The 144,179-nt window shown below is 44.5% G+C and overlaps 3 protein-coding genes across 4 annotated transcripts in view; all 3 read left to right on the top strand.

Moving 5' to 3' along the window:
* Window positions 1–50,018: 50,018 nt before the first annotated feature.
* LOC310778897 (5-hydroxyisourate hydrolase-like) lies at window positions 50,019–52,577 on the top strand (the record flags this gene model as incomplete). The annotated part of the gene is made up of 3 exons (XM_083639362.1): window positions 50,019–50,155; window positions 50,604–50,739; window positions 52,488–52,577. 3 exons carry the CDS (start codon window positions 50,019–50,021, stop codon window positions 52,575–52,577), a joined length of 363 nt encoding a protein of 120 aa, XP_083495488.1.
* Window positions 52,578–64,589: 12,012 nt separating this feature from the next.
* Window positions 64,590–125,680, top strand: LOC310777979 (calpain-2 catalytic subunit-like). The gene is made up of 21 exons (XM_083638309.1): window positions 64,590–64,676; window positions 70,170–70,427; window positions 73,525–73,600; window positions 80,458–80,582; window positions 83,843–83,976; window positions 90,554–90,734; window positions 94,984–95,058; window positions 95,325–95,410; window positions 102,134–102,208; window positions 102,758–102,918; window positions 104,201–104,367; window positions 109,806–110,026; window positions 111,346–111,403; window positions 111,538–111,606; window positions 113,893–113,950; window positions 117,171–117,232; window positions 119,379–119,447; window positions 119,669–119,747; window positions 122,228–122,344; window positions 125,346–125,398; window positions 125,491–125,680. Exons 2-21 carry the CDS (start codon window positions 70,188–70,190, stop codon window positions 125,515–125,517), a joined length of 2,133 nt encoding a protein of 710 aa, XP_083494435.1. The 5' UTR covers window positions 64,590–64,676; window positions 70,170–70,187; the 3' UTR covers window positions 125,518–125,680.
* Window positions 125,681–134,851: 9,171 nt separating this feature from the next.
* LOC310778891 (calpain-1 catalytic subunit-like) overlaps window positions 134,852–144,179 on the top strand; it is a 50,351-nt gene continuing 41,023 nt past the window's right edge. For both annotated transcript variants that reach the window (XM_083639354.1, XM_083639353.1), the window contains exons 1-3: window positions 134,852–134,940; window positions 140,287–140,547; window positions 141,241–141,310. In XM_083639354.1, coding sequence (XP_083495480.1) covers window positions 140,305–140,547; window positions 141,241–141,310 — 313 coding nt within the window. In that variant the 5' untranslated portion in view covers window positions 134,852–134,940; window positions 140,287–140,304. The remainder of the gene's footprint in view (window positions 134,941–140,286; window positions 140,548–141,240; window positions 141,311–144,179) is intronic.

The raw sequence follows: 144,179 nt of genomic DNA, 5'->3' as shown, positions 1-144,179 counted from the left end.
CAAGAGGAGAGACAATCCAGAGTCGGAGACTTACCTTGAGGACAGAGACGACGATCTGTGATTGGCCGGCCTGGACAGCGATGGTGCTGAGGGAGGTGAAGGACTTCTCTTCTCCACACTCCCTCTCTTCACTCTCTCCAGACGTCATGATGACAGACTATCTTCACTAATTCCCTCTCAGAGCGTCATCACCTCCAGCTGTGAGGAACCTTCTGGACCTTGTTTCTCAGTACGGTAGAACAACTAGAAGAACACTGCAGAACACAGAGCAAAAAGAAGAACCCTGCTGAGAACCTTTAAGAACCTATGAAACCAAGCCCCAACCCCCTAGTCCTGAAAAATGAACCCAACATGGAAGTACCAAAAACTGCAGTTCCTCAAATGGCCACTTGAGGCTTACTCCAAAAGTGAGTCATTCCCCATAGACCCCTATGTACTTAATATACTCAACTGATTGTATAGAAGTCAATGGGAAAATGGGCCTACTTCACACCTGTGCCTCACTGAACACTTTCCTAATGGGTTTATTACCTCAATCTCTAGTTTCAAGTCTTCTTCAATACAGCATTATGTTCATTTAGTCAATTATGGTCCCATTTAGAGTCAAACAGGCAATAAAGCAGACTATGCTTTGGGGCGTGATTGACAGGTCGCCTGTCCAGTGATCGTGCAGCTTGCTGATCATGGACCAATAGCAGGCGGTGCTGCAGCTCTGTGGGAAAGCCCTGGTCTCGTCAAGTCAAGTCAAGTTTATTTGTATAGCCCTAATTCACAAGCATGTCTCAGAGGGCTTCACAGAAAATATGTCTAGCTAATTCTAGCTGACACAACAGTAGCAAATTACAGTTAGTAATGAAAACACATTGAACAATTGATAAAGAAATATAGAAAATATAGAAATATAGGATAGAGTGGAGAAGAGAGCAGGAGAAGGGATTGAGAGCAGGGGGAATGTGAGAGAGGAGAGAGCAGGAGAGTGATGAGGTGGGGAGGGAATGGGAAATGCTGGGGAGTATAGGAGGTGGGGAAGGAGCAGGGCAAGGGGGAAAGAGGAGAGAGGAGAGGGGAGGGGGGAGGGAGAGCGGGGGGATGTGGGGGAGGAGGGAGCAGGGAGAGGGAGGAGGTGGGGAGAGAATGGGAAATGTGGGGAAGGAGAGAACAGAGAAGGAGAGGTGGGGAAGGAGCAGGGGAAGGGGGAAAGGAAGAGAATGGGTGCCATTCTTTAAATAGGATGGTCGTCTCATCTTAGCTGCTTCTGGCTCCAAATAACCAAGATGGCGACGGTCAAAATGCCAAACTGGAGGCTTCAAAACGGGAGTCCACAAACCAATGGGTGACAACTGACAACACAGTGGTTAGTGGTTACATCCATATTTTTATATAGTCTCTGTATGAAAGACTTCAAACAAAACAGTCATGTTTAGTTCTTTAGTCTGTCTGTCTGTCTGTCTGTTGGTCTGTCTGTCGGTCTGTCTGTCTGTCTCCAGCTCTGTCTATCATTTTCAGAATCACAAAAGTTGTATTAGTCTAAAGCCTTCATGGATATTATAGAGAAGAAGTAACATCAAACACACAAGTTAGAGCAGGTCCAGTCTAACGGAACACAGAGGGTCAGACAGACAGACAGCCAGTACCTGAATCATCTGTTCCTGTTCGAGAACTGAGCGGTTCTCTGCTCCACACACTGCAAACCATGTGGAGAGAGAGAGAGAGAGATAGATAGAGAGAGAGGGGGGGGAGGGGGAGAGAGGGAAGAGAGGAAAAGGGAGGGAGATGGTAAAAATAGACAAGTTAAAAGTGTCTGAGGAAGAGCCTTTGGGCTCGAAACGTCACGCTCGCAAAATAAAAAAAAACTTTAAATGGGAGCTTTAATGTGTGCAGATCCTACTTCTTTCCTACATTTGAAGGTATTTTTGACCCAGCACCCTGCCCCCAGTGCTTTTGACCCAACCCCCAGCCCAGTGCTTTTGACCCAACCCCCAGCCCAGTGCTTTTGACCCAGCACCCTGCCCCCAGTGCTTTTGACCCAACCCCCAGCCCAGTGCTTTTGACCCAACCCCCAGCCCAGTGCTTTTGACCCAGCACCCTGCCCCCAGTGCTTTTGACCCAACCCCCAGCCCAGTGCTTTTGACCCAACCCCCAGCCCAGTGCTTTTGACCCAGCACCCTGCCCCCAGTGCTTTTGACCCAACCCCCAGCCCAGTGCTTTTGACCCAGCACCCTGCCCCCAGTGCTTTTGACCCAACCCTCAGCCCAGTGCTTTTGACCCAACCCCCAGCCCAGTGCTTTTGACCCAGCACCCTGCCCCCAGTGCTTTTGACCCAACCCTCAGCCCAGTGCTTTTGACCCAACCCCCAGCCCAGTGCTTTTGACCCAGCACCCAGCCCAGTGCTTTTGTTGGATGTGCGTTTCTTTTTTCCTATTTTAAAAATAGACTAGTTTCCACCAGGATTATCACAGCCTGAGAGAGAGAGAGAGAGAGAGAGAGTGGAATGTATGTATGAAGTCAGATGTCTCTCTCTCTCTCTCTCTCACCTGTATGATGTTGAGCTTGAGTTTGCACAGGTGTGTTTATTCACCTTATGAAGCTCCGCCAACTTGACCCATTGTATCACAACTTCCTGTTCAAAAACGCCGGCTGTTTTACCTGCTCAAACTAGTCTTACTAGGTCAAACCTAGTTTGACTCATATTATGAGTCAGACTAGGTTTATGAGTCACAGGAAAATACAATCGGAACTTCTGATTGTATTTACACTTCCTGTCTCTGCTGCATAAGGTGAATAGGCTGTGTGTCCACATAGCGTTTGCCAGTGTCTTTTTGACATGGAAAAGGCGCTGTCTGGAGCGCCTTTTGTCAGGACAAGCGGATGATAACGTGTGCTGCTAGCTTACCAGCTGCACTAACCACTTGGTTAATGTAACGCAGCGTTAGCACTTCCAGCAGCACTAACAGGTGTGGCAGATATTTACAATGCATGTCCGGTATAATCCATCCTGCCTTTATGATCGCTGTTACAGTGACCCAAATACCACGTCCTATTTCTCCATCGCCTGGCTGGAAAAAGCGGTTCACGTGAAAAAACTGTGGCTGCAGCACTTTTCTGGAGCGGACGTCTTTTCTGCACCTTGCGGATGCTTCCTGTTGCTTTTAACGAGGAAAGGAGGAGGAGCTGAGACAAAGAAGCTAAGTGGACACGCAGCCTAACGGCCCAATTATGCTCAACGTTAAAAATGGATATGCATATGGAGCACAATTCTGCACCTTTTCTGAAAGCACACACATTCACACATTTGACTCTCTACTGCCCACTATGTGGATGTATTGCTTAACATGATACCAACGTGAGAGACGCATGGAGGTATGTGGGCAGTGAAGGTTACATCGTTTGAAACGGACGCATTTATTTCCGGACGAAAATGGCGCATAAATGAGCTCCGACACAGTGACGGCCAATCAGCAGTCTGCTAGATTTCTTTAAAAAATGATGTGAACACTGCTCATATTTTTTAGGCCAATCCTAATAATGAATTGAAGCACTTTGTAACTGTTATTTCAGCGGGACGTCCCACTGGTTTGTGTGTTCCATCAGAGAGCCGCAGGGGACGAGAACGAGAACTGAAACATTTCAACACAGGAAATGACGACATACGAGCGATGCTCAAAATCACATGAAGGCAAAGATTAGCATATATGTACTGTAACTAGATTATACCAACTCAAAACTAAGGTTATACTTGTTTTTAAGATGGGACAGGACAGTAGTGATTTGAAGGTCAAATCATCAAAACAACATCAATTCTGCATTTCTCGACCCCAAAAGTGGGAGGGGCCGGAGCAGCAGCTCCGAGCCCAGCGCTGAGGAAAAGACACTGCTCCTGGTGTGACCGGTTAAGCGTCCGGCCCCTCCCACCCCTCACAAATTGCATTGACTGCATGCCTGGCAGCTCGGAATCAGCGGGCAGCACGCTTGGAAAATAGAACAGAAGCTGAATCTATCGGTTCGGCGTGGCGTTGGCATGGCGCAGCTTCAGCATGGCGTGGCGTGCTTCGGTGTTGCTCCGGCGTATAGGGTGAACGGCCACTAAGGCTCTTCTTGGCCGGCCAGAGAGTCAGAGTGAGGTGTTGTCTGCTCGCTCCTCTGCTCCAAACTGACTCACCATGCTTCTTGGAAACTGTGTGAGTAAATGCCTCCTTGATTGCCTGATCACGTATTACTGTCATCCACCTGATGTTCTTGCAGGACGCTAGCTGCAGGCTCCACAGCTGAAGTTGGGACATGGATCTGACATGCCGCTGTTCCGACACCTCATTCGTCCGACCAATCAATGTTCCGACAACGCATCATTCTGAGTAGTAGTCCGACAAATTCATCATTGAACCGACATTCCATTCCCTGTCAGCCAGCTAATCCGACAAGACAGTCATCATCAGGGTCTCACTGCGTCCATCGCTTTCTTTCAAGATGAACGTGAAAAAGGAGAGAAACGGGAATAGAGATGGAGACGTGCGAAAACACACACAAAGTTGAAATCAGAGGAGCCATGCTTCTAAATCTCTCTCCACTTGATAAATCTCTTCTCCATATGACTGCTCACCAAAACTTTGCTCTGCGTATCATAGGCTATTCACGTTATGGATAGCCTATGATTTGGATTTGGATATTAAAGAATGAAGCAAGGACATGTGAACTGCCGAACTACACAACAATAAGAGTTTAAGGGGGCACGGTGGCTCAGTGGTAGAGCTGTCGCCTCACAGCTAGAAGGTCCTGGGTTCGATTCCCACCTGGGATGCTGTGAGCGCTGAAGGAATGCGTGCCCGTCCGCATGTCCTCGAGTGCCCACCGCCCGGGTGGGGTCATCAAAAGTCCTTTCTGGGTGGAGTTTGCATGTAAATAGTGCAAGTCTGGACTACAACTAAGTTGCATTCACACGCTGTGATGACCTATAATAATATAATATTGCCATAATAATTTACTATAGGATAGTAACTGCCAGTCTCTTTTCCATCTTTTAAATCAAACGCTATATGTGCAACTCTGTTTCTGGTAATGTGCGTGCCCGGTTCTGACCTCCTAGGGGCACTAAGCAAAGCCCAGCACACCCGACACCGCAGTGATTCCCATGTGGACCATTCTCAGTGGGCCCTTCTGATAAAGTCATTTTAAAAGTCACAACTGTAAAATAGCCGATATATCCCCTATCTTCTCCCAAAACACAATTTGTCACTTATTGAGCCAAGTAATAAGAATGTCATATGAATGTGAGTTTGAGTAACAACAAAGTGATATCCATTCTCCTAGCCGATTGTCACATTTGCCCATGTACACTGTAGGTCATTTAGAGGCACCAGTATTTCATAATCAGTTTAAAAGTTCCGTGTATGGATTTCATTTGAACGTTATACGTTATAGCCTACTTCGGCTATGGGCGGAGGGCAGATATGCGGTCGCTATGACGACCAGGTGTGGGCGGAGGCGAGTAAACTTGCTATGGAAACAGAGTCTATATCAAGTAGAGCTGAGTAAGACCAGATCGAGTAGAGCTGTACTGTGCTGTTATAGACGGTTTTAACTTGACAACAAAAACATTCTAAATTGAACCCCCGCTCACTTCCTGTTGCAGTGTTTGCTATGGACATAAAAGAAAAAAAAAACATTCAAGTGCAGGACTGACCATTCTGTGAAAACCGTCTATACAGCTGAGCAGCAAAAACAAAAGTAACGATGTCGAGTGAATATTTCTGCAGTTTGCCGAATGCTGAGAAAAAGGAAGTGCTGTGGGGTTGCGCTCTGGTGAAAACCGTCTATATGTGGTAGAAATTAGCCATTACACTATATGTAGGCTACTGTAGTCCTGCAATAACTATGTCAACAATTAGATGGCAAACTGCATGAGACAAAAGAAGAAAAACAATCGGTCATAACGATTATCCGCTTATAGTGATCAATTTGAGCCATCCCAAAGTGATGAGAGGTGTCCAGTCTTCTCAAAGTAGCACCTAGTGGCTCATTAGCTGCCATCACAACTCAACTCACAACTTCCTCCTTCTCCCTGCCTGTGCAGAGCACCGTGCTCTGCTTCTTTCCTATGTGACACGGTCTGGTGGTGTCTCTTCACATTCAACTCATTTCACAACAGAGATGGTCTCTTGGCAAATGAGACAAACGTGTTTCAGCTTTCGGTGAGAAACGGTTCAACTTCCCAGCGCTCCTGAAAGCAGCCGTCATCGCTGTCAACTTTAGGCTCCTTTGCTGTGGCCATGTCCTCCACCCAGTGGGAAGTGTCTGTTGCTAGGTAACCGTTTGTTTACTGTTTACTGAAAACATTAGTTTGGCCTGGGTAGTCTAATTGGTGCTTGTCTACAAACTGTATGATAGTGCTGTCATCGTTAGGTCAAAGTGTATGATAGGTGCTGTCATCGTTAGGTCAAACTGTATGATAGTGCTGTCATCGTTAGGTCAAACTGTATGATAGGTGCTGTCATCGTTATGTCAAACTGTATGATAGGTGCTGTCATCGTTAGGTCAAACTGTGTGATAGTGCTGTCATCGTTAGGTCAAACTGTATGATAGTGCTGTCATCGTTAGGTCAAACTGTATGATAGGTGCTGTCATCGTTAGGTCAAACTGTATGATAGGTGCTGTCATCGTTAGGTCAAACTGTGTGATAGGTGCTGTCATCGTTAGGTCAAACTGTATGATAGGTGCTGTCATCGTTAGGTCAAACTGTGTGATAGTGCTGTCATCGTTAGGTCAAACTGTATGATAGGTGCTGTCATTGTTAGTTCAAACTGTATGATAGGTGCTGTCATCGTTAGGTCAAACTGTATGATAGTGCTGTCATTGTTAGTTCAAACTGTATGATAGGTGCTGTCATCGTTAGGTCAAACTGTGTGATAGTGATGTCATCGTTAGGTCAAACTGTATGATAGGTGCTGTCATCGTTAGGTCAAACTGTATGATAGTGCTGTCATCGTTAGGTCAAACTGTATGATAGGTGCTGTCATCGTTAGGTCAAACTGTATGATAGGTGCTGTCATCGTTAGGTCAAACTGTATGATGGTGCTGTCATCGTTAGGTCAAACTGTATGATAGTGCTGTCATCGTTAGGTCAAACTGTATGATGGTGCTGTCATCGTTAGGTCAAACTGTGTGATAGTGCTGTCATCGTTAGGTCAAACTGTGTGATGGTGCTGTCATCGCTAGGTCAAACTGTATGATGGTGCTGTCATCGTTAGGTCAAACTGTATGATAGGTGCTGTCATCGTTAGGTCAAACTGTGTGATGGTGCTGTCATCGTTAGGTCAAACTGTATGATAGGTGCTGTCATCGTTAGGTCAAACTGTGTGATGGTGCTGTCATCGTTAGGTCAAACTGTATGATAGTGCTGTCATCGTTAGGTCAAACTGTATGATAGGTGCTGTCATCGTTAGGTCAAACTGTGTGATAGGTGCTGTCATCGTTAGGTCAAACTGTATGATAGGTGCTGTCATCGTTAGGTCAAACTGTATGATAGTGCTGTCATCGTTAGGTCAAACTGTATGATAGGTGCTGTCATCGTTAGGTCAAACTGTATGATAGGTGCTGTCATCGTTAGGTCAAACTGTATGATGGTGCTGTCATCGTTAGGTCAAACTGTATGATGGTGCTGTCATCGTTAGGTCAAACTGTATGATGGTGCTGTCATCGTTAGGTCAAACTGTGTGATGGTGCTGTCATCGTTAGGTCAAACTGTGTGATGGTGCTGTCATCGTTAGGTCAAACTGTATGATGGTGCTGTCATCGTTAGGTCAAACTGTATGATTGGTGCTGTCATCGTTAGGTCGTTGGTGCTGTCATCGTTAGGTCAAACTGTATGATGGTGCTGTCATCGTTAGGTCAAACTGTATGATAGTGCTGTCATCGTTAGGTCAAACTGTATGATGGTGCTGTCATCGTTAGGTCAAACTGTGTGATAGTGCTGTCATCGTTAGGTCAAACTGTGTGATGGTGCTGTCATCGCTAGGTCAAACTGTATGATGGTGCTGTCATCGTTAGGTCAAACTGTATGATAGGTGCTGTCATCGTTAGGTCAAACTGTGTGATGGTGCTGTCATCGTTAGGTCAAACTGTATGATAGGTGCTGTCATCGTTAGGTCAAACTGTGTGATGGTGCTGTCATCGTTAGGTCAAACTGTATGATAGGTGCTGTCATCGTTAGGTCAAACTGTGTGATAGGTGCTGTCATCGTTAGGTCAAACTGTATGATAGGTGCTGTCATCGTTAGGTCAAACTGTATGATAGTGCTGTCATCGTTAGGTCAAACTGTATGATAGGTGCTGTCATCGTTAGGTCAAACTGTATGATGGTGCTGTCATCGTTAGGTCAAACTGTATGATAGGTGCTGTCATCGTTAGGTCAAACTGTATGATGGTGCTGTCATCGTTAGGTCAAACTGTATGATGGTGCTGTCATCGTTAGGTCAAACTGTATGATGGTGCTGTCATCTATAGGTCAAACTGTGTGATGGTGCTGTCATCGTTAGGTCAAACTGTGTGATGGTGCTGTCATCGTTAGGTCAAACTGTATGATGGTGCTGTCATCGTTAGGTCAAACTGTATGATTGGTGCTGTCATCGTTAGGTCGTTGGTGCTGTCATCGTTAGGTCAAACTGTATGATGGTGCTGTCATCGTTAGGTCAAACTGTATGATAGTGCTGTCATCGTTAGGTCAAACTGTATGATAGTGCTGTCATCGTTAGGTCAAACTGTATGATAGTGCTGTCATCGTTAGGTCAAACTGTATGATAGGTGCTGTCATCGTTAGGTCAAACTGTATGATAGGTGCTGTCATCGTTAGGTCAAACTGTATGATAGGTGCTGTCATCGTTAGGTCAAACTGTATGATGGTGCTGTCATCGTTAGGTCAAACTGTATGATAGGTGCTGTCATCGTTAGGTCAAACTGTATGATAGGTGCTGTCATCGTTAGGTCAAACTGTATGATAGTGCTGTCATCGTTAGGTCAAACTGTATGATAGGTGCTGTCATCGTTAGGTCAAACTGTATGATAGGTGCTGTCATCGTTAGGTCAAACTGTGTCATCGTTAGGTCAAACTGTATGATAGGTGCTGTCATCGTTAGGTCAAACTGTATGATGGTGCTGTCATCTCGTTAGGTCAAACTGTATGATGGTGCTGTCATCGTTAGGTCAAACTGTGTGATGGTGCTGTCATCGTTAGGTCAAACTGTATGATAGGTGCTGTCATCGTTAGGTCAAACTGTATGATAGGTGCTGTCATCGTTAGGTCAAACTGTATGATAGGTGCTGTCATCGTTAGGTCAAACTGTATGATAGGTGCTGTCATCGTTAGGTCAAACTGTATGATAGGTGCTGTCATCGTTAGGTCAAACTGTGTGATAGTGCTGTCATCGTTAGGTCAAACTGTGTGATAGTGCTGTCATCGTTAGGTCAAACTGTGTGATAGGTGCTGTCATCGTTAGGTCAAACTGTATGATAGGTGCTGTCATCGTTAGGTCAAACTGTATGATAGTGATGTCATCGTTAGGTCAAACTGTATGATAGGTGCTGTCATCGTTAGGTCAAACTGTATGATGGTGCTGTCATCGTTAGGTCAAACTGTATGATGGTGCTGTCATCGTTAGGTCAAACTGTATGATGGTGCTGTCATCGTTAGGTCAAACTGTATGATGGTGCTGTCATCGTTAGGTCAAACTGTATGATTGGTGCTGTCATCGTTAGGTCAAACTGTATGATAGGTGCTGTCATCGTTAGGTCAAACTGTATGATAGTGCTGTCATCGTTAGGTCAAACTGTATGATAGTGCTGTCATCGTTAGGTCAAACTGTATGATAGGTGCTGTCATCGTTAGGTCAAACTGTATGATAGTGCTGTCATCGTTAGGTCAAACTGTGTGATAGTGCTGTCATCGTTAGGTCAAACTGTGTGATAGTGCTGTCATCGTTAGGTCAAACTGTATGATAGGTGCTGTCATCGTTAGGTCAAACTGTATGATAGTGCTGTCATCGTTAGGTCAAACTGTAGGTCAAACTGTATGATAGGTGCTGTCATCGTTAGGTCAAACTGTATGATGGTGATGTCATCGTTAGGTCAAACTGTATGATAGTGCTGTCATCGTTAGGTCAAACTGTATGATAGGTGCTGTCATCGTTAGGTCAAACTGTATGATAGTGCTGTCATCGTTAGGTCAAACTGTATGATAGTGCTGTCATCGTTAGGTCAAACTGTATGATAGTGCTGTCATCGTTAGGTCAAACTGTATGATAGGTGCTGTCATCGTTAGGTCAAACTGTATGATAGTGCTGTCATCGTTAGGTCAAACTGTATGATAGGTTCTGTCATCGTTAGGTCAAACTGTATGATAGGTGCTGTCATCGTTAGGTCAAACTGTATGATAGGTGCTGTCATCGTTAGGTCAAACTGTATGATAGGTTCTGTCATCGTTAGGTCAAACTGTATGATAGGTTCTGTCATCGTTAGGTCAAACTGTATGATAGTGCTGTCATCGTTAGGTCAAACTGTATGATAGTGCTGTCATCGTTAGGTCAAACTGTATGATAGTGCTGTCATCGTTAGGTCAAACTGTATGATAGGTGCTGTCATCGTTAGGTCAAACTGTATGATAGGTGCTGTCATCGTTAGGTCAAACTGTATGATAGGTGCTGTCATCGTTAGGTCAAACTGTATGATAGGTGTTGTCATCGTTAGGTCAAACTGTATGATAGTGCTGTCATCGTTAGGTCAAACTGTATGATAGTGCCGTCATCGTTAGGTCAAACAGTGTGATAGTGCTGTCATCGTTAGGTGAATGGGAAAAATGTAAAGTGAACTTGCTTGAGTAACCAATACTGGAGGTCCACATAGTATACTTTTAGACACAACCCACGGGCCGTTTAAAATCAATCCACGCACCACAATTGGCCCCCCGGCCAGACTTTGAACATGCCTGCCTTATGTGATTCATGAGTCTGTATCTACTGTACTGTACTGTACTGTACTGTATCAAGTTAAGAGGGCGTATTTATTGCTGTTTGTGTGTTAGGCAACATCGCCACCCTGTGGTATTCAGAGGGTGGGGCACTGCAGACTGTTGGGCTGTGCTGCCTGTCTAATTAAACAGCTGTGCAGGTTGGGCAGCAGATTAATTTATAACATATGATGAAACTTGAGCCGGGCTATGTGTGTGTTAAATGATTTTAACGCACACCTGCCGGCCAATCAGAAAAGAGTATGCTTCCTTGTCTGTGTGCCCTTAAGGGTGCCGACAGCTCGCAGTGCCGACAGCCCACAAGCAGAACCAGCTGAGCGAGCCAGCTTGTCGGTGGACCGGCTGGAGCTCCTGCGCGGTGGGCTCCAGCCCTAACCCTAACCCCATGAGACAAATTATTATTCAGAGTATTTTATTTGGAGGGAAGGGCGGGGTTAGTTCTGTTTAAGAAGTCTAACATTTTCTATATTGCTCGTGTATGTATTAAAAATCTTTTAAATTAGATGTTTTATTTTTTACTAATGCACTTCCCAAATCATCAACACGGTGACAAGAGAGTATTACTGAAGCGTGGAGAGGGACAGTGATTCTCAACCTTTTTCATATCAAGGAGCCCTAATTATGTCCTAGAGAGACACAAAATCTCAAATGGGGGATTTGAGGAGATTATGGCCCCTATCGTTGCATCGGCCTAGTTTCTACGCCGAGCGCCTGGCGCAGTGGGCGTGGACCAGCGCACTTGATATCTTGGATCTTGGTCTTGGCGCTACACGCAGCCTAAAGCATTACAACCATGCCTTTTAAGCGTAAAATTATGCACCGTCATGCTCATTGGATAAGTGCAATAAACGAATCGCACGCTTGCCTTTTAAGCTCCAATTCCAGTGGTCCAGCAAAACCAGACAGAAGCCAAGTGCTCTGCCCCCCCCCCTCCCTTCATCCAGTCTGTCTGTCTCCATATAGGCTATTATTCCATATTATTATGCTTCTCAAACCAATCTAACTGCAGTTTAAATACTGCAAGCATGTAAATACGCTACACTATAGCAAGATCAAAGTGAAAAGAATGTTCTAAAGGCATCAGCTAGAAAAATATAGCCTATCCCTATATGATGAGATTAATTTTATATTGGTGAAAGTTTGTCCAGAAAGATATCATTTTCTCTCCCCTGCTGCAGGTAGAATGATGCACATAAATAGACCCTACATTATGTAAAGTCATTGCATAAATGTGTTTTTATTGTAAAACTAAATGTGAAGTAGGGCCAAGTTATTGGAGCGGACATCACAATAGCACATGACAGTAGAAGCGCGTTCCGCTGTCACTTATCTAAATCACGTTAAATCCACAAGAGATATATATAGGCCCAGGAGGACATATATGTTTCACATAGGGTGGTGTATTCATTTCGATGTTTCATTTGGTCCAATATTGAAATGTGTACAATTGCAGGTTGTGTTACCATTACACATTAATTTAGATCGACCTTTTATATCTATTTCGCCTCATTTGGTTGCTATTTAGTAGCGAAATGGAGAAGCACAATGCATGCTGGGACATGCCAGGCAACTTACAACTTATTTTTCCTATATGGGAAGTGTGTTGTGCCTGTCTAAGCGAGGGAGTCAGAGAGAGAGAGAGAAGGGTGACAGAGAAGAGGCAGAAGAGCACTGGCGCACTGAATAGGCCTGGTTTCAGAGAGAGACAGAGAAGGGTGACAGGGGAGAGGCAGAAGAGCGCTCCTTGCAACTGGCGCACTGAATAGGCCTGGTTTTCAAAAGCGCAAAGCGCTAAATTTACGCCAGGTGGGAAGATATCACTATGCCGAGATTTAAGGCCGACACGCCCATTTTGGCCCATTCTGGGACTGCGCCACGCCCATTCGGCCTAAAGCGCATTTGGCAGCGTAAAGCCATATTGATATCTTCCCGAAGCAGGCGCAAGGCACGTTTTTTTGCGTTTAAGGCCCGTTTTAGCGCCGAAGGCCTGTGGGAGAATAGGGGCCTATGTCTCAAGACCTGAATGTGAGGAAGTTCTTGTTAGAATTCCATGACTATTGTAGGAAGAAAACAGACAAACTACTGTAGGATTAAAAAGTTAAAATAGCTCCAATTGTATTAATTTATAAATGAAATAATGCTGAAGTTGAACAATTTATCAATTTGCTGGGGAACCCCGAAGCTCCCTCAAGGACCCCTGCACTCCACACATTGAGAACCACTGTTGTAGATGGCTGTTTGATTAGCCTGGGTAAACCCAGCCTCCACGTGACCTCTATCTATGTGCTATCTTGTGACTGATAGCACATAGATAGAGGTCACGTGGAGGCTGGGTTTACCCAGGCTAGTGTTTGATTGTGGACATTGTTTATCAGCTCATCTGAGCCATTGCATAGCAGAGGTAAGGATAAGACACACTTATGTCAACAAAATGTAATGTAAGATTCCAGATTCATTTCCATACAAGGTTACCATAAACAGATTCCTAAACCTCCATGACAGAATTAATATCAATATTGATAAAAAAAAACACACAAAAAAACAGTTGTGATTGTTTTATCTGTGTAAATTATTGGCGATTAGCCTTGTGCATGTCTAATGGACACAGAGAACTGAAGTAATAAATGTTAGGAGGGGGGCATATATAAAAAAACATGTTCCTTCACTATGCTAGTGTTGAAGAAGAAGTAAGCCAGCACTCAAAAATGTCCTTTGAGTCATTTTAATAAGTCACCTGGGTACGGCACACAGCACAATGCTGATGAAGGCTTGACGCCGACACGTTCATTGTATCTGACCTTCTGCTCCTCCTCTGCTATGCCTCTGTGGATCTCCTCAGCAAGGACTTGTGTGAAAACCTTTGCTTGCTTGGGGTTGCTGTAGGTTGCCTCTTCTCCAGGGTAATCAATGATGAGACATACTGGAAGGGCTTCTCGTGCTTAGCTATATGGTAGGCTCCATCAAATAGCTTCACCATTTTGGCATTCACCTCAGCATTCATTTTGAGCACCGACTGAACTATGGGCTCCCTTTTGTTCTTCCAAGCCTCTGCGAAGCAAAGAAGATACAACTCAATTTGATTATAGTGCATTTAGTTTCAACATTACCTGTGTAACATACAACGGCCAGCTACTGTCTGCCATGCATCTGCTAAGCTACACAGAGCTAAAGTAGCTGGCTATAACGTTAGCCAACTTCCGCTAGCGTTACACCAAAGAGGTGGCAGAAGTAGCAGGCTATCATAGCATGCCTTGAACAGTGGTGCTCACTTACCAGACGCACTCTTGTGAGCTTTGCTCTCTTGGTGCCGTTCAGCGGTGTACTTCTTCATTGTTTTTGTCCCGCTGATGAAGTTGTCGATCGTTCCCCAACATGATTTCTTTGCAGGAGGTGGTGTTTCCCGACAGGCCTGGCAGTAGAGTTGTACTGTTCGTACACGTCGCTAACCACTCCATCTTCCAACCCACAAGAGTGGAGTCTTTTGTAGCCTTTTTACACCGTTTGATAGCTTCTTTAGGACCCGGGCTGACTGGAAGAGGCTCAGCGACTCTTTGTATTTCATCACAATCTGTTTCAATTTCAATTTCTGTTTGACTTAACAGGTGGGTTTCGTATTAGAAAACGGTCCATGTTCAAACTAGCTGACCAGCTAGCTTCTGCTACCTGCGTGAAATAAATGCTAGCTTAGTAGGAGGAGGGGTGGTGCGGGCTGGAGCTACCGATGCCTTGCTACCGATGCCTTGCTGGCCATTTCGAGCGACATGTAGGTTTATTTTACAGGGGCAGAAAAAGCCCCCGTCATCCCAATTCCAAGGGCAATTATAGATTTCTTTAGGGGCAAAAGGTTATTTCCGACCCTATATATATATACCGTATATCTATATCTATATATCTATATCTATATCTATATCTATATCTATATATATATATATATACAGTATATATATATCTATATATCTATATCTATATATCTATATCTATATCTATATCTACAGTATATATATATCTATATATATATATCAGTCAATGAAACATGTTTGGATAGTTGTCATAGTGATTCCTCTGTTCCGCGCCTTTCCGACGGGAGCTCGGCTTTCTTCGGGCCGCAAAGCACTCTGGGTATTGACGTCACTGCCGGTAGAAGAAATGTGCCCGTGAAGCGAGCTAGCTGCTACGTCAGGCAGCCAGAGCGTGCTGCTGTTGAACGGAGGAGAATGAAGAGTACTAATTCTTTATACCGTGGTTTTTCTCTTCAGACAATTAGTTTACTGAACTTCTAGTCGGCTATGCTGGCTAGCTGTGCTCGTGAGTTTGTGTTGGAGCATGTTTGGTGCTCACAAGAAAGAGAAGGCTGATGGAGAAATGGACGAGGAAGGATTGTTATGATGAGTAGAGACAGCCAGAAGCCATTTGCTCTGGGCCGTGAATCAAACAGTTTGAGGCCGCGGTTGGCGCTCAGACGAGGGGAGTGAGAGGCGCAGGCTACGTGCGCCTCCATACCACACTTGACAGTGCAGCTTTTCTGCTTTGGGACAGTTTGCCTGCAGGCAGGGCCGTAGCTTCACGGAGGAAAGTGTGGACGATTCCAAGGGCCCTTGACTGACAGGGGCCCATTTTTCTTTTTCTTTTTTTTACAGGGCACCTGAACGCAACATACAAGATACCCACTGAATAAGTGTCCAAATGTTCATGTCATTCTGGTCAATACTCTACTTCTGTTATAACATTTCAGTCTGGAATATGGAATATCTTTCAATATTCTTTATGACTAAAAGGCTAAAAGTAATCTCATGTGTAAGAAATGACTGTTCTACATTGAAGTAAAACATTTAAATAATGAACTTGTTGGTTTTGGATTCATTTAGCTTCAAGAGTGCATTTTTGTTCGTGTGATCCTCAACACAGGCTTTGAGAATCCCGGGCCACTTATGCATAAATTAACCCACTCATATTCTGGTTTATTTCAAGAAAAACATTTCGGCTAGTGGAAATTCTAATTGGCTGGTAACTTCTAGCAGCCATATTGGCAGGTGGCCAAAAAAGTTAATTTCAAGCCCTGCAGGGAGAGCAAGTGGTGACAGGAGTGAGTGAGAAAATGATGAAATATTGGTGTTTAAGACTGAATATGACATCAGTTATTCCTCTAAACCTGACTTCAAATACCCCAAATGTTTCCGCACCAGCGCTGTTCAGCCCTCAACCCTCAGCAAAATCTGGCCCTCTGGTGGCGAGGACATTTTTTTGTGGTCCTCTCTATCATCAAAGTTCCTGGGTTACAGCATGACAATATTTGTTCGGTATTGTTTCAATTGTCACACTCATGGATACATATTTGAGGTTTGTTTATTAATTGGGAAAAAGACCACTGGAACAAACGTCGCAAACATGATCTGGCTACTTTTTCAATCTGACTGGCTACTCAAAAGTTTGGGGAACTCTCTGATTTAAAAGGAGATATTCCTCTAAATTGGGCTTCAAATGGCCAAAATTCGGACGGCGGCATCCGTGGGCCCGATGTGACATCCTTTCATAGGGCCCGAAATCCCTGGCTACGGCCCTGCCTGCAGGGGTCAGGGAGACGGACTTGGAATTTCTCTGTCTGGCAAGGGGGTTGATTATGATGAGCGCACAGTGCAAAGGTGTTTTGGGCTGTATCTGCAGCACACAGGTGAGCAGAGTTGTAATCAGCCAGTGAACTCTGGAGCAGCACACAGGTGAGCAGAGTTGGAATCAGGGAAGTGCACTATGAAAACCCTCGGGGGAGAGAGAGCAGAGGCTGCATCCCATTTGGTTAACGATGTTTCCTCGTCTCCTCTCCTTGCGTCCCTTCCTTGACTTCTCGGTCAAAGGTCACAGAGGAAACAAGGAGACGATGCAAAGAGACGAGTGAGCCTGGCTTGTCAATTGGAATGATCTCACAGGCGCCATGTTGAACCCACGCTCCTCTCACGCAGGATGACAGCTGTCAAAAGGCATGTTTTATATCCACATAAAAGCATTGAACATGAACAATACACTAATGTTCAACTCATCCACATTAAGCCAACTGTGGAGGAAATCTGTAGGACGTGAGCGTATGTTCCACGCATGCTGGGCATTGATTATTGTTTGTGGAGGTGAATGGCTGAGGATCAGATCGCTGTGGGTAACTGCTGTGTCTGTCATTATCGATCATGTAAATGAAGCTCATGATGTGATTAAATTTAAGTTGTTGCCGTCAGTCAGTTGATTCCTATTACTGTTGTCTTTGTTTTAAGCATCTGCATGCTTTGTGAAGCACATTCATTGCATTGATTAGTTATTATAGTTTTGTATTTCCCATTAGTTCTTATTTGGACCTCCTTCTTAATTTGCTTTCTGAGTTATTGTAGTTCTGGCTCTGTTTGGTTCAGCTAGGAGACGAGGCCGTGAGGAGGGAGGTAAGGCCACTTGGAGGATCCTTCATGCATCTTTTTAACCAATTGGTACGGCCGTCATGATGGCAGATCTTTTTTGGTTTCGGGGTCAACAAGGAGACAAGGCCGCGAGGACAGAGGGACTCCATGCCTAATCTGTGAGCGACGCCTGATCAAACTAGAAGATCTAAGCTCCGCCCACTCGGTGTGAAAGTTCACCGCTAAACAGGATCATCATCACTCCTCTAAAGCTCAGTGTCAATTCACACACACACACACACACACACACACACACACACACACACACACACTCTCACCACACACACACACACACACACACACACACACACACACACACACACACACACACACGCACACACACACACACACTCTCACCACACACACACACACACACACACACACACACACACACACACAGACCCCGTACTTTCTCACATCATGTTATTGCTATGACAGAGTATATTGCTATTAGGGCATATTGGTAGATTAGGTGTGCCCCCCCCCCCCCACACACACACACACACAGTCTGTCCCATTGTGTCATTGCTGTGACATTAACATGCAGCTTAACTTCAACAGCTGTGGTGTTAACAAGTGACAGAGAGGATTATAACCACAGTACGGGGGGGGGGGCACAGAAAGAGAGAAAAATGTCTATTGTCATGACCTTGACCTCTGACCTTTGACCACCAAATTGTAATCAGTTCATCCTTCAGTCCAAGCAAGAGAACCCTATGTCGCTGCTACACATTGAGCAGGAGAACCCTACACATGTCGCTGCTACACATTGAGCAGGAGAACCCTACACATGTCGCTGCTACACATTGAGCAGGAGAACCCTACACGTCGCTGCTACACATTGAGCAGGAGAACCCTACACATGTCACTGCTACACATTGAGCAGGAGAACCCTACACATGTCGCTGCTACACATTGAGCAGGAGAACCCTACACATGTCGCTGCTACACATTGAGCAGGATAACCCTACACATGTCGCTGCTACACATTGAGCAGGAGAACCCTACACATGTCGCTGCTACACATTGAGCAGGAGAACCCTACACATGTCGCTGCTACACATTGAGCAGGAGAACCCTACACATGTCACTGCTACACATTGAGCAGGAGAACCCTACACATGTCGCTGCTACACATTGAGCAGGAGAACCCTACACATGTCGCTGCTACACATTGAGCAGGAGAACCCTACACATGTCGCTGCTACACATTGAGCAGGATAACCTTACACATGTCACTGCTACACATTGAGCAGGAGAACCCTACACATGTCGCTGCTACACATTGAGCAGGAGAACCCTACACATGTCGCTGCTACACATTGAGCAGGATAACCTTACACATGTCACTGCTACACATTGAGCAGGAGAACCCTACACATGTCGCTGCTACACATTGAGCAGGATAACCTTACACATGTCACTGCTACACATTGAGCAGGAGAACCCTACACATGTCACTGCTACACATTGAGCAGGAGAACCCTACACATGTCACTGCTACACATTGCAAAAATGAGATGGGTGTTTGCGCTCTTGCTACAAGTCCAAAGAAACACTCACATCAGGTGCGTAGGCCAAAAAATTGTCAAGAAGGAACCAGGAGAAGCTCGCACACTGATAGAAAAATGGAATGTCCACTCCAAAGGTTCACGGATATAAAGAAGCCATATATTTAATGGTCCATAAATGAATATACAAAACAATACAAATGTGCTACCATGTGAAACAAAAGAAAGAAAACTGAACAGAAACGTTTCGGCTACAAAGCCATCTTCAGTCTGCCTCACTGCTACACATTGAGCAGGAGAACCCTACACATGTCGCTGCTACACATTGAGCAGGAGAACCCTACACATGTCGCTGCTACACATTGAGCAGGAGAACCCTACACATGTCGCTGCTACACATTGAGCAGGAGAACCCTACACATGTCGGTGCTACACATTGAGCAGGAGAACCCTACACATGTCGCTGCTACACATTGAGCAGGAGAACCTTACACATGTCACTGCTACACATTGAGCAGGAGAACCCTACACACGTCGCTGCTACACATTGAGCAGGAGAACCCTACACATGTCGCTGCTACACATCGAGCAGGAGAACCCTACACATGTCGCTGCTACACATCGAGCAGGAGAACCTTACACATGTCGCTGCTACACATCGAGCAGGAGAACCCTACACATCGAGCAGGAGAACCCTACACATGTCGCTGCTACACATTGAGCAGGAGAACCCTACACATGTCGCTGCTAGACATTGAGCAGGAGAACCCTACACATGTCGCTGCTACACATTGAGCAGGAGAACCCTACACATGTCGCTGCTACACATTGAGCAGGAGAACCCTACACGTCGCTGCTACACATTGAGCAGGAGAACCCTACACATGTCGCTGCTACACATTGAGCAGGAGAACCCTACACATGTCGCTGCTACACATTGAGCAGGAGAACCCTACACATGTCGCTGCTACACATTGAGCAGGAGAACCCTACACATGTCGCTGCTACACATTGTTGGCAATAAGCCAAGTAGGTTGAAAACGAGTTTTGCAGGTATTTTGAGTGATTTGGTTACTTTCATCTGTGGGTAAAAACCCAGAATCTCAGTGAATAATTCATAATAATTAATATGTTTTACTTTTAGACATATGAAAATTAAAATCCTCATAACTTTTGATGTGAAAGAGCTATCAGTCATTCACAAAAGTGATATATAGGGGAGAGTTTCTAATTCATGGAAATATAAAAAAAATTGAAATTGAAATTGTCATCATTTGGATTGTTTTTGCAGCCCCCACATTTGTGCCAAATTCAATCTATCTATATAATGAAATTGCCGAGGTGGACGGGCGGGCGGGTTTGCACTGGGTGTCAGTCACGTTTTGTGTGACGAAAGTGACATCGGACCCATGAGGTTATCAATTGGACGACTCTTGCTCATAGCCTATTGCCTGTATTGCCTGGGTACAGAGCCAGCAGCTCTATAAGTCACTCTGTGGCCAGCAGGGGGCAGCAGCTCTATAAGGCACTCAGACAAAAGAGAAGAGGAGAGAAAAGGCAGGAGTGGAATGAAAAGAGGAGGGAGGAGAGGACAGCAGAAGAGCGGAGGGAGGTTAATAATGAAGAGAAGATAGAGAGAACAAACAGAGGAAGCAGGGAGGACAGAAGAGGAGAAAAGAGAGAGAACAGTAGAGGAGGGCAGGAGAAGAGAAAACAAACAGCAGGAGAAAAGAGAGAACGGGAAAAGGGAGGAAGAAACAAGGGAGAAAAGGAGAAAACAGAAGAGGAGGTGAAGAAAAACAGGAGGAAGAGGAATAAGAGGTGCACAACCGCAGTGAGTACTCTCTCTGTCTCTCCTTCAGTGAGTACTCTGTCTCTCCCTCAGTGAGTACTCTCTCTGTCTCTCCCTCAGTGAGTACTCTCTCTGTCTCTCCCTCAGTGAGTACTCTCTCTGTCTCCCCCTCAGTGAGTACTCTCTCTGTCTCCCCCTCAGTGAGTATTCTCTCTGTCTCTCCCTCAGTGAGTACTCTCTCTGTCTCCCCCTCAGTGAGTACTCTCTCTGTCTCCCCCTCAGTGAGTACTCTCTCTGTCTCTCCCTCAGTGAGTACTCTCTCTGTCTCTCCCTCAGTGAGTACTCTCTCTGTCTCTCCCTCAGTGAGTACTCTCTCTGTCTCTCCCTCAGTGAGTACTCTCTCTGTCTCCCCCTCAGTGAGTACTCTCTCTGTCTCTCCCTCAGTGAGTACTCTCTCTGTCTCTCCCTCAGTGAGTACTCTCTCTGTCTCCCCCTCAGTGAGTACTATCTCTGTCTCCCCCTCAGTGAGTACTCTCTCTGTCTCTCCCTCAGTGAGTATTCTCTCTGTCTCTCCCTCAGTGAGTATTCTCTCTGTCTCTCCCTCAGTGAGTACTCTCTCTGTCTCTCCCTCAGTGAGTACTCTCTCTGTCTCTCCCTCAAGTCAAGTCAAGTTTATTTGTATAGCACATTTCATACACAGAGGCAATTCAAAGTGCTTCACATAAAATGGTTGACAGGAAAAGAAACGAAAAGAAAAGAAGAGAATAAAATGGACATTTAAAAGCATGTTATTGTAAGTCGCTTTGGATAAAAGCGTCTGCCAAATGACGTAATGTAATGTATTGGAGTTAAAGTTGAGATCGGAATCAATAATAACACCAAGATTTTTGACTTGATCCTTAGGCTTCAGGGATCGAGACTCAAGGCGTACAGTGATTTTAAGCCTTTGTTCTTTGGGGCCAAAGACGATCACCTCTGTTTTGTCTTAGTTTAGCTGTAGGAAATTCTGGCACATCCAGTTATTTATTTGATCAATGCACTGGCACAATGATTCTATGGGGGCATAGTCAGCTGAGGAAAGAGTTATATACAACTGAGTGTCGTCTGCATAGTTATGATAGGCTACTTTGTTTTTTTGCATAATTAGGCCTAGAGGGAGCATATAAAGGTTGAAGAGAACGGGCCCCATAATGGATCCTTGAGGCACCCCACAAGTCATCCTAGTTAGGTCAGATGTGTAATTGCCAATGGAGACGAAGTACTTCCTGTCTTGAAGATAGGACTTGAACCAGGACCGTACCCGATAGCCCAACCCAGTTTTCCAGTCTGTCCAATAAAATTGAGTGGTCAACAGTGTCAAATGCAGCGCTAAGATCCAGTAGCACTAGAATCAAATTTTTGCCTGAGTCTGTGTTCATTCTGATGTCATTTATGACTTTAGTAAGCACGGTTTCTGTGCTGTGATGGGGGCAGAAGCCTGATTGGAGTTTATCTAGGAGATCATTTGAGGTTAGGAATCTATTGAGTTGTAGGTAAACAACCTTTTAAATTATTTTGGCTATAAAGGGGAGATTAGATATTGGTCTGTAGTTACTGATTACCGATGCATCAAGGCTACGCTTTTTTAGTAGGGGTTTAATAACTGCAGTTTTCAGGGACTCAGGGAAAGTGGCGGTCAAAAGGGAGCTATTAACTATTTGCAATAGGTCCGACGACAGACAGTTATAAACGCTTTAAAAAAAGCTTGTTGGAAGGGTATCGAGGCAGCACGAAGATGATTTAAGGCCTTGCACAGTTTCCTCTAAGATGTCGTGGTCGATAACGCTGAACTGGGACAAATTTATCGAACTAAGGATCTGCGGGTAGGATGATGTCACAGCATTTCTTGGTGTAGAGCCACTAATAGCCTGCCTGATATTAATAATTTTATCTGTAAAAAAGGCAGCAAACTCATTACATTTGACAGTAGAGAGGAACTCAGGTGCTACACAGAGAGGCGGGTTAGTCAGTCTATCAACTGTGGCAAATAGAGTGCGTGCATTGCTCACATTTTTGTTAATTATATCAGAAAAGAGCGATTGTCTCAACCTTTTCAGTTCGAGGTTGTAGGAGTGAAGGCTTTCTTTGTAAATATCATAGTGAATGTGAAGATTAGTTTTCCGCCATTTACGCTCAGCTTTCCTGCAATCTTTCTTTTTGCATCTAACGGATGCAGAATTTCGCCAGGGTGCTTTAATCTTGCCAGACAGCATTTTTAACCTAACAGGCGCCACGCTATCAGTGGTGTTCATTTGTGAACATTATATTGCTGACTTACATTTTGGCCACTAATTAACCATTTTTGTCCATTTAGTCGGCCCTAATGACCTAATTAAAAAACCCGGGTATATGATTAGCCGCTCCGTTCGGCAGTTGCTTTTCGTAGCCCTATTTACAAGCACACCTCGGACGTTGTCTTTTTGAAGTATTTGAGAGTGCAGTGCTGCTCTCTCTCTTTCTCCCCCTCTCTGCTCTCCTCTGTTCCTTTCCGTGTCATCAAGGCTCTGACCAAAACAAACGCTGAATTTGAAGAGAGGGGTTTTGCACCGCGGTGAAGTTAGGTTCACTAATCCAACGCTACCTGCTTTTAAGATCTGCTTCTCTCTCCCTCACTCTCTTTACACGTCCTCCTCATGCTACACATGCAATATTTGAGGGAAACATCAAACACCGAACACGTCCGAACACGTCTAACGTATGCACATGACGTGCACCTATGTGCAATGAATATGCCACTGACTTGTCTTATCGCTATTCTGCCGCATTGCCTATTGCTGCTTAGTATTGCTTATTGATGCCTATTTCTTATTGCCTATTGCTCATTGCTTGTTGCCTATTTGTACTATGTCGTAAACGGAGTCCACAGCACAAGAATTTCACACGTGATACTTGTACCATGGAGTGACAATAAAAATCTTGAATCTTGAATCTTGAATCTTGAGATGCTATCCGATGCCTAACATCCTCTTCTTCTAAATAACAGATGTCGCCGCTTCCAACTTGTTGCATAAAATCCACTTTTATGTCTTTGATATCAAAAAGTCCTTGATGCAATACCATTCAGGAAGTGTGGGTAGCAGTAGTGTAAACACAGTGTGTCGCTGTCCGTACTGCCCCCCCACACTTCCTGAATGGTATTGCATCAAGGACTTTTTGATATCATCTGTTATTTAGAAGAAGAGGATGTTAGGCATCGGATAGCATCTTCACTTCAAGTTTCTGGCTCAGGCAAGGATTCTTTTAAGAACTAGACGCGAGAGCGGCTCGCTGGTCTGTTTAGAAATGCTACGTGGGTCCCCAGGCGCTAATGCTCAGTATGAGCGAGAAGCTCCCAGCTAGCAGGGTAAGAGTAGTAAGTGTCCCCCCCTGTGTGCTGTTTTCAGGAGATGAGCGCGGCTCGGATCCACGACAAGCACAAGCTGAGGTGTTTCTGGGAGGGGAGGATCGTGCAGCACAGCGAGCATGCGGGCGAGGAGGAAAGCCGCCGCAGGACCAGCGCTCTGACCAGGTCACCTGACCCACACTGCATGCCAATAGGAACAAGGTCAAATCCGGCCCAGGACCACGTGCATCGTGTGGCACCCGCGGTGGCAGGCTTACCTGATGGGCTACAGCCACGTGACGCAAAATCGTGGCAATTGTTATTCCATTCAATTTGTGGTACTTCTTGTGTGTCATTACGAAAGCAAATATATAACAGGGTAAAGGTCACATCCCCCCCAATGTTTAAGTATAATACAGTGTGTGTGTGTGTGTGTGTGTGTGTGTGTGTGTGTGTGTGTGTGTGTGTGTGTGTGTGTGTGTGCGCGCGCCATTTTTCGGATCAGCAAAAAAAGTCTAATGCAAAGTCATATTTTTCCAAACTTAGTGCTGCAGTATAACCAGCAGGAGGACATTGATGTGTGTCGTGATTTTGGTGACACATTGTATGAGAGTGAAGTTATTGAGTCATTTTTTTTATAACAATTCCCCCAAATTACGGAGAATCATATATTTCCAAACTTGGTGCTGTAGTATAACCAGCAGGAGGCCATTGTTCTGTGGGATGATTTTGGTGAAGCTACACTGTACGACAGGGAAGTGAATATGAGGTTGTAGCGTGTTGATTACAGGGAAGTGAATATGAGGTTGTAGCTTGTTGTCTACAGGGAAGTGAATATGAGGTTGTAGCTTGTTGTCTATAGGGAAGTGAATGTGAGGTTGTAGCTTGTTGTCTATAGGGAAGTGAATATGAGGTTGTAGCTTGTTGTCTATAGGGAAGTGAATATGAGGTTGTAGTTTGTTGTCTATAGGGAAGTGAATGTGAGGTTGTAGCTTGTTGTCTATAGGGAAGTGAATGTGAGGTTGTAGTTTGTTGTCTATAGGGAAGTGAATATGAGGTTGTAGCTTGTTGTCTATAGGGAAGTGAATATGAGGTTGTAGTTTGTTGTCTATAGGGAAGTGAATATGAGGTTGTAGCTTGTTGTCTATAGGGAAGTGAATATGAGGTTGTAGTTTGTTGTCTATAGGAAAGTGAATATGAGGTTGTAGTTTGTTGTCTATAGGGAAGTGAATGTGAGGTTGTAGCTTGTTGTCTATAGGGAAGTGAATATGAGGTTGTAGTTTGTTGTCTATAGGGAAGTGAATGTGAGGTTGTAGCTTGTTGTCTACAGGGAAGTGTATATGAGGTTGTAGTTTGTTGTCTATAGGGAAGTGAATATGAGGTTGTAGTTTGTTGTCTACAGGGAAGTGAATATGAGGTTGTAGCGTGTTGTCTACAGGGAAGTGAATATGAGGTTGTAGTTTGTTGTCTATAGGGAAGTGAATATGAGGTTGTAGTTTGTTGTCTACAGGGAAGTGAATATGAGGTTGTAGTTTGTTGTCTATAGGGAAGTGAATATGATGTTGTAGCTTGTTGTCTATAGGGAAGTGAATGTGAGGTTGTAGCTTGTTGTCTACCTTACTAAGGTCATGGAAGTGAATATGAGGTTGTAGTTTGTTGTCTACAGGGAAGTGAATATGAGGTTGTAGTTTGTTGTCTATAGGGAAGTGAATATGAGGTTGTAGCTTGTTGTCTATAGGGAAGTGAATATGAGGTTGTAGCTTGTTGTCTATAGGGAAGTGAATATGAGGTTGTAGTTTGTTGTCTACAGGGAAGTGAATATGAGGTTGTAGTTTGTTGTCTATAGGGAAGTGAATATGAGGTTGTAGCTTGTTGTCTATAGGGAAGTGAATGTGAGGTTGTAGCTTGTTGTCTACCTTACTAAGGTCATGGAAGTGAATATGAGGTTGTAGTTTGTTGTCTACAGGGAAGTGAATATGAGGTTGTAGTTTGTTGTCTACAGGGAAGTGAATATGAGGTTGTACCGGTAGTTTGTTGTCTATAGGGAAGTGAATATGAGGTTGTAGCTTGTTGTCTATAGGGAAGTGAATGTGAGGTTGTAGCTTGTTGTCTACCTTACTAAGGTCATGGAAGTGAATATGAGGTTGTAGTTTGTTGTCTACAGGGAAGTGAATATGAGGTTGTAGCTTGTTGTCTACCTTACTAAGATCAGGGAAGTGAATATGAGGTTGTAGTTTGTTGTCTACAGGGAAGTGAATATGAGGTTGTAGCTTGTTGTCTATAGGGAAGTGAATATGAGGTTGTAGTTTGTTGTCTACAGGGAAGTGAATATGAGGTTGTAGTTTGTTGTCTATAGGGAAGTGAATATGAGGTTGTAGCTTGTTGTCTATAGGGAAGTGAATGTGAGGTTGTAGCTTGTTGTCTACCTTACTAAGGTCATGGAAGTGAATATGAGGTTGTAGTTTGTTGTCTACAGGGAAGTGAATATGAGGTTGTAGCTTGTTGTCTACCTTACTAAGATCAGGGAAGTGAATATGAGGTTGTAGTTTGTTTTCTACAGGGAAGTGAATATGAGGTTGTAGCTTGTTGTCTACCTTACTATGGTCAGGGAAGTAAATGTGAGGTTGTAGCTTGTTGTCTATAGGGAAGTGAATATGAGGTTGTAGCTCGTTGTCTATAGGGAAGTGAATATGAGGTTGTAGCTCGTTGTCTATAGGGAAGTGAATGTGAGGTTGTAGCTTGTTGTCTATAGGGAAGTGAATGTGAGGTTGTAGCTTGTTGTCTATAGGGAAGTGAATATGAGGTTGTAGCTCGTTGTCTATAGGGAAGTGAATGTGAGGTTGTAGCTTGTTGTCTACCTTACTAAGATCAGGGAAGTGAATATGAGGTTGTAGCTTGTTGTCTATAGGGAAGTGAATATGAGGTTGTAGCTTGTTGTCTATAGGGAAGTGAATGTGAGGTTGTAGCTTGTTGTCTACCTTACTAAGGTCATGGAAGTGAATATGAGGTTGTAGCTTGTTGTCTACCTTACTATGGTCAGGGAAGTAAATGTGAGGTTGTAGCTTGTTGTCTACCTTACTAAGATCAGGGAAGTGAATATGAGGTTGTAGCTTGTTGTCTATAGGGAAGTGAATATGAGGTTGTAGCTCGTTGTCTACAGGGAAGTGAATATGAGGTCGTAGCTTGTCTATAGGGAAGTGAATGTGAGGTTGTAGCTTGTTGTCTACCTTACTAAGATCAGGGAAGTGACTATGAGGTTGTAGCTTGTTGATTACAGGGAAGTGAATATGAGGTTGTTGCTTGTTGTCTACCTTACTAAGGTCAGGGAAGTGAATATGAGGTTGTAGCTTGTTGATTACAGGGAAGTGAATATGAGGTTGTAGCGTGTTGTCTACAGGGAAGTGAATATGAGGTTGTAGCTTGTCTATAGGGAAGTGAATATGAGGTTGTAGCTTGTTGTCTACCTTACCAAGGACAGGGAAGTGAATGTGACAAAATAAAACAACCCGTAATATCTTAATTTTATGTAGAATGCAGAGGACATGTAACTGTTTAGTTAAACTTGCATTCCAGGAACATTGTGCTCTAAAGATAACGTTAGTGGCTCGAGACTGTTTCGTCCTGAAACCCACACGCTTTGCGCCAGCAAAATCCCACTATGTGGGATTCGAAATAACGCATCCGAGATAGAAAACATTATGAATATAGCCACGTTATAAACAACAAACTAACGCTGGTGATCCGTATGGAAACAGTCTTACTCGAAATGGTTAAAAGTTATATCAATTTGGTCATTCAGTGGCATTTTACTGCCATATAAAATAACTAACCAGCGGCTAATATTAGCCACAGTAGGCATTACCCATGGATGCATTGGTCTTAAAGGGCTCGCGCCGCGTGAACTACAGTAATAATCAATGGGGGAAAAAACAATTTTTCACATGAGTGGGGCGCGTGCTAAACCCACCGTGATGTCACGATGTACCAAATATCCCATTCATTTGAGGGCACAAAAAAAACAGTGTTCAACCCATAGAGGGAACTTAGGCTGCTGAAAATGATACAAATGGTACAATGGTAACAGTTTGGTCTCAAATGTGGAAATTTTGACCAGAATTCTTCACACACCACTCTTTAAAGTCATATCTATTGGTTAAAAGCTTAAAAAAGGTGTTTTGTGGTTTAGTCCTGCTTTAAGTATAGATCTTCCTACTCTACCCTCCACTGGTGATGTCCTGAGTGGGTGGCAGTCGGGTGGTGTGAGGTCTGTGTTTGAGTGGAACGCAGCGCTCTGGGAGGTCAGGGAGGATTAGCACCGCCGCTGCTACAAACTCAAGCTAATCCTCCGCCCGCCTGCAGCTGGCCAATCAGTGAGCGGGATAATCCCCTCTCAATGCCCCGGCAAAACAACAGAGACTAAACAACTACACCAAATTTAATCTAAAAAAAGGTGGAGAGACATTACAGAAGGAAACAATGTAGGAGGGAGGAGATATGGAATGAAGGGAAACCCTTCTATTTGTCATTGTCCATGTGTTGCATCTCTGTCTCCATTGAGTAGTTTGGTGTATTTTTCTCCTTTGTGGATAACTGGCACACAGACAGATAGATCATTAGGAGCACAATAGCGGCCCGGTAGCGAGTCGTGGGAGCCACGGCTTGACTCCAGTTAGGTTTAGGCAACTAAAACAACCTGGTTATAGTTAGGTTATGGTTTGGGTTGGGTTATGATTTGAGATAGGGTTAGGTAATGGTTTGGGTTAGGTCATGATTTGAGATAGTGTTAGGTTATGGTTAGGTTATGATTTGAGATAGGGTTAGGTTATGGTTTGGGTTAGGTTATGGTTTGGGTTAGGTTATGTTTGGGTTTGGGTTAGGTTATGGTTGGGTTAGGTTATGGTTGGGTTAGGTTATGGTTGGGTTAGGTTATGGTTGGGTTAGGTTATGGTTGGGTTAGGTTATGATTTGGGTTAGGTTATGGTTTGAGATAGGGTTAGGTTATGGTTTGAGATAGGGTTAGGTTATGGTTTGGGTTAGGTTATGGTTTGAGATAGGGTTAGGTTATGGTTTGGGTTAGGTTATGGTTTGAGATAGGGTTAGGTTATGGTTTGGGTTAGGTTATGGTTTGGGTTAGGTTATGGTTGGGTTAGGTTATGGTTGGGTTAGGTTATGTTTGGGTTAGGTTATGTTTGGGTTAGGTTATGTTTGGGTTAGGTTATGATTTGGGTTAGGTTATGGTTTGAGATAGGGTTAGGTTATGGTTTGGGTTAGGTTATGGTTGGGTTAGGTTATGGTTGGGTTAGGTTATGTTTGGGTTAGGTTATGTTTGGGTTAGGTTATGTTTGGGTTAGGTTATGTTTGGGTTAGGTTATGGTTTGAGATAGGGTTAGGTTATGGTTTGGGTTAGGTTATGGTTTGAGATAGGGTTAGGTTATGGTTTGGGTTAGGTTATGGTTTGAGATAGGGTTAGGTTATGGTTTGGGTTAGGTTATGGTTGGGTTAGGTTATGGTTGGGTTAGGTTATGTTTGGGTTAGGTTATGGTTGGGTTAGGTTATGGTTGGGTTAGGTTATGTTTGGGTTAGGTTATGGTTTGGGTTAGGTTATGTTTGGGTTAGGTTATGTTTGGGTTAGGTTATGATTTGGGTTAGGTTATGGTTTGAGATAGGGTTAGGTTATGGTTTGGGTTAGGTTATGGTTTGGGTTAGGTTATGGTTTGGGTTAGGTTATGGTTTGAGATAGGGTTAGGTTATGGTTTGAGATAGGGTTAGGTTATGGTTTGGGTTAGGTTATGGTTAGGTTATGGTTTGGGTTAGGTTATGGTTTGAGATAGGGTTAGGTTATGGTTTGGGGTTAAAATGCGACACGGCGGAGAAAAACTGGACAAAAACATGGGACACAGTGGGAGTCAAACTGGCTCCCTCGCAACGAGAAAGTTCAAAGTCAGGGATGCTGCGCCACGCCCCCCTCACCACCACCAATCTCACCCCTTCTCCCTTACGCGACACCGACCTACTTCAATATCACGTTACGCTAAGCGACCACGTGGCATCGGCGCGAGGCGACTGCGGCCAAACAAACATGACCTTCTAACAATTGTAAAGCTGTTTTTGTCAACGATGTCTTTGGGCTGTGGACCAAAGTTAGTACAGTATGTCAACTAGAGAAGACATGACTAAAGCTAACATGATCTTAAATGATTGAGTCATGAAGTATTAAAGGCTTTTTAAAGTATCACCCCCCTCTTCAGTGCCTCAGGTGTCTTCTATAACTACTAACTAGGTTCTAGGAGGATCCCTAAACAGCACCATGCCTCAGGTGTCTTCTATAACTACTAACTAGGTTCTAGGAGGATCCCTAAACAGCACCAGAGGGACACCTCTCCACACCCAAGCAGCAGCACTCCATGCATCTGTTTTTGGACTCAGTATGTCACAATTGTTTGTGAGCCTGGTTTGTCCTGGCTGTGTTGCAGCACCTGATGTGTTTAAATGGCCTGCAGGTTAACTGGTTAAATATGTTGACACATTTGGGGGGACATATGCCTATTCAGTGGAAACATACCACATCCTTACTAGGCCCGTCTGCAAAACCTAAAAGGTGGGCTACCTTTAAGTTGCATTTTCTCCTCAACTGCACAGTTTAATCAAATCGAGGGAAAATTGTATGTTCTGCGCAGAATGGACTAAAATGATATGTTGGCATTTGATGTTTCTGCAAACCACGGATATATGTTGAAACTTCTGACAATGTGGCCCCCTGAACAATATTAGCCCTAGTGTATATCAACGTCTTAGACCTTTAGTGGTCGCTTAATGACAGTCTGCTACTGAAATAGCATAGTTGAAAGTAGAGACACATCGAATTGCAGTGCCGGAGAGCCCACCCGGCACCCCGTACAGTTTTAGATCTATGCATGTGTGAGTTTAACGTCTGTGAAGCTAGCCATAATCAGCCACAATCAGCCAAGTGCAGAGAATGAGTGGCAGGGGCTGAAATTCCTAAAAGGGCACCTCCACGCAAACTTTTTTTTTTTACAAATTTACGAATATCTAATTTTAAATTAACCTTAGGATGATACTTGTCACGGATAAATAACTCCACAAACTGAATAATATTAGTACAAAAGTTAAGTTTGCTGTTACAATACTGTTGTGATATCATTATTTAGTCTTAAGCCTAAATATTTGCTCTTTACCTCACTCACTTTCATGTCACCACATGATCTCCCTTTAGGTCGTTTTACACTACAACAGACAGATAGCAACACAGGCAGAAACACTGAGCTAATAATAATAATTATTAGTATTATGCCTGCAGTTATTATTATAATAATAAGTGCATGGCTGCCTCTCTCACCTCCATTAATCTCTCATCACCTCTCCATACAAGGCATAATTGCTTCAGTACAGCAATAATGGGCAATAAGAAGATGCTGATATTGTAGGACTAAGATACCATTACTATGTGCCAGTGCCAACAAATTAGTTTAATATAATTCACATATAATACTGAGGCTTGTAATATACTATGCATTTTAGCTATAATTCTAAAAAGCAACACAGAAGCTTTAGATAAGGTGCATTAGAAAATGTTTTATTTTTGTTGTTGATTTAACAGTGAACATTCCTTCATCCCTTCCCTCCCTCCTGCCCAGAAATACTGAAAAAGGAATTCAACTTGAAAATTATTTGAAAATGTTACTTCCTTTGTCCGCTTGTTTCTTTGTTCACGTTCTGTGCCTTTTGTTACAAACTTATGTCTTCCTTGTTTCTTAATATTAACATTTTACTAACAGTTAACATTCCTTCATCCGTTCCCTCCCTCCCAAAAAATGCTGCAAAAAGTGCTTGAATAAAAAGAATGAAAAAAGAATGAAAAATATGTTACTTGTTACTTTGCTTCGTTTGTGTCCTTTAAAACGTGTTACTTCTTATGTCCTTCCTCTCTCTCCTCCCTACACTACAGCAGCAACCTTCTGAGGGGACTGTGGGGATGCTGATCCCAGAGGCTTATGCCTTTTCAGTGGCATTCTCAAACAGTGTTCCAAACTGTTCTTCTGTCCTCAGGTTGGACAATGTGTCCATCACTCCCAACAGTATACAGTATGTTGGGAAAGTAACGGCGTTGTGGGTGTAGACACGTGTTCTCACCGTTCTGTACCCGGGAACGTTTGCCGCCCTCCCTCTCCCCCGCTGGTCAGCTTTCACCTTACAACATTTCTTCCGCGCTCGGAAATGGAACGGAGTGCATCAACTATGCCTGCAGTGTATCCTCGCCCGCGTGTTGTCTATGTGGTTTGGAACAATTGGCTTTCACACTCGCAAGTGTTCCGTGCCCGGGCACGCCAATGCTCTCCCCAGACCACCTTTTCAAGTGGATCCTGTCACGGTTCCCCGTTGCACGCCCGGGCGCGGAATGGAACGGAACGCAACGTTCATACTCATCAAACGTTCCGAAACTGGGGTCAATTTGGGGACAAGTGTACTCGGGAACGGTCCCTGGGCGCCAGTGTGAAAGCACCCTTAGACACTGGAGACCGGAGTTCAATTCCCAGCATGTTCAAAGTCTAAATTTCAACCGTAAGTCACATGTTATTTAACCCTAAAACAAACCATAAACCTAACCTTAACAGTTGTTTTATTGGTGTGATGTTTTCAAATTAACAGACATTTTCAAATGTACTTTGGAAACGCTGTGAAATGTATTTTTGGTTGAGAAACTGTCATATTGAACATATCTGTGGTTTTCAGCACAAACATAAAATGCCAACATTTTATTCTGGTGACTGGGTGCACTCTATAAAATAAAACAAATGCAAATTCGCAAGAGCTGTGACCAGATATGCAAATTTAAGAAATGCACTTTTTGTGGTGACAGCATCCACTCTATTGTGACGTCATCCACTCGATTGTGATGTCATCCACTCGATTGTGAAATTTCCCACCGCCCCCCTTTTAGCCAATAGGCATGAACACAAACACATACCGCCAGACACACAAACGCGCACACACACACACACACACACACACACACACACACACACACACACACACACACACACACACACACACACCTCATCTCCATGCAAAAATGTTAGCCTCCTAGGGTGAAAACTGTGCCCACTAAAGCGTGGTGAACGAAATGCACTTTCTTTGGATCGACCCCCCGACCAACCAACCAACCAACCAACCGAGTGAGAGACTGGCCTTGGCTGAAAGCTCTCTCTCGGGCTGCGTACAGACAGGCCTGACATGGTGTCTGTCAGCTCGTCATATGAGAGTTAATCTGCAGATGATCTTCTGCTCCCAGGAGGATCTCTGAGCTCATCTGAGCCTTACACTGCCTCTAATCAACATTCCCTGCTGCTCTGTGCTGACAGACAGGCTGTAGGGCCGACAGCCAGCCAATCACAATGTGGGACATGGGAAAAGGTATGAACATGCTGTGTCGTCCCACGCAAAGTGGGACATCTGGTCACCCAAAAGGTGGTGTTGAAAAATGATGTGAAGAAAAGGGGTACTAGTAAAGTGTCTAGTAAAGCCAGGGGGTCCACCTGACCAAACCTCAGGATTTGATGAGCTGGGGGAGAGAACAGGTTGCAGTTACAGACACAGGTTCCATGCCCATTCAAACGGACACCTGAGGACACCTCAGCCATGTCCTCAGTCAGGAGGTTGATGCAAGAGGTTGGTTATTTTAGGAATTTATAGAGAGAGATAGAGATTTATGGTGATATTGTGGAAATTTATGCAGATTTAATGTGAAGATTTGCATTTTGTTTGAAAGAGCTATTAGCATGTTGGCAGGTTCCTTTCATCTGTGTCTTTATTATCTCTATGATTCTCTACATTATTCATTTGTATTGTGGATATTATTATAATATATAATAATATGTAATCTTTAGTCTTTTGATCAGAATTGATGCCCCTGGTGAAGCTCTTATTCAAGAAAAGTGGCAGCAGTGTAGAAGCTACAAGTGTCATTTTCAATAACTATGACAGCACAAATAATTGAGATGAAAATCTCCAAATAAATACAGCATTTACCCTAATATAAAGTGGGAGATTACTGAGCAACAAAAACTGATTTGGTGACGTTTTAAAATGACCGCACCCCCTCCAAAGCCTTTGAATCAAATTGCATAAAGTTGTCGTTATATAAAACTGAATAATGACATCACAACAGTCTAATCATAATGTTAATGTCCTTCATTTAAATGAGATAGTCCTAAAAAAAAAAAGGCCTTGTTCTGCCAATGTGCCCCCTCAGAATTGTGGCTTGCATGATGGTTCCAGTAGCTTGAGTAAATGTCATTAGGAGCTGTAGACACGGGGCTGTATCGTCGTACAAGCGCCATTTGTTTTTGTTTGTTTCTTTTTATCAAAAAATACACTTTGAATGCCCGTAGTGAAAAACAGAAACGGCCGACTTGCGGTACCAGAGACTGGGAGGTGTCACAAATACAAAGAGGGGTTAATGGGAAATGAATTGAGAAAACTTGCACATTGTAGCCTACCTGCAAGATTATTTTTGACAATCAAATGTCCCTGTTTCCCCCTGGCAAACATTTACCAGTCAATCAAAGAACCTGATTTGCATCAATTAAAAGCTGCAAATCACAGATGTGTTTATCAGTGTTATTGGTGTACATGATGCGATGGTGTTGAGATGTCCAAACTACGCATGGAGATTCCAGCAAGCATCACGCAAAAGGTATTAAAGGGAGTGCGAGACGGGAATCTGATTGGTTTGATTAATGTAACGCCCAGCCGGCGCATGGACACACCTGTGCCCATTTACTGCTTTAGCGAGGAGCGCACAGGCATTTTGTGCGGCAGGATGAATAGGACGAATCATTGTGACGTCACTAGTTAACTAGTATGAGTTGTGCCAAACAAACGTTAATATCTCAAAAAGTATAGATCACATCGCTTATATTTTAACATTCTGAGTGAGAGCAGAATTAGCTCAAGAGTTTGATGTATAATACATGCATGTCGTGTTAAAGTTGTGTGAACTGTCACAGTTTTTAAAATGTAAACAGGGTCAGCCGGCTAGAGTCAGACGGTCAAACTCAGGCTCCATAGGGTTCCATTGCTGTTGCCACCCGGTGACGCGGTTTGTTTACCAAAATGCTGCTCGGTTGATCCCTCGTATAGCAGAGCGCTTGGGCACACCTCCAAATTGTGCTGTGCTGTGCATTCATATATACATATATATACATATATACATATGCATTCATTAACACTTTTGCAAAGATATGGTCCACAGACTTTCCATCTCTTCACTCCCTCTCCCCTCTCCTTCTCTCCATGCCATAATGATATGATCATACTTTGTCTGACATGTTTCTTTCATCTCAGCAGCTGCATTTACAACAGCACAAAAAGACAAACATTAAAGGAACACTCAGACGATTTTCAACCATGACATGACAAAATCAGTATACAGTATATCAGAAAACTGTCAACAGTTCTGCAGGCATTCATTTAGTTTGACAGTTATTGAGGGTTTATTTGAGTTATGTTGTGGACCAGTGATGTCAATTGTTCATGAATGATCACTGATACTAAGTTGGTTTAAAATCAGCAGTGTTCCTTTAAGACAGGACACAACGATACAGTACATTCAGCATGACATTACAATCACAGAAGACAACATTCAACGCCCGTTTAACGTGCATTTGGTTTAGTGTGTCCTGGTGGCTCACCTGGCACGCGTACCATGGAGGCTGGGTCCTTCGCGCGGCCGACGCAGGTTCGAATCCGACCCGAGGTCCTTTGCCACATGTCATCCCCGCTCTCTCCCCACCTTTCCTGTCTGCCTACTGTCCTGTCTAATGTAGGAAAAAAATCATCTTAAAAAGAAAAAGTGCATTTGGTTTAGTTTTAGGATTGACTGGTGCACAAAAGAGTGCTTTAATCTAATCATTAAAATGTCTCTATCCCTCTCTATCCCCCCCTCAACCCCCTCCCTCTCTCTCAGGTTGAGAGAGGAGTGGTTGGAGAGGCTGATGCAGAGAGAGCAACAGCAGCAGAGTTTCTTCGAGGAGCGGGTCAGGCGGGCCCAGAAAGCCCAGCAGGTCTTCAGTAAACTGGACTCCCTGTAGACCAACCAACCAACCAACCAACCAACCAACCAACCGAGTGACTTATAGAGCTGCTGGCCATGCTGGCTGCAGCTAATAAACACGTACAACATTTCTGTTTGCAAAGATCAAATGCCATGTTGTTTTTAACCTCATATAATGCAGAGGACGCCATATTGTTTTTAACCTCATATATCGCAGAGGATGTTTCTGCTGTCAAACACGTTTCTGAGAACAGTCAGCACACATCATTCAGAATTATGTACAACCAGTGTTTCCCCTTGTACTGTGGCAGGTTGCTACCCCCATGCTTATTGCTTACAATATGTTATAGTGTTTCCTATAGTATTGGTATAGTATAGTTATATAGTGTTTCCTATAGTATTTATAGAATTCAGTAGTGGCACCACTGCTGAAATGTGACAATTTTTACGGAGTGGCCACTAGGGGTCGAGGCATCTTTAAGAGGGTCTGTCCGTATGTCCCCAAAGAAAAAAAGTGGCCAGGTCGCCAATGACATCACACCAGTCATCAGTGATGTCACTCAAGCAATTGTGATGTCATCGGCCCCTAGTGGCCATACCGTCAAAACTTGGCGAAGTCGAAGCCCTTATTAGACTCTGTGGCTTGTTTTAATTAATTGCAGGGTATTTCTGCCAAGACGCACCTTAATGACGGAAGTGACGGAGGATGTAATGAAAATAGAAGGTCTGTGTGGGAACATACATTATATCTCAATGGGCTGACTCACCAAACGACGGTGCTGTGGCTCTACACTACAGGATCGGGGATTCTAGAGCAGGTACATAAGATGTCTGTTCAGATGTGCATTTGTTTACTGCGGTGGTTGAATCAAAATTCAAGATTTTTTTTTTATTGTCACTCCGTTGTACAAGTACGCACGGGCTCCGTTACAGACAAGGTGCAGGAGGGCAATAGTGCAAAATCACAGCAAACAAATACAACAGTTAAATAGGGCAACAATGTAAACAGTATGTGAAGGGCAATAGACCCTTCTCACGGGGGCCATTTTGTGTCGAGAAGCCAGGGTAAACACAGGTGCAAGCAAAACACTAATGAGGGTTTCCAACTTCCATGATTGGGATTTGGAAACCCTCATTAGTGTTTTGCTTGCACCTGTGTTTACCCTGGCTTCTCGACACAAAATGGCCCCCGTGAGAAGGGTCTATAGACTACTTGCACAACTCCACTACTTCCTGAAATGAGTAGGGCATCTTGGTTTCCTGTCCTACACTATTGGATGAACTGATTCATGTCAGGTGTGCCTGATCACCAAGATGCCCTACTCATTTCAGGAAGTAGTGGAGTTGTGCAAGTAGTCTATTAGGTAACAGTAAAATAGGAAAGGTAATAAAGTAGAGTGATAAGGTATTAAGATAGAATAAATATGAAAAGTTCAGTGTCCAAGAGTGTCCACTTGTCAGTGGAAGTGTGCAAGTGTGTGTGTGTGATCTGTTGAGGAGTCTCGTGGCCTGCGGAAAGAAACTAAATCACTGAAGAATCAGCGATCGTGTCTGCCTGGGCTGGGCTAGCAGGTAAATGCTAACTATGCTGAATGGGGAGAACAGGAGGATTTACCCCACCCTGACCACGCCCCCAGCCAGCTACAGCGTCTATGGCGAGACATTGACTGCATCTATAGTTTTACTTGGTCAAACTAAGCGATTCTGCTATATTCAGAATCCGGAGAGATCATAGAACATTTCACAAGGACCAAAACAAAACTAAAAACATACTTTTTTCCTCTCTTTTTTGAGTGAAATGTTTTATGGTCTCATGATTCTGAATATAGTTTAATCGCTTGTTTTGACCAAGTAAAACCCTTGAGTGCATTTACTCCAGGAAGATGGGGGCAAAAGGGAGTTTTAGAGTGATTCATCAAATGAAAATATAAAGTGACACACAGGAGGCACCACACTGTTGTCAGAGGACATGAATGACACACAAGAGGCACCACACTGTTGTCAGAGGACATGAATGACACACAGGAGGCACCACACTGTTGTCAGAGAACATGAATGACACACAGGAGGCACCACACTGTTGTCAAAGGACATGAATGACACACAGGAGGGACCACACTGTTGTCAAAGGACATGAATGAGACACAGGAGGCACCACACTGTTGTCAGAGGACATGAATGAGACACAGGAGGCACCACACTGTTGTCAGAGGACATGAATGACACACAGGAGGCACCACACTGTTGTCAAAGGACATGAATGAGACACAGGAGGCACCACACTGTTGTCAGAGGACATGAATGAGACACAGGAGGCACCACACTGTTGTCAAAGGACATGAATGAGACACAGGAGGCACCACACTGTTGTCAAAGGACATGAATGAGACACAGGAGGCACCACACTGTTGTCAGAGGACATGAATGAGACACAGGAGGCACCACACTGTTGTCAGAGGACATGAATGAGACACAGGAGGCACCACACTGTTGTCAGAGGACATGAATGACACACAGGAGGCATCACACTGTTGTCAGAGGACATGAATGACACACAGGAGGCACCACACTGTTGTCAAAGGACATGAATGACACACAGGAGGCACCACACTGTTGTCAAAGGACATGAATGAGACACAGGAGGCACCACACTGTTGTCAGAGGACATGAATAAGACACAAGAGGCACCACACTGTTGTCAGAGGACATGAATGAGACACAGGAGGCACCACACTGTTGTCAGAGGACATGAATGACACACAGGAGGCACCACACTGTTGTCAGAGAACATGAATGACACACAGGAGGCACCACACTGTTGTCAAAGGACATGAATGACACACAGGAGGCACCACACTGTTGTCAAAGGACATGAATGACACACAGGAGGCACCACACTGTTGTCAGAGGACATGAATGAGACACAGGAGGCACCACACTGTTGTCAGAGGACATGAATGACACACAGGAGGCATCACACTGTTGTCAGAGGACATGAATGACACACAGGAGGCACCACACTGTTGTCAGAGGACATGAATGAGACACAGGAGGCACCACACTGTTGTCAGAGGACATGAATGACACACAGGAGGCACCACACTGTTGTCAAAGGACATGAATGACACACAGGAGGCACCACACTGTTGTCAAAGGACATGAATGACACACAGGAGGCACCACACTGTTGTCAAAGGACATGAATGACACAGGAGGCACCACACTAGAGGACATGAATGAAACATGAGAAGCTGATGAGGGTCATGATGGTACTGTGGAAGTTGTGCACTAGGGAAATGCAGAGACAACTAAGAGTTAGACAATCACTCTTCACTTATTTCAACAAGACAACTTGGCACAGACCATAAACATCCCGTAGGCTGTATGGGACCAGTCAACCAACTAACTGTAGTGTTAATGTATTGTAAGCACAAAAGAACATGGGCAAGATCATAGTCAATTTTCCTAAATAGATTGATGCATAATAATTGCGAAACCGATTTTTCCTCATAGTTGTACCATCAGAATCTGAAATTGTTGCGTACCTGGGGAACCTGGAGCCTCTGGCGTTGCCTCTCTCTGGGTCCACACATCGAACATGACCCCAGGTGTTGCCTCTCTCTGGGCCCACACATCGAACATGACCCCAGGTGCTGCCTCTCTCTGGGTCCACACATCGAACATGACCCCAGGTGTTGCCTCTCTCTGGGCCCACACATCGAACATGACCCCAGGTGTTGCCTCTCTCTGGGTCCACACATCGAACATGACCCCAGGTGTTGCCTCTCTCTGGGTCCACACATCGAACATGACCCCAGGTGTTGCCTCTCTCTGGGTCCACACATCGAACATGACCCCAGGTGTTGCCTCTCTCTGGGCCCACACATCGAACATGACCCCAGGTGATGCCTCTCTCTGGGCCCACACATCGAACATGACCCCAGGTGATGCCTCTCTCTGGGCCCACACATCGAACATGACCCCAGGTGTTGCCTCTCTCTGGACCCACACATCGAACATGACCCCAGGTGTTGCCTCTCTCTGGGCCCACACATCGAACATGACCCCAGGTGATGCCTCTCTCTGGGCCCACACATCGAACATGACCCCAGGTGTTGCCTCTCTCTGGGTCCACACATCGAACATGACCCCAGGTGTTGCCTCTCTCTGGGCCCACACATCGAACATGACCCCAGGTGTTGCCTCTCTCTGGACCCACACATCGAACATGACCCCAGGGAGATGAGTAAGCATCATTTTCTCCTCTGCAGTCATGTGATCTCTCGCAGCCTGTGTAGGCGCGGAAACAACAGATTTGAAGAGTTTGGCAGGGGAGGAAACTGATGTTCTAAGGACCACAATGGAAATAAGCCCTCAGGCTTTTTTTGTGTTTTTATCCTTTTGATTCTATTACTGAATCTTGTACTAATGTACCTGTACTTGCACTGTGTCAATAAATGTCATCAATCAATCATGGCACAAGAACACAAGAATTTCACAAGTGATACTTGTACCACGGAGTGACAATAAAAATCTTGAATCTTGAATCATGTTATCACAGTGTCTGGGTAATGATATGATAATAATCAGGGGCGCCGCCATGGATTTTGGGCCCCATGACAGGACATAGTATGGGCCCCACTGATGCCGGCGTCCGAAGGGCGGCGGCCGAAAAATTTGGGCTGTTTGAAGCTGATTTAGAGGATAATATCGCATTTTAAATTATATTAGGATAACACTGTAGTGTTGTCATTATTCAGTCTTAACCATCAATATTTGCTCCTTTTCTCACTCTCATCCCTGTTGAATCATCATACTCTCTCTCTGCTCTGAATACACCAGAGGGAACAAAGAAACACTATCAACTAATGACTAGAAAGAATATTGATACACATGTGGAGTCCAACAGGAGAGTGTTTAGCATGAGACTGTTGTGATATCATTATTCAGTCTTAATATCATTATGTTCTCCTTTTCTCATTGGCTGTCATTTGTGGGCTGCTTTTCCTTTCATATAATGGTCATTATGTGGACAAATAAATTGTGTTGATCCTTCTTATTTTTTTATTACTATTATTATTATTATTATTACAAATAAATCCCCACAGACCCACTGCAATTGTGCCAACTACCATGTCATTCAACACAATGCTGCTGTGTGTGTCTCACCTCCTTCATCAGTTAGGAACGGCTTGCAAACAATTGTTTGCATTGATTAAATGTTCGCTAGACAGGAGGGAAATGTAAACACTCTGTGAAGTAAGCATATTTCACTAAGGTCTAACAGGGTAATTTCCAGTAGTTAAGAAAAGTTGAATAAATGTTCAGATGGCGCCGGACAGACTAGACCAGTGATACTCAACTGGCGGCCCGCGGGCGCCCCCTGTGTGGCCCGCGATGGAATTGCAAAAAGAAAAAGAAAAAAGAAAAACATTTTTTTTTAGGGCCCCTGTCAGCTTCAAGGGCCCCTAGAATCGTCCTAGGTTTCCCCCCCTATACGGCGCCCCTGATAATAATGATAATGACACCAATAAAAAATAATTGAAGAGGAATACCATTATGAATGAATGCTGGTTGAATACAGCAAATGGGTAATTAGATAAACTAACCAGTCACCACAAATCAAATACAATTTACTGCATTGGGCTCAAGGCTGGGGTTCATACACATATTCATATTACATATTCAGACAGATAGGTAGGAAAGCACAAAAAATGTGGACCAAAGCAGCTCAGCAGGCAAAATAGAATACAAGGCAAAAAAAGGAGCTACTTGGAGTATGAAAAGAATATATTATTTAATGAGAAGTAATTGTATCTGCGTACTGCAAAGAGTTACAAACCAGAATACATCTTACATTTGATACGGGCAAACACAAAAACACAACGCCTTTCAACCGTGCACTAGACCAAAGGTTGAACGCGTTGCGTTTTTGTGTTTGCCCGTATCAAATTGAAGAGACAGATAGGTAGTACATACTGTACCTTCTAGTGTGGAGATCTTGAACAAGTAAATTTCACTTACCCTTATAGACGGGTTTCTGTGCAACGTCATCACATAGATGCGCGCGCATCACCGGGGTAGAAAGCCGCTCCACACCATATAGACTGTACGCTCCACACACTCGTTTGAGTTGACTGACGCCTCGCCTGGAAAGCAGACGAGAGCAGCCGAGCACAGTCAGGTGAGGCATCAACAAGTCCAACACCACAGACAGCACACTCACTGCTGCTTTTCTTCTTCTACAGTTTTGTTTAACAGCGGTTTGTAAACAAATTAAAACATGCATTAGCGCAGTGATACTCAACTTGCGGCCCACGATGGAATTGCAAAACAAACAAACAAAAAAAAAACATTTACAGTGCACCTGAACGCAACATGCAAGATACCCGCTGAATAAGTGTCCAAATGTTCATGTCATTCTCGCCAATACTCCACTTCTGTTATAGCATTTCAGTCTAGAATATGGAATATCTTTCAATAATCTATAATTTTGCTGCTAAATTGTCAAATACTGCCGTCTGCTCGCTACCCAGGCACTTATGTATGTACTTAACCTAACTAACTTAAGCTAACTATCCGGTGTGCACAACATTGTCAGACTAAACTCCGGCTGACACCCCAAAAACCTACAATCCGCTACAGAAAGATTTATATTGTTTGTTTATTAACTGGCCCCTGGCCTTCTATCATTTCACGAAAGCGGCCCCCGGGGAAAGCAAGTTGAGTATCCCTGCATTCGCGCCACCCACACTCACTGCTCAAATGACCCAGCCCTTCAGATTACTTATTTTTATTTTAATGTAGGCATTACAGGTGGTATTTATGTAAAATATGGAGTGACAGCTTGGAATAGATATAAAATTGAAGTGTCTACACTTCACTGTGGGTTTGTGATGCACCTGTGTTGAACCAATGGGCGATCAGCTCGATGCGTTTCTCGTCATCCTCTGTCCCTGTGATGCGCGCACACCCACTAATGTTTGTATACAAGAAACCCGTCTATTTCAGCCAGTCTCTGCTGGGTGAGTTGTCTCACTCTCGCTTCATCGGCTGGAGCAAGGCTTTCTCCCCCACCTGTTCTGCTTCCCCTACCCCTACCCCTACCCCTTCCCCTACCTCTGGCTGGAGCCCCCCTACCCCTACCTCTGGCTGGAGCCCCCCTACCCCTGCCTCTGGCTTATTGGGGGACTTTCGTAGTTGAAGTCATCCTCTCCAGCATACCGGCAATCAAGTTCAAAACGTGTGTCCTGCAAAGAGAGAAAGGGGGTTGGGGTTATGAACCATGTGTAACATTTATTGATGTAGGTTCGATTTTGTAAATTGATAATCAAATGTAATCCACAACATGGAAACTCCCACCACTGCTGCATAGGCTTTGAAAGTAGGATTAGCATTGTAATTTGGTCTTGCTGTCATGGAGAAGTAATGTAGTCCAAAGAAGTCATGATTTTATTATGACTAAAATACATTTGAATAAACGACAAAACACATTGTAGCCCTGCAGCTTGAAGCAAAAGCTATGAGATTACAGGGGACACAATGAAGATGTAGCTAACAGTCAGACAGACAGACATTAGTTTGGACAAAGTTGCGCACAGTAGCCATCTCTCATGTTGACATGTGCGGTACGCTTGTGCGTCATGTTTGTGCCCACGGTAGCCTACCCGGGCGCGCTGGCTTAGGACGCACACGGCTGAACCAGCGCAGGTGACACCCTGGGACTGAAGCAACAGGCAGCCAGGTACCGTGCACCACCAAGGCTTTTAATAGCCAAGTGGAGCCTGCTGTTGGAAAGGCCGGCCTTATATCCAAACCCTAACGCCAACCAAGTGGCTACCAGGGCCTAACCCCAACCTCAAGGTGTCACTGACCTTTGCCTAACCCAAACCGCAAGGTGTCACTGACCTTTGCCTAACCCCAAGGTGTCACTGACCTTTGCCTAACCCCAAGGTGTCACTGACCTTTGCCTAACCCCAACCGCAAGGTGTCACTGACCTTTGCCTAACCCCAAGGTGTCACTGACCTTTGCCTAACCCCAAGGTGTCACTGACCTTTGCCTAACACCAACCTCAAGGTGTCACTGACCTTAGCCTAACCCCAAGGTGTCACTGACCTTTGCCTAACCCCAAGGTGTCACTGACCTTTGCCTAACCCCAAGGTGTCACTGACCTTTGCCTAACCCCAACCTCAAGGTGTCACTGACCTTTGCCTAACCCCAAGGTGTCACTGACCTTTGCCTAACACCAACCTCAAGGTGTCACTGACCTTAGCCTAACCCCAAGGTGTCACTGACCTTAGCCTAACCCCAAGGTGTCACTGACCTTTGCCTAACCCCAAGGTGTCACTGACCATTGCCTAACCCCAAGGTGTCACTGACCTTTGCCTAACACCAACCTCAAGGTGTCACTGACCTTTGCCTAACCCCAAGGTGTCACTGACCTTTGCCTAACCCCAACCTCAAGGTGTCACTGACCTTTGCCTAACCCCAAGGTGTCACTGACCTTTGCCTAACCCCAACCTCAAGGTGTCACTGACCTTTGCCTAACCCCAAGGTGTCACTGACCTTTGCCTAACCCCAAGGTGTCACTGACCTTTGCCTAACCCCAAGGTGTCACTGACCTTTGCCTAACACCAACCGCAAGGTGTCACTGACCTTTGCCTAACCCCAAGGTGTCACTGACCTTTGCCTAACCCCAACCGCAAGGTGTCACTGACCTTTGCCTAACCCCAACCGCAAGGTGTCACTGACCTTTGCCTAACCCCAAGGTGTCACTGACCTTTGCCTAACCCCAAGGTGTCACTGACCTTTGCCTAACACCAACCTCAAGGTGTCACTGACCTTAGCCTAACCCCAAGGTGTCACTGACCTTTGCCTAACCCCAAGGTGTCACTGACCTTTGCCTAACCCCAACCGCAAGGTGTCACTGACCTTTGCCTAACCCCAACCGCAAGGTGTCACTGACCTTTGCCTAACCCCAAGGTGTCACTGACCTTTGCCTAACACCAACCTCAAGGTGTCACTGACCTTAGCCTAACCCCAAGGTGTCACTGACCTTTGCCTAACACCAACCTCAAGGTGTCACTGACCTTAGCCTAACCCCAAGGTGTCACTGACCTTTGCCTAACCCCAGTGCATCCTCCCCCTCTGCCCCTCTGTCTGTGGCTGACACTCCCAATCATGGGAAGTGCTTGGCAGAGTGGGACAGGTCGTTAGCTCAACCTTCCTCACTTGGGTCTTATCTATAAAACCTGTGTAGAATCCCTAGTAAAAGAATGACCAACCTATCAGTGACTGCGTGCACACCTGCAGGCAATTCCCCCCTTAGCTGCCCCTGCCACAGTGATTAGGCACATGGATATCTTGTCCCCTACATGCTCAAAATCTAACCAATGGTCAATGCAAATCACCACATGAAGTTACAGCGCATATAAACGAGCCTGATTATCACGCAGTGAGCGCAACAGAGGAAAAAAGGAAATAAAAGTGGTGTGATTTGGAGATGGAGGGAAAAAGGAGGATTTGGTGTGACAATCAGAATGTCCTGTGTATTATAACTGCACCTGAAACATGATGTATTACATTACAGTATCTTCTCAGTCAGTGGTGTGCCTCTCCTCTCCTCTCCTCTCCTCTCCTCTCACATTACACCTGAAACATGATGTATTACAGTATCTTCTCAGTCAGTGGTGTGCCTCTCCTCTCCTCTCACATTACACCTGAAACATGATGTATTACAGTATCTTCTCAGTCAGTGGTGTGCCTCTCCTCTCCTCTCACATTACACCTGAAACATGATGTATTACAGTATCTTCTCAGTCAGTGGTGTGCCTCTCCTCTCCTCTCCTCTCACATTACACCTGAAACATGATGTATTACAGTATCTTCTCAGTCAGTGGTGTGCCTCTCCTCTCCTCTCCTCTCCTCTCACATTACACCTGAAACATGATGTATTACAGTATCTTCTCAGTCAGTGGTGTGCCTCTCCTCTCCTCTCCTCTCCTCTCACATTACACCTGAAACATGATGTATTACAGTATCTTCTCAGTCAGTGGTGTGCCTCTCCTCTCCTCTCCTCTCACATTACACCTGAAACATGATGTATTACAGTATCTTCTCAGTCAGTGGTGTGCCTCTCCTCTCCTCTCACATTACACCTGAAACATGATGTATTACAGTATCTTCTCAGTCAGTGGTGTGCCTCTCCTCTCCTCTCACATTACACCTGAAACATGATGTATTACAGTATCTTCTCAGTCAGTGGTGTGCCTCTCCTCTCCTCTCCTCTCACATTACACCTGAAACATGATGTATTACAGTATCTTCTCAGTCAGTGGTGTGCCTCTCCTCTCCTCTCCTCTCCTCTCCTCTCACATTACACCTGAAACATGATGTATTACAGTATCTTCTCAGTCAGTGGTGTGCCTCTCCTCTCCTCTCCTCTCCTCTCACATTACACCTGAAACATGATGTATTACAGTATCTTCTCAGTCAGTGGTGTGCCTCTCCTCTCCTCTCACATTACACCTGAAACATGATGTATTACAGTATCTTCTCAGTCAGTGGTGTGCCTCTCCTCTCCTCTCCTCTCACATTACACCTGAAACATGATGTATTACAGTATCTTCTCAGTCAGTGGTGTGCCTCTCCTCTCCTCCTCTCACATTACACCTGAAACATGATGTATTACAGTATCTTCTCAGTCAGTGGTGTGCCTCTCCTCTCCTCTCCTCTCACATTACACCTGAAACATGATGTATTACAGTATCTTCTCAGTCAGTGGTGTGCCTCTCCTCTCCTCTCCTCTCACATTACACCTGAAACATGATGTATTACAGTATCTTTTCAGTCAGTGGTGTGCCTCTCCTCTCCTCTCACATTACACCTGAAACATGATGTATTACAGTATCTTCTCAGTCAGTGGTGTGCCTCTCCTCTCCTCTCCTCTCACATTACACCTGAAACATGATGTATTACAGTATCTTTTCAGTCAGTGGTGTGCCTCTCCTCTCCTCTCCTCTCACATTACACCTGAAACATGATGTATTACAGTATCTTCTCAGTCAGTGGTGTGCCTCTCCTCTCCTCTCCTCTCCTCTCCTCTCACATTACACCTGAAACATGATGTATTACAGTATCTTCTCAGTCAGTGGTGTGCCTCTCCTCTCCTCTCCTCTCACATTACACCTGAAACATGATGTATTACATTACATTATCTGCTCAGTCAGTGGTGTGCCTCTCCTCTCCTCTCACATTGCGCCACATCATTAGAACATGCACAAAGCCAATCTCTCAACGGAATTGACAAAAGCACACCTCAGTTCACCCACTCCAAAAAGTCACTGTGTCACATTCAGCACTCACTCTATCACTCTTTAACTATCTTTATCTCTCACTATCTCTGTCACTGTCTAATCGCTGCCAGCTCTCTCTGCTCACAAACCCACAAAGATGTGAGAAATTGTCCGAGCATAATGTGGACCACCCCAACCCTGTACCCGATACAATGTAGTAACTGTGTAGGCTGAGGCATTTTAATGATTTCAATTGAAAACATGGACAAAATCGAAAATCGAATCCCTATTAATAAATAAAATTGGCTGAGTGGGTGGCCGTGTGTGTGGCTGGCGGCGGTGTGGTTCAGTCACGATTGTGATGTCATCAGTGATGATGTCATCAGTGACGTCACTTGAGCAATTGTGATGTCATCAGTGATGTCACTTGAGCAATTGTGATGTCATCAGTGATGTCACTTGAGTAGGGAGAAGAGGACAAGTGACGCATCATATCCAGAGATTCCTAGTTAATAAAAACGATGTGTGTTTCTGCACTCAGGCTGACAGAGGAGAAGCGTCTCACTAACATAACATTATTCTTGTCAGAAACCACTTTGATTTGCATACGGTAGTTTAAAAGAGTTTGCAGCCTAGGGATAACTCAAAAACATTATACTGATCTATTTACGTCAGAGGAAGCAGGATTAAACAAAACGATATCAGAAATAAACAGCGCGTCCGCCCGTGTGTCTTTTCCGGCTATAGACTCCTGCCTGGGGCTAAAAACACAGAGACGTGAAGGGTGACCAGTGGCATTGATTTATGACATAAAAAGTAAAAATGTGAAAAAAATTGACATTCGAGGTCCCACCCCGACAGCGACGATAGTGTGCCTTTAAACATGTTTCCCTTAATCTAAAGTGTTACCAAACACGACACATGACAGCTCTGTCCTGACTAAGTAAGATGTAGATCATTATTTTCCATTCAGGTTCAGTTTGTTTTCCTGAACTGATATCAGTCTGTTCTGTTGCTGCAGCATCATGTGAGAGTGCTGCATCTTGTTGACTGTTGTTTTAATCATTGATTAGAGTCAGGCCGAACTTTGACTCCGTGTTTGTTTGCAATGCATGCTGGGTATATCTGCTCTGTGTCAACAATGGAACCAATACTATCTTGACTGGCTGGATGGATGAGTGTTGGAACCAAATCCAGTGTGACAGTCACAGTGAAGCAGCTTCATCCTGAGGTAAGAAACTCTCAAACTCTGAAACATGTCCACCACGGCAGAGATGTGGACTTGGACTTTCAACTCCAATGACTTGAGACTTGACTTGAGACGCATACTCAAAACATTTGAGACCCGACTCGGACTTGAGATTTGGGACTCGTGGATTTATTATTTATTTTATTTGTATTTTGGCGTATTAACATTAAGGACATCTCTATACTAAGATCATCTAATCAATGCTGATACTGTCTGTATGCTAATAAAGGAGTGAGAATAATACAGTATATGCTTTGGAGTCCCTTAGTTTTAGCTATGCAGGGTTCTAAGCCAGTGGTCCCCAACCTTTTTTGCACCACAGACTGGTTTAATACTGACAATCTTGCTGTGGACCGGAGAGGAGGGGGGGGGGGGGGGGGGGGGGTTTGTGATATTAGACACACAGAATGTATTTTCCTTGCATGAACATGCACTTTATTATACAGCCTAAAAACAGTATAACTCACCAAATGGAGCCCTGGGCTGTCAAGACATCATCGACTTTCTTTCTTTCTTTCTTTCTTTCTTTCTTTTGTCGCGTGGCTGCTGTATATACAGTATACTGTATTGTATACTGTATATAATACAATATACTGTATACAATACAGTATACAGTATATACAGTATATACAGTATTGTATACTGTATTGTATACAGTATATACTGTACACAGTATATACTGTATTGTATACAGTATATACTGTATACACTGTATATATACTGTATAAAGTGCAGATACTGTATACAGTATATTCCTGTATACTCCTTTGCAGAAAGCGCGTTTAAAGCTACACTAGGTAAGATGTTTTATGTAAAAACCCAGTCGTGTTCTCCGTCTAAATCTGCAATTGTGTCCTAATTAAATTGCGCTGTTGGTTTTGCTCACACAGGAAGTGACTGATCCAAACTGAAAGCCGCTGTCTAAGAGTTTACATTCGGTGATTTTGGCCACCTCTCATCACTCGCCACTACAAGGACCTCTGGGTAATGAAGTCTTCAAAACTCAAACAGTTATACCTTGGTTGCATGTTGGGCCACCAAGTGTGCAAAAGCTCCTAATGCAGCTGTGAAGGTGCAGTAAGGTCTGACCACATTACAGAGGTGGAGTAGGTCCCAGTTGGACTGCGATTGATAACGGGATATGATGAACTTGTAACTTTTACCTTTCTGTCCCTCACAGGCTGCCATGAGCTACCAGAGGCCTGCTGTGCTGATGATGTTGCAGCTCCTTGATTTCTGATAGAAGGCGTTAAAAGTAATCGATTACTCACTCGCTTTCAGACTGTTGCTGTGATGAGTGGCCACGCCCCTTCCTGCGCCCTCACCACCCACGTCCTGAACAGCGCCGACGGGGTCCCGGCGGCCCAGCTGGCGCTCAGTCTGCACCACCTCGACTCCGACCTGCTGCTCTGGAACCTGCTGACAGTTGGGTACGATACGATACGATACGTTACAATACAATATGATACAATGCCAAAAGTCATATACTTTTCGGGATCTGGGAAGAAAATATTTTCTTTTGTGATGTCAGATCCACTGGTCTGATTTTGATGAAACTTGGATGGACAAAGCAGTTTGGCACTGAGAATAATATCTAGCATGCACATGCATAACACTGATTGGCCTGATAGGGGTGCTAAGGTACTCTTTTTTTTTTTTACTTGAATGCGACTCCCTTCTTGAATAGTACATTTTCATGGCTGTGTTGTTGTCTGTCAGCCACTTTGGAAATGTTTTGAAAGTGCTGGTCTGGTCTTGAGAATGATGATGTATTATGATGTGATGAGGTAAGACACAGGCTTTCTTTTCCTCCTGATGAGAGAAAATGAGGTTTGTACTGAGTGACAGTAAACATTCACATTGTCTCCTGATCTTTAGGACTACAAATGAAGATGGCCGCTGTCCAGGACTGGTCAACAGAGAGGCTTTCAGGCCCGGCATGTACAAGCTCCGCTTTGAGACCGGCAGCTACTGGCAGAGCCGCGGACAAACCTCCTTCTACCCGTATGTGGAGGTGAGACTCACTAAGGCTGTTCAGACCTGGCACTGACCCGGCCCAGCTCGGATCTTTGGTGTTCCGATCTGAGTAAAGTATACAGGTCTGAACGCACCCAATGCGCAGTGAAACCCAACCGCCTCAGGCCACCTTCGCAGGTGAGCTGGCTCGCATCAGCTCCAATTCATGTGTATCTGAACGGGACGCATTCAGGACCGCCTACTATACTGACCACCTCTGCATAATCTTCACTGTCACTCTCTGCTTCCAGGCTGCACATACACTGCTAAACCCTACAGCACTTCTGTGGGTTTGCTGCCATCTAGTGGTTCAAAGCGTGACATTGCAATTGTCATTATGTGCCTATTGTACTTTATGGAAGGTTTGGTATGGGTCAGTGTTGGGGGTAACTCATTACAAAAGTAACATATTACATGTAATATATTACTTTTAGCAGTAACTCAGTAATATAACTTATTACTTATACGATTTAAGTAATATTATACCAGTTACTTTGTCAAGTAACTCAAGTTACAAATTGAGTTACATTTTATTAAAGGCCGGCTTTACCGTGGGGAATATGAATATATATTAATTCTTAAAAAATCTTAAATTTCGAATCCGTTGAAATTTTTGAAATTGCTTGTTCACAGCCAGAGAAAAAAAAAATGAAAAAAAAAAAAAAAAAAAAAATGGGCCAGGTGACGCGTTTCGACGCGAAACGCGTCACCTGGCCCAATTTTTTTTTTTTTTTTTTTTTTTTTTTTTTCATTTATTTTTTTCTCTGGCTGTGAACAAGCAATTTCAAAAATTTCAACGGATTCGAAATTTAAGATTTTTTAAGAATTAATATATATTCATATTCCCCACGGTAAAGCCGGCCTTTAAATCAAAGCACATATTTAAAAAAGATACAATCATTTCCTAATCAAATGGTGTGTTTTTATGCAAATGACCACTATAGATGACAATAACAAAGGAAAAGAATAACATTTAGAATTTTGGATTGTTTACACTGACTTCAAGGCGGTTGAAATTATTTTTCGGGATGGTTCCGGGGCGGCTATGTCATTCTGCTGCTGCTGTTGTTTTGGTAAAAGTAATGCAAAAGTAGTGTAATAAGTAACGAGTTACTCTACACACAGACAGTAATATTGTAAAGTAACTTATTACTTTCAAATGAAAGTAACTAGTAATATGTAGTATATTACATTTTGAAAGTAACTTGCCCAACACTGGTATGGGTACACTGTAGGGCAGGCTATAGAAGGGCTTAGTTCTGGGGTGTCAAACATATGGCCCGGAGCCCAGAAATGGCCCACCAGTCGGTCCAATCGGGCCCACAGGATGACTTTGCAAAGTGTGGAAATTGTATTGATGTTCTTTGTCTGGCCCACCTGAGAGCAGATTGGGTCACATGTGGCCCGTGAACTCAAATGAGTTTGACAGCCGTGATTTAGTTACTCTTTACTTCCATCTGATCGCTCCACACTTGAATCTGTTTTTCGCTCAGCACCAAAAGTTTCCTCTCAGCTGATTTTGAGTTTAGTGACGATAAATAATTGATCATGCTGACCAAATAATAATATCTAGTCAGTCATCGGTCAGAAGTGTAATTGATGTTAGTGAGTTTTGTGTGCTGCTCCCGCAGTCCTTGCTTTCATTTTGAATGGAAAAACTTAACCTGTTTTGGAGGGTGATTTCTCTGCCTCACTGATTCATTTCTCCACCATCAGCACCTTTTATTCTTCTGATTTATGGTCCAGGTCGTCTTCACCATCACTGACCCGGAGCAGAGGTTCCACGTTCCTCTGCTGCTGAGCCGCTTCTCCTACAGCACCTACAGAGGCAGCTGATCCAGAGGACATGCTGTATCTTCTGACGACACACTATCCACTTCAGACCAGGTTCCTCCTCCAGTAAAGGATTTTGGTCCAACAGCAGGAACTGCTCTGGACATTTCTACCTGTTGGTCTCGTGAATGAAAGGTTTAGCTTCTATTTCTAGGTCGAAATTGTTTAGTTTAGCTTTCTACTCCCACTCCCACAGTCACCACCAGTCCCAGTCCTCTTAACAGACTCCCACAGTCACCACCAGTCCCAGTCCTCTTAACAGACTCCCACAGTCACCACCAGTCCCAGTCCTCTTAACAGACTCCCACAGTCACCACCAGTCCCAGTCCTCTTAACAGACTCCCACAGTCACCACCAGTCCCAGTCCTCATAACAGACTCCCACAGTCACCACCAGTGCCAGTCCTCTTTAACAGACTCCCACAGTCACCACCAGTGCCAGTCCTCTTAACAGACTCCCACAGTCACCACCAGTCCCAGTCCTCTTAACAGACTCCCAAAGTCACCACCAGTCCCAGTCCTCTTAACAGACTCCTAAAGTCACCACCAGTCCCAGTCCTCTTAACAGACTCCCACAGTCACCACCAGTCCCAGTCCTCTTAACAGACTCCTAAAGTCACCACCAGTGCCAGTCCTCTTTAACAGACTCCCACAGTCACCACCAGTCCCAGTCCTCTTAACAGACTCCTAAAGTCACCACCAGTCCCAGTCCTCTTAACAGACTCCCACAGTCACCACCAGTGCCAGTCCTCTTTAACAGACTCCCACAGTCACCACCAGTCCCAGTCCTCTTAACAGACTCCCACAGTCACCACCAGTCCCAGTCCTCTTAACACTTTAAGTGCCACGGCCCTTGGGCAAAAGGTTGCTTGCTGTGCCACATAGGCCGCAATGCATTTTAAAACAGTCATATCATTTCTTTAATAATTACTATGTAAACACTGAACACGCACAAATAACGATGAGACTCTCTTCTATCACCTGCAAAAAAAAGTTTATTGATCCCATTTTCCGTTCTTTAGTTATGAGCCGGAGAAGATAGCTTGATTGAACGAAAAACAGAGCTTTTTTTCTACGAGCTGAGATAATGAGCCTTTTGTGAAATTAAACATTTCAAGCACATCACTGACTCTGAAGCTAATTTTCTGATGTAGTCACACCTCAAAAATAATTTCCTTCAATAAAACAGTGAAGGCAAGGGAATTTTGTTTGGAAGAATAATATTTTTAGCTGAAACCAGCAGCGCTGGCGCCTGCATGCGCTGCTGGTTGCAGCTTCTTGCTGATCTTTTGCTGCTGGTGGGCATCGGATATTCTGGCTTGCGTTTGCCAACCCTGTCCTGCTGTCTGGGTCTGTGTTGTGTACTTGGCTCTGCGTGCCCACCTCCCCCCCTCCTCCCCCCCCCCCCCCCCCCCGTTGTGGGAGGAGTGTCTCTCTGCTCTGCTGTTTTCTCTGCCTGTGCTCAGCACTGAAAAAGTCCGCTAGATCCTGCTTTTTTACAGCCGCGTGTACCAGCTCCCATGCTTCAAGTTGAGAATAATAACAAATCCACGGCTGATCATGCAAATGGGTGTTGCAGCGGACACGGAGGCTGTTGCAGCGGACACCGAGGTGCTCAATTGTGATAGCAGATTGGCTGCTGCAGGGGCACAGCTAAACGTTGCTTCAATGAAGCAGCTGCATACGGACGGATGCGATGCGATTTCCTGCTTTTCCCCAACGACATGGGGACTTCTTCTGTGTGTTTCACTCCACGTTCTCTCATCTGGAGAGCGCTGTCGCCACCTAAGGGTTCTGTAAAATAGGTTAGACACATTCAATACCTCTGATATTGTAAGAGGCGATGTAAGAGGCATAGATCGACACCCCCCCGTCAAAAAAAAAAAATTGAGTTATTGACGCCATTTGGCGTCGCTGGCACTCTACGGTAAATTTCTAATGACGCCATATGGCGTCGCTGGCACTGAATGTGTTAACAGACTCCTAAAGTCACCACCAGTCCCAGTCCTCTTAACAGACTCCCACAGTCACCACCAGTCCCAGTCCTCTTAACAGACTCCTAAAGTCACCACCAGTCCCAGTCCTCTTAACAGACTCCTAAAGTCACCACCAGTCCCAGTCCTCTTAACAGACTCCCACAGTCACCACCAGTCCCAGTCCTCTTAACAGACTCCCACAGTCACCACCAGTCCCAGTCCTCTTAACAGACTCCCACAGTCACCACCAGTCCCAGTCCTCTTAACAGACTCCTAAAGTCACCACCAGTCCCAGTCCTCTTAACAGACTCCTAAAGTCACCACCAGTCCCAGTCCTCTTAACAGACTCCTAAAGTCACCACCAGTCCCAGTCCTCTTAACAGACTCAAACAAGACTATAGACCAAATCAGCGGGATGTTTACATTTACTTCCGGGTACCCCTGAGGTCCACACATTATAATGGCGGTGGACGGCACAAACTGACATGTTGAAGACAAAAACAGACAAAGAAGACAAAAATGGTTCGTCCGTGTTGTGTTGTTGTTTAATATCATTCATAACAACACTTTCACTAACGTTAGTGGAGACCAGACTAGCTAATTTACCTGTTGGACCAGACTAGAGTAGACTTGAAGCTAAATTAAATTGACCTGGCGTCAGTAGCTCTGTCTGTACCAGGCTCTTTCTCGCCGAGAAGAGCCTGGTGACGCGAGGTTACTCTGTCTGTAACGTAAAAAAACAGCGAGTTTGACAGTCAAACAAACGTTATTAGCTAGCTAACACTACATAAAACAAACACAGAAGAAAGGCTAGATACGTCGGACAAGCATGTTTACCAACCGTTTAACCATTTAAATTGAAAGTAGTCGGCCGAAAACAACGAGAGGGTTTGACAGCATTTATATGACAACACGCACATTTAAACCTGCCGCCTTTCCCAAGTGGTACCCGGAAGTACATTTGTTTACATGGTGACGTCACGGTGATTTGGTCTATTGGACAAACAACCAAACAAAAACAATGCATTCAGCTCCTATCCTGATAAGCCTAATGACACTGGGGTAAAAAGTTATTAAAGTCAAGTCAAGTCAAGTCAAGTCAAGTTTATTTGTATAGCACATTTCATACACAGAGGCAATTCAAAGTGCTTCACATAAAATGGTTGACAGGAAAAGAAAAGAAAAGAAGAGAATAAAATGGACATTTAAAAGCATCACAACAAAACTTTAAAAAAAGAGTATAAAAAATGCATTAAGCAAACAGGCGCAGCAGTTGCAGAAAGAGCTAAAAACTTATAGAGGACTCATTGGGTTTGCATAGTAGCTGTCAGCAGTTAAAAGCGACGGTAAACATAAAAGTCAAACTCTGTATGTGGTTGCCATATTTTGGGGATGTCTAAGAATCTGCCTTTGCTCTTGTAGTAAATGTTATCCAACGTATGGTAGCTTGAGAGTTCATTCCACCAGTGAACTACAGCTGGGGGATTGGATGCTTTCCAATTTAAAGTTATGCATTTCCTAGCTGCCAACAGGGCAAGATCTATGTATTTACTTTGAATGCATTGTTTTTGTTTGGTTGTTTGTCCAATAGTCTTGTTTGTTCTTGGATTATTGTGTATCTTATGCAGTTTTCTTGTTTTGTTTTGTTGTGTTTTGATGTTCTTTGTGGGGGATATGGGATATGATAGTCCATGTATGTCGTGTAAATACCTCATGTTATTTCTTAAAGATTAAAAAGAAAAAAAAAATGTAAACGACTAAGCACAGTGTCGACTAGTGGTTTTACTAGTCGACTAGTCTGTGAATGCCCTACTTGCTGATGGTGTATTATTATTTATTAATGATGTAGTAATACTTATTGATGATGTAGTAATACTTATTGATGATGTAGTAATACTTATTGATGATGATGTAGTAATAATTACCAATGATGTAATAATACTCATCAATGGTGCAATGACACTTACTGGTGAAGTTATTTATTGATGATCTAATAATGTGATCTTGCCATAACAGACAGATTGTTCATGTTAACATTAAAGACCTGTCCTTTTATTCTTGTGTCTCTTTTTTGAATACTTTTTTTGGGGGGCGGGGGTATTCATTAACCGACATCACATGCTCATTTGCATATTTGCATATCTGAAATCTCACTGCATACCTCTCCAGCAATGTATATGTTGAATGTTCTGTATTTATGTTGTCATATGTCTGTCTATGTACTGTAATGTCTCATGCTGACACAATATTCATGTGCTATAACAATTGCTGTACCGAAAGCAAATTCTGCAAACTTTGTTGTGCAGTCCTTAATAAATGAATCTGAATCTGAATCTGAATCTCTGACCTGATATATAAAGCGTTTCACTGGAATCCTGTTGCTAGGAAACAGTTTGAAACCATTCCCCATTCATTTTTCCATTGATGTTTTATAAAATCCTTATAAACAGTTTGACTGGTCCACTGCATCTGGTCTTGGTCATTAGACTATCTATGTGTTCTTCCTTGGCCCATGCTACACCCTCCCACCAAGTTTCATGAAAATGAGCCCAGTAGTTTTGCTGTAATCCTGCTAACAGACAAACGGCACCAAAAACATAACCTCCTTTTTTATTAGTGTTTATTTTTTCTGATTCTCCACCCCCCCCCCCCCCCCATTTTCTCGCCAGTACTTTGCCAATTTCCCCCTGCTGCTCCACCCTCTGCCAATCTGGGGAGAGCCGTAAAGTAGCACCATGCATCCTCCGACACATGCACAGTTGCCAGCCGCTTCTTTTCACCTGACAGCGGGGAGCTTCACCAGCAGGACGTAGCAGGTCTGACCGACCAGAGGAGGCACTAGTGCAGCGACCAGGACACATGCCCCTAATCCGGCTTCCCACCCTCAGGCACAGCCAGTCGTGCCTGTATGGACGCCCGACCAAGCCGGAGGTAACACGTGGGTGTGAAATTGTTGGTAGGCAGAAAATGTACCGCTACACTACACTAAGCTAAACTAAGCTAAGCTAGACTACCCGGACACCCCGAAAACATCACCTCCTTGGTGGAGGTAATTATGTTTTAAGGGAGAAACGAAAAGAGAAATGAAAATGATCAAGCTGCTTTTACCTGCGTCCATAATCCTGTCAACAGTCAAACAGACGGACAGACAGACAGACAGGCAGACAGACAGGCAGACAGACAGACAGACAGACAGACAGGCAGACAGGCAGGCAGACAGGCAGGCAGACAGACAGGCAGGCAGACAGACAGACAGACAGACAGACAGACAGACACACAGACAGACAGACAGACAGGCAGGCAGACAGACAGACAGGCAGGCAGACAGACAGACAGACAGACAGACAGACAGACAGACAGACAGACAGGCAGGCAGGCAGACAGACAGACAGACAGACAGACAGACAGGCAGGCAGACAGACAGACAGACAGACAGACAGACAGGCAGGCAGGCAGACACACAGACAGACAGACAGGCAGGCAGGCAGACAGACAGACAGACAGACAGACAGACAGACAGACAGACAGTCAAATGGCACAGACAAAACATAACCTCCTTGGCAGAGGTAATGATAAAAATGCTGTATTGTAGAACAATAAAGTAGGCTAATGACAGATTATGCATTTCAAAGATGGAAAATAATAAGAAAAAACATAATCTTTGCTGTTTTAAAGAAGCATTATGGGCATTAGTATCTATTTCCGAGTGTTCCGAGTGAGCTGCACCTGAACACACCATGAGCCCACGCTTTAGCGTACAAAGCGATGTAGACAATGGATTTTAACTTAAGTGCAGATAGCAGCGCGACCGCGCTTCTCCAAAGCACGTATGGCGTGACTGCAGTAATCTGCTGGTATTTGGCCTCTATAAACAAACAGCTTACCTCCCAACCCTGTACTGTCAAACTCAGTCCCCGCTGCTTTGTCCTGCACTCGATTGGCTACCAAAGGTCACCTGTTGATTAATGAATTGAATTCCATCAGCACTTCTGACTTCAAAGCACAGCAAACAACCTTATCTTTGCCAATCCTTCCACGCATAGGCGTCAATTTGGTATGGCAAAGGTATGGCAGCCGCTTCAAACAAATGGTACAAGATACCGTGAAGCCATCTTAAATAGGGAGTGGCTGTATAGTGTCACAGCCAATCACAGTTCCCCACATGACACAGGCTATGAGGCATCACAAGACAATCATTTGTAAAAAGTATAGACAGCTGAATGATGCATGAAGAACAATATATAGAAACACTATTATCAAATAATTATAAAGTGTGTTATCAATAAGGAGAGGCTCACAGAAATAGGCAATATATAGGGACACACATCCATATGTTAAACAACAATAATCAGATAGATAATTACACTCAGACCAGACTGCCTCCAATTAGACCTGAAAGCGGGTTCCTGGAGGTAGCTAGCAATGCCTGCAACAGCTACATTTGTAAAGGAGCCCCACAAAAAACACATCAAGAAATCAATATTACAGATATAAATAGAGGTACAATTCGGAACCAACAATAATCAATAAAATTATCCATATTCTGTAGGCCAGTGGTTCTCAACCTTTTTACACCAAGTACCCCCTGAGAAATTAGTTGGCTCTCAAAGTACCACCATTTGACCGACGTTCAAATACAGTCTATTCAGCTGCACAGTTTACGCAGGAGGCACATTTATTCCTAATAACATGATTTATTGTTAACTTTTGTCAGCCACAGCCACTATGTACAAAGGGGTAGCACTAGAACTAGCAAACTCTTCCACACAATTCTCATACAATGCACCTCAGTAAATGAGAACATAACCTTATCATTCTCACACAGCAAGTGAGAAAATTGAGAACTTTATTTCAGCGTGTACTTCAAACACTCTCTCTCTCTCTCACACTCTCTCACACACACACACACACACACACACACACACACACACACACACACACACACACACACACACACACACACAGCAAACAATTGTAGCCTACTTCAAACATTCAAACACATACATACAGAGCATGTTGATGTCCATTGACAACTCACATAAGCCTAACGTGAAGGTTGTGCCTGTCTCTGTGAATTTGGATTGATTGATTGCTTTATTCCAGCCTGCTTCTGTATTTGGTTTTGATGGCAGCAAGTGAACAGAAGCCTTTCTCGCACAGATATGTGGTCGCAAAAGGAAGGAGAAAGTGCACAGCTTTGTCAGACAGGGCAGGGTATTCTCTGTGTTGCTTTATCCAAAAGTCCAACAACTTTCTGAAAGCAGGCTTCAGTGTTTCATCACAAGACAACTCTATTAAACTCTCCTGCTCAGCCCGCACTGTTGGCTGGGCTCTTCCTCCGTCTCACCACAGCTGAATCCAAACCTAATTGCGTCGTTTGTTTGTGGATTCCCCACTTGCGCTGCTGACGGAGCCACTAGCAGCACATGTGACACTCGGTACAGCGCTGCTAACGCTATTAGCGTTATCACTGGAAGGCGTCGTGGCTGCAAACCGCTCTTGCGCTTCTGGCTTTTGTGCTCGTTTCACTGACCTGTCCTCCTCGTTCACTTGTTAAACTTCATTGCTGTGGGACTCCTCCACACGTCTCTTTCCAGTTCGTTTTCAGACAATTTTGCAACATGCCTGCTTTCTTGTAATCAATAGCTTCTTGCTTGTAACGTTAGTGTACGCGCAACAGGTAGTAGTGTCGGTCAGAAACAATTTTTTATTTTGTTCCTAAATCTAAAAACAACAATGTGGAAGTTATTTTAAACCCCATTTACATTCTCAAGCTTATTTTCATTAATAGTAGCCTAGTATTTTGATAGTATTAGGCTACTGTACAACATGTTTTAATGTTGGTTTTATTTCACATAAAATAACATCGAGATTCCAGGGATCCCTCCGAGTACCCCCAGCAGGAGGCGCAAGTACGCCCGGGGGTACTCATACCCCAGGTTGAGAATCACTGCGTAGGCTATAGACCAAATCACCTGGATGTTTACATTTACTTCCGGGTACCCCTGGGTCCACACATTATAATGGCGGTGAACGGCACAAACTGACTGTTGAAGACAAAAACAGACAAAGAAGACAAAAATGGTTCGTCCGTGTTGTGTTGTTGTTTAATATCATTCATAACAACACTTTCACTAACGTTAGTGGAGACCAGACTAGCTTATTTAACTGTTGGACCAGACCAGAGTAGACTTGACGCTAAATTAAATTAACGTGGCGTCGGTAGCTCTGTCTGTAACGTTAACGAGTCTGCTCTCGCCGAGAAGAGCCTGGTGACGCGAGGTTACGACTCTGCAAAAAAACAGCGAGTTTGACAGACAAACAAACATTATTAGCTAGCTAACACTACATAAAACAAACACAGAAGAAAGGCTAGATACGTCGGACAAGCATGTTTACCAACCGTTTAACCATTTAAATTGAAAGTAGTCGGCCGAAAACAACGAGAGGGTTTGACAGCATTTATTTGACAACACGCACATTTAAACCTGCCGCCTTCCCCAAGTGGTACCCGGAAGTAAATTTGTTTACATGGTGACGTCACGGTGATTTGGTCTATAGAGACACTGCAAACCACGCCCAAGACGGGGGAAAACACAACCTTATCCAGGTCCCCGCCTCTAGGTGGCAGGGTGACCTGTTCCATACCACAGAAACGTACGGTGGTGTATATATATAGAGAGAGAGAGAGAGAGAGAGAGAGAGAGAGAGAGAGAGAGAGAGAGAGAGAGAGAGAGATAGTATGTACAGTATATGTATATATATGCATACATACAGGGCTCTATTCTCCCACAGGCCATCGGCGCTATTACGGGCCTTAACCGCAAAAAAACGTGCCTTGCGCCTGTTTCGGCAAGATAGCAATAGGCTTTAGGCTGCCAAATGCGCTTTAGGCCGAATGGGCGTGGCGCAGTCCCAAAGTGGGCGTGTCGGCGCTAAATACCAGCCTAGTCATATCTTGGGAGCTGGCCTACATTTAGCGCTTTGCGCTTTTCAAAAGCAGGCCTATTCTTTGCCTTCACTGCTTCTTCTCTGTCACCCTTCTCTCTCTCTCTCTCTGAGTTCCCAGCATGCATTGTGTTTCTTCATTTCGCTACTAAATAGCCACCAAATGAGCCAAAATAGATATAAAAGGTAGTTCTAAATTAATGTGTAATGGTAACACAGCCTGCCATTGTCAACATTTCAATATTGGACCAAATAAAACCTCGAAATGAAAACACCACCCTATGTGAAACATATATGTCCTCCTGGGCATATATATACCCCTTGTCGAGTTAACGTGATTTAGAGAAGTAACAGCGGAACGCGCTTCGGAACGCGCTTCTAATGGCATCTGCTATACTGTGATGTCCGTCCAATAACTTGGCCCTATTTCACATTTAGTTTTACAATAAAAACACATTTATGCAATGACTTGACATAATGTAGGGTATATTTATGTGCATCATCCTTCCTGCAGCAGGCGAGAGAAAATGATATCTTTCTGGACAAACTTTCACCAATCTAATAGGGGTGGGAGAAAAAATCGATTCACCTAAGTATCGCGATTTTTAATGTCACGATTTTTTGGATCGATATTTTATTCAAGAATCGATAATCGCAAAAGCAAAAAAAAAAAAAAAAAAAAAAATTTTTTTTTTTTTTTTTTTTTTTCTTTGGTGCCGCAGTCAGGCCACTCACTGAACATCAGGCCAGGTGCCGCCTACTGGTTTACTAGTGGTTGTATTACTTTATTAGTTAGTCTGAAGTAATAATTACACTTCAGGGTTAAAGTGGGTGCATCTCATTGTAAAATTGGACTTGGCCCAAATTAGGCTTCAAACGGCCCAAATTGGGCTTCAAACGACCGACATTGAGCTTCAAACGGCCCAAATTTCACGCGCGTCGGCCCATATCGGCCTGGCCTGCTTGGTATCTAATGCCCAGCCTGAATTATGATCCCAGTCCGCCCCTGTTTTTAACTATATCGCCCAGCCCTACTCATGATATACAGTCTCTAGTGTATGATTCAACTTTTCCCATGTTCTAATCTAGTGTAAAAAAGCAAACAAACTGAAAAAAGAAAAGAAAAAAAGAAACAAAAATCGCAATAAATCGTAATATCGAATCGCAATAATCGTAGAATCGCAATACTTAAGAATCGCAATATAAATCGAATCGGCACCCAAGTATCGTGATAGTATCGAATCGGGAGATAAGTGAATCGGCACAGCCCTACAATCTAATAGGCTATATTTTTCTAGCTGATGCATAGAACATTATTTTCACTTTGATCTTGCTATAGTGTAGCGTATTTACATGCTTGCAGTATTGAAACTGCAGTTAGATTGGTTTGAGAAGCATAATAATATGGAATAATAGCCTATAATGCAGACAGACAGGCTGGATGAAGGGAGGGGGGGGGGGGGGGGCAGAGCGTTTGGCTTTCGTCTGGTTTTGCGGGATCACTGGAATTGGAGCTAAAAAGGCAAGCGTGCGATTCGTTTATTGCACTTATCCAATGAGCATGACGGTGCATAATTTTACGCCTAAAAGGCATGGTTGTAATGCTTTGGGCTGCATCTAGCGCCAGCACGACGATATCAAGTGCGCCTTTCCACGCCCACTGCTTTGATCTGCGCCTGCCGCTCGGCCTAGAAACTGCGCCGATGCAACGATAGGGGCCACAGTGTGTATATGTATATATATGCATACATACTGTGTGTATATGTATATATATGCATACATACTGTATGTTTGTGTTGAATTGTTTACACACCATGCAAGATTGTTGTTTTTAGTGTCTTATAAGCCCATGCGGGCTGGGCACCTTGTGTGCATGACACTTGTATAAAATATCGATCTATCTATATATATATATATATATATATACACTAATTGACACTTGAATGTCTATTATATATAAATGTATTATGTATACCGATATATGTGTGTGTGTATATATATACATATACGTGTGTATATATGAAGAGTTCATTTGCAAAATCAGGTAAACGCCATTCTTAAAATGAACAAACAACATCTGTTTGATACTCCCTGGAGTGCACATAGAAAACATTATTGAGGTGATTTATGTGAAAATTACCAGATGAATATGTTTTAGTTATGATTGACAATTTAAAAAAATCCCAAAAATAAATAAAATACAGTACTATAAATACATCAATATATAAAATAAAATGATACAAAATCCAAACGGAGATATCTGTTTTTGCAAATTAACTCTTCATATGTATACACACACACACACACACACACACACACACACACACACACACACACACACACACACACACACACACACACAAGACACTTGAATGTCTATTTGACATTTTCCCCCCTAGAATTCTGCTTTTTAAACGAGCTATTTATTATTGATAAAGTTATGACTAAAACCAATATTAATCGAATGCAGAGGCAATTGTGTAGCCTATAACAAGAAGATACATTTCTTACATGGAGCCTACAGCCTAATGCTGATGTGGCCCGTGATGAAATAGAGTTTGACACAGTATAGCCTAGCTTCATAATGCCTTTTTGTGGTCTAATAGTCATTTCATGCATTTGATTTGAAGTTGTGCATCTTGGTTTACAGGGTTTTTCCTGCATGCCTTCAACAGCTGCTCAGTGAAAATAAACATTGCCAAAACAACAAGCAGGTCCAGTCAGTCCAGATTGAGATAGGCTCTGTAGTTAGATACAGGTTACAGCAGTGGAAACTGACACTTAAGTCTCTTTCACATATCCTTATCATGTTTTCTCTATATTTCAGTCTGTCTGTCTGTCTATCTATCTATCTATCTATCTATCTATCTATCTATCTATCTATCTACAGTATCTATCTACCTATCTAACACTAGCCAGTCTAGCCTACATGTACAATGGATAATAACGCACTCGGCTTCATCTGGAGACAAATTGTGTGTGGGAAATGTTTGGAAAGCCAAAGTAGCCACACCTTGCTGGTGGACGTCACAGCCTCCCTCAGATGGATATAACACAGACTCACCTCCTCTCCTCCAGCCTACTGAACCAGACTCCTGGTTACACAGACTCACCTCCTCTCCTCCAGCCTACTGAACCAGACTCCTGGTTATTCACTCTCTCTGTCTCAAGCCGGTCAGGTAAGATTTTACTTTGGTACCTTGGATGGAGCGCCAGGGGCGGTTTTAGGATCTGGGCGCAGTTGCTCAGGCCCCAATGAGAATATGTCGGGCCGCAGACCCCTTAGGGGCGTCCGGGGCATGCCCCCCCCGGGAGAAAGTTTTGTACATTTTAAAGTAAAAATGAATCAATCTGGTGCATTTGAGAGCAAAATGAAGAGGCTTTTTAGGCTCTTTACTGTTCTGTGGCTTTACAATGATGATTTTCTTGTCTCCCTATATATATTCTGCATACAGGTAGAATGCTGCTTGCTTAAATATAATGATGGCCCATCTATACCAAAATCACTTCCAGGGAAGAACTCAAGTACAAAGTAAATTTTTCTTTGTAGGCATAAACAAAAGTAAAATAATAAAACAAAAGGGAAATTTCCTAAATTTGATTGGAACGATGTTCAGGCAAGACAATACCTATATAAGCCCTAAAGCAGGAGTTTGCAGTCAACTCATTAAAATGAATATGTGGCAGCCATTCAAAATCTATTTGTGGTGTACCGCCATAATTTGTTCCAATGCTTCAATTCACTGTCCATAAATGTTCTGTAAATATACCATAAACCACAATTCAGAATAACAAAGTGCATTAGTTAAAATCTTCCCAAAACAAAACAGCACCTGAAGACCTCATGACCTTGGGGGTGAAACACGTGATGCTGTGTATCAATAACTTTTGAGAATTGGAGATTTGTGCAATGTTGACGAATGTTGACGACTGGATGACAAGAAAAACACACTTATCTTCATGTACCTGGACATCCCATACATTTTTATGTATCTACATTCTGGGTCTAGACTAGATAGTTTAACACATTCACTGCCAACAACGTGTAAACACGTTTTCAGAATCCAGCTGTTGACTGCCAACAACGTGTAAACACGTTTTTGGCATCGATTTTTTTTTTTTAACGGGGGGTTGTGCATCTAACCCTTTTACATATCTTATATAAGTATTGGACGTGTACAACGTGTACAACCCATTCCACCGACCCACTAAGTGGCGACAAGGAAGTAGGAAGGCAAGCAAAAAGCAGTGTGATCCATTTCCATTCTCATGAAAATGGATTGGCGGAGGCGCTTTCGTTTTCGCGTTGATTGCTGGCGGTGCGGGATTGCAAACTTGCATCGTGGATTGCGGATGGAGCACACTTTGAGGCACGCAGCGTAAATATGACCAGAGTCGCAGGGGCTTCATCGGAGCTCTCGGCCAGGGCTCCGGGAGGCGGGCGAGTCCAGCCGGGCTTCCTCAAAGAGCGGCCGCACAGACAGGCTCACACCCGCACAGCAGCAGCAAAGCAAACTGGTGACAAGCGGGGACTGCCCCCTAGTCCGACACCAAATTGGAAACAAATCCCATTCTAAAAGGCTTTTAGAATGGGATTTTCAACCCATTCTTTTTTGTTTCTTTTTCGCTATAATTTAGAGTAATTTAATTTCTATTCAGAAATTTATTTGAGAGGTCGAGAGTATGAGAAAGTGCATTTGCAAAGGTAGGAAAGTGCTTGTGACATGGCGCTGCAGCCAAAAAGAACGCCCACAGGAGGGAGGAGTTGAGCAGAGGGAAGTTTACTGCTGTTATGGAGGAAATTACTGTTCAAAACTATTGTTTAGGTCTTACTGATGCCAAAAATGAATGGTTATAGTGACAGTTCTATCGAATTTCACAAAAAGCCGTTTATCTCTGAATATTTTTTCTGACGCTAAAACCATGCTGTATTCAACTGCTAATGCTTACATAACTACTAACTCTACAAACTAACTCTTTTAGACAGAGAAAGTACACATTCTATTAGTACTTTTGAGATATTGTATGTTCACAAACTCCAAGCAGAAAATAATCCTCGGCTCTTGTAAAATGAGCCACAATCCTCAAAAAACGGCTTGGCAGAAGCTACCTACAGCAAGAAAAAAACGTCTGGCAGTCAATGTGTTAACAAGGCTGTGATTATCCGAGAGCTCACAATACCGGTAGTAAAAAAAAAAAAAAAAAGTATCACATTTCGAAATGGTCACTATGAAGCCATATTTCATCACACATTAATGTGATTGGAGCTTTGTAGCAATACCCAATTTTTATAATTCCACGGCTGTTTTGGTACCAGTGTGCAGAAATTTACCTGACACAGCCAGATGGGGCTGGTATTGTTTTCACAAACCGCACATCCATCTGGGTCTGGCCTGACCAGAGCCGATGTCACGTAAAAAACACCCCTACTTGGCAGGTGATTGGATGAAGCGTCGGTCTATCACCATCTGGGATATGACGTAGTAGCTCGGAGCCAACTGTTTACAAGCTAGCTAGCAACAAGCTCTTGGGTGCAATCATTACTTGACTGTTCAATTTGCCATTCAAAAGAATGAAGAACTGCTGATGTCCAATGCTTTTGTTAGCATGGAGGTAGGCGGTGTTTGTTGTTTTAGCACCTTAAATGTAATCTTACCGATTGACTGGCCTGCATGCCTGTGTTGGCATACGTTAGCAACATTACCGAGTTACGCTACCTCGGCAATAACGTTAGTTAACTAACTAACTTAAATGAAATATTATAAAGGGATTCAGATTTGAACAGATATAGATAGTATTAACAGATATAAACAGTATTAACATAGTATAGTATAAACAGACTTGTCAGCTAGGTGAGGTGCTTAAGTTTGCTGTTTACAGATTATGTACAGGGTCAGGGTGCATCAGAGGTAGCAAAAGTAAGTGAGCTTGGTGTTGACATGGTTTGCAGATAAGTGACATCAGAGTAATAACATATGTACAGTGATAAGGTGATGGTAATGAGATAACAGAGTAACACAATATGTACAGTGGAAAGGTGCCCGATAGTAGCAGCAGAGTAATGAGCTTTAGTATTGCACATAGGGTTGCGATAAATTATGTTTACCAATAATCAGTGACACATTAAATTGCTAGATTTTTAACGGAGCTTGGCATGTCCAGCCAAGGTGGCTTGGCATAGCCCCGGCCCCCGGCTGGGGCAATGCCTGCTAAAATTGAAAATCCAAATTAGCGATATTTAAATAAACTGACCTCATAACAGGAATCTACAGTTTTTTGTCTACTACAAATTTTAAAAGTTCATAGTGGCATATTAGCATAACTATCAGCATTAGCATCAGCTAATGCTAACTTAGCATTAGCCAGTACCCAACATTATGTGTGTACCGTATATTTTGATTTGCGAGTCAGTGGTCGCCCCCCCCGCCATTTTTTGTTTGTTGGCTCCACAGCACGCCCCACTTAAAACGAGTTCCCACGGGCCTGGCCTGGCGCGTCTTATGCAGACGGTGAAGGGCCGTGTCGGAGTTTGATGCCCGGGGAATGAGGATGGCCTGAAAGTACAGACAAAATACAGCTGTGTAAGCTGCATCTGAAGCCTGCTACTGCTTCTAGTTTGCACAAAAGCTTTTTGTTCTGCTCCACCCATGGTCATCTGCCAACAACCCACCTGCATGTTGTGCTGGCTGCACATTTGCACAGGAGAGACGTTTACATGCACAGATCTCAAATCTTTCCAATGTGAAAACTAACCGTCACTGCTATTCTCATGTGATGCACTCTGCCAATCTGCTGGTATTTGCCCTCTATAAACAAACAGCTTACCTCCCAACCCTGTACTGTCAAACTCAGTCCCAGCTGCTTTGTCCTGCACTCGATTGGCTACCAAAGGTCACCTGTTGATTAATGAAATGAATTCCATCAGCACTTCTGACTTCAAAGCACAGCAAACAACCGTCTCTTTGCCAATCCTTTCACCCCTTTGGATCTGAACCAATACATTGTGTGTGTGTGTGTGTGTGTGTGTGTGTGTGTGTGTGTGTGTGTGTGTGTGTGTGTATGTGTATATATATATATATATATATATATATATATATATATATATATATATATATATATATATATATATATATATACTGTATATATATTTAAGCAATATAGCATGAGAGCCAGTGTGTTGTGGCAAATATATCCCGCTGATCAGCTGTTATATGCCACAACACACGCAGCTTGAGTGCTATATTGCTTTTATAAAACGGTTTCCAAGTATGATAATATAATAATAATAATAATACTATAAGTCCGACTGGCATGGCATTCTGATAGTCAGTTGAAACACTACTGTAAGGCGGGAACTAGCAAGAAGATAGACGTGCGGGTGATTTGATTGGATCGTTCTGGAGACTGAAGTTGACATTGGCCAATCCTGGCGCTTGCTGAGAAGCTGAGAGCTTTCTGCAAACCCCGACATGCAGCTCGAGCGCAGCGCTGCATTCTCAGCGCTTGCTGAGAAGCTGAGAGCTTTCTGCAAAGCCCGACACCAACTAACGTTACGGGGTTAAATGCGGGGTTAACAGCCTTTTTTTTTGCAAAGAAGACATTAGCCCGCGTCTATTCTTGTACAAAACATACTTTTCTGCGAAGTATTAGTAAAGTTATAAGCGAAGATCGATTCACAAGGATCTGACAGCTGTCTCCGCCATTTTGTTTTTTCTACATTGTCATTTGAGGTAACCAAAGCCTTTTAGTAAGAGAGTTGCCATGGCAACTCATAACCCATGGCCATGGGTTATGAGAGTGAGTTACGGTATTTATACAATGGCTGTGAACCAATCAGATTGCTTGATTTGAGAGAGCCGTTTTATAAATATATATATATATATACCGTATATGTGACATTTTATTATTTTTCACAGATTACATCATCATCATCATTCATTTACATCACAGAGAAAAAATAGTAGGCCTATGATTAAAAACCCATATAAAAGACAAAAACCAGAGAGACACCCCAATACAAAAACAAAACAAAACAAAAGGTGGGGCGGGGGGGGTAGTGGGAGGGTCAAAACATTGTCTTGGATAACTTTCACACACACAATACTAGTACTTGATACTTCTTACACACATACACACTCTTCATACAGGCACCTTTCTGGGTTTCTGGAGCTTTCCACTCTACCGCCGTACTTCCTCTTTGAAGTATATCGCTCAGATCTATTTTCATAAATCTTTTATTCTGCCACTGAATCTCTCCATAGGAAGTACTCTCAAGATGTCTCTGTACCACTGCGTTACAGATGGGTTTTTTTTCTTGGATCAAATGCAATAGTATACATCTTCTTTAGTTGCCAGGAAGAGAAGTTTGTTTAATAACTTGGTAATCTTGGTTTCTCTAAATATTCAGCCAATTCAAGCCACATATCCCTAATAATAAGTAAATAGGAAATATGATGTAGGTATCATGAAGCCTACTGAGTCTAAAGAAGGGATGCAGCCTGTCCCCAGCATGTCACTAATATCAAAATGCCACCACTGGATTTGAAAAGAAATATTTGAAAGTGATAAAGGTGACCGATGCAACTGGATTGCTCCAACATTCAGCGTTCACTACACTAACCTGAAAGAAAAATCTGAATATGACAGTTGATGTTGCTCCTTCTCTGGAGCAGAACCGACACACTGCAGCCATGCCTCCTCCTGGTGTGTGTCTGAACATCATGGACGCTCGTCGCAAGAAGGACGGCTACGGGAGCCTGGCCAACCCTGAGAGGTTCTTCAAGCAAGACTTCCAGCAGCTGAAGCAGTACTGCCTTGCCCGAGGGGTGAGGTACATTGACGACATGTTCCCGCCGGACAGAATCTCCATCGGAGAGGGCACACTGCTGAACTCCTCTGACCTCGCCAGAGTGGAGTGGCGGAGACCAAGGGTAAGTGTGATGGTGGCTGGCCTGCTAAACCCATCATATCATAATACAGTATATGATCTATTCTGTTTGGCTCTATGTTAGGGATGTTCATTTTGAAAAATTTCCATAATCGAAAATCGGGAAAAATTAACGATCAATTATCGATTATCGATAGCGTAATAATAATAAATATATATATATTTTTTTACTCTGGTCTGGTAATAACGTTGCGCGTTCTCGGCCAGCTATAATGGCGATGCCGCTGTGTAGTAAGAATATCAGACACTAGCACTGTGGCCAGGTAAACAAACATGTTACATGTCAGGTTACATGATGTAAGGCAATCGGCGTCTTCCAGCTTAGCTGACAGCACAAGAGTCAAATCAACAGGCCTGAGCCTCACTGAGGTCCACAGACCGCTGGGTGCGTTTGTTTGTGTCCCCGGCGCATGCTGGTGTGAATTCCCCATGTTTAAAGGCCTCAATTCGTGCAGCTGTAACCTCTTAAAAACGTTTGTCTCTGGTCCATAAAACATGATTCTGGATTAATTTGTCGAAAATATAGCAACCCCGTTCGTTCTGACGGAGTTGTCACTTCCTCATCTCGTCGCTTCCCAAGAATGGTCTGTTTCTATAATATATTCAGAACTAACAGTTCCCATTGGCCACTGAGGGAGAGCCCGCCCCAGGCTCCCAGCGGCCAATCAGATTAGCGTCCGTGGACCAGCACGCTAGGTTGTGTCCACAACTAACGTTAGCAACGAGCTATCGCTAACTTAACGGTTGCTACGCTAAAGAGGACATCTCAAAATGCCTAGACTTACCGAATGCACCTCCGCAGTTGCTGGATCACGTACAGTTGGCGTCGCTCCAGCTAGAAGTGTTAATTTTGTGGCTATAGACAAAATGGTGCAGGTAGCTTGTGTGAGAGAGAGCCGCGCAGTATGCTTGAGGACCCGCGTGACGTAACATTAACCCGTCTGGGGGAACAGAGTGTAAGGGGCGTGGCTTGAAGGAGACTGCAGGGGGAAGCTGGATAGGGAAAAATCCAACTGTGGCAGTTCTGAGGTTGTGACCACTCATTACAGGGAGGGATGACAGCAGTATATATGCATTTAAGTAAATTTAAGTAAAAACAGCTTTTGCACAGAATGGGACCTTTAAAAACAGTTTTGTTGGCACAAAGGCCCGTGCCCAGCCAGAAAACTAGAGACTATATGAAGCTCCACCTCACGTTAGTCGGCTGTGCAATAGAGAGCCGCAGGGATGACGTATTTTTGTAGTCAGAACGCGGAAGTCCCGGACTTCCTGGTTCTTCACTGTTTCTGTCTATGGGATTTTTGAATGGGTTTTTGCCGCAATGCTTCTAATAATCTCTCTGGGCAAAGCTGGCTTAAGCAAACGCGAACCAGAGTTCAGTCGGATAATCTTCACACATGAGGACCACTTTCATGAGTTTTGTAGCATAAATGCGAGCCCTAGAAGTAAAAAGCTCGAGCTAAGCTAATCCAGAACTACACACTGTCGCATAGGCTTCCACGTCACGTCAGCACTCAACCTGGACTGTTGTTGATGTGTCCACTGATTAGCCCGGGCTGAACGGGGCTGAACCAGGTGAGGGAAAGAGAATTTCCGTGTTCGTCCTTTGAAGTGGTGACCTTATTGACGTATATATCCCCATCGACTCAAAAGTGTAGTCTCATTTAGCCGTTTGCTAGCTAGCCGCCCTTTTAACGGCACGCAAAAGCTTCAAAACTCATAAAAGTGGTCCTCGTGTGTGAAGATGATATTACTAAACACTGGTTCGCGTTTGATTAAGCCAGCGTTGCCCAGAGAGATTATTAGAAGCATCGCGCCAAAAGCCCATTCAAAACTCCCATAGGCGAAAAACAGGGAAGAACCAGGACTGTTAGCATCGATGATTTCCGGACTCATTCCTGCTATGGAGTGGGGCGAGGAGGAACGAATTCCACCCAAATCTAGTCCGCAAAAAAATAATAATAATAATAATAATAATAATAACAATAATCGATCCAAATTCCACATGATCGATTCAATTCCTTAACGATCAATTATCGATTTTCGATAATTGATGAACATCCCTACTCTATGTATCAGTCTGGCCTCCTGCCCATCCACAGCTATTTCAGTGGGTGTGAGTACAGTACAGTACACTACAGTACAGTACAGTACACTACAGTACAGTACACTACAGTACAGTACGGTACAGTACACTACAGTACACTACAGTACAGTACACTACACTATGGTACGGGACAGTACAGTACAGTGTTACCGCTCGTTGCTTTCGGAGACACCATTAATGTTTTTCCAGCGGCATCCCTGATTGGCCGGTTAGGTTGTCAACTATGGCGCAGGTCTCTGATTGGCCTGGGTATATTCTAATTTATGGAAATCGCTGTGGGCTGGTCGAATCCCAGACTGATACGTGAAGCCAAACAGAATGTGAGTAGAGAGTAGGCCTGCACGATATGAGGAAAATCTGCGATGTGCGATAACATTGTTCAATATAGTGATGACGATACGACTTGCGATAAATAAACAAATATTAAAGTATGCATATTAGATATACAGTTCCTATGTCTTTCTGCTTTAATAATGCGAACATAGACCCCAAACATAGCCTGTGCCCACTGAATAAAGAAATTAAAATACACACTGACTCTAGCTGAAACTACACACAGCGTGTTTGGGCTTTGGCAGAGGGGCGGAGCGCACTGTTGCAAGGGAAAGGTGTACGCTGGATTTACAACACAAGACAAAATGATCAGATGCTGAGTGGGAATGCATGACGCATGTAAATAAAACCACTTTTGTTATTCATTGCGTTTCAGGCAGTCGTTGCGATGTGTTTATTGCGGATGTTCATATTGCGATGACGATGAAAATACGATTAATTGTGCAGCCCTATAGTAGAGAGTGAATGAATGTCTCTTGAGTTTCTGATTTGAGATTTTAAGATGAACAGCAACGGCCAAAAAGCAAACCTGACAAAGCTTAACATGACATTGCAATTTACTGACAATGTGAAAGTTGAATTTTTACTATGAAACCTTCAGAAATCCCTTGTTTCTTATCAGCTTCTCCTTCTGTTTCAGAAAATAGTTCAAAATCAAAACCCATCCTTCATAGTCGATGGCATCTCCAGGTTTGATTATGTCCAAGGATATGTTGGTAGGTGAATTGAATAAATAAGAATAATACACTTTACTGGCATGCCCACATATCACTGTATACCTTTCTGACACAACGATCCCCCCCTCCACCCCCTCACACATATCACTGTACCTTTCTGACACAACGATCCCCCCCTCCACCCCCTCACACATATCACTGTACCTTTCTGACACAACGATCCCCCCTCCACCCCCTCACACATATCACTGTACCTTTCTGACACAATGATCCCCCCTCCACCCCCTCACACATATCACTGTACCTTTCTGACACAACGATCCCCCCTCCACCCCCTCACACATATCACTGTACCTTTCTGACACAACGATCCCCCCTCCACCCCCTCACACATATCACTGTACCTTTCTGACACAACGATCCCCCCTCCACTCCCTCACACATATCACTGTACCTTTCTGACACAACGATCCCCCCCTCCACCCCCTCACACATATCACTGTACCTTTCTGACACAACGATCCCCCCCTCCACCCCCTCACACATATCACTGTACCTTTCTGACACAACGATCCCCCCTCCACCCCCTCACACATATCACTGTACCTTTCTGACACAATGATCCCCACCTCCACCCCCTCACACATATCACTGTACCTTTCTGACACAACGATCCCCCCCTCCACCCCCTCACACATATCACTGTACCTTTCTGACACAACGATCCCCCCTCCACCCCCTCACACATATCACTGTACCTTTCTGACACAATGATCCCCCCCTCCACCCCCTCACACATATCACTGTACCTTTCTGACACAAGGATCCCCCCTCCACCCCCTCACACATATCACTGTACCTTTCTGACACAACGATCCCCCCTCCACCCCCTCACACATATCACTGTACCTTTCTGACACAACGATCCCCCCTCCACCCCCTCACACATATCACTGTACCTTTCTGACACAACGATCCCCCCTCCACCCCCTCACACATATCACTGTACCTTTCTGACACAATGATCCCCACCTCCACCCCCTCACACATATCACTGTACCTTTCTGACACAACGATCCCCCCCTCCACCCCCTCACACATATCACTGTACCTTTCTGACACAACGATCCCCCCTCCACCCCCTCACACATATCACTGTACCTTTCTGACACAATGATCCCCCCCTCCACCCCCTCACACATATCACTGTACCTTTCTGACACAACGATCCCCCCTCCACCCCCTCACACATATCACTGTACCTTTCTGACACAACGATCCCCCCCTCCACCCCCTCACACATATCACTGTACCTTTCTGACACAATGATCCCCCCCTCCACCCCCTCACACATATCACTGTACCTTTCTGACACAATGATCCCCCCCTCCACCCCCTCACACATATCACTGTACCTTTCTGACACAACGATCCCCCCTCCACCCCCTCACACATATCACTGTACCTTTCTGACACAATGATCCCCCCTCCACCCCCTCACACATATCACTGTACCTTTCTGACACAACGATCCCCCCCTCCACTCCCTCACACATATCACTGTACCTTTCTGACACAACGATCCCCCCCTCCACCCCCTCACACATATCACTGTACCTTTCTGACACAACGATCCCCCCCTCCACCCCCTCACACATATCACTGTACCTTTCTGACACAACGATCCCCCCCTCCACCCCCTCACACATATCACTGTACCTTTCTGACACAATGATCCCCCCTCCACCCCCTCACACATATCACTGTACCTTTCTGACACAACGATCCCCCCTCCACTCCCTCACACATATCACTGTACCTTTCTGACACAATGATCCCCCCTCCACCCCCTCACACATATCACTGTACCTTTCTGACACAACGATCCCCCCTCCACCCCCTCACACATATCACTGTACCTTTCTGACACAACGATCCCCCCCTCCACTCCCTCACACATATCACTGTACCTTTCTGACACAATGATCCCCCCCTCCACCCCCTCACACATATCACTGTACCTTTCTGACACAACGATGCCCCCCTCCACCCCCTCACACATATCACTGTACCTTTCTGACACAACGATCCCCCCTCCACCCCCTCACACATATCACTGTACCTTTCTGACACAATGATCCCCCCTCACACATATCACTGTACCTTTCTGACACAACGATCCCCCCCTCCACCCCCTCACACATATCACTGTACCTTTCTGACACAACGATCCCCCCCTCCACTCCCTCACACATATCACTGTACCTTTCTGACACAACGATCCCCACCTCCACCCCCTCACACATATCACTGTACCTTTCTGACACAACGATCCCCCCCTCCACCCCCTCACACATATCACTGTACCTTTCTGACACAACGATCCCCCCCTCCACCCCCTCACACATATCACTGTACCTTTCTGACACAACGATCCCCCCTCCACCCCCTCACACATATCACTGTACCTTTCTGACACAATGATCCCCACCTCCACCCCCTCACACATATCACTGTACCTTTCTGACACAACGATCCCCCCCTCCACCCCCTCACACATATCACTGTACCTTTCTGACACAACGATCCCCCCTCCACCCCCTCACACATATCACTGTACCTTTCTGACACAATGATCCCCCCCTCCACCCCCTCACACATATCACTGTACCTTTCTGACACAACGATCCCCCCTCCACCCCCTCACACATATCACTGTACCTTTCTGACACAACGATCCCCCCCTCCACCCCCTCACACATATCACTGTACCTTTCTGACACAACGATCCCCCCCTCCACCCCCTCACACATATCACTGTACCTTTTTGACACAATGATCCCCCCCTCCACCCCCTCACACATATCACTGTACCTTTCTGACACAACGATCCCCCCTCCACCCCCTCACACATATCACTGTACCTTTCTGACACAATGATCCCCCCCTCCACCCCCTCACACATATCACTGTACCTTTCTGACACAACGATCCCCCCTCCACCCCCTCACACATATCACTGTACCTTTCTGACACAACGATCCCCCCCTCCACCCCCTCACACATATCACTGTACCTTTCTGACACAATGATCCCCCCCTCCACCCCCTCACACATATCACTGTACCTTTCTGACACAATGATCCCCCCCTCCACCCCCTCACACATATCACTGTACCTTTCTGACACAACGATCCCCCCTCCACCCCCTCACACATATCACTGTACCTTTCTGACACAATGATCCCCCCTCCACCCCCTCACACATATCACTGTACCTTTCTGACACAACGATCCCCCCCTCCACTCCCTCACACATATCACTGTACCTTTCTGACACAACGATCCCCCCCTCCACCCCCTCACACATATCACTGTACCTTTCTGACACAACGATCCCCCCCTCCACCCCCTCACACATATCACTGTACCTTTCTGACACAACGATCCCCCCCTCCACCCCCTCACACATATCACTGTACCTTTCTGACACAATGATCCCCCCTCCACCCCCTCACACATATCACTGTACCTTTCTGACACAACGATCCCCCCTCCACTCCCTCACACATATCACTGTACCTTTCTGACACAATGATCCCCCCTCCACCCCCTCACACATATCACTGTACCTTTCTGACACAACGATCCCCCCTCCACCCCCTCACACATATCACTGTACCTTTCTGACACAACGATCCCCCCCTCCACTCCCTCACACATATCACTGTACCTTTCTGACACAATGATCCCCCCCTCCACCCCCTCACACATATCACTGTACCTTTCTGACACAACGATGCCCCCCTCCACCCCCTCACACATATCACTGTACCTTTCTGACACAACGATCCCCCCTCCACCCCCTCACACATATCACTGTACCTTTCTGACACAATGATCCCCCCTCACACATATCACTGTACCTTTCTGACACAACGATCCCCCCCTCCACCCCCTCACACATATCACTGTACCTTTCTGACACAACGATCCCCCCCTCCACTCCCTCACACATATCACTGTACCTTTCTGACACAACGATCCCCACCTCCACCCCCTCACACATATCACTGTACCTTTCTGACACAACGATCCCCCCCTCCACCCCCTCACACATATCACTGTACCTTTCTGACACAACGATCCCCCCCTCCACCCCCTCACACATATCACTGTACCTTTCTGACACAACGATCCCCCCTCCACCCCCTCACACATATCACTGTACCTTTCTGACACAATGATCCCCACCTCCACCCCCTCACACATATCACTGTACCTTTCTGACACAACGATCCCCCCCTCCACCCCCTCACACATATCACTGTACCTTTCTGACACAACGATCCCCCCTCCACCCCCTCACACATATCACTGTACCTTTCTGACACAATGATCCCCCCCTCCACCCCCTCACACATATCACTGTACCTTTCTGACACAACGATCCCCCCTCCACCCCCTCACACATATCACTGTACCTTTCTGACACAACGATCCCCCCCTCCACCCCCTCACACATATCACTGTACCTTTCTGACACAACGATCCCCCCCTCCACCCCCTCACACATATCACTGTACCTTTCTGACACAATGATCCCCCCCTCCACCCCCTCACACATATCACTGTACCTTTCTGACACAACGATCCCCCCCTCCACCCCCTCACACATATCACTGTACCTTTCTGACACAACGATCCCCCCCTCCACTCCCTCACACATATCACTGTACCTTTCTGACACAACGATCCCCACCTCCACCCCCTCACACATATCACTGTACCTTTCTGACACAACAATCCCCCCCTCCACCCCCTCACACATATCACTGTACCTTTCTGACACAACGATCCCCCCTCCACCCCCTCACACATATCACTGTACCTTTCTGACACAATGATCCCCCCCTCCACCCCCTCACACATATCACTGTACCTTTCTGACACAATGATCCCCCCCTCCACCCCCTCACACATATCACTGTACCTTTCTGACACAACGATCCCCCCTCCACCCCCTCACACATATCACTGTACCTTTCTGACACAATGATCCCCCCCTCCACACATATCACTGTACCTTTCTGACACAATGACCCCCCCTCCACTCCCTCACACATATCACTGTACCTTTCTGACACAATGATCCCCCCCTCCACCCCCTCACACATATCACTGTACCTTTCTGACACAATGATCCCCCCCTCCACCCCCTCACACATATCACTGTACCTTTCTGACACAATGACCCCCCCCCCTCACACATATCACTGTACCTTTCTGACACAATGATCCCCCCCTCCACCCCCTCACACATATCACTGTACCTTTCTGACACAACGATCCCCCCTCCACCCCCTCACACATATCACTGTACCTTTCTGACACAATGATCCCCCCTCCACCCCCTCACACATATCACTGTACCTTTCTGACACAATGACCCCCCCCCCCCTCCACCCCCTCACACATATCACTGTACCTTTCTGACACAATGATCCCCCCCTCCACCCCCTCACACATATCACTGTACCTTTCTGACACAATGATCCCCCCCTCCACCCCCTCACACATATCACTGTACCTTTCTGACACAATGACCCCCCCCCCCCCTCACACATATCACTGTACCTTTCTGACACAATGACCCCCCCCCCCCTCCACCCCCTCACACATATCACTGTACCTTTCTGACACAATGATCCCCCCCTCCACCCCCTCACACATATCACTGTACCTTTCTGACACAATGACCCCCCCCCCTCACACATATCACTGTACCTTTCTGACACAATGACCCCCCCCCCCCTCCACCCCCTCACACATATCACTGTACCTTTCTGACACAATGATCCCCCCCTCCACCCCCTCACACATATCACTGTACCTTTCTGACACAATGACCCCCCCCCTCACACATATCACTGTACCTTTCTGACACAATGACCCCCCCCCCCCTCCACCCCCTCACACATATCACTGTACCTTTCTGACACAATGATCCCCCCTCCACCCCCTCACACATATCACTGTACCTTTCTGACACAATGACCCCCCCCTCCACCCCCTCACACATATCACTGTACCTTTCTGACACAATGATCCCCCCCTCCACCCCCTCACACATATCACTGTACCTTTCTGACACAATGATCCCCCCCTCCACCCCCTCACACATATCACTGTACCTTTCTGACACAATGACCCCCCCCCCCTCACACATATCACTGTACCTTTCTGACACAATGACCCCCCCCCCTCCACCCCCTCACACATATCACTGTACCTTTCTGACACAATGATCCCCCCTCCACCCCCTCACACATATCACTGTACCTTTCTGACACAATGATCCCCCCCTCCACCCCCTCACACATATCACTGTACCTTTCTGACACAATGACCCCCCCCCCCCCTCACACATATCACTGTACCTTTCTGACACAATGACCCCCCCCCCCCTCCACCCCCTCACACATATCACTGTACCTTTCTGACACAATGATCCCCCCTCCACCCCCTCACACATATCACTGTACCTTTCTGACACAATGACCCCCCCCCCCCTCCACCCCCTCACACATATCACTGTACCTTTCTGACACAATGATCCCCCCCTCCACCCCCTCACACATATCACTGTACCTTTCTGACACAATGACCCCCCCCCCTCACACATATCACTGTACCTTTCTGACACAATGACCCCCCCCCCCTCCACCCCCTCACACATATCACTGTACCTTTCTGACACAATGATCCCCCCTCCACCCCCTCACACATATCACTGTACCTTTCTGACACAATGACCCCCCCCCCCCCTCCACCCCCTCACACATATCACTGTACCTTTCTGACACAATGACCCCCCCCCCCCTCCACCCCCTCAGGAAACTGCTGGTTTCTTGCTGCGATCGGAGCTCTGACGTTCCAGAATCACATCCTTGAGCAGGTGGTGCCAATGGAACAATCCTCATCATTTGATGAAGAGTACTGCGGGTTGTTCCACTTCAAGGTCAGTAGTCACAGCGCAACTTGTATGACTGAGGCTAAAACGGAATACAGTACATTCAAATTAAAATGCTTTATTGTAATACCACCAACAAAAACGATTGGAAAGGATGCAGTCCACAAGATAACATGAAAGGTTTCGTTGTAAAACACTGTATATATACCAACCAAAACAACACTGTCAAAAACACTGTATATTAGTGATGCGCGGGCCGCAGTTATAACTGCGCTGACCGGTTGAAACGATGTATCATTAATGAGGAAAAATAATATTAATTACGTTCTCTAGTCTATGAATGTATTTTAAGCTACATTTTTCATCAGGCACATTCTTAGTCGCCTATTGTAGATCCCCCAAAGGACCCACGGCCGTAAACACAACAATAGCCATGTGCTAGGTCGCAGGCGTCCACTTTTCGTCCATATGGTCAATGATGTCACCCTCAAAAAGGAGTCTCCGCTGAAGATGTGTTTGAAGAGAAGACGCGTTCGTATTTTCCCATACAATGAGGCAATCAAGTCAACTAAACTTAAAGCTATAGCGTTAGCCGAGTAAACTACATGAGGGCAAGTGGTGGACTGGATATAATACAGGATGGAAGTTTATTTGGAGTCTTGGACTGTTCGCTCCTTTCATAGCGTTTTACATCGTTTATAGCGTCAGGTGCATGGCGGGCGCGGATCTATAAATAGTATGAAATAATTTACGTGGATTTATGGCGGGCGGACGGTTCATGCATACACGCGGATTAGGATGGCATAAAAGCTCATCCGCGCATCTCTACTGTATATATACCAACCAAAACAACATTGTAAAAAACACTGTATATATACCAACCAAAACAAATTCATCAGTCAATATTACAAAAACAGTAAGTATTGTAAGCAAATGGTTTCCGGGACCTTCACCGGCTTCCCATCTCGGCACGCATCAAATTCAAGACACTGGTACTGGCCTACAGCGCAGCACACCAGACGGATCCCCTGTACCTGCAATCTATGGTCAGGCTCCAAACCTCTCAGCGCTCCCTCCGCTCCTCCACCAGTGCAGGACGCCTCGCCCCTCCTTCGCTACGAGGGGTCAAAAGTCGTTCATCCCGATCGCGACTCTTCTCGTCCCTGGCACCGCAATGGTGGAACGAGCTCCCTCCTATGGTCAGGACGGCCGCTTCACTGCCAATCTTTCGGCAAAAACTTAAAAAACACCTTTTCAGGCTCCACCTGACCCTTCTTGAACTAACATCTCTCTCTCTCTCAAAAAATAAAAAATAAAATAAAAATGACCACTCTATTCCTTCAATAGTTGTAGCTGTCATAGATGATGTTGTATAGTTGATTTCTCTATTGTTGACAAAAAGGTTTAATGTAATGCCTCCCACACACTAGAGGATAAAAGGCCCGATTTAATGCCCGATTCCCCTCGGGGGGGCGTGGCCCGATTCGAGGCTAGTCTCAACCGATTTTTTGTCAAAATAATTGTCAAGTGTCTGGTGTCAATAAATTATTGATTGAATCGGAGCCGGCCCGATCTCGAATCGGGCATATCAAACATGTTTGATATTTACGATGGCTGTCTCCCGACGGAACCCGCAATAGCCAATGAGAGCGAGCAGACCGGGACGCGTCATACCCGGATGTTAATGCAGCGCTCACAACAAACGAGCAACAGCAGTGCCATGTAGCTCCTCTCTCCCCAGCATCCTCACAGCTTAAAACAGGGTGGACAGCGGCGGATGGCTCTCCAAACATGTGCCGAGCGGAGCGGTTTGTTTGCTTCAAGCGAGCGGATATGCTGTAATATGAGCTCTCAGACAGGACGTTGTTTTAGCTCATTTTGCGAGGGTGTCCGCCTGCTTGAAGTGGACCCGCCGCTCGGTGCATGTTTAGAGAGCCATCTGCTGTTGTCTGTGGGGAAAAATTGTGGTTTTGTGGGATATAAACAGCCTACAGTCTAGTTGCTGGAATCGCTTTGAGTCTGTACTTCAAACGGCTGGTGTGTGGTCTCGCAGTCTGGCCGAATCGTCTAGTGTGTGCGTTCAGGCGATTTTAATGTTAAAATCTGATGAAATTGTCCTTATGTCTGTGGTCTCTCATGTTTTTCAAATCGGTTAAGATTTGAAAATCCTCTAGTGTGTAGGCAGCATAAGTCGCTTTGGATAAAAGCGTCTGCCAAATGACGTAATGTAATGTAATGTTTACAGTGACTGAAGCATAGACTGTATATAAATATGGACATAGTCTTGGGTTTGGCATTTTGACTATCGCCATCTTATTGTGTTGTTAGCGAGACAGAGCCGCAGTACCGCCTGCTATTGGTCTGTGTTGGCCGAGCTGGACAGGCAACCAGTCAGTCACGCCCCACTTTATCATTTATTTTACTTTAAATGGGACCATCATTTACAAAATGAACATCATCCTGTCCAAAAAAGAAAGGTCCAAGGCACTCTTTTGGCAAAAAGTAAAAAGTCTTTATTTTGATGGATATTTCATTGTGCAATGTTCAAAAACATAGCTAGTGCATGTTAAAAAAAACAGAGCTGGGACATAGCCCACGCCTTCTTCATATTTCATAATGAAATAGCCATTCAAATAAAGGCCTTTTACTTTTTGCCAGAAGAGTGCCTCGGCCCTTTCTTTTTTTGAACTTTTGTGATCCTCACCAAAGAGCACCTTCATCACACCAGTGTTGGACTTCCAAGCACTCTGGACCTTTCCCTTCCTCAGAACATTACGCTGTAGTGAAGAAGACTTGAAACTAGCAATTGAGTGATGGAAAATGTTTAGTCAGGTAATAAATAAAGCGAGAAGTCGGGTCATTTTGCTTTTGACTTCTATACAATGTGACTTTTCTTTGTAAACGGGTGAGTTATATAAAATAAATAACCCCCCCGAACATGTCATGAATGGTGAAATTAGCTAGAGAGACCAAAACCGATTTCTGTAACAGGCTGTACACTAAACTAAACTAAACTAAACTAAACTAAACTAAACTAAATATTTATTTCTACTGTAAATTTGGGCATTTTAACATAGGGGTATATGCCGATTTTATATTTACTCGCTTCTGGAGACAGCATCAAGTGGCAATTTGAAGAACTGCAGTTTTTGTTGCTTGCGCGTTGGCGTCATTTTTCAGAAGCGGAGGTTGGGGCTTGGAATGAATCACCTTCATGCTAACAATCACTTTAAAGAGTTGTTTTAAATGGTGCATGTCTCACTTGTAGAATGAAAGTCAACATATGCTCTGTTTCCTTCATTATTCAGTTCTGGAGGTTTGGAAGATGGGTGGACGTCGTCATCGACGACAAGCTACCGACAATTAATGGCTGTCTCATCTTCGTTCACTCCAAAAGCCCAAATGAGTTCTGGCCTGCTTTGCTGGAGAAGGCCTATGCCAAGTATGTGATCCAAGTATACATAAACCATAGAGAAGTGATCATTAGTAAGAAGGCCTATGCCAAGTACGTGATCCAAGTATACATAAACCATAGAGAAGTGATCATTAGTAAGAAGGCCTATGCCAAGTACGTGATCCAAGTATACATAAACCATAGAGAAGTGATCATTAGTAAGAAGGCCTATGCCAAGTACGTGATCCAAGTATACATAAACCATAGAGAAGTCATCATTAGTAAGAAGGCCTATGCCAAGTATGTGATCCAAGTATACATAAACCATAGAGAAGTCATCATTAGTAAGAAGGCCTATGCCAAGTATGTGATCCAAGTATACATAAACCATAGAGAAGTGATCATTAGTAAGAAGGCCTATGCCAAGTATGTGATCCAAGTATACATAAACCATAGAGAAGTGATCATTAGTAAGAAGGCCTATGCCAAGTACGTGATCCAAGTATACATAAACCATAGAGAAGTGATCATTAGTAAGAAGGCCTATGCCAAGTATGTGATCCAAGTATACATAAACCATAGAGAAGTGATCATTAGCTGGAGAAGGCCTATGCCTAGTATGTGATCCAAGTATACATAAACCATAGAGAAGTGATCATTAGTAAGAAGGCCTATGCCAAGTACGTGATCCAAGTATACATAAACCATAGATAAGTGATCATTAGTAAGAAGGCCTATGCCAAGTATGTGATCCAAGTATACATAAACCATAGAGAAGTGATCATTAGGAAGAAGGCCTATGCCAAGTATGTGATCCAAGTATACATAAACCATAGATAAGTGATCAATAGTAAGAAGGCCTATGCCAAGTATGTGATCCAAGTATACATAAACCATAGAGAAGTGATCATTAGCTGGAGAAGGCCTATGCCAAGTATGTGATCCAAGTATACATAAACCATAGAGAAGTGATCATTAGCTGGAGAAGGCCTATGCCAAGTATGTGATCCAAGTATACATAAACCATAGAGAAGTGATCATTAGTAAGAAGGCCTATGCCAAGTATGTGATCCAAGTATACATAAACCATAGAGAAGTGATCATTAGTAAGAAGGCCTATGCCAAGTATGTGATCCAAGTATACATCAACCATATAGAAGTGATCATTAGTAAGAAGGCCTATGCCAAGTATGTGATCCAAGTATACATAAACCATAGAGAAGTGATCATTAGTAAGAAGGCCTATGCCAAGTATGTGATCCAAGTATACATAAACCATAGAGAAGTGATCATTAGTAAGAAGGCCTATGCCAAGTATGTGATCCAAGTATACATAAACCATAGAGAAGTGATCATTAGTAAGAAGGCCTATGCCAAGTACGTGATCCAAGTATACATAAACCATAGAGAAGTGATCATTAGTAAGAAGGCCTATGCCAAGTATGTGATCCAAGTATACATAAACCATAGAGAAGTGATCATTAGTAAGAAGGCCTATGCCAAGTATGTGATCCAAGTATACATAAACCATAGAGAAGTGATCATTAGTAAGAAGGCCTATGCCAAGTACGTGATCCAAGTATACATCAACCATAGAGAAGTGATCATTAGTAAGAAGGCCTATGCCAAGTATGTGATCCAAGTATACATAAACCATAGAGAAGTGATCATTAGTAAGAAGGCCTATGCCAAGTATGTGATCCAAGTATACATCAACCATATAGAAGTGATCATTAGTAAGAAGGCCTATGCCAAGTATGTGATCCAAGTATACATAAACCATAGAGAAGTGATCATTAGTAAGAAGGCCTATGCCAAGTACGTGATCCAAGTATACATCAACCATAGAGAAGTGATCATTAGTAAGAAGGCCTATGCCAAGTATGTGATCCAAGTATACATAAACCATAGAGAAGTGATCATTAGTAAGAAGGCCTATGCCAAGTATGTGATCCAAGTATACATCAACCATAGAGAAGTGATCATTAGTAAGAAGGCCTATGCCAAGTATGTGATCCAAGTATACATCAACCATATAGAAGTGATCATTAGTAAGAAGGCCTATGCCAAGTATGTGATCCAAGTATACATAAACCATAGAGAAGTGATCATTAGTAAGAAGGCCTATGCCAAGTATGTGATCCAAGTATACATAAACCATAGAGAAGTGATCATTAGTAAGAAGGCCTATGCCAAGTACGTGATCCAAGTATACATAAACCATAGAGAAGTGATCATTAGTAAGAAGGCCTATGCCAAGTATGTGATCCAAGTATACATAAACCATAGAGAAGTGATCATTAGTAAGAAGGCCTATGCCAAGTATGTGATCCAAGTATACATAAACCATAGAGAAGTGATCATTAGTAAGAAGGCCTATGCCAAGTACGTGATCCAAGTATACATCAACCATAGAGAAGTGATCATTAGTAAGAAGGCCTATGCCAAGTATGTGATCCAAGTATACATAAACCATAGAGAAGTGATCATTAGTAAGAAGGCCTATGCCAAGTATGTGATCCAAGTATACATAAACCATAGAGAAGTGATCATTAGTAAGAAGGCCTATGCCAAGTATGTGATCCAAGTATACATAAACCATAGAGAAGTGATCATTAGCTGGAGAAGGCCTATGCCAAGTATGTGATCCAAGTATACATAAACCATAGAGAAGTGATCATTAGTAAGTATGCTGGCCTCTTATTAGTCCATGGGCCAATGCTGAAATTTTGACATATCAGTACCACCTGAGGGGACCGCCCAATTTTGTCATTTTTGTCTTCCTACTAGGGATGTTCATCAATTATCGAAAATCGATAATCGATCGTTAAGGATTGGAATCGATCCTGTGGCATTTGGATCGATTTTTTAATTATTAAAAAAAAAAAAAAAAAAAAAAATTTTTTTTTTGGACTAGGTTTGGGTGGAATTCGTTCCTCCTCGCCCCACTCCATTGCACAGCCGACTAACGTGAGGTGGAGCTTCATATAGTCTCTAGTTTTCTGGCTGGGCACGGGCCTTTGTGCCAACAAAACTGTTTTAAACATGAGAAATTCACACCGGCATGCGCCGGGGACAGCAGTGTTGGAGAGGAGACACATTGAAATAAAGAGTTCATTGAGGAGAACACGTTGTCTTTCGTATTTTCTGCCATAGGCATTCATTTTGTTAAAAAAAAAAAAAAAAAAAAAAAAAAATTGAAAATATTGAAAATATTGAAAATTTTCTAAGTATTAATAAAATCGATAATCGATAATTGATCGTTAATTCTCACCGATTATCGATTTTGGAAAATTTTCAAAATGAACATCCCTACTTCCTACATGTCTCTAGTTTATATTTTGGTATGATAACCCTGCCGATTTGGTAGCTTAAGGTTAGTTATCACCAGAGTTGGGGTCCGTTACTCAAAAAAGTAATATATTACACATTACACATTACTTTCAACAAAAGTAATGCCTTACTTTACTTGATTACTCCCTGGAGAAAGTAATTCGTTACACTACTCGTTACATTACTTTTGCGTTACTCCGTAACATTGCCTGAGATGCATTGTCACGTAATTTGCCAGTTAACAATACAACATTAATCCTTACATATATGCCCATATATTAGCACAAATCTCTATCGTAATAAGGTAGGTTGCAAAACTTTTCCTGTCTGATGGTGGCTGTCCGTTCCCTGCCATCTGTATTTTGCTCAATATGTTTCTGAAAAATGGCGATTTCATTCTACTGTTGAAACTGGCAACATTTCCTCTACCATGTAGGAGGAGGCAACACGCCTGTCCATCTCTGATTTTGATGTTACCTGGTGAAAAGAAAGCTTTTGCTGCTTGCTTTGGGTCGAGGCAGGCGACTCAGCTTGGGTCTGCAACCAGCTTTGTGTTAGCATGTTTCCACTGCAGATGCTTTGAGAGGTTTATGTCGTAGGCTACCGTAGCTAGCTGCTTCTGTCCAGGGCGTTTGCAGTTTCACATTCTTGTCCTTCCGCGCAACAAAAACTTGTTGTAGAAGATTGTTGTAGAAGACGGCGTTTTTTGGCAGATTGCTGGCAGACTATTACGGAACATACGCACTGCGCCCACTTCACTAGAACACGTATTTACAAGGGGTATTTACAGACCCCATCGCTGTATGTGGGTTTCTCTTATGGTTTACGTTTACATTTAATTTAATTTTGTCCAATATTCAGATATTCCAGAATTGCATGTTGTGTTAAAATACATATTATTTATATCTAACACTCTTTAGCCTGATTTAATTGTAAAACAGAGTGTAAAAAGTTATGCAAAGCCTTCTGGGAAATTTAACCCAGTGGAACAGGAAAGTGGGCGGAGTTCCCAGCATGCCCTGGGGGTACTGTGTTTTTGTGTCAATTGTTTGTTTGTCAATGTGTTTTGGAGGTTAAAATGAGTTCTTGTTCTATATGCATGATGTTAGTTATCTGATAAGTTATGTGTCGACTAATAGTGCTGTTCTGCGTGCTAATACAAAGTTGAAATATTGGCACCATGAGTGATTCTGCTGTGCAGTTAAATGACCCGTCTGATGGGACACAGGATCTGCTATATAAAACATAGATCTTTTCTCTCTATACTTATCTTGCTAGTACGCATGTAACGAGGTAAGCGTTTGATTAGTAACTGTAATGTGATTACTGCACTTAGGTACAGTAGTGCCTTACACTACTTGTTACCGACAAAAGTAATGTGATTACAGTAACACGTTACTTTGTAACGCGTTACCCCCAACTCTGGTTATCACTCTGTAAACAAACCTACTCCCATATAAATGACAAACCCCTGATTTCATCATATCTCCTGAACCACACATGATAACACAGAAAATGTGATGTCTACCCCTATGTTTTCATGGTCAAGGATTACAATGACACCATATACAACATCATAAACTGTTCACATGAATAGTTAATGGTGAATTCAGTGGTGTTTTGAGAACGATACAATGCAATTAGTCCATGGGCCAATGGTGAAATCGGTACCACCTAAGGGGACCGTGCAATTTTTGTATTTTTGTCTTCCTACATGTCTCTAGTTTATATTTTGTTATGATAACCCTGCCAATCTGGTAGCTTATTGATAGTTATCACTCTGTAAAAAACCTACTCCCATATAAATGACAAAACCCTGATTTCTGTGTATTAGTCCAAATGATATGTGAAAATCATGTTGTGAAAAATGCCTCGTGGTGGCCATTTTAATTCCGCCATACTGTAAGCGAATTATGTAGTTTGCATATCATCTCCTGAACCACACATGATAACACAGAAAAGGTGATGTCTATCCCTATGTTTCCATGGTCAAGGATTACAATGATACCATATAGAACATCATAAACTGTTAAAGTAACTAATCAATGGTGAATGTAATGACGTGAGAAGGAAACCACAGTTTCTGATACCTGATGGTATAACCTCAATTCCATGACCTGGCTAAGATTTTTTGATGAGTAATTTGACTTCTATGGGCCTTTTGTTAAAATAGCCCCCAGGCCCCTCCCAAACATCCTGGGACTTTCTGCCAGATGGCCAAATCCAAGATGACCACTGGTGCAATCTTGAAAAATTTACTTTTGAACCAGAGCACCTAGAATAATGTATGAAGACACTTTTCGGTGTAAGTCAACCACAAAGAATCTGATTCTGACATCAGTTTAACATTCTGACATCATTTTGACCCAGAATTCCAAGATGGCTGCCATCCAGTAGCGTGAAAACTTAACTTTTGAATGGCAACATATACGTATGTGGTGTTTACCATTTTTAGAGTAAGGAAGGAGATTAACAATGGTGAATTATAGCTATTTTAATTGCAAATCCATGCCTACCAAACATGGTATAGTAATGACAATTATTGTGTTTTGAGGGTCATTTCATAATTATGTTAGTCTCGCTGGCCAGCCTCCCCTCCCTACCCTGGCTGCCGGATGTCTGCTCCCGGCTTATTACAAACTCTGTCATTGGCTCCGACCACATCAATCAGAGCAGGTTCCGCTCCCATGTGTGTCGCAAATACATAATACGCAAATACAAAAAATACATAATGGTCCTTTAGAGGGATCGCGATTGGACCTTCCGTTTCTTAGAAAATGTCAACTTTTCTCTGATTGGATCAAAATTGGCGCCGACCTCAAACTATCCAATGAGAGAATCGCTGAGTCTCTACGAGTTACGGTTGCGGAGATACGTCCGCCCAGCCTGCAGGACTACAGGAGAGAGATAGAGGACAGTGGGGGGTTGGGGGTTTCAAGTCACTGACCAAACACTCTATTTCAGTGATTGCTGTCAGAATATAGAGCCATTTAACACTTATTTGAACACAAAAACATCGCTGAATGCAGCTTTAACACTCGTATTCGTGTACAGTGTATTGGACTGCACTTGCAATGTTGTGACTTTGTCTTTTAGATATTTTTCCTATTTTCCTTTCATCTCTGAATATTGATATGACCACTACGCTGCATACCGACACTAAGACAAATGCCTCATACTGTATGTAATCTTGCATATTGTGGCCAATAAAAGTGATTCTGATTAAAACATGCATGAAATCGGTTGTTTTTGAAGCACCTATCAAAGTGTCATCATATCCACTGTGTGTTAGGGTGTGTGGCTCCTACACAGACATGAGTAACGGCACTCCCACAGAGGCTATGGTGGACTTCACCGGTGGAGTTCACATCTCTTACCAGCTGAAGAAAGCCCCTCCAGACCTGTGGCAGCTTATGGACAGAGCTACCCAATTCAAATACAAATCACTGATGGGGTGTGGCACACCTCAGGGGGTAAGCATAAACATCCCACACACTTCCAAGAAAGAAACACAAAAAAAGTGTTTTAATTACAAAGATAAAATGAGACGAGTGGTTACCGTTTAGTGAGCTAACTTTGCGAGTGCTGCTTTTAAACATCGAGTGAAAAGCTATAGGACAAATCAGCGTCACATCACCACAACAAAAAAGCATTTCCGGGTGCCACTGCAGCAGTTGGCTAGTATGAAATAAAGCTGAAAAGCTGTGCCAAACAAACGTTAATATCTCAAAAACAATCCATCACATTGCTTAGATTTTGACTTGAGAGAGCAGAGGTAGCTAAAGTGTCTCATGTATTATGGATCTAGTGTTAAAGTTGTGAGAACTGTTGCATGTTTTAAAATGTGTGAAGTTAGTAACTGCAATTTCTCAAACAGTACAAAAGATTAATTGAAGCTAAATTAAGACGATAGAGTCCTAAAAGTGGTGACTCGTTTAAAGTTTGAATGTGTCTAGCTCAGGGGTTCCCAAACTTTTCCGTCCAAGTACCACTACGTACCAAACCAAATTTCCCAGGGATACACCCCCCCCCCTCCAGGGAACCCCCCCCCCCCCCCCTCCAGGGATACACCCCCCCCCCCCCTCCAGGGATAACCCCCCCCCCTCCAGGGATAAACCCCCCCCCCCCTCCGCATAACATTTAATGTGCTGATTTAACCAGGCAATAGCAGCAGAAAGGCTAAATGACAATATAAGGCTAATAGCTGGTTCAAAACACACACACACACACATGCACACACGCACGCACGCACGCACGCACGCACGCACTAGGGATGTTCCTAGAATTTCTACTTCGATACCGATACCCAGGAAAATATCGATACTCGATACCATTTTCCATACCACGGAGGGGGGGATGATAACACATCAAGCGGCATAAAAAAATTACAAAGACAGATGGACGGACAGACAGATGCATGCTTCTCCATAATCTAGGCCCAATAAAACTAATTAAAAACTTTGACCTTACACAGCAGATTACCCCTGCTCTAGTCATCAGCCTATCAGAACACAGCAGATTACACCTGCTCTAGTCATCAGCCTATCAGAACACAGCAGATTACACCTGCTCTAGTCATCAGCCAAACAGAACACAGCAGATTACACCTGCTCTAGTCATCATGATTTTTCAGTTGCAAATGGGTATTGTATCCGTATCAAATTTTTTGTATTGACTTTTATCGATACTACCGATACTTTTGACAACCCTAACACACACACACACACACACACACACACACACACACACACACCTGTCAACATTAGGCTGTGAAAAAGAGGACACTTTTGAAAATGTTTTTTTTCCTCTGGAAAATTGAGCCTATATGTTTGGAGTGTTATTTAGCTACCTTCCTGATAAACTAGCATGACATGGTTAGTACAAATCGATTCCTTAGGTCTTCTAGTTTGATATACCAGAAACTTCACTCTGGCTTTAAAACTGAGCCTGCTGCAGCCTCTGAAACTAAATGTTCAAAAGTGGGATATTTCCCAAACATCACGATATTTCCGAAGAGTGTCACAATGCGGCTACTCCTCAGGGTTAATGTGTGTAAAAACTGTTTGTAAAAAAATATAATAATAAAGAATAAATGTGTAATTCTCTGGCGGACCACCAGGCGGAGCCCCATCCGCGGACCACAGTTTGGGAACCAATGGTCTAGCTTAAAGTATGAAGGAGCAGAGGTAGAATTCAAGGAGGGCATGTTTTATCCAAAGGGTATGGAAGATTCTCACTACGGGTGGTCGCGCTCCTCAAGACCATACAGAAGACCAACATCTCTACACCATCAAGACCATACAGAAGACCAACATCTCTACACCATCAAGACCATACAGAACACCAACATCTCTACACCATCAAGACCATACAGAAGACCAACATCTCTACACCATCAAGACCATACAGAAGACCAACATCTCTACACCATCAAGACCATACAGAAGACCAACATCTCTACACCATCAAGACCATACAGAAGACCAACATCTCTACACCATCAAGACCATACAGAAGACCAACATCTCTACACCATCAAGACCATAGAGAAGACCAACATCTCTACACCATCAAGACCATACAGAAGACCAACATCTCTACACCATCTGCCAAATGGGGTAGAGGATTGAAGCCTGTATGTGCATGTGGACAGAGCCTCATGGCAGGCAGGGATACACAGCACGCCTGCATTCCTTCCCTGTGTTTTTCCCCACGCTGTTCAAGCCATCGAACGAGTAGACGCTAAAACATCAATCGTTCAAGTGTATGAAAAATCTTCGTTAACGATATGGTGGACTTCCGGCCTGGTTGATAGGAAAAACTTTCCCAGGATTGGTGCCTATTTTCCGGATAAAGTAACAACTTTAGCCTCTTGACCTGGAGTTTCTATCGAGTGGTTGAATTGTCAACACACACGATATGGTGGAACCCGGAAGAGTCCACTTTCGGTGTTTGGGATGGTTTCACACTGAGCCAAGCCCCGGCTATGGCCCGCACCCTGCAGCTGAGACTGGCCGAGCGGACATACCGGCTATCACGGTTGGTTCACAGACTAGCACCTCTTGGCGTACTCCATGGGATAATGCGCCGCGGTGCTTGCTCTGTTATAATACACCCCGCGGCTATTGAGATAGCGGGGGTCACTCTATTGACACATGGCTAGTCCTACGGGACTAAGGTATACTTTCCTCCGGATTCCCACAGAGGCAACGAGGATATTGTTTGGCCTAGCCTCGCCCCGTACCCACGGCTAACGGGAGTTAGCCCGGGCTTGAGAAACCGGATGGATCCATGCCTTACAGCTCCAAGGCTGGAGCATTTTACAGGGCGGAGCCTTCCTTACCCACCATTAACGATGTGCGCTAAGTAGGAAGAGCTACTGGATGGTAGGATTTAGTGCTGCCTGGTCTCACCAGTTTGCGCTGAACTTTTTATTTTTCCTGATTTCCCCCCCATTTGTCCTTGTCCAATTTCCCCTGCTGGGGAAAACCGTAGACTAGCACCATGCTTCCTCCGACACATGCGCAGTTGCCAACCGCTTCGGTTCACCTGACAGTGGGGAGCTTCACCGGCAGGACATAGCACGTGGGAGGATCACAGTATTCTCACCACTTCCCTTCCACCCCAACCAGGTGCCCGACCGACCAGAGGAGGCGGTAGTGCAGCGACCAGGACACCCTCAATCTGGCTTCCCACCCGCAGACGGTGCCGCGTCTATGTGCCGACAGGCCGCAATGCCGATAGCCCACAAGCAGAACCAGCTGAGCGAGGCGGTGTGCAGTGTGTCGGTGGACCGGCTGGAGCTAAGCTCTCCCATCCCCCACGGCTAAACCTAACCTCCCCCCACGCTTAAACCTAACCTCCCCCAGACCCTAACCCTAACCTCTCCCACCCCCACACCTAAACCTAACCTCCCACAGACCCTAACCCTAAACCTAACCTCTCCCACCCCCCACGCCTAAACCTAACCTCCCACAGACCCTAACCCTAAACCTAACCTCTCCCACCCCCCACGCCTAAACCTAAGGTCGGCATTGCGGGTGGTCGGCATAGCGGTTGGACCCCCCGCAGACACAGCCAATCATGGTTGTATGGATGGCCGACCAAGCCGGAGGTAACACGGGAGCGCAAACCTGCGACCCTCGTGTTGGTAGTTGGGGCTAAACTTTAACCACCGACCCACCTCGCCTCCCCAGGCTCCAACTCTCAGCCAAGTGAACCTAATCTGTGTCCTGGTTTGTGACGTTCTAGCAGTGCTAATAGGTCGCTGGTCAGGGGCTTGTGTTAGTAAACACTAACATGATCGCCTACAAGCGGAATGCTTGTTGGTTAAATGGTTGATGACGATGCTAGCTAGCTCTTAGCACCGGACAACCGCCCCCCTTCCCCCCCTCTCTGCTAGCCCTCGAGCTTAGCGAGGGGAGAGCGGGCTGCCCTTGGTTTGACTCTCAGTGAAAATACTCGCAACACAGAGGAGCTGTGCTGTTTTGGTCAACTCTGGGAGCCCCTTTCATATTCTGAACGAACCCCAGCAGGTATGTGTTAGCTACGCTGCTTGTGGGTCGAGACGTTATTGAGCACGGCGCTGAGCTAGCCAGCATTAACCAGCAGCCCCCTCTATTAACATCTCTGAGCCTGGTCTGACCCACATTAGAGCTGGGAATTGAATTAAATAAGAATCTGTAGCAGACATCTGTAACAATACATATCTGTGTCTTGTAGGAGACATCTGCCAACAATGAATTACCCAACGGATTGGTGCAAGGCCATGCCTATACTGTCACTGGTGTCTATCAGGTAATCGCCTATATTTGCATTATTGTTGTATAATTTCATTACTTTATTAATTAAAATTCTCTCATGATGATCCTAAAATGCAGCTTATGCTCAATTTCTTAAGTTTTCACTTGAAGTGCAAATCATTTGTAGAATCATTTATGTGACTGGGTACAGTATGTTATTGACATCAAATTTTGCCTTGAGCTAATCGGATTTGGTGATTCATTTATGGCAAGCAAGGTGATGCTTTCTTCACTGATGATAGCATGTTGATTTCTGGTCAGGTGATGAGCCAGGGGAAAGCAGTCAAGCTAGTTCGTTTGTTCAACCCCTGGGGCCAAGGAGAGTGGAAGGGGGACTGGAGCGATCAGTAAGAACTTCTCCCAATCAGTGATTGTTGAACTAAGCACTTACTCTGATTCCTTTTTGTAGACAATGAAATACTGAGATAAAAAAAATACAGTGCAAACTCCTAACATCAACATTTATTTTGACAAGTATGCATGGCACAGTCCCTAAACATGTTGTACAGTCTCTTAGAATGTAATTGTATTGCTGGCTGTATGATCCTCTGGGAGTCTGTCTTACTGTAAACCATCTGGGAGTCTGTCTTACTGTAAATGGGAATATAGGGCTGTGGGAACATAGCGCTGTGGGAATATAGGGCTGTGGGAACATAGAGCTGTGGGAACATAGAGCTGTGGGAACATAGGGCTGTAGGAACATAGCGCTGTGGGAATATAGAGCTGTGGGAACATAGCGCTGTGGGAATATAGAGCTGTGGGAACATAGCGCTGTGGGAACATAGAGCTGTGGGAACATAGAGCTGTGGGAATATAGAGCTGTGGGAACATAGAGCTGTGGGAACATAGAGCTGTGGGAACATAGAGCTGTGGGAACATAGAGCTGTGGGAATATAGAGCTGTGGGAATATAGGGCTGTGGGAACATAGGGCTGTAGGAACATAGCGCTGTGGGAATATAGAGCTGTGGGAACATAGCGCTGTGGGAATATAGAGCTGTGGGAACATAGAGCTGTGGGAACATAGAGCTGTGGGAACATAGAGCTGTGGGAACATAGAGCTGTGGGAATATAGAGCTGTGGGAACATAGGGCTGTAGGAACATAGCGCTGTGGGAATATAGAGCTGTGGGAACATAGCGCTGTGGGAATATAGAGCTGTGGGAACATAGAGCTGTGGGAACATAGAGCTGTGGGAACATAGAGCTGGGGGAACATAGAGCTGAGGGAACATAGGGCTGTGGGAACATAGAGCTGTGGGAACATAGAGCTGAGGGAACATAGGGCTGTGGGAACATAGAGCTGAGGGAACATAGGGCTGTGGGAACATAGAGCTGAGGGAACATAGGGCTGTGGGAACATAGAGCTGTGGGAACATAGAGCTGAGGGAACATAGGGCTGTGGGAACATAGAGCTGTGGGAACATAGAGCTGTGGGAACATAGAGCTGTGGGAACATAGAGCTGTGGGAACATAGAGCTGTGAGAACATAGAGCTGAGGGAACATAGGGCTGTGGGAACATAGAGCTGTGGGAACATAGAGCTGTGGGAACATAGGGCTGTGGGAACATAGAGCTGTGGGAACATAGAGCTGGGGGAACATAGAGCTGGGGGAACATAGGGCTGTAGGAACATAGCGCTGTGGGAATATGTTAGGATGACGTCATCATTCCTACGTTGACGTCGTCATTCCTACTATGATGTCATCGATCACTGATGATGTCATGATCCACCTGTGATCCACCTGTGTCTCCACCAAGTGTCTCAATCATGCCTTCCGATGGCCTCGCTGGTGATGTCATAACACATGTGATGTCATAACACAGGTGATGTCATATTCGGGTCTATAAGGGCCTGCTCCTGCAGGCCTTGGCTAGTGATTCATAAATTCTCATCAAGGCCCTATGTTCCCACAGCTCTATGTTCCCACAGCTCTATGTTCCCACAGCCCTATGTTCCCTCAGCTCTATGTTCTCACAGCTCTATGTTCCCACAGCTCTATGTTCCCACAGCTCTATGTTCCCCCAGCTCTATGTTCCCACAGCTCTATGTTCCCACAGCTCTATGTTCCCACAGCCCTATGTTCCCTCAGCTCTATGTTCCCACAGCTCTATGTTCCCACAGCCCTATGTTCCCTCAGCTCTATGTTCCCACAGCCCTATGTTCCCTCAGCTCTATGTTCCCACAGCCGCTGCTGTGCCTCTGCTGCCGGCAACCATGGCAGTCACCCCGCCGCCGGTGGCCGCCACTCGGTCACCCAGGACCACCTTCACGTTGCCGCGTTACGGCGGTAGCACACCTTTAGAGCCATACCTGGCGCAAGTAAGCCTGGCGGCGTTGAACAACAACTGGAGTGCCCAGGAAACTGCTGTTCACGTTGCCCTAGTGCTAGAAGGTAACGCGCTGCAGGTGCTACTCGACCTAACGCCAACGGAGCAGCTGGACTACCAGACGTTAGCTGCGGCACTAGAACGGAGATTTGGTAAACAAGTTTCCACGGACAGCATGCGAGAGCAGATGAATCGCCGCCGTCGCCAAGAAGGGGAGACGTTGGGGAATTACGCAGCTGATGTGTGCCTATTCGCACACCGCGGTTACCCCACCTTCGATCCAGTGGCACGTGAGGAGTTAGCCTTAAGTGCCTTCATCCAGGGGGTTACCCCAGAGAGACTGAGAGAGCACCTACGCATCATGGCACCGATAAATTTCAGTGCTGCACTGAAGGAGGCAGAAAGAGTGGAGACGGTGATGGCACCACGCTATCAGGGGGGGCCGGAGGTCGACTTGGGTCGGGCTGAGTTTCTGAGTTTGAGGGCCGAAGTCGAAAGGCTCAAGTTCTTGATCCCGGCCGGGGGAGCTCGGTCCGGCCAAGAGACGCCCACCCGCACCGCAGATACCGTTCCTCGCCCTGCCCCTGCCTTTGCCGCTGCCCTCCCCTCTCGATCGGGCAGGGACCACGTCCCCCCTGAGGAAAGACAACGCCGTATCCACGACAACCTCTGCCATTATTGTGGTTTGCCGGACCATATGCTCGAGGACTGCCCCACCTGCCCGAAAAGACACAAGGCACCAAAAGACTAGGCTCAGTAGCCGTTGGGCAGATGCTACTGAGCCAGACCGACTGCGCACCTCTGCCCGTATCGTCGTTTGATTGCACCCTCTCCTGGCGGGGTCGGCCCCTTGCCCTCCCGGCCTTCGTCGACTCGGGGGCGGAGGGGTGCTTCTTGGACCGCGGTATTGTTACTCGACTGGGCGTGGGGACCGTCCCACTTTCCCCCGCCCTTGAGGCCATAACCCTCGGGGGCCAGCGCTTCGCCCAGATTACTGAAAGAACCATGCCAGTTGACCTTCGCTTTTCTGGGAACCATCGGGAGACAATTCACTTCCACGTGACTGACTGTCCCAACACTCCCGTGGTCCTCGGCCGCCCCTGGTTAAACCTGCACAAACCCTTCCTCCAATGGTCCCCAGGTAAGGGCAAGGTGGTCTCGTGGAGCCCCTATTGCCATGCAAATTGCCTGGTCGCCACGCTCTCTCCGGCTTCCCCTGCACCGGTGTCGGCTGCGGCTCCCACGGATCTGTCGTCCGTTCCCATGGTTTACCATGATTTGGCCCCGGTGTTCGGGAAGGAGCATACGCTGTCCCTCCCTCCCCACCGGCCGTTTGATTGCCCTGTTGACCTTAAGGCCGGGGCAACCTTTCCCCGGAGCCGGCTATACAACCTCTCCCGCCCTGAGCAGGAGTCCATGAGGACCTACATCCGTGACTCCTTGGCTGCGGGCATCATTAGGCCCTCGTCGTCCCCGATGGCCGCTGGGTTTTTCTTTGTGGGGAAGAAGGATGGGACCCTCAGACCATGCATTGATTTCCGAGGGTTGAACGACATCACGGTGAAGAACACATACCCCCTGCCACTCATTAGCTCTGCCTTCCCACCCCTTCATGGCTCCAAGATATTCTCCAAACTTGATCTAAGGAATGCCTACCACCTTGTCCGCATTAGGGAGGGGGACGAGTGGAAGACGGCCTTCAACACTTCCCTTGGCCATTTTGAGTACCTGGTTATGCCTTTCGGGCTTACTAACGCCCCCGCCGTCTTCCAGGCTCTCATAAATGACATTCTGAGGGATATGATCGGCCTCTTCGTGTTTGTCTACTTGGATGACATCCTCATCTTCTCTCAGGATTTTGACGACCATCAACAACATGTCCGCCTAGTGCTCCAACGGCTGTTGGAGAACAGCCTCTTCGTCAAGGCTGAGAAGTGTGAATTTCATGCTTCCACTGTGTCCTTCCTCGGATATGTGATTGCCGAAGGTGAGTTGCACATGGATCCCGCCAAGGTCGCGGCTGTGGCGGATTGGCCTGAACCCTCTACCTTGAAACAGCTTCAACGGTTCCTTGGGTTTGCCAATTTTTATCGACGATTTGTCCGCAACTACGGCAGTGTGGCTTCCCCTCTTACCGCCCTCACCTCCACCTCTACTCCGTTTCGGTGGACCCCCCTGGCCAAGACTGCTTTTAGCGAGCTCAAACGCCGTTTCTCTACAGCTCCCGTGCTCTCCCAACCTGACCCAGAACTGCAGTTCATCGTTGAGGTTGATGCCTCAGAGACTGGAATTGGGGCTGTTCTCTCTCAACGCTCTCCTGGAGATCATAAGGTCCATCCTTGCGCCTTTTTCTCGTGTAAGCTTTCACCCGCTGAAGCCAATTATAACGTCGGCGATCGTGAGCTGCTGGCAGTTAAGTCAGCTCTTGAGGAGTGGCGCCATTGGCTGGAGGGTTCCAAGCTCCCGTTCGTCGTGTGGACGGACCACAAGAACCTGGCCTACATCCAGGCCGCTAAGAGATTGAATTCCCGGCAGGCCAGGTGGACCCTGTTTTTCGGGAGGTTCAACTTCACCTTAACTTACCGACCGGGTTCTAAGAACGTCAAGCCAGACGCCCTGTCCCGCCAGTTCTCTGCTGACATACGGGCTGAGCCCGAACCCGTGTTGCCTGCGGCCTGTTTTGTGGCCGCGGTAACGTGGGAGATTGAATCGCGTGTCCGTCTAGCCCTACAGGGACAGCCTGACCAAAAGGGGGTCCCGCCGGGACGTCTATTCGTTCCTGACTCCGCCCGTTCTGTGGTTCTTCTGTGGGGCCACTCGACGCGGCTTACTTGTCACCCTGGGGTTAGACGGACCCTTGCCTTCATCCGCAGGCGCTTCTGGTGGCCCGCCATGGAGGGGGATACTAGGGAGTTCGTCGCCGCTTGCCCGGTCTGCGCCCGAAACAAGACTTCGACTAAACCCTCGTCAGGCCTTCTCCGCCCCCTTCCTATACCTCGTCGCCCTTGGTCTCATATGGCCATGGACTTTATAACCGGACTCCCCCCATCCGATGGGAACACCGTCATCTTGACCGTCATTGACAGATTCTCTAAGTGGGCTCATTTTATTCCACTTCCTAAACTCCCGTCCTCCAAGGAGACGGCGGACCTCTTGGTTTTACACGTGTACCGGGCACATGGCATTCCGTCTGACATTGTGTCCGATCGGGGGCCCCAGTTCATTTCTCAGGTTTGGAAGGCCTTCTGTACGGCTCTTGGCACGACTGTCAGCCTCTCGTCGGGTTATCACCCGCAGACTAATGGCCAAGCCGAGAGGGTCAACCAGGAGTTGGAGACCATGCTGCGTTGCACCACAGCTGCTGACCCCTCCCACTGGAGTGCCCAGTTGCCGTGGGTTGAGTACGCCCACAACACGCACCCCAACGCCTCTTCCGGCATGTCTCCCTTTGAATGCTGCTTCGGTTTTCAGCCGCCCTTGTTCCCCTCCCAGGAGGAGGAGGTTGCGGTGCCTTCCATGCAGACACATTTGCGCCGTTGCCGTCGCACGTGGAAGAGGGCTCGCGCATCACGATTACGTTCCTCTGCCAAGACGCAAGCCCAGGCTAACCGCCGCCACACACCGGCCCCAGCCTATGCACCGGGTCAGAGAGTGTGGCTCTCGTCTCGGAACGTTCCCTTGAAGGTTGAGTCAAGGAAGCTTGCGCCCCGTTTTATCGGGCCTTTTGTTATTGAGCGGGTTGTGAACCCTGCGGCTGTCCGCTTGGTTCTACCTGCTTCTCTCCGTCGCATCAACCATACCTTCCACGTATCCCAGGTCAAGCCGGTGCACTCTAGTCCCTTGTGCCCTCCTGCGGCGGCCCCCCCGCCGCCTCGGTTAATCGACGACCACCCTGCCTACACGGTCCGGCGGCTGTTGGACAGGCGACGCAGGGGTCGTGGGTGGATTGGGAGGGGTACGGCCCCGAGGAACGCAGTTGGGTTCCCCGCCGGTTCATCCTTGACGCTGCGCTCATTCGGGATTTCCTTGCGGCTGATCGGGCGCCGGGTGACGCCCGTTGAGGGGAGGGTACTGTTAGGATGACGTCATCATTCCTACGTTGACGTCGTCATTCCTACTATGATGTCATCGATCACTGATGCTGTCATGATCCACCTGTGATCCACCTGTGTCTCCACCAAGTGTCTCAATCATGCCTTCCGATGGCCTCGCTGGTGATGTCATAACACATGTGATGTCATAACACAGGGGATGTCATATTCGGGTCTATAAGGGCCTGCTCCTGCAGGCCTTGGCTAGTGATTCATAAATTCTCATCAAGGATCATACCAATCTCTGCAATCTCTGCAACCGTTCCCAAAACCTCGAACAGTGCAGCCCCAGCCATCAAGTTCCACAACACCCCAGCTTCATCAACTACCCGCGAATAGATCCACATGTCTAACACCGGTCCTGACAGAATATAGAGCTGTGGGAACATAGCGCTGTGGGAATATAGAGCTGTGGGAACATAGAGCTGTGGGAACATAGAGCTGTGGGAACATAGAGCTGGGGGAACATAGAGCTGAGGGAACATAGGGCTGTGGGAACATAGAGCTGTGGGAACATAGGGCTGTGGGAACATAGACACGCTTGTTTCCACACCAACAAACAAAGCAGATAATCTTCACGTCACAATATGCATACTCGGAGGAGAAAGTTAAATTATTAATCTAATTATCTCCTTTACATTTTGTCTTCCAAGGTCTCCTCTGTGGGAAACTGTGAGTCCTGACGATCGGAAAATGTGCTTTCGACGGGCTGATAACGGAGAGTTTTGGTAAGCGTGGTGAAATAAAACTCAAGTTAAACCTAACTGACCCTTATATCTAACACACACAAATGTGCAACATGTTTTCTGCAACAACCAACACACACACATGCACACACACACGCACGCACGCACACACACACACACACACACACACACACACACACACACACACACACACACACACAGCGCTAATGCTATGGAAACACAAGGAAAACAACAACACCTTGCTTGCATATGTGTGCACACCCCTCTATCAGCTATTGTCTCAATCAATAGGTTTTCATTGAAAACGTTTTCAAACTATTTAAAATTAACGATTCCTTTTCCACCGTACAATTCATTTATCTAATGCTTTTCTACCATTTTTGTGCCACTTTTTTTTTCTTTTCTTTTTTTATAGACCCCATGCAGCCAGTTCAAAATAATGCAATTAAAGTCACACCCAAAAAAAAACATCAAATCATTTTCATTAATTTCATGAATTCAGTATTCAGTACAATTTGTTAATTGCTTAAAAGTAAAATTGAATTATTGACAATAATGTGTGTTCAATAGGATGACCATGGAAGACTTCTGTAACTTCTATTCAGAGCTTGACATCTGCTCTCTGTGCCCCGACCTCCTTGATGGAGAATCCTCTTGCCATTGGAAGTCCTCCTTGTATGAAGGCAGATGGGTTGCAGGGATCACTGCTGGAGGATGCTCAAATTATCCTGGTACTTAAACAATATCTGATATCGAATTTAAAACAAGGACTTGTGCATTTTGTTGTATATTTGTTGTACTTTTAGGGATGATTTTGGCAGGGGAGGGATAACACCCATTTCATCAGTCTAATACTGTATTCCATTTAAACTGGGAGCTTGGGATTTCACGGTTGAGTGACGACACACCCGAGTTGTCGGCGTTCCATTTAATTGGGAAAGCAGCCAGGGTTAGCTCTAGCCAGGGTTAGCTCTAGCGGCTAGCCATTGTTAGCAATAACAGTTGATAACGATGCATTTTGCGGTATTTCACGCATACAAACACCGTACATCTCCACACAGATAGAAGTTAGTACTGTGTGTACAACTGATTTAATGAGACACAACAAAGACAGAAGTGCTAATAAACAATATTTACTATGATTTTAACTACTGTTGAAGTGTGGAGCAGCCATCTTGGATTTTTGAGATTGGGGCTGGGTGAGAGGCTCCCCTGAATTCGGCAGAGAAAATCCAAGGACAGGTGATGTCACATGGGGAGTTCATGACCTTTGAACCGTGAAATCCACAGCTCCCAGTTGAAATGGAATGCAGCATAAATCACAAATAAGGCTGCAACAGAGAAGAGTCCCATCCCCAGTGATTGTCACCAATAGATTTGCCCTATTTACCCATTTAATTTCAGGTGTCAGGTATGGATACTTGTGATAACTCAGCTTGATGCAAAACTTAAGAGCAAAAGGCACCGCTTGCCCCTCCTTCATTACCACCACTGAGGTGCCCTTGAGCAAGGCCCTTAACCCCAACCACTCCAGTGGAGCTGCTCAGTGGCCAGCAGATCAGGCTGTGGTTGTACTGGTCAGCTTCCAGGTGTGAATGTGTGTGAATGTGAACAGGGCGCTCCTGAAAAAGAGAGCATTCCTCTCAGTGAGACTCCCCCTGTATAAATTAAGTTAAAAAAATATATAAAAGTCTCTCGGCTGCCACTTGGGGTCGAAAAGTGCAAATGTACTTGGTGCAGCTAGTCAAATGACAGCCATTTGTAGAAGCTATAGAGTTGCAGGCACCGGAGAATTCTACGCTATAGAGTCTACCAATGTAAATATTCTAAACATTTAAAGGAATACTTTGGATTTTTTTTAGCTACTTGCGGACAGTCAGTGTACTACACACAGTACAGACAGTCAGTGTACTACACACAGTACAGACAGTCAGTGTACTACACACAGTACATTGGACACCATGCAGACTGCAGGGTGAGCTGCAGGCTTCACCCTACCTCTTTGGCTTTCAGACAGCTTCTGGACAAACCCACAGTTTCGGGTCAAGATTGAAAAAATGGATGAAGACTGTTCTGAGAAACGGGCTGACAAGAACATGCTGGTGTCTCTCATGCAAAAGCCTGACAAGAGACACAGAAACCTGGTCAAACATCTCCCTATCGGTTTCGCAATATACGAGGTAGCTATTACCCTTTAAAGAAGCTACTGTGACCTTATTGTTGCACTCATGTGGAAGCTGTCACTTTAGCGAAGTATGAGGGACTTAATGTAATTGACCTTCTCTAACCCATTGATACCTGATGCAGCATTTGCGTGTATATCCCTCATTTGTGTGTGTATCCCTTTAAGACCGCAAACCGCGTCAACGCGGTTCGCGGTCTTAAAGGGATGCTGCATCAGGTATCAATGGGCTAATGTTCATAAGAACACAAATACGGTAGCTGAATATGAGCATCAGTCCAGAATGTGCCCTCACCACATTTTCTTATGCTAGGCTTTCCAAGTGTATTCAATTGTTAAATTTGATTCGATGACGTTTTTTAAGAATAGGCTGTAACCTCTTGAGCCTGTTTAGCTCATTAAACAATTGATCGGTCTCACAAATGTATCTAGTTTTTGAAAGGACCATAGACTATCACAAGTGAGTGGACAGTCCCAGTAAACAGAAGGTCACAGTCAAGGGACAGTCAAAGTCTTTGTATGTATTCACTTGAAAAAAATATTTGAACTAATTGTCCGTTCCCCAAACATGAACTAATTTTATCTTTCATTTTTTCCAAGGTGCCTGAAAAAGTAAGTCCCCCCTTTTTTTTTCATTATAAACCACAATTGCTTGTGACACATTTGACACAGTGCACATCCCTCAGCTACAGTACATGATGTCCAGTTGAAGTCAGGGGTTTACATAGCCTACACTTATGTTGTCATTCAAAGTATGTATTTTTTTACTAACCACTCCACAGATTTCATGTTAACAAAATATAGTTTAGCAAGTCGGTCATCTACTTTGTGCATGACACAAGTAGTTTTTCCAACAAGTGTTTACAGACAGATTATTAGTGGCCGGGCCAGCGAAGCGGCCAGGCCACTTCTTGTATTTGCCTTTTTTTTTCTTCCTCCCGGGAAGTTCGACTTCCCATGGATGAAAACTAACCAAACTTTGCACAAAGGTCCAGTCCCATGCCAAACGTCTTTGACACAAATTTGGGGCCAATAGTCCTAACGGTGGCACTACAGCGACCGTCTAAAGTTTAAAACTTAAAAAATTCATAAAAAATCAGGCATACGTGCTACGGCTTTGCAACTTTCACCGAAATGTGCGCCTAAATGAGGGGAAGCTTTTGTACAATGCAACCTATGGCCAATTATGAAGTCTAAAGACCGCAAAACTGCAAAAACTGCACAAACGAATTAAACCCTACTCCTCCCACATTTTTTCTTCAAACGACACCAAACTTCAGTATCTGCATCGTTAGACTGTTCTACACAAAAGTATCAAACCAGATTTTCGATCGGTCAAAAATTGAGCCCACAGTGCATCAAAACGTTGAATTCTGGCCCCTTGTATAGCCTAATTACCTTAATTTCCTATGGCAATTAGGTTGTATTTGTGATGTCATCAGTCAGTCAAGCAATTGTGATGCCATCACTGATGTCACTCGAGCAATTGTGATGTCATAATAGCTCAAAGCCTTGAGACTTGCCCAGCCACGACCCATTGCTGCGCAGCAGCCACTTTTTTGGCGCGTAATAACTCCCACAATTTCTGCGCCACATAGACATGCCCGAACTCAAAACATGCGGGTTATTGAGGACAGGTGTGCTATGACTTTTCTAAGGGTTTGGTCAAGCGGTTTGGCACTTCTTTTGAATGGACCCAGACCCGGCCGGGTCCGGGTCGGAACCTCGGGTATTCGGGGGGTCGGGCATACCCGAAGACCTCTAGCTCAAAGCCTTGAGACATGCCCGGCCACGACCCATTGCTGCGCAGCAGCTATAATTTCACTTATAATTCACTATAGAGAGCCAAAGTTGACATCACTTCCTGCTTACAGCATGCGTACCAGAGGCACATGGGACACGTTAGCCCTGAAGCCTTTCTGTCAGAGGCACATGGGACACGTTAGCCCTGAAGCCTTTCTGTCAGAGGCACATGGGACACGTTAGCCCTGAAGCCTTTCTGTCAGAGGCACATGGGACACGTTAGCCCTGAAGCCTTTCTGTCAGAGGCACATGGGACACGTTAGCCCTGAAGCCTTTCTGTCAGAGGCACATGGGACACGTTAGCCCTGAAGCCTTTCTGTCACAAAACCATGACACAGAACAGAGGAATCGCCACACAACTCTTCAAACATGTTTCATTGCATTTTTGGCCAGCGCAAGGCACAGCCCTATATTTGGCTTTGTCCAGGGGCAATTTGCGTGCCACTTCTGTTGAGTCATGTGAGCTGCACACCAATCCGAGGACACGCTGCGAGCCTTTTGGTGGGACGGCCAATCAGGAACGCCGCTGGCAAAAGAGTAGTGGCTGCCATGGGCTGCCTCTGAGTGAAATGTTCTGTGTTCTCTCCTGTTTCTAAATATTACTGAATTGTTTGGTTTGACCAAGTAAAACAATTTATATTGTGTCATTGTAGGACATTTCTGGAAACTAAAAGGAGTATGAAAATCCCTTGGGACGCATGCTGAAGCAGGAAGTGACGTGGCTCACAATTCCACTGTGTCAGAAGTTAAGTTGACTGTGCGTTTAAACAGCGTTTTAATGACTTCAACCTAATGCGGAAAAAATGCTACAGCATCAAAGCTCTCGCCGAAGGCCCTGAGGGCTGCGCCGCGGCTGGCGAGCCTGCGGGCGCAGCTGGCGTGCAGCTCCCTGAAAATGCGACTCGCCGCAGCTGACGTGAGCAGTGCAAGTTTAATATAACAAGATTATCAGGCCGCTGCGCAGCCAAATCTAGTTTGCTGGGACTCCGGCCCAGTATTGCCTTGTGTGTGTAAGGTATCGGTAGGTAGGTGGTGCTATGCCGAATTGCACGAAATTCGGCACTGAACTCTTTCAGGTGCCCCTAAGCACACTGCCCAAGTTTGAAGTCGATCGGACAAACGCTTCTCGAGATAAACCGCTTTTTGTGTTTGCCAGTTAGGTGGCGCTACGCTGAGTGTGTGTGTGTGTGTGTGTGTGTGTGTGTGTGTTGGGTGGGCGTCTGTGTGTGTGGGAGGGGTGGCTTGATGTCACTTTCTTGACACAAAACTTTACACAAATCATGACCGGCAGACACCGCCTGCCCATCCAGCTCGGCAATTTTTTATAGGATCTCGATGGGGAGATAAACAATTCATATCAACAGCAGGAGCAGAATCATTTTTATATCATGTTACTTCCTGCATTTTCGACACAAAAGGGCTTCTTTGGCTGCATCTGAAATAGGCATATCACCAAGTATACGCACTATATTCTCTCCTTGGGCTAACCTCTGGTCATTGAAATCCTATTGAAATCACACAATTCTTGCTGGGGACTGGGAGAGTATGTAGGTCTAGCTGCTGTCGACAAGGCTCCAAGTCAAGGCTGACGTTGGAACATGTTTCCATCTTAAGTGTACATTTCCGACTTCAACTGTAGCTATGGTGATGGGTAGGCTACTGTAGACTGTAGCTATGGTGATGGTACTGTATACTGTAGCTATGGTGATGGTACTGTAGACTGTAGCTATGGTGATGGTACTGTATACTGTAGCTATGGTGATGGTACTGTAGACTGTAGCTATGGTGATGGGTACTGTAGACTGTAGCTATGGTGATGGTACTGTATACTGTAGCTATGGTGATGGTACTGTAGACTGTAGCTGTGGTGATGTACTGTAGACTGTAGCTATGGTGATGGGTACTGTAGACTGTAGCTATGGTGATGGTACTGCAGACTGTAGCTATGGTGATGGTACTGTAGACTGTAGCTATGGTGATGGTACTGTAGACTGTAGCTATGGTGATGGTACTGTAGACTGTAGCTGTGGTGATGTACTGTAGACTGTAGCTATGGTGATGGTACTGTAGACTGTAGCTATGGTGATGGTACTGTAGACTGTAGCTATGGTGATGGGTACTGTAGACTGTAGCTATGGTGATGGGTAGTGTAGACTGTAGTTATGGTGATGGTACTGTAGACTGTAGCTATGGTGATGGGTACTGTAGACTGTAGTTATGGTGATGGTACTGTAGACTGTAGCTATGGTGATGGGTACTGTAGACTGTAGCTATGGTGATGGGTACTGTGGACTGTAGTTATGGTGATGGTACTGTAGACTGTAGCTATGGTGATGGGTACTGCAGACTGTAGCTATGGTGATGGGTACTGTAGACTGTAGTTATGGTGATGGTACTGTAGACTGTAGCTATGGTGATGGTACTGTAGACTGTAGCTATGGTGATGGTACTGTAGACTGTAGCTGTGGTGATGTACTGTAGACTGTAGCTATGGTGATGGTACTGTAGACTGTAGCTATGGTGATGGTACTGTAGACTGTAGCTATGGTGATGGTACTGTAGACTGTAGCTGTGGTGATGTACTGCAGACTGTAGCTATGGTGATGGGTACTGTAGACTGTAGCTATGGTGATGGTACTGTAGACTGTAGCTATGGTGATGGTACTGTATACTGTAGTTATGGTGATGGTACTGTAGACTGTAGTTATGGTGATGGTACTGTAGACTGTAGCTATGGTGATGGTACTGTAGACTGTAGTTATGGTGATGGTACTGTAGACTGTAGTTATGGTGATGGTACTGTAGACTGTAGCTATGGTGATGGTACTGTAGACTGTAGCTATGGTGATGGTACGGTAGACTGTAGCTATGGTGATGGGTACTGTAGACTGTAGCTATGGTGATGGTACTGTAGACTGTAGCTATGGTGATGGTACTGTAGACTGTAGTTATGGTGATGGTACTGTAGACTGTAGCTATGGTGATGGTACTGTAGACTGTAGCTATGGTGATGGGTACTGTAGACTGTAGCTATGGTGATGGGTACTGTAGACTGTAGCTATGGTGATGGTACTGTAGACTGTAGCTATGGTGATGGTACTGTAGACTGTAGCTATGGTGATGGTACTGTAGACTGTAGCTATGGTGATGGGTACTGTAGACTGTAGCTATGGTGATGGTACTGTAGACTGTAGCTATGGTGATGGGTACTGTAGACTGTAGCTATGGTGATGGTACTGTAGACTGTAGCTATAGTGATGGTACTGTAGACTGTAGTTATGGTGATGGTACTGTAGACTGTAGCTATGGTGATGGTACTGTAGACTGTAGCTATGGTGATGGGTACTGTAGACTGTAGCTATGGTGATGGGTACTGTAGACTGTAGCTATGGTGATGGTACTGTATACTGTAGTTATGGTGATGGGTACTGTAGACTGTAGCTATGGTGATGGGTACTGTAGACTGTAGCTATGGTGATGGTACTGTAGACTGTAGCTATGGTGATGGGTAGTGTAGACTGTAGCTATAGTGATGGGTAGTGTAGACTGTAGCTATGGTGATGGGTACTGTAGACTGTAGCTATGGTGATGGTACTGTAGACTGTGTAGGACTGAAATATCCACTTATTACAGTACCAGCAGGAGAAGGGGAAGTTCCCGGCATCTTTCTTCAGCTCAAACACGGCTGTCAAGCCTGAAGGCAAAGACAAAACCATGTACATGAGCGCGCGTGAGGTCATGGAGCTCTTCATGCTGAAGCCGGGGGAGTACCTGATCGTGCCGTCCACCTTCTACCCCAACGAGACGGCCTCCTTCATCCTCTCCATCCTCTCCAAGGGAGAGACCCATGTCCAGTAGGCAGTCTCTCCACCCACAACTTGTCTCATGTCTAGTAGGCAGTCTCTCCACCCACAACTTGTCTCATGTCCAGTAGGCAGTCTCTCCACCCACAGCTTGTCTCATGTCCAGTAGGCAGTCTCTCCACCCACAGCTTGTCTCATGTCCAGTAGGCAGTCTCTCCACCCACAACTTGTCTCATGTCCAGTAGACAGTCTCTCCACCCACAACTTGTCTCATGTCTAGTAAGCAGTCTCTCCACCCACAACTTGTCTCATGTCTAGTAAGCAGTCTCTCCAACCACAACTTGTCTCATGTCCAGTAGGCAGTCTCTCCACCCACAGCTTGTCTCATGTCCAGTAGTCAGTATCTCCACCCACAGCTTGTCTCATGTCCAGTAGGCAGTCTCTCCACCCACAGCTTGTCTCATGTCCAGTAGGCAGTCTCTCCACCCACAGCTTGTCTCATGTCCAGTAGGCAGTCTCTCCACCCACAGCTTGTCTCATGTCTAGTAGGCAGTCTCTCCACCCACAACTTGTCTCATGTCTAGTAGGCAGTCTCTCCAACCACAGCTTGTCTCATGTCCAGTAGGAAGTCTCTCCACCCACAGCTTGTCTCATGTCTAGTAGGCAGTCTCTCCACCCACAGCTTGTCTCATGTCTAGTAGGCAGTCTCTCCACCCACAGCTTGTCTCATGTCCAGTAGGCAGTCTCTCCACCCACAGCTTGTCTCATGTCTAGTAGGCAGTCTCTCCACCCACAGCTTGTCTCATGTCCAGTAGGCAGTCTCTCCACCCACAGCTTGTCTCATGTCCAGTAGGCAGTCTCTCCACCCACAGCTTGTCTCATGTCTAGTAGGCAGTCTCTCCACCCACAGCTTGTCTCATGTCCAGTAGGCAGTCTCTCCACCCACAGCTTGTCTCATGTCTAGTAGGCAGTCTCTCCACCCACAACTTGTCTCATGTCTAGTAGGCAGTCTCTCCACCCACAGCTTGTCTCATGTCCAGTAGGCAGTCTCTCCACCCACAACTTGTCTCATGTCCAGTAGGCAGTCTCTCCAACCACAGCTTGTCTCATGTCCAGTAGGCAGTCTCTCCAACCACAGCTTGTCTCATGTCCAGTAGGTAGTCTCTCCACCCACAGCTTGTCTCATGTCCAGTAGGCAGTCTCTCCACCCACAGCTTGTCTCATGTCCAGTAGGCAGTCTCTCCACCCATAGGAATGTGAAAGTGACATAAAAAAAATCTCTGCTTAGAAAAACTCAAGTTACCGGTGTATTATTTGGGAAGAAGGGGGACAAAAGCACGCTAAATCCACGTTTTTGTCTTTCCCCTCAGTGAGAATTCTGGCAACCATGGCTATGGTCGCCAGGACAGTGTGGACGTTGTTGAAAAGGTGTGCACAATTTTCAAATATTTTTAACGTTGATCATATTTTGATATTGCTGTTGTGTTGTCTGAGAGACAAGTATTGCATTTAGCATTCATTAATTGGAACTGAAAGGGCTAAATGTCTCTTTTAATTTCTAGCCCAGGAGAGTGAATGGATCTGAAGATGAAGAAAATAAAAAACAGCTGTTCCGTCAATACTCTGACCAGGTATTTTGTGTCTCATTGTAATTTAGAGCCACGGGTTTGAATCGCACTGGGAACAATACAGTGGGCAAGCTCTGAGGTTTTCCCACGAGCACGCGGAATTACCCATGAAAGCTGTAATTCCTCAAATGGCCACTTGAGGCAGGACTGAGAAGTCCCGTCGTTCCCGTTCACCCCAAGTTAAAATGCCTCACTTTGTAACAGTGATAAGCATCTTTACAGCCTGGACCCAAACACGGTTTTGATCTACTGTATATACCTAATTGCACCTTTTCATAACAACTGTAAGGTAATTTCTTACATAACTCGCCCAGAGTAATATTGACAACGGAGTTGTCTATATTATAGACAATATAAAGGGGGTGATTGACACAGGTCACCTGTCGTGTCCAGTGATTGTGCAGCTTGCCGATCATGGACCCATAGCAGGCGGAGCTGTGGCTCTAGGAAACCCCCATCTCACTTGAGGTGCGCAAGAACCCCAAGATGGCGACAGACAACACTTTGCTGCAAAACGTGAGTCCAAAAAATAGTGGGACTAAACTAAACTACTAAAGGGACAATAGCTGGGTTTCCATCCAAATGTATCGCAACTTTTAATCGAATTTTCAGAAAGTCGGCAAAATATGCGAAACAATGCGCGTTTCCATCCACTGCTATTTTGCGAATTATAGAGCTGTCAATCACCTCGTGTTTGAGGGTGTCTGAGCTGCTGATCAGCTGCTAGACCCGATATACAGCTCTGTTAAACACATCTAACGTTATTAATTTAAAGTTTCTTGATGATCTAGAAGTAGACAAAGGTACCATAACGCCATTTCTGGATTACCAGGTGCGACTAGGCAAACTAACGTTATAATCCCAACCCGATCTCCAAAAAAATTGTAAAATAGCAACGTTTGTGGACCAACGTTGCTATGTTACAATTTTGGCTCCGAAATTGTAAAATGGTAATCCACGGAGCAGATAGTAAGTGAATACAATTTCATTCAAGTCTAGAAGTGAGTCGCCTTAAAGTTAATATCCCAGTCTTCTTCTGTTTACCACGGCGGGTATTGTGCTGCGCAGCGCGTACCATTATTTACCGTGTGTAGCCCTATTGTGTGTAGGCTACACACGGCATGTCATGTTTTGCAGTGATGAAGGCAAACTGTGTTGTTTTTGAATGGAGAGACAACGGAATATCGCTTAAACTGTTTCCACCACACGTTTCGCATTTTCCTTTTATCGATACACCCGGCTTTTCCGCCTCCCTCAAGCGTGAATTTTTTTTTGCGATATTTGGAGGTTTTTGCGAATTAGGCAGCGTTTCCACTCAGTTTTTTTATGTGCAAATTGAAATTTCGCATCAAAACAGGTGGATGGGAACCCGAGTAATATCACTGAGAGAAAGCGTCCTAAAGGTACAATATAACTGACATAAAGCGTACTAAAGGGACAATATCACTGACAGAAAGCGTCCTAAAGGGACAATATAACTGACATAAAGCATACTAAAGGGACAATATCAATGACAGAAAGCATCCTAAAGGGACAATATAACTGACATAAAGCATACTAAAGGGACAATATCAATGACAGAAAGCGTCCTAAAGGGACAATATAACTGACATAAGGCATCCTAAAGGGACAATATAACTGACATAAAGCATACTAAAGGGACAATATCAATGACAGAAAGCGTCCTAAAGGGACAATATAACTGACATAAAGCATACTAAAGGGACAATATCAATGACAGAAAGCATCCTAAAGGGAAAATATCACTGACAGAAAGTGTCCTAAAGGGACAATCTCACTGACAGAAAGCGTACTAAAGGGAAAATATCACTGACAGAAAGTGTCCTAAAGAGACAATATCACTGACAGAAAGCGTACTAAAGGGACAATATCACTGACAGAAAGCATCCTAAAGGGAAAATATCACTGACAGAAAGTTTTTCTACAGGCCACGTGTTTGGGTGATTTTCCCCCAGGGACAATATCACTGACAGAAAGCGTCCTAAAGGGACAATCTCAAACCACATACAGCAACATTCACTCCTGTTTTTCTGCCGCTCTACTCTATGGAGCTTGCCTGAACCGATCGCAATCGGATCTCAGTGTGGACACTGGAGCATATTAATACCAAGTGTAAATGCAATCAGGTTAATGTGGTCAAGAACTATCTGATTGCAATCTAATCACAGCAAATGCATGTTACTGCCAGGTGTAAACGGCCTCAAAGCATCCTAAAGTGAAAGAAAGCGGACTAAAAGTCAACTTGTCTTATTTCCATTTCTTTTCCAGTATCATGAGGTGGATGCTGAGCAGCTCCAGAGGCTTCTGAATCAAAAAATCCTGGAAGGTGCGGACTGACAAACTCCACACGGCAACACACACAGTTGAAAGACACATGTCATTTGAATAGATAAGCTTCACTTTACTTGCAGGGTGGATGTAAATACATAAGCTTCACTTTACTTGCAGGGTGGATGTAAATAGATAAGCTTCACTTTACTTGCAGGGTGGATGTATATCAGCTTCACTTTACTTGCAGTGTGGATGTAAATACATAAGCTTCACTTTACTTGCAGGGTGGATGTAGATAAGCTTCACTTTACTTGCAGGGTGGATGTAAATAGATAAGCTTCACTTTACTTGCAGGGTGGATGTAAATAGATAAGCTTCACTTTACTTGCAGGGTGGATGTAGATAAGCTTCACTTTACTTGCAGGGTGGATGTAAATAGATACGCTTCACTTTACTTGCAGGGTGGATGTAAATAGATAAGCTTCACTTTACTTGCAGGGTGGATGTAGATAAGCTTCACTTTACTTCCAGTGTGGATGTAAATAGATAAGCTTCACTTTACTTGCAGGGTGGATGTAAATAGATAAGCTTCACTTTACTTGCAGGGTGGATGTAGATAAGCTTCACTTTACTTGCAGGGTGGATGTAAATAGATACGCTTCACTTTACTTGCAGGGTGGATGTAAATAGATAAGCTTCACTTTACTTGCAGGGTGGATGTAGATAAGCTTCACTTTACTTCCAGTGTGGATGTAAATAGGTAAGCTTCACTTTACTTGCAGGGTGGATGTAGATAAGCTTCACTTTACTTGCAGTGTGGATGTAAATATATAAGCTTCACTTTACTTGCAGGGTGGATGTAAATAGATAAGCTTCACTTTACTTGCAGGGTGGATGTAGATAAGCTTCACTTTACTTGCAGGGTGGATGAAAATAAGCTTCACTTTACTTGCAGGGTGGATGTAGATAAGCTTCACTTTACTTGCAGGGTGGATGTAAATAAGCTTCACTTTACTTGCAGGGTGGATGTAGATAAGCTTCACTTTACTTGCAGGGTGGATGTAAATAAGCGTCACTTTACTTGCAGGGTGGATGTAAATAAGCTTCACTTTACTTGCAGGGTGGATGTAGATAAGCTTCACTTTACTTGCAGGGTGGATGTAAATAGATAAGCTTCACTTTACTTGCAGGGTGGATGTAAATAAATAAGCTTCACTTTACTTGCAGGGTGGATGTAAATAGATAAGCTTCACTTTACTTGCAGGGTGGATGTAAATAGATAAGCTTCACTTTACTTGCAGGGTGGATGTAAATAGATAAGCTTCACTTTACTTGCAGGGTGGATGTAAATAGATAAGCTTCACTTTACTTGCAGGGTGGATGTAAATAGATAAGCTTCACTTTACTTGCAGGGTGGATGTAAATAGATAAGCTTCACTTTACTTGCAGGGTGGATGTAAATATATAAGCTTCACTTTACTTGCAGGGTGGATGTAAATAGATAAGCTTCACTTTACTTGCAGGGTGGATGTAAATAGATAAGCTTCACATTACTTGCAGGGTGGATGTAAATAGATAAGCTTCACTTTACTTGCAGGTTGGATGTAAATAGATAAGCTTCACTTTACTTGCAGGGTGGATGTAAATATATAAGCTTCACTTTACTTGCAGGGTGGATGTAAATAGATAAGCTTCACTTTACTTGCAGGGTGGATGTAAATATATAAGCTTCACTTTACTTGCAGGGTGGATGTAAATAGATAAGCTTCACTTTACTTGCAGGGTGGATGTAAATAGATAAGCTTCACTTTACTTGGAGGGTGGATGTAAATAGATAAGCTTCACTTTACTTGCAGTGTGGATGTAAATAGATAACCATCACTTTACTTGCAGGGTGTATGTACATATATAAGCTTCACTTTACTTGCAGGGTGTATGTAAATATATAAGCTTCACTTTACTTGCAGGGTGTATGTAAATAGATAAGCTTCACTTTACTTGCAGGGTGGATGTAAATAGATAAGCTTCACTTTACTTGCAGGGTGGATGTAAATAGATAAGCATCACTTTACTTGCAGGGTGGATGTAAATAGATAAGCTTCACTTTACTTGCAGGGTGGATGTAAATAGATAAGCTTCACTTTACTTGCAGATTGGATGTAAATAGATAAGCCTTACTTTACTTGCAGGGTGGATGTAAATATATAAGCTTCACTTTACTTGCAGGGTGGATGTAAATAGATAAGCTTCACTTTACTTGCAGGGTGGATGTAAATAGATAAGCTTCACTTTACTTGCAGTGTGGATGTAAATAGATAAGCATCACTTTACTTGCAGGGTGTATGTACATATACTGTATAAGCTTCACTTTACTTGCAGGGTGTATGTAAATATATAAGCTTCACTTTACTTGCAGGGTGTATGTAAATAGATAAGCTTCACTTTACTTGCAGGGTGGATGTAAATAGATAAGCTTCACTTTACTTGCAGGGTGGATGTAAATAGATAAGCATCACTTTACTTGCAGGGTGGATGTAAATAGATAAGCATCACTTTACTTGCAGGGTGTATGTACATATATAAGCTTCACTTTACTTGCAGGGTGTATGTAAATATATAAGCTTAACTTTACTTGCAGGGTGTATGTAAATATATAAGCTTCCCTTTACTTGCAGGGTGTATGCAACCCTAAAGCCAAATTTATGTTTGGTCTGGCGACACTTTTGAAACCGTCGCCGACAGAAATGATGACTTGAGTCGACACTTTCAAGTGTCGGCGAGAGGTGTCTGCTACCTAGTGAAATGTCTAGTGTCGCTGACTACGTCACATAGTGTCGCGCAAGTGTGATTGGCTATATAGACGGCACGCGCTTGACTTCCTTTTTTTGGTTTTCGCTGAAATGAAATGAATGAACGTGTCCCGGCTATTTTTATCAGCCTGTTCTTGATGTATGACTTCGTGAAAATCACAAAGAACATCGTGACCAATTTCCCAAAGAGAGAGGAGGTGAGTTGTGTGTTGTTTATATGCGGCTGCAGCCAAGTAGGCCACGTTACATCTTGCCTCCGAGGTGGTTTCACTGTGCGTTCCCTCTCTTCTCTTGGCTGTCTGCACTTAATAGCGTTCGAGTGTCACGTGACCGTTGAACCAAAGTGAACGTTCACTGAAGTATAAATGCAACACCATGAGCGACACTTTCTTTTTTGTCTGCGACCATGTGCTGAGCAACACTTTCTAATAAGTATAAATTAAGCTTAAGTTTTGTTTCACACAGGGGACCTGAAAGCTGGAGGCTTCAGCCTGGATGCCTGTCGCAGCATGGTGGCTCTGATGGATGTATCCTCCTGTCATGCATGAGCTATTCATTGTGATTTGGCAGAACCACATCATACAGCAAGAATCTGAAACTTAGTTTCATTGGAGAGAAAGATAGATATTTCTGCCCTTATTTCTTCATTTCGTTTGTACGTAGAACCTCAACGTAAACTTGAAACAAAATGTCAGCCTTTTACATTTCTGAAATGTATAATTTTACGTTTCTGGGGCCGGTTGCACCAACTGGTCTTACACTGGTCTTAAGCTAAGTTGGTCGTAACTTTACGACCTAACAGCTACGCCGGTTGCACCAAGACGACTTAAGCCTTATTTTCACTAAGACCAGGCGTAACTCCTACGCCTCGTCAGGAGGAGGCATAGAGCCTGCCTGTAACAGAGATCTCCGCGGAGACCTTTTTGACCGTCATCGTCGTAACACCGCCAGTTCGCCGTCTTTGAAAGCACGACGTTAGATTATAACTAACTAGTTAACCTAACCCGCCTTCCAAAATGTTGCCGTTAGTTTTTTAGAAGTTAATACATAGAATTGGGAACGTTACATTCAATTTCATTCAGACTGACTCTGTCTGCTCAATAGCCGCCATTTTTCCCCCAGAGCGAGGGAGGATGGGAGGAGGGAGGGTGTTTTACAGTAGTGGCTGAGAGAGCGTAGTGGCACAGTGCTCCAAGCAGGTCGCGAGGCACATTTTTTGCAACATCATCCAATCAGGGTGCATTCCCTGGCAATTCACATGGACGGGCATTGCTACGACCAGCATAGTTAAGACCAGACATAAGCCGTGTTGGTGCAACAGGCGTAAGTCCATGGTCTTAACTAAGACCGACGTAGGCGTTACGACCAGGCATAGTTAAGACCAGTTGGTGCAACCGGCCCCAGCAAAGTAAACCTATCATACAATCTCAACATAAATTTTAAACGAAACGGCGGTTAATTTGAAAACCCCGCTGCCTCTCCAAGTTTAAACGCAAATAAATCTTAGGTTGAATGAATGATTGAAATGGATGCGGAAAAGACGGAAAAGCCACCGTCACTTCCTTTTCCAGGTCCATTTCGGCTATTTGCTAATAACGTTAACACATAAACACACTGCATAGAAGACGTCAACTTGTCTTACAACAACAGTGGAAAATTACTGGAAAGTCGTGGTGCAAGTTGCTATTAAACAGTGGAGCACGGACTTGGAAAAGGAGGTGACGGTGGCAGGAGAGGAGCGCTGTACAGGAAGCTGGGAAAAACGGTAGGGCTGTCCCAGAGTCTATTTTTTTAAATAAAAATCTACTCTGGGTTCCCAGGCTGCTGTTGCACTACCTGGACGCCCAGACCACCAAAAGATGCTTTTAAAGCAACTGACAGTAGCAGGCTGGTAGCAGGGCACTGCCAAGGTGGCCCTAGGAATCTTAGGGCATCACAGCCAGTAGGAGGGGCATGACCTCCATGACCTCTGTGTAATTCCCACCCTGTCAGCGACCATGTAAAATCCCCATTTATGTTTAGGCTGAAGTTTCCGGGTTGAGTTTCTAGCGTAGAACTGTAGCCTAATTGTGTTGGGAAATAGCCAAACACAGATTATTCTTTTTTTAAGAATGGCTGGGGTGTTTCTGTGCAAAATTAACATTGAAACCAATGGGAAAATTATGGAATGGACTTTGAGGCCATGTAACTCCCCCAAATTTTCAACCAACCTCAAAATGTAATTTCAAGGTCAAATTTCAAGGTCTTTGGTCCAGGATGAGAACATAAACAACTGCATGACTTTTGTGAAAAATTGCTGGGAGTCCCAAAAAAGTGTGTTATAATGGAAGTAAATGAGATTTTGACATCCGTCTGATGGACCTTAATAGGCAATTGAGTTGTCTTTTCACTACAGGAAGGTAGGATGTCTCCCTCTAGTGGTGACTTTTGTAAAACACCCCAAAAAATGACCTGGGCCCCAAAAAAATGGCAACCACGTGAATGTTAAAAATATCCATCAGATGGACCAGTGGGGTACAATACGCTACAAAATCTATTGCTCTCAAAAACATAATTTTAAAAGATACCCATGCCTGTTCAATATCCTATCAGTTGACAGCACTGGAGACCAATCCATTTTCTGTAAATATCTCACAAAATGCTCTTTGAACACCTTAACTTTTGGTTTCAAAGACATCGATCACTGGCAAGATGAACAGCAGTGAATTTGTTCGGCTGTGGAGGAAGGTCAGCACATACAAGGTGAATGGATGATTATAGTTACATGCTAGCACATTTCATGCCGATGATTACACCAATCAGGAAATACAATGGTTAAAAGACTAGCATTTTATCTTTGTTTTGACAATGACTGTACTGCCATGCGGTTCATCCAGATTTATGTTTAGATTTCCATGATCATGATTTGTGTTTTCTTGAGTTTTTTTTTACCTTAGAGTTTTAACAGTTTTCTCTTTCACCAGGACATTTTCTTCAAGATTGATGTTTCCCGAACAGGAACTTTGTCACTGAGTGAGCTGAGGAATGCGATCATGGCTTCAGGTAGACTATCAACTACACCAGCGGTTCCCAACCTTTTCAAACTCATGGCTCACTTGAAAATCTCAAAAGTGTTTGCGGCCCACATGGACTGTAAACAGGACCGAGGACAAATCATGTGTTCTCACTCAGAGGACTTGTTATTTTAACCATCATCACCACACAGAAATAAGAACTAAAAGCGAGGGGCTGTCTGCAATAGGCTAATTACTGAATAATTGATTTAAATAACGGTAGCCTACCATTCAACAACGGAGAAATGCATTCTCATACATAACAAATCATTTTTCTTTTTATGAAAACCATGTTTTGCACATGATTTGGCGGCCCACTTGCAATACCTTCACGGCCCACAGGTGGGCCGGGGCCCACTGGTGGCTAAACTACTGGCATGGATTAAAAGTGTTTTAGATTGGCCCCGAATCTTGTGACTTGGGGAAGTCACAGAAAACTGCAGGTAACTTCAGGCCAGTTCTGCTTTCTATAGAAAATCTGAACGCTTCCTCAAAACTGAGTCCTTTGGTTAAAGCCCCAATCAGTAAGATTTTTGACATTTTTTACTGTAATATAAGAGCTTTTTAGTCACAGGACATGGTAGATTGACTTGTAATAGGGAGACTCTCGCCTTTATTTATCCCACACCGCCCTCCATTGGCCAGCCCTGGGACTAAGCAAGTTGTCTGCCACGTCCCGTGGTAATAAAAAAGAAAAAAGAAAAGGATGCGCGCATGCGCTGTACAGCGGAAGCGCTGTGTTCAGTAAAACCAGGAAGTAACTCGATTCGGATTTGCTACGAAAATGATGTTTCACGGAACTATGGATTATTATTTCATCACGTGGTGAGTACCCGATGTCACAACATGTAAAACTTGGAAAACTGAATGGGGCTTTAAGAGCCGGTCGGTTGGAGCCAATGGCAGAGCTTGCAGGGAGCGGAAAGGGATTTTCTTCCGCTGCCGACCGCGCCTCTTGAGTTCCTGTTGCACCACATTGAAATGGGGCTGCTGCCCCCAGAGGTTAGAGAGAGAGAAAAAAAAAGTTTAACGGATGGGTTCCCAGATTGAAGAAAGTAGTCCCAGGCTTGATATATTTCTCAGGTGGTCTTTATTGGAATCGACTCGAAAATAAGAATGTGAGAGACGAAGGAATTAGTGAGATAAAGGATTGCGCAAAATGCAACTCCAGGTACATGTTGTTATACGGTTATCAACCATCGTCAGAAACATCATTGCAAAAGTTCTCGGGCTCCTTCCTGTGTCGGGGCTCCTCCCCCCAGTACAGCATATCAACAAGGTCAGAGCGACATTTTTCAAAAAGGCCCCCCGTTCTCCATTCCTCTATCTGTCTGTCTTGCTCTCTCTCCCAGTCTTACTTCTTATGTATAGCTCAATATCAAAACATTTTCTCTACCAATTGGAACGATTGTAATCTTGTCCTTGGCCAGACTATGAGAACATTAGCAATTTGAGGCCAGCTAACCGTTGAACAGTTTTAGCATGCACAAAACATGCGGCTAAAACATGGGCTAAAATTTAGCCCATTGGCTACACTGCTGCATGCACTACTTTACTACACTGCATGCACTACTTTACTTTACTACTGACTATTGTCCAAACTATTGTCTCTGCATGAAACACATTTCCAAGTTTGAGAGAGAGGAATGATGAAGTAAACAAAAGAGTTTTGATCAGCTACGTTTTGAGCACCACTCCTCTTCAACAGACTGCTTTGGTTTGGTTGTGTGTGCCTACCTCTATTTAGAGATAGGAATGGTGCCTTCAGGGGCTGTCAGATACAGGAAATTAGAAAACCCATCTGGCAGAGAGCTTCGCCTGCTAAGGGCTTTGCTGTCAAACTGGAATTGACAAGACAATAAACCTAGACAATAAAACCTCTATAATTTGATCATTACTGACATCTTTTCCAAAGAGATATTCGCACATCCAATTCTCTCTGATGCAGGACAGGTGCATTGGAACATAGCACTTAAGTCTTGAGGAAGGAAGATTCTGTGGACTGCTCTTGCTCAGCATCACAATGTATTGATCGTCACACGTTTCGGTCCCCCTGGACCACCACTGACAAAACAGTATGGCGGCTCCCAAACCAACGAGCGGTAACGTAAACGTCCGTAGAGGAAACACACGTTATGGCAGAAATAGACCCAATAACAACAATTAAACAAGAACAAGAAGAGTATGCACCAGTGGAAAAGACGTTTACGCCTTTCTTCCATGTGGATTTGGGGCAGCTGATTGGCTGAAGGAGTTGTCTGTCAAGGCAAGTACTCCCGCCCACTGAAATCACTGTGGACAGGCTGATACATAGAGCAAAACAGAATGTGAGGTCAGGTGATCAGGTTGGTTTCAAGCTACATCATGATCTCATATGGCTGAAATGAATGAATGAATAGAATCCATTGCTCTGTGTGTTGCACAGGAATGAATGAATGAATACAATCCATTGCTCTGTGTGTTGCACAGGAATGAGGGTGAGCGATGACCTACTGAACGTGATGGCTCTGCGCTATGGAGGCTCCACTGGAAACATGACACTGGAGAGCTTCATCAGCCTGGTGCTTCGCATGGACTGCATGAGCAGTAAGTCAAGTTCAATCGGACAACTGATAGATGACACTATGAAAATGCTATTTTCTTTTCAGTAGAATTCTGCTGGTTCTGAAGCAATCCTCTACCATGCTGCTAATAATTATTTCATCGCTTTTTGCAGCAAATATAATCTTTAATTTACTTATAAATGTTCAGGATTATTACTTTAAGGATGAGTAAAGTAACTTTACTCTCTAAATTGTCCAAAATCCAAGCACAAAACAGATCATGTTTTGCTTTTTACCTATAGAAGAATGTGTCATTGTTACGGAAAAATAACTTGATAAACTAACTTAACACATTGAGTGCCAAGGACGTCTGTGGACGTCCTAAAAAAAGTAACGAGAAGTGCCAAGGACGTCTGTGGACGTCCTAAAATCATAATTCATATTATTCCATAAATCTGCTGTTTAAGGTCGTACCCATCCAGTGAGCATGAATCCCTTCAAGGGATCACACGGCGCCACCTTAAACATCTACACGGGAGCTGCGCCACCCACCTCAGATCCTTTACTTTGTGCAGGAGAAAGCGGAGAAAGCCGTGATCAAAGCGAAACCGATGCATGCTGCAGCCAGAGCCATATAGATTGCTCTGTCTGCAGCTGACAGTTGGCTGCGATCCGCGCCCACAACTGAGCTCTTCTGCTTCTGTCTATCTGTCTGCATATAGTTTCTCCACACGATTCCCTGCCAGAAAGGCAGCACCCGAAGCCGAACGGCCAAACCTTTTCCTTCAGTCCCGTTTGCCATTTCCTTGTTGCGCTGGGATCCGCCCGGGCAAAAACAGAGGCTGCGAAAACAGACTGTGTGCGTGTGGGGAGGAGCCCGCAGCTCAGGGGGGGGGGGGGGGGGGGGAGAGGGGGGTGGGGCACGCAGGCTGCACAGAACTACACCATGTCACTACATCAGAAAATAGTAGCTAGAGTCAGTGAATGTGCTTGAAATTAGAGTGCAAAAAGTATTCATAAAAGTGACTTTATCTTGAAAAGTAAAAAAAGACAGCAGAAAACCCTTGAAAGTGCTCTTCTTTCAGAGGCTGTCATTTCATAATGGAAATATCTCGAAACAAAATTTCTTCTTTGAAAGAAGCAGGAGTGTCCAATTTTTCATTAGAGTCCAGCCCTGTCTATATAGCCCTAATAGAAAAAATTCTATAGCTGTTTTCAACTGAATGGAAGTGAATCTGGCACAGGCTCCAGACAATTTTACTGAAGCGCTGTGGCACTCAATGTGTTAATAAAAAGCAAAGACATGTCTTTGTCGTTTTCCTGTAGTGGCAGGAATGCAGACTATAGAATCTATTGAGTACAGACAGGCAGTAAGCAACAGACCCGAGCCTTCTCTCCTATAGAATCTATTGAGTACAGACAGGCAGTAAGCAACAGACCCGAGCCTTCTCCTCTATAGAATATATTGAGTACAGACAGGCAGTAAGCAACAGACCCGAGCCTTCTCCTCTATAGAATATATTGAGTACAGACAGGCAGTAAGCAACAGACCCGAGCCTTCTCCTCTATAGAATATATTGAGTACAGACAGGCAGTAAGCAACAGACCCGAGCCTTCTCCTCTATAGAATATATTGAGTACAGACAGGCAGTAAGCAACAGACCCGAGCCTTCTCCTCTCTATAGAATCTATTGAGTACAGACAGGCAGTAAGCAACAGAGCCGAGCCTTCTCCTCTATAGAATATATTGAGTACAGACAGGCAGTAAGCAACAGACCTGAGCCTTCTCTATAGAATCTATTGAGTACATACAGGCAGTAAGCAACAGACCCGAGCCTTCTCCTCTATAGAATCTATTGAGTACAGACAGGCAGTAAGCAACAGACCTGAGCCTTCTCCTCTATAGAATATATTGAGTACAGACAGGCAGTAAGCAACAGACCCGAGCCTTCTCCTCTATAGAATCTATTGAGTACAGACAGGCAGTAAGCAACAGACCCGAGCCTTCTCCTCTATAGAATATATTGAGTACAGACAGGCAGTAAGCAACAGACCTGAGCCTTCTCCTCTCCGGAGAAGAACTAACTAAGCTCAGCAGCGACAGGCCTTTTATAGTCTGTCCCAGCAGCAAAGGGACAGTCAGCCTCTCCGGGCGGTGGTCAAATGGCTCAGTCGCTCATCTGAGCATTTAGGGCAGTGTGCATAGCTCTGATGTTGTGCACAGGTGTCGTTTCCCAGGAACATGTCTGGGCAAACCTTATCTCTCTGAGCCCGGCTATTTCTCCACGGCCTCACGCTCAAGGTCCGCACCACCATTCCTGCTTCTTGGTCTCTGTGCCACTAAATCTCAGTCTGGCTCATCATAAAACGTACCTGCCGTCACCAGGCTCTTCTCTTCCCGAAGAGAAGAGCCTGGTACGCATTACTACAGGCAGGATGACCCGCCCCGTGTTCCGGTCCTGTGTTCTGGTCTGCAGTGTTTCCGTTCCCCCATAGAAATGCAGCAGTAGGCAGCCTAACCTCGCCAGTCACTACGAGTTGGAGAAAAAAATAAGAAGCATGGACATACAGTACCAAACAAAGTATTTAAAGAAGTACTTGAAGAAACTTGCCGGTTCCATAACATTACGTCTGAACGGAACGCAAGAATTGAGCGGAATATTTTCCTGGAGTACTACAGCACTTTGGTTCCTACGTTCCGCCCAGAGCCGGAAGACTCGGGGTGAGGTTTTTCCATCCAGACTATCATAAATTAGGTTGGCTTCTATCATGAATGCCAGTTTGATTAATTAATCAAGCAGATATTTATAGACCTTAGTACAAACGTTAAAGTTGCTGGTGAATGGTATATTAACAAGACTGCCACTCTTCCATGTCACTAAAGTACACCCTTCATCAGTACAGGCTACAGTATAACAGACTTCCCACTTCCTGCTACAGTATAACAGACTTCCCACTTCCTGCTACAGTATAACAGACTTCCCACTTCCTGCTTTAGTTCCGTATCTTTTGCCAAATAAAACAATTTACATTTTACCCAACAGAAATCTTCAAACAACTCTCGGACGGAAAGGTCATGTCTCTGCCAGAATCAGAGGTAATCAAAGTGACTCCAGTCCTGCAGAGCCAGTCAGGCAGATACTGTACCATTCAAATGCATTAATCATCCATCTCCTGCTTTATTTCCAGTGGATGTATATTTCAATGTACACATAACCTGACCCACAAGATGGACTGGAGAATGCAGATGGAGGATTGTACACAAATCCAAATTGTACAATCAAACATTAATTTCTGTTTTGCTTTGAGAACTTTGAATGGTGACTGATGACATCTGTTGAGCTGCAATGATAAGTCAATTAATCGACAGAAAATCAATCGCCAACTATTTTTATAATCAATTACAGTAATTGTTTAAACTATTTTTTTTATGAAGAGAAACAAAATCTCAATAATTCCAGCTTCTTAAATGTGAATATCTTCTGTTGTCTTTAGTCTTCTATGACAGTAAACGTATTATCTTTGGCTTGTGGACTGTTGGTCAGGACAAAACAAGACATTAAAGCCCCCCTCCAGACAGTTTTACACCTGTACATTCCTGCTGTACAGTGGAAATGAAAAACTGCACAGGCCGTCATCAACTACGTCACCAGTCTCATCTTCTGCACCAAAGTTCATCTATTGGTAAGATGTTCCACTGCAACGTCATGGCTGGAGCACTGTTGTCCAAAAAGGATAACTGTCAGCGCGCTCTGCTGCTTCTGCACTGCGCTTCCGCGTCCTGTTTGTTTTGGCCGAGCTTCAATACGATCTTCATCTCCTTCCAGGCCAGCCGGTCAGACCGGAAACAGTATGGCTGCCTCGTGCCTCCACTCCGCTAAATGTTCACCCAGAAGCCACATATTATTATAAATATCATTTATAATATATCATATATTATATATTATAATAACCAGCCAACAGATATCAAAGCTGGTGGGCATATGAGCAAAAGAATTTGGAAGAGTGTAACTCGAACTGGTTAAAAGTGACTACCGCTGCGTTTTGAGCCAGAACGAACTACGTTAGCAAATGTAGCTAAGCCACGCTAACGGCAGATTGTATTCACTGTAATATTGTATATTATTAATATGACAGGTCCGCATACGTGAGCGCTGACAACCATAAAGTTTGACATCAGTAACCTTCTAGCACGTGAGCCAATTTAAGAGTTTGAGCCCAAATAAGGTTATTTATCAACCAAATACAGTGCACACTTTGGCTAATTAGCAGAGCAGGACAAAACACAGCTACACATGAAATATCTTAAAAATTACAAAACTGACTGGAGGGGTCTTTAAGGATGTCATCTTGGGCTTTGGGAAAAAGTGATGGACATTTTTCACCATTTTGTGACATAAATCTTCATGAGCTTAACTGTCCTGCTACAGCACATATCTCCAATGCATTTATATTTGGATATGTTATTCAACATGACAGGGTAGTGGACATATATTCATTACTGCATCATTTCTGACCAAGATAACCTGTATGAGTTCTTTTTTCTATAGAATGGCTCATGATACAGTATATGACATGATTACTGGTTTTGATACAATATATCCATTCATGTTCACAGTGGGTTTTTTAATCTATCAAGGCAACATGCAGATTGGATCAGAGGGAATCTCTGCACATGAAATGACAGTACAGTGAGTTATTATTATGTGAGGGGATATTACTCTGTGGGTTACTAAATAAACAATTTATCCAAATACAGTTCATTGTCAATTGATATTACTTTTTACCTTAGAAAATGCATGCAAGAGTTCTACAAAAAACAACAGTATAAAACATAAAGAATAATTTATGCAGTCAGCATCAAGGCACTGAAGAAGATTTATTTTATTTAAAAACATGAAATGAAATGGTGTTTGGTCAGTAACTTGGAACTCCCAACCCCCCGCTGTCCTCTATCTCTCTGCTGTAGTCCTGCAGGCTGGGTGAACGTATCTCCTGTCCTCTATCTCTCTGCTGTAGTCCTGCAGGCTGGGCGGACGTATCTCCTGTCCTCTATCTCTCTCCTGTAGTCCTGCAGGGTACAGGGTGGACGTATCTCCTGTCCTCTATCTCTCTCCTGTAGTCCTGCAGGGTACAGGGTGGACGTATCTCCTGTCCTCTATCTCTCTGCTGTAGTCCTGCAGACAGGGTGAACGTATCTCCTGTCCTCTATCTCTCTGCTACCCTGCAGGGTACAGGGTGGACGTATCTCCACAACCGTAACTCGTAGAGACTCACAGCGGCATTGGATTGGGGGTGAAAAAATACATATAGGCATCTGACCTTCCGTTTCCCAGAAAATGTAAAACTTTTCTCTGATTGGATAGACAGACTGCAGCGGGGGGTTGGGAGTTCCAAGTCACTGACCAAACACTCTATTTCAGTGATTGCTGTCAGAATATAGAGCCATTTAACACTCATTTTAACACAAAAACATCGCTGGATGCAGCTTTAAACATTCTACACCGTTGTATTTTCTACAGTGGCATTCCACCAAAACCATAAAAATAAATGCTTTCGCTTTTGTTTTATGAAAATAATTATTCAACCTGATGTACTGCGGAGATGAAAGTAACCAAATCACTCAAAATCTCAAAATACCTTTTGCTCATTACCAACAATGTGTAGCAGTGACATGTGACGGGTTGGGTTTAGGCACGAAGAGTGACGATTGGTTAAGGTTACAGTAGGGTATTGAGTGCTTAGATGAGGTCATTGCAATGCATTATGATTGACATATTGATACTGTAATTCAATGTAAATGTTGATTAAGTGAGAGGCCAGATTGAGATGGTTTGGACATAGTCAAGATTTAGTCGACTAAAAGTTTGAGTATTTTAGTCTCGTCTTAGTCAATGAAACAAAAAGGTAGTCGACTAACATTTTTCGTCGACAAAATTAACACTACTTACATCAGGTTATGAAGATCCTAGAGAGGCTGGTTCTGCAACACCTCAAGCCCCAGGTGATTGAATGCCTAGACCCCCTGCAGTTTACATATCAGGAAAGAAATTGGTGTGGAGGATGCCATTATGTACATGCTACACAGGTCATATACACACCTGGAAAAGCCGTGCAGCATGGAAAAACTTCTCCAGCGCATTCAATTCTATCCAACCATCACCACTGTTGGCTGAGAAACTCAGCGATGGTGGTGGAGGACTATTTAGTGGCCTGGACGTACGACTACCTCACCGACAGACCACAATATGTCAGACTGCCGGAGTCGGAGGTGCTGGTATCCAACACCGGCGCCGCCCCAGGGAACTGTTTTTGCACCTTTCTTGTTCACCCTCTACACCTCAGACTTCCCATTCAACTCAGAGAAGTGCCACCTACACAAGTTCTCCGACAACTCCTCCATTGTCGGGTACATTACCGACAGCAACGAGGAGGATTACAGAGCCCTAGTGAAGAACTGATGGTGGTGGACTTCCGGCGGAGTACGAGGAGGTCCCCAACTCCCATCACCATCTGTGGGGAGGAGGTGCACATGGTGGATTCATATAAGTACCTGGGTGGACTGGACAGACAATACCGATGCCCTCTACAGGAAGGGGCAGAGCAGGCTGTTCTTCCTGAGGAGGCTCAAGTCCTTTAACATCTGTAACAAACTGCTAAGGATGTTCTATCAGTCAGTCGCCACCAGTGTCCTTTTCTTCACCGTGGTATGCTGAGGGGGTAACACCAATACGAGGGATGCCAGCAAACTGAATACACTTGTAAAGAACGCCAACTCGGGAGTTGGAGCCGAGCTGAGCAATCTGGAGGCAAGGACTAGGAGCTGCACGCCATCCTGGACTACCCCTCCCGGACTACCCCTCCCATACCCTCCTCCGCTTATGGGGATGAGGAGCACGTTCAGTCACAGACTTATCCCCCCCGACACACAACAAAGCACCTCGGACAGTCCTTTGTGTCAGTAGCCATTAGGCTCCATAACAACAAGAACTGAGCATGGATTGTATGTACCTCTGCACATGCAGTTTGCCCATGCACTCTTACACATACAGTATGCCACTGCACTTTACACACAACTTTGCACATGTGGACTCAGTGACTTTTAATTATTTTAATATTTTATTGTTTTAAATTGTTTTGATCTATTAACTTCTGCCTGTGTTTTTACTCTTCTGCTGCTGTTGCTGTTTTAGACACCTATTCTCCACAGGGATAAATAAAGGTTTCAATCAATCAATCCCATCTCTGCAACCAGTGTTGGGGGTAACTCATTACAAAAGTAACATATTACATGTAATATATTACTTTTAGCAGTAACTCAGTAATATAACTTATTACTTATAGGATTTCAGTAATATTATACCAGTTACTTTGTCAAGTAACTCAAGTTACAAATTGAGTTACATTTGATTAAATCAAAGCACATATTTAAAAAAGATACAATCATTTCCTAATCAAACTGTCTGTTTTTATGCAAATAACCACTATAGATGACAATAACAAAGGAAAATAATAACATTTAGAATTTTGGATTGTTTACACTGACTTCAAGGCGGTTGAAATAATTTTTCGGGATGGTTCCGGGGCGGCAATGTCATTCTGATGTTGCTGTTGTTTTGGTAAAAGTAATGCAAAAGTAGTGTAATAAGTAACGAGTTACTCTACACAGAAAGTAATATTGTAAAGTAACATATTACTTTCAAATGAAAGTAACTAGCAATATGTAGTATATTACATTTTGAAAGTAACTTGCCCAACACTGTCTGCAACACACACTTGGACTTGTTGCAGACTATACTCTCAGTCAGAGATGTTCACCACGAATGGTAAATCTCTCAGCTTGAGTACCAAGTGGTCAGTTATATCTCAAATTAACGTGTAAATTATATCCTTTTCAATAAGCCAAGCCTTTCCAAGATAGCACAAACTGGCTGGTTAAAATTCACATTATAAGGTGTCAACAGGCAATTGTTTTCTTTTTGAAATGAATAACTGCCTGTGCGATTTAGGCAGTGACCACTGGGTGGTGGTAGACACCATGAAGGCTTTTTGCCAGTCTTCCCTCCAGCAGTCTGTGTGTATGGAGGGGGTGGGTGTTTACTCATGAGGAGAAAGGGTTAAGGCATGAGGAGTGATGATTGGCCAAGGTTAGGGTAAAAATATCAGCGTAAGCAAACCAGAGGCAGAGTAGGCCGGGTCCTCCCCCTGCCACCCTGCATTTAGGAAATTCATAGAGGGGGGCGGGGTCTGGGATTGTCTAACCAATGGAGAGGGAGGATCTTAGACTATCTAACCAATAGAGGGGGGGGGGGCTGCCCCTGAGAAGAAACATGTGGATCTAGCCTGCAAGGAGAGAGGACTGAGCCAGTTCCTCTCTATAAAACACATGATGGCTCTCACGATATTTTGCTCTGTATTGACTACCAATAGGCTACAGGGGGGCAAAAGTAACCTCACTGATTTGGTATCTATCTAACATATTAACTTAGCATCAATCCACTTTAACAGCAATGCCACGTCAGCATAGCTGTATTTCAGATTTTTAAATAGGCTATGATGAAGTGAAATTAATATCAATATCAATATATTATCTTGTGCAACTGAATGTCCGCAGACATGTTTTGGCTCTAAAGATCACACCCAGGTGTTGAAGTAAGCAGCGCAGGTTTTACAGGTTGGAGCCGTGTGTGTGTGTGCGTGCGTGCGTGTGTGTGTGTGTGTGCGTGTGTGTGCGTGTGCGTGCGTGTGTGTGCTTGTGCGTGTGCGTGTGTGCACGTGCGTGTGTGTGTGCATGGTGCCTTCTGTCTCCACTCTCCACTCTCTCTCTCTTGTACATTTGAACAGTGTTGGGGGTAACTCATTACAAAAGTAACATATTACATGTAATATAACTTTTAGCAGTACCTCAGTAATATAACTTATTACCAATAGGATTTGAATAAAATTATACCAGTTACTTTGTCAAGTAACAAGTTACAAATTGAGTTTTTTTTTAATCAAAGCATATTTTTTTAAATATAGATACAACCATTTCCTAATCAAATTGTGTGTTTTTATGCAAATAACCACTGTAGTCTCTGTCTGTCTGTCTATGCGAGACCGCTCTGTTTGAAACAGCTGATCTACGCTACCTTACTGTATGTACTTTTAAAGTCAATAACATTCAGTAAATAGTGAAGCTGTCCGTTTCCTCACTTCATACTGTTCATGTAATAAATATCAACATTTTAATTAGGAACTTCTCCCTTTGGAAGCCATCAGCTTTTGGCTCAAGGATAGGCCAATAAAAAAATTCAAATCTGGAACCCCTTTCTGGACTATATTGGAGAGGATAGGGCCTAGGCCCTTCGGAGTGGTCTCTACGGACTAGCATGGACTGACATCTATCTAGGTCTTTACATGTAATAAGCCTTTATCTATTTATTATTATATTTAAATTTAAATATTTAAACTAAACCATAAACTATCTGACCTCATTCCAATCTTCCATCCTATGCACTATATACCACCAGGAACAAAAACCAAATCACTGGGAAAAAACGAAGGCTAAAATGTACCAGTTTTAGTATTGTGTGCAGAGGACCACAGATTTGGAATGAGGTAGATGAGGAATTAAAACAGTCACATTCTATCTCCATCCAAGAAAAAATTAAAAAGGGAACTTCTATCAATGTATGTTTAATTTTCTGATTGTATTTTGCATATGAACGCTGCTTGTTTTGTTCTATTTATTTCTCTGGACTTAACTATAAATTTGTTGTTGTGCAATGATCATAATGACTAATCTTCCTAACCATGACTCTGGGATTGTCTATTGTGTATGTTTGTTTGTATGTTGTTGTATCCTAAGGATATCTGGCCAATATCCTGTCTGTTATATGTGGGCACCCGGGTCCCCTATCATAAGCTTTAAATAGCTTCCTTGGGTGACCCTTTCATGCATCCAATTACTGTAAATATATTTATGCAGCATGTACTGTATTCCATGTTATGATGTGTTGAGTTGAGTTGAGTTGAGTTTATTTTTATCTCGAACAATCAACCATATAAAATACAATAAAAAGGATAAAACACAAAACACAAAACATAAACATTTGAATCTAACAAATCTCAAAAAAAGCAAAACGTTCGAGAAGGAGCAGAAGGAAGCAAATGCTTATCTAGTCCTGCCCCTTTCTTCACAATATAACAAATCTCTTACAATGTTAAAATAAAAATAGAATAAAGAAAAAACAAATTATAAACAAATCAAAAGAAAAAAAAATTACACTTTAGTGATCCTCAGTTTTGTACTTATCAATTAGTGTTTTCTTATATCTGTTTTTGAACAATACAATGTTCTTACTCCTTTTAGTTTCCTCATCTAAACCATTCCACAGGGTTACCCCACAAACTGAAACACACAAACTTTTAAGGGTAGTGCGTACATAGGGTTGTTTCAGATTAAGTTTCCCTCTTAACTCATACCTTCCCTCTCTATCCATGAACAGTTTTTGTATGTTACTTGGCAGTACATTATTCCTTGCTTTAAACATTATTAGTGCAGTTCTAAGTTTCACAATATCCACAAATTTCAAAGTCTGTGTCTTAAGAAACAATTGATTAGTATGCTCACGATACCCAACATGATTTACCAACCGTATTGCTTTTTTTTGCAATGTGCATATCTTCTGTGTGGTGCTCTTATAAGTATTACCCCATACTTCCACACAGTAGATCAGATTTGGCAATATAAGTGTGCAATACAGAGTGTGCAGTGTTTCCTGATTTAGTATGCATCTTATTTTACTTAATATTCCTAGGCTCCTGGCAATCTTGGTGCACAACATTTTTATCTGGGGTTTCCAGCAGAGCTTATGGTCAATTACAACCCCCAGAAACTTGTTTTCATAAACTCTTTCTATTTCCACATGATCAATTTTCACTTGAACATCTGTGTTTATTTTACTGTTTCCAAATAACATAAATTTAGTTTTGTTCAAGTTTAGAGATAATTTGTTTGTGTCAAACCAACATTTTAATTTACCCATTTCTTTCGTAACCATCTCCAAGAGCTGCTGCAAATTCTTCCCAGAACAAAAAATATTTGTGTCGTCTGCAAAAACAACACATTTCAATACATTAGATACTTTACAAATGTCATTGATGTATAGAATAAATAATTTTGGGCCCAGGACTGACCCCTGTGGGACACCACAGGTAATGTTTAGGCACATTGACTTGTGATGACCCATCAAACTATTCATCATTCATCTAGTTTGACAGTTATTGAGAGTTGATTTGAGTGAATGAGTTATTCATTTGAGTTAGTGTGGACCAGTGATGTCACTGGTCCACACTTTAACACTCAATAACTGTCAAATTAAATGACAGACTTCAAAACCGTTTAGTTTTCTGATATACTACTGATGTTCTAATGATACAAAGCTGGTTGAAAATGGGCAGAGTGTTCCTTTAACCTTCTGCCTGCTGTAGGTGCTCTGTGTGTTTGGTTTTTCCCTTTCTGTTTTGCTTTTATTATTTTTGTGGAGATTGTGTGTGTTGTGTTGTGTTGTGTTGTGTTGTGTTGTGTTGTGTGTGTTGTGTTGTGTTGTGTGTGTGTGTGTGTGTGTGTGTGTGTGTGTGTGTGTGTGTGTGTGTGTTGTGTTGTGTGTGTTGTGTTGTGGGTGAGTTGGAACAGAGGGCATATTCTGTTATCCCATTCAACACTAACTGTGTATCCCTCTGCTAACTGAATAAACATACTTATAACAACATTTTTAATTAGAAGGTATGAGAAATAAAGAAAAACAAATCTGATATAATGATCATCAGCTTATAGTGATCAATTTGACCCGTCCCTAGGTGATGACTATAAGAGGAGTCCACTGTATAACAAGATTTCTTACATTTAGCCTACAACCAGCCGTTTGAGGTCAACCATAATGGTGATGTGGCCCGTGATGAAATAGAGTTTGACACAGTATAGCCTAGCTTCATAATGCCTTTTTGTGGTCTAATAGTCATTTCATGCATTTGATTTGAAGTTGTTCAACTTGGTTTACAGGGTTTTTCCTGCATGCCTTCAACAGCTGCTCAGTGAAAAGAAACATTGCCAAAACAACAAGCAGGTCCAGTCAGTCCAGATTGAGATAGGCTCTGTAGTTAGATACAGGTTACAGCAGTGGAAACTGACACTTAAGTCTCTTTCACATATCCTTATCATGTTTTCTCTATATTTCATATTTTCTCTCTCTCTCTCTCTGTCTGTCTGTCTACTTACCTACCTACCTACCTATCTATCTATCTATCTATCTATCAATCTATCAATCTGTCTATCTATCTATCTATCTATCTAACACTAGCCAGTCTATCTTACATGTACATGGGATATTAACGCGCTCGGCTTCATCTGGAGACAAATTGTGCAGGTGGAGTCATGCCTGGATAAATGATCCTAATCAGAAATGTTTGGAAAGCCAAAGTAGCCACACCTTGCTGGTGGACGTCACAGCCTCCCTCAGATGGATATAACACAGACTCACCTCCTCTCCTCCAGCCTACTGAACCAGACTCCTGGTTACACAGACTCACCTCCTCTCCTCCAGCCTACTGAACCAGACTCCTGGTTATTCACTCTCTCTGTCTCAAGCCGGTCAGGTAAGATTTTTACTTTGGTACCTTGGAGGGAGCGCATCTCGCAATTTAAAATGTTTCATGCATATCTCATCATAAGCCAAAATATAGCTCAGTTTACATAACTAGTTAGGGCTATTTACGCAGTATGGTCAATCTAACAATTTAAATGTCATTAAAACTTACAAATTCGTCTTGCCTGTCAGAAAGAGAGCTTGTGACTGTATGTGATAATATAGGCTATAGTCCAGCTTGTTTATTGTTGCATTACTCTGTGCCCTAAGACAGAGAAAAATGGGGGGGCGGTAGTGCTTTTGCCTCACAGCTAGAAGGTCCTGGGTTCGATTCCCACCTTTGGGAATGTGAGTGCTGAAGGAGTGCGTGCCCGTCCGCATGTCCTCGAGTGCCCACCGCCCAGGTGGGGTCGTCAAAAGGGCCCTTCTGTGCAACACAGTCTCACAGAAAATTGTAACATAGCAACGTTTTGGACCAACGTTGCTATGTTCCAATTTCGGCTCTAAAATGGTAACGTTCTGAGATCTTAGGGTTAGGGTAGGGGGAGGGGTTAGAAACAGAAAATCTCCGTAAACCACGCCCAAACCACGCCCACCCCTGTAGAAACGTATGTTACCATTTTAGAATTTCGGAGCTGAAATTGTAACGTTTGTGGACCAACGTTGCTATTTAAAAACAAATTTGGAGATCAGGTTCTGTGTGGAGTTTGCATGTTCTCCCCGTGCCCCCTAGGGGTTTCCTTCATATAGGAACCCCTCACCAAAACATGCAATATCCTGGTCGCTGAAGTGGTGCCTCCTCTGGTCGCTCGGGGCGCCTGTTCAGAGGGAGGGGAACTGGTTGGAATAGCGTGATCCTCCCACGTGCTATGTCCTACCGGTGAAGCTTCCCCTGTCAGGTGAAAAGAAGCGGCTGGCCCATGTCTCGGAGGAAGCATGGAGCCAGTTTTCGGCTCTCCCCAGATCAGCAGAGGGTGGAGTAGCAACCAGGATAAATAAATTAAAATTAGCACTAACGGGGGGATAAGTGGGATAAAAGAAATCACTGCTGCATCACCATTGTGCCAATAATCACGGTAAAGTAAAGTACACCCTCTCGTGTAATATTGCTTAAACGTTAGTTGGACATTGTGAAAGTGCATTTCTATCAGCGGAACAGCGATCATAAAGGCAGTGTGGATTATACCGGACATGTATTGGAAATATTTGGTAAGTCTGCTTGTTGTCTGATAGAAGTGCTGACCAGCTTGTTTCTGAGCTAACATTAGCAGCTGCTAATGCTAACGTTACAGGTGATGAGTCCAGTCAGAAAGACTTGCTATTCACCTCCTGCAGTGTGAAAGGTGGGCAGTTTGGTTTGGTTCAAAGTGAGAGACTGTGTCTGTAGCTTGCGTGATTAATCACGGGTAACGGGGCGGGCCGCGGGTCTTATATTAACAGGTCAGTTGCAATTTTGAGATAATCACGGGTAACGGGCAGGGCCGCTGGAAGTCACTTTAAGCATGGGGTGCTGGGAGGAAGGGACTCTCTAAAAATTTTACGTTTTTTTTTTCATTTTTTTGCCATATTTAGAGGAATATCTCATTTTAAATTAACATTAGGATTATACTGTTGTGATGTAATTATTCAGTATTTTCTCCTTTTCTCACTCATTTAGAGCAAAGAGGGAGATATATAGCATGATGATAATGCTCTATATGTCCCTATTTGCTCTGAACACACCAGTTAACATGACACAGAGTTAACCGCGTAACGCGGTTCGCGGTCTTAAAGGGATACACACACAAATGAGGGATATACACGCAAATGCTGCATCAGGTATCAATGGGTTAAACAATTCGTATTGGTTGTTGGTTGGTTCAACACAACATGTGCGCGCATGCGCGCTTCTTCTTCTTCTCTAGCCTACAAGCATGTAACTTCCTTGATTGTTAATGTTGATCATTCTATTTAAATAGGCTACATTTTCAGTAGATCAATAATGCAATCATTTCCCGAAACATTCCCAAACCAGAAAGGAACATAGTGCACTGCAAAATATTTGTAATTACATTTGTGCTGCAGCACCTGCAGCACCCCCTGTAGAGTTTAGATACTGGTGGTGGTGATCCCGCTGATGGTGATGCCTCTCCTTCTGAGACTGATGAGACTCTTCAGCCTGAATAACCTGTGAAGACTGGGTGGAGAAGGGGAGGTGGAGGGTGAAGACTGGGTGGAGAAGGGGAGGTGGAGGGTGAAGACTGGGTGGAGAAGGGGAGGTGGAGGGTGAAGACTGGGTGGAGAAGGGGAGGTGGAGGGTGAAGACTGGGTGGAGAAGGGGAGGTGGAGGGTGAAGACTGGGTGGAGAAGGGGAGGTGGAGGGTGAAGACTGGGTGGAGAAGGGGAGGTGGAGGGTGAAGACTGGGTGGAGAAGGGGAGGTGGAGGGTGAAGACTGGGTGGAGAAGGGGAGGTGGAGGGTGAAGACTGGGTGGAGAAGGGGAGGTGGAGGGTGAAGACTGGGTGGAGAAGGGGAGGTGCAGGGTGAAGACTGGGTGGAGAAGGGGAGGTGGAGGGTGAAGACTGGGTGGAGAAGGGGAGGTGGAGGGTGAAGACTGGGTGGAGAAGGGGAGGTGGAGGGTGAAGACTGGGTGGAGAAGGGGAGGTGGAGGGTGAAGACTGGGTGGAGAAGGGGAGGTGGAGGGTGAAGACTGGGTGGAGAAGGGGAGGTGGAGGGTGAAGACTGGGTGGAGAAGGGGAGGTGGAGGGTGAACACTGGGTGGAGAAGGGGAGGTGGAGGGTGAAGACTGGGTGGAGAAGGGGAGGTGGAGGGTGAAGACTGGGTGGAGAAGGGGAGGTGGAGGGTGAAGACTGGGTGTTGTGGGAGGCTGATGGGATATTTAAGAGGACAACAGCCATGATGTGATTGGCTCACAATGGAGGTGTGTGGGGGTGAGAGGTGACGTGATGCTATGCTTTTGGATAAGAGAGACCAGGCAGCAAACCGCTGATTATTCAATTGAAGCCCGGAAGTTGACAGGTTTATTTTGAGCATGTGAGCAGATTTGAAGGGGTGGAGAAATAAGGAGTGAACTGAGGAAGCGTAAAGTGCAGATTATAGTCTTCCTGACTGAACCTCTGTTAGAACTTAATTCATGGTTAGTCAACAAGATCAACGTGGTTAAGGTTAAAGAAATGGTTTGCTTTAGGGTTAAATAAGAAGAATGTGGCTTTTGGTTTAAATGAGAACGCTGGGAATCGAACCCCGGTCTCTGGATGGATGGATGGCGCAGTTGCTCTGAGCATCTAATGATGGCGCTGATGGGTTACATTGGAGTTAGTTGAACGCCTGGTGCGTCTGATACAGACGGCGCTAAAGGGGCGTGGCCTGGTGCGTCTGATACAGACGCTAAAGGGGCGTGGCCTGGTGCGTCTGATACAGACGCTAAAGGGGTGTGGCCTGGTGCGTCTGATACAGACGCTAAAGGGGCGTGACGAAGTGGTGGAGTTTGATGCCCTGGGAATGAGGATGGGCTGAAAATACAGCCAACATACCAGGGCTTTGTTCAGGCTGTTTGAAGCCTGAACTGAACTCAACTGGTTTGCACAAAAGCTGTTTGCTCTGCTCCACCCATGGTAATCTGCCAACACCGTGGGTTGCACCCACCTGCATGTTGTGCTGACAATGATCTCTAACCTGTCCAATGTGAAAACTAACCGTCACTGCTATTCTCATGTGATGCACTCTGCCAATCTGCTGGTATTTGGCCTCTATAAACAAACAGCTTACCTCCCAACCCTGTACTGTCAAACTCAGTCCCAGCTGCTTTGTCCTGCACTCGATTGGCTACCAAAGATCACCTGTTGATTAATGAAATGAATTCCATCAGCACTTCTGACTTCAAAGCACAGCAAACAACCGTCTCTTTGCCAATCCTTTCACCCCTTTGGATCTGAACCAATACATTTTAGATTTGCCTATAGTTGTACACTTGAATGTCTATTTGGTATTTTTTCCTAGAATTCTGCTTTTTAAACAACAAACTAGTTATTAATTATTAGGTTATTACTAGGGATGGGCGGGAGTACTCGCTCATAGCGTCAGTACTCAAGTAATGTTTCCGCTGTTCGGGTACTCGGGTACAGTCAGGAAGACTATAATCTGCACTTAACACTTCCTCAGTTCACTTCTTATTTTCTCCACCCCTTCAAATCTGCTCACATGCTCAAAATAGCCTGTCAACTTCCGGGCTTCAATTGAATAATCAGCGGTTTGCCGCCTGGTCTCTATTATCCAATAGCATTGGACTGCTCACCCCCAACACCTCCATCGTAAGCCTATCACATTGCTTTTCACCCCTCATCGTAAGCCAATCACATGGCTGTTGCCCTCTTAAATATGCTTGTTTCTATCCATTCAGCCTCTCAACCTTGCTGCTGACAGTCTCACACCCTCCACCTCTCCTTCTCCACCCAGTCTTCACAGACCTATCAGATCCTTCAGTCTGAAGAGTCTCATCAGCTTCAGAAGGAGAGGCTTCACCATCACCACCACCAGTATCTAGACTCTACAGGGGGATATATCTGGCTGCTGCTCATGGCTGATGCAGCTCTATCTCAATATCTCCCTGTGGTGTCTAAGCACCAAAGACTATTAACAATACCTCATTCTCATCATATTTTCTGTAAATCATCATTCATTCACTATTGTAATAATTATTATTTTATTCATTCTCTGGTATCTAGTCTCTCCTGATTGAAATATAACAAGAAGATACATTTCTTACATTTAACCTACAACCAACCCTTTGAGGGCAACCATAATGCTGATGTGGCCTGGGATAAAATTGAGTTTGACACCCCTGCACAGTATAGCCTAGCTTCATAATGCTTCTTTGAGCATAATTATGATTGTTATTATGATTGTTATTATTATTATTATTATTATTATTATTGGTGCAAGTGGTGGTGGTGTTTTACAAAGAAGGATATATTCTAATCTACTAAGATAATATGATGTACTGTATAAGTATAAATACTCTTTATAAGTTAATTTTCTCCTAAATATCTGGTCAGTAGGCTCGTCATGCCAGGACAGTTTCTCTAAATATTCAGCCAATTCAAGCCACATATCCCTAATAATAAGTAAATAGGAAATATGATGTAGGTATCATGAAGCCTACTGAGTCTAAAGAAGGGATGCAGCCTGTCCCCAGCATGTCACTAATATCAAAATGCACCACTGGATTTGAAAAGAAATATTTGAAAGTGATAAAGGTGACCGATACGACTGGATTGCTCCAACATTCAGCGTTCACTACACTAACCTGAAAGAAAAATCAGAATATGACAGTTGATGTTGCTCCTTCTCTGGAGCAGAACCGACACACTGCAGCCATGCCTCCTCCTGGTGTGTGTCTGAACATCATGGACGCTCGTCGCAAGAAGGACGGCTACGGGAGCCTGGCCAACCCTGAGAGGTTCTTCAAGCAAGACTTCCAGCAGCTGAAGCAGTACTGCCTTGCCCGAGGGGTGAGGTACATTGACGACATGTTCCCGCCGGACAGAATCTCCATCGGAGAGCGTGGGATAGAGCTGAACCCGTCTGACCTCGCCAGAGTGGAGTGGCGGAGACCAAGGGTAAGTGTGATGGTGGCTGGCCTGCTAAAACCATCATAATATATGATCTATTCTGTTTGGCTCTATGTATCAGTCTGTCCTCCTGCCCGTCCACAGCTATTTCAGTGGGTGTGAGTACAGTACAGTACAGTACAGTATACTACAGTACAAAAAAACTCCTTCAGCCAATCAGCATCGCCAAATCCAATCCACTCGGAAGAACGTCAAAAATATATTTTCCTCCGGGAAACTCCGCTGGTGCATTATGTTCTTGTTTAAGTGTTGTTATTTGTTTAAGAGTCTATTCCTGCAATAACTGCAGTTATGGCTGTTTACTCTACTAACGATAACGTTACCGCTCGTTGCTTTCGGATACACATTCAAGTTTTTCCAGCGGCATCCCTGATTGGCCGGTTAGGTTGTCAACTACGGTGCAGGTCTCTGATTGGCCTGGGTATATTCTAATTTATGGAAATCGCTGTGGGCGGGTGGAATCCCAGACTGATACGTGAAGCCAAACACAATGTGAGTAGAGAGTGAATGAATGTCTCCAAACTCTTGAGTTTCCAATTTTAAGATGAACAGCAACGGCCAAAAAGCAAACCTGACAAAGCTTAACATGACATTGCAATTTACTGACAATGTGAAAGATGAATTTTTACTATGAAACCTTCAGAAATCCCTCGTTTCTTATCAGCTCTCCTTCTGTTTCAGAAAATTGTTCAAAACCCATCCTTCATAGTCGATGGCGTCTCCAGGTTTGACTTTGGCCAAGGATATGTTGGTAGGTGAATTGTAGAGATGCACCGATTGCCATTTTGTTGGCCGGTTTCCGATTTCCGATTTTTGAATAGTCTGATTTGCCGATACCGATTTTGGCCGATTCAGATTTTCTTGCTAAGAACAATAATTGACGGGTTATTTTTTGATTATTATTTTTTTTTACTTTGCTTTAATAGAAAATTAAGATTCATGACACATTTCTTATCATTTGCATGAAGTAGGACGATCTCACTCAAAAACATCTCCAAATAAAAGTGTTCCAGGTTACTGGACAGAGCTTTTCTTTTTTGTGTAAATACAATGAATATAAAACAATTAATTCCAGTATATCCCACAACTATCATGCATTTACTTTTCCAAAAGAAAAAAAGTGTAACAGAACAGGGGCTCCAGATGGAAAGTAGCCTATGGCTAAATCTGTTACAAAGCATATCTTCCCCTATGGGGTTTAATGTTTTTTTGTATATGTCCCTGCCAAATATACTAATAAAATAAAGTAAATAAACATCAAAATGTTATCCATGGACAAGGAGTTTATAGCCTATAGGTCTGGAGCCCAGACCTTCGAAGCCATGCCCACTCTACAGTTGTGGATTTGGCTGTTCTTGAGTAGATGAGGAAATGAGTTTGAGTTGACTCAGTTTGAATATCGTAGTTTACACACAGAGTCCGTTTTTTTTTATCCGCCATCTGAAAAAAAATCACACACAGAAAACCTTGCACACTGGTCCGATGCGTTTTATTATTATGTTCGTCGTTCTATTCGCAATACGAAACAAATACCGTAAATTCCGGACTATAAGCCGCACCGGTGTATAAGCCGCACCTGCAAAGTTGACTATTTTTTTCTTATATAAGCCGCACCGGACTATAAGCCGCGGGTGTTTTAATGGTTTTTTTTTTTTGTGTGTTTTAATGTTTAATTACCATATGTAAGGGTTCATGCACAGAGGGGATTGTCGGGAAAGAGATGGCTGTTTGAGGAAGCTCCCATTTATTAACATTTCAACAAAACAACATAACACAACACCACCTGTGTTGTTTTTTACAGTGCACACAGTGTCATACAGTGTCATACAGTGTGGTGAAAAGAGGGCAAGAGAGGAAATCAAAACTTGTTATAGTTATATAGGATTTATAGTTAGAAAGAGTGCTAAAAAAGAGAGATTTTTTTTTTTTTTTGAAAAAATCCATAGATAAGCCGCACCGTTATATAAGCCGCAGGGGCGAAAAAAGGCCAAAAAACGGGAAAAAAGGTGCGGCTTATAGTCCGGAATTTACGGTAGTCCTCTCCTGTATCCACGTTACAACGTGACTGACAGATAGCAGCAGCAGCTGATCTGCAGCAGGCAGCGCTGTGGCCGGGGAGAAAGAGGGGCGAGGTGAGGTGAAGCGAGCCGCTCAGACTGGAATGGACTCCAGCCGAGCGGGACTCAGCAACGTACCCTGCTCCTCCGTGGCTTATTTTCAACTTGCATGAGTGTGACAAACTGTACATTTTCTATGGCTTCTGTGGCTATGTGAAGTGACCGGCGCCGGTCACCGGTCGAGGCCGATCAGCTGAAAATCGGCCATTTCCGGTCACGTGCCGATCAATCGGTGCATCCCTAGTGAATTGCCTCATTAATAAAAATGTAAACACACTTTACTGGCATACCCACATATCACTGTACCTTTCTGACACAATGATCCCCCCCTCCACCCCCTCACACATATCACTGTACCTTTCTGACACAATGATCCCCCCCTCCACCCCCTCACACATATCACTGTACCTTTCTGACACAATGATCCCCCCCTCCACCCCCTCACACATATCACTGTACCTTTCTGACACAATGATCCCCCCCTCCACCCCCTCACACATATCACTGTACCTTTCTGACACAATGATCCCCCCTCCACCCCCTCACACATATCACTGTACCTTTCTGACACAATGATCCCCCCTCCACCCCCTCACACATATCACTGTACCTTTCTGACACAACGATCCCCCCCTCCACCCCCTCACACATATCACTGTACCTTTCTGACACAATGATCCCCCCTCCACCCCCTCACACATATCACTGTACCTTTCTGACACAACGATCCCCCCCTCCACCCCCTCACACATATCACTGTACCTTTCTGACACAATGATCCCCCCTCCACCCCCTCACACATATCACTGTACCTTTCTGACACAATGATCCCCCCTCCACCCCCTCACACATATCACTGTACCTTTCTGACACAATGATCCCCCCCTCCACCCCCTCACACATATCACTGTACCTTTCTGACACAATGATCCCCCCTCCACCCCCTCACACATATCACTGTACCTTTCTGACACAATGATCCCCCCCTCCACCCCCTCACACATATCACTGTACCTTTCTGACACAATGATCCCCCCTCCACCCCCTCACACATATCACTGTACCTTTCTGACACAATGATCCCCCCCTCCACCCCCTCACACATATCACTGTACCTTTCTGACACAACGATCCCCCCTCCACCCCCTCACACATATCACTGTACCTTTCTGACACAATGATCCCCCCCTCCACCCCCTCACACATATCACTGTACCTTTCTGACACAATGATCCCCCCCTCCACCCCCTCACACATATCACTGTACCTTTCTGACACAACGATCCCCCCTCCACCCCCTCACACATATCACTGTACCTTTCTGACACAATGATCCCCCCCTCCACCCCCTCACACATATCACTGTACCTTTCTGACACAATGATCCCCCCCTCCACCCCCTCACACATATCACTGTACCTTTCTGACACAACGATCCCCCCTCCACCCCCTCACACATATCACTGTACCTTTCTGACACAATGATCCTCCCTCCACCCCCTC

The sequence above is a fragment of the Poromitra crassiceps genome, assembly GCF_964638095.1.
Source record: "Poromitra crassiceps genome assembly, chromosome: 6".
NCBI lineage: Eukaryota > Metazoa > Chordata > Actinopteri > Beryciformes > Melamphaidae > Poromitra > Poromitra crassiceps.
Note: the sequence above shows the minus strand (reverse complement) of the source record. Positions and strands in the feature narration are given on the sequence as shown.

What these genes read in the sequence shown, in the direction of transcription:
- LOC310777979 (XM_083638309.1), top strand. Translation starts at nt 70,188, where the DNA reads ATGCCTCCTCCTGGTGTGTGTCTGAACATCATGGACGCTCGTCGCAAG. An exon ending in TGGAGTGGCGGAGACCAAGG is followed by an intron (nt 70,428 to 73,524) that starts GTAAGTGTGATG and finishes CTTCTGTTTCAG; the next exon opens with AAAATAGTTCAAAATCAAAA. An exon ending in GTGTGGACGTTGTTGAAAAG is followed by an intron (nt 111,404 to 111,537) that starts GTGTGCACAATT and finishes TTTAATTTCTAG; the next exon opens with CCCAGGAGAGTGAATGGATC.